The sequence below is a fragment of the Melopsittacus undulatus genome, chromosome Z (genome assembly GCF_012275295.1).
Source record: "Melopsittacus undulatus isolate bMelUnd1 chromosome Z, bMelUnd1.mat.Z, whole genome shotgun sequence".
NCBI lineage: Eukaryota > Metazoa > Chordata > Aves > Psittaciformes > Psittaculidae > Melopsittacus > Melopsittacus undulatus.
This window is the reverse complement of record NC_047557.1, coordinates 5879513-6023691: the sequence shown is the minus strand read 5'-3', so window position 1 is coordinate 6023691 and position 144179 is coordinate 5879513. Positions and strand designations below refer to the sequence as shown.

The window sequence follows — 144179 nt, the reverse complement described above, 5'->3', positions numbered from 1 at the left end:
GACTCCATGGTCAGAGATGTGTAACAGCACCCATCCAGTTCATATACACCTAAACCATCTTTGAGCTACAACTTACAAACCTCGCACAACAGCAAGTCACCTTGGAAAAAAGCTCTGCATAGAACCTCACAGAAGGCACATCCTTCTTCTTAACACAAGACATAAGAGATCTCTTATACCGTGACAAAAAAATGAGCAAAAAACCCCATGGATTATTGACAATTTGCAGGTGGAATGAGGTGCCTTATGATTAATGCTCTGTGAGGAGGATGCTGTAAACAAAACATTATTTTGTATTGCAAATAAATGGGTCTGCTAAGTACTGTGTAAATCCCCCCAGGTACCAATGGTCCATAACTCTGACAAAAATGCATTTGCAGAGCACTTAGTGTCAAGAAATCCCATCTCTTGGTGCCAAAGGGTTAAGAGTCTCTCCAAATCAGAGGATAAACTCACTAAAATGGGCCATTACTGGAGGAAGAAGAAGCCCCAAGACTCCTTCCCCATTTCTTTGCCAGGTTAGCAGGAGGAACCAAAGAGCATAACACAGGTTTGAATGCACATAAAACAATAGTATGCTCCATAAGGAGTGAGGAATCCAGAATAAATAGAATACTGAAAATCAGCAGAGGCAAAAGTTAACTTAATATAAAATACTTGACCCTCAGGTAAGGCATTAAGATGCTGTTTTGGCAGCTAGAACTGATAGCAGACTTGCTGAAAGGGTATTGGCTTCTGAAAGAAGACAAATACAATCCTAATCCCTTTTTCCTGCCACATGCTGGAGATGAGTGAAACCCAAGGGGGAAATTCTTATTACAGCAAATAGGTGCAAGTCCAGAGGAAAAATCAAGTCAACTTGACAATTTACGGATTTCCTTTCAACCATGAAAGGTGGATGGAAACAGAAGGTTATTTTTAATCTAAACCACAGTATTCTGTATCTGTTAATATCACTGCCAAAGAGTAAGGGACACAGGAAAAGAGCTCATAATGAACCCAAGCTTCACCTCCCTGGAATGGAGCCAGGACAAAATAACTTTTGTGAGACAAGCTATATTAGATAATCTAACACAAGGAAGAGACATTTTTCCTTCCTCCCATCAGGGCAGTGAGACCTGGCACTTTATCTACAGCTTTCCTGGTAAAGATGCAAACCAAGGTAATACCCACTTATCCCTGACTTTGCTGGGGTAAGGAATATACAGCACAGTGTTCCTCAGGAAAGGAAAAAAAAAAGTTATTCCTTTGCTGTTTGCTTCACATTCCTCCTGATTTATTCCCCTGCAGACAAAAGAGGATTAGGTATAATCAAAGTTTGCCATCAGCATACCTGTACTGTTCCACAAATGAAAGACCTTGAGATTTGCAGAAAATACCCATCCTGTGGGGGGGCATCTGCTCACCTTTATGGACCTGTAACACATGTTTTGAAATGCTCAGGCATACTGGGACCTAGCAGTATTAAATATTGCTTTTGTAGGTGGAAAAATTGTAATCCATGCTATGTTACAGTGAATTGACCATACAGATCAAATTATATCCTATCCACTACATATAGCCAGATACTCTGATCCTGCATTCTGGGTTTAAGTGCCCCTACCTCCTCTCTGAAATCCAGCAAACTCCACTTTGACTGTTCATTTTGGGGGTGGAAAATACACTCTCCCCTGTAAATGTACTCTGGTTTTGGTTTACAGCAACACAAAAGTGACAGTGAAGATGTTGCCTCGGGTCAAAACAGCTAGTTAAGGGATGAAACACAAACTGCTGATATCACATCTTTCCTTGATGTTCCCAAAAACTGGTTTCTTGACTTCCCCCCCAGCTTGTAAAGCCAGGTGTCTCTTCCTGTTGAGTGTGGAAATCAAAGCAGACCACTCAGTTCAAGGAGCCGCATGAGCTGCACACATGGCTGCCATGAAAGCATGCTCTACAGTAAGAAAAGATCTGATGCTGAGGAGCAGACAAATGCTGGAGGAAAAGAAACTGCATCTCAGGGACTGGGAGAAGGAGTTCTGCCTTTCCTTTGTAGATCATAGAGGAGATGAAGTGAGGTGGCATGTGAGATGATAGAACTGGCTTGTAAATCTGCTGTGTTGCTTCTCGCAGAGGTCACCCAGGTGGAGAAACACATCCATTCCTAGGGGCAGTCTGTGAACTTAAGGCTGAAGATGTGGAGAGTTTTGCAGAGATAATTGCCCGGAGAAAAGAGCATCAATTAAAATCCTGGAATGGAAAACATCACGGAGGCTCATAAACAGACAACCTTTAAAAGTCTCTGTCAGCAGGTACACTGGATTATCATTTGCTGCTGCAGATAGCAAAAGGATGACCAGCCAATAAGTACAACAAAAGTATGCCAACCACAACAAAATGCTACTGGAAATTTCCACACTAAGAGGAGTCCATCTAGTGGTATTTGTTACGATTTTCCTCAATATGACTTTGAGTTGACTTATAGCTGAATATGATATAGATGTACCTTAGTACCACGATGAGTCTAGTGTTATATACATAATCACATAATTGCTACCATGAGTTGCATTCTATTGCTATTAATACACAGATTTTTTTTTTTTTGCAGGATTGGGACCCAAAGTTCAACCTCATGCAAACTTTCCCAAATCCCAAATTATTCTTTTAGAAATACTTCTCTTTGACAGCACCTAATTAGAGAACAGCTTAGTGGAAAGATCTATATGACTATCTATACAAGTATATAAATGTACATATAAGTAAACACATAAATATCTACAGATGAATATATAAATATCTTTACATAAAGAGATATGAATAAGCATTAAAATATGTCTTGGTTCCAGCAATATCAACAAAATTACAACTAGGATGCACAACAAATTTCAGTTGGTTTAGTTTTCAAGATTTGTCAGCATAGATTCATCCTCTCTAATCTTATATATTTAGTTAATGGCTGTACATTAGGACATGGTCACCCTTGAATTTCTCTACAATTGAGAGAGAGAAAGAGAAGATAAACTCTGAGAAGGTTACTGATCCTTTTGGGGTTGAATCACATCTGTGTTCAACCCTGTTTTATCCCCTGCCTAAGCAACATATGCAGGATTCCTTCTTACCACAGAATCACAGAATGGTTTGGGTTGGAAGGGACTTTAAAGTTTGTTCAGTTTCAGTCCCCTGCAATGGGCAGGAATACCTTCCACTAGAGCAGCATGCTCCAAGCCCCTGTGTCTAACCTGGCCTTGAACACTGCCAGGATGGGGCAGCAACAGCTTCTGACATGCAGGCTAAAAAAGCCAGAAGCCAAATTTGGTCCCAAGGTCCCCAATGCTTCCCCGTATCTGGGCAGATCAGTAGAAAGGTGTTTGGAGACAGTGAATTTAGCCTGATTTGCACAGTGGTTGACCTCATCTTGGTAGAGGCATCTGAGACTGGTGACATCAATTCTAGAGGTGTCAGCCTGAAATGACTAGTCTCAGATGTTAATGTTATAACTTTCCGACACCTGAAGTTACATGAGATGCTTGTCTCCCTCTTCTTTTTATCATATGCATGTTTCCACTCATCTGGGTGAACCTCAGATTTCCTTTCAAAATCATATCTTAAAATTCAAGCACAGCCAGGATGAAACACAGCAGGTTTTTATCAATTGCTAGCAACACTGTACCTACCATTTAGGATGGAAAATGACTTAAGTCCAAGCTAGACACCTAGGCTCCTTCACAGGTAATAGAAAGAGATAAACGCCTTCAGAGGGCAATTAATCTGCAGGTTCAGTCTTGCTTTTGGTAAAGCAAAAGTCATTTTGGAGTGGATATGAAATGTAGGACTGTCTTGCAACAGTGATAAATATAAGGAAAGGTGTTATGAGACAAGAGTGAAGATAACAGTGCAGCTACTAAACACATGAACTAAGACTGTACAAGCTGGAATTCAACTCATCCAACTTCATTCACTTAAAAGATCATCACCAAGGACAAGTTAATCATCTAGGTTCCTTTATAGTTGATGGAAGCATGACCAGAGGGCCCATCTACCTGATATCCACTATTGGCAGGCTGAAATGTCCATGGCACATGCCAGCATTTGCCATCAGCTTTAGCCAAAACCTTCATAACTAATTACTAGATGTCTTCTTTTTAGTCAACTTAAGTGAGGTGAGACTTACTCGATAATAGATATTTCTTATGGAAAGATATTTGCTTAATTTAACTGTTGAGTTGGGAACTGGCCACAGTCCTCAAAAATTCTATGATACAGGCTCAAGGAGTGTAAAGGCTGGAAAATGAGTATTAGCTCACCTAGTCTAACCACTTGGATACCATCAGCTATTTACCGCCACATAATTACAGCTGTATTAAACCTAGGCACTTGGTTTTGCTTAAACATAATCTGTATTTGGCTACATTTACTTTTCAGTCTTGAACTGAACACACCAAAAGAAAAAAGAGTGACCCTTATCTCAGTAGTTTGCTCTGAGAGTTAATTCCCTTCTCTACTCTAAACGTGAACCTTTCTCCCTATTTGAATTTGCCTGGCTCCTGGCCACTGGCTCTTGTTAAGACTTTATCTTCAGGATTCAAGATTCTTTTACAACCCAGCATATTTCCCTTAGGAGGCAACTTGCACATGGTCACCAAGGAAATATATAACAGAGCAAGGAACCAAACCTTATGTTCTGAAGTCTCAGGATAATGCCCAGATCATCAGCCCATCCACACTGTTGACAGCACTTTGGAGAATAGGGATGGATAATTGTTATTGATGCAGCATGTACAAAAGGTTTTACAGGTGAGACTGTGAGAAAGGACAGTGTTACCTCTGCTTCTTTCAGTCATGTATAGACCACTATGTGGCAGCTGGGGCAAAACATAAGAGATTTGGTTATACAGGACACAAACTGATCAGGAACTAAGCAATGTATGTCTCTGGCCTCTAGTGAGGCAGACTCTCCCACAAATCTGTTTCAACCTGTTGCTAATGTAAAAGCAAATCTGTCTTGACTGTTCTCTGACTTTCATGGACCAGATAATGCCATCTGCAATGCTGCATCAACACAGCATCCCTCCTCATCTTCCAGTTTCTGCCCCTGGCACACAGAGTTTATCATGGCAAAGACCCATGAAGGGGTATGCAACTTCCATAAAAAGTGGCAGGTTTCTTATATGAGAAACACCTTCCCCCTTCCTGGAACTTCACCTTGCAACTGTGAACTGATGCTCCGCTTTCTGTCTGCTGCAGCCCCACATAAAAAGAAAATTGTTTCTCATAAATTACTTTGGAAATGCACATTGCATGTTAATTGTAAAATAAACAGTTTAAATTCATTTCATTGAGCACAACATCAGAAAGAAAATGAGCCAACTGCAGTAGATTATTTTTGTTGGATAGGTTTCAATCATCTTTACTGATGCCCTTCATTCTTCTCCTGATTACCATCACCAAAAACCCCCATAGCAAATTTCATCTGAGTATCTAAAAATAGAGATATTTATAACTTGGCTGTTTTTGTCTCACATCTCTCCTCCCCCTTTCCTCCTTGCATTTCTGATCAGACTTATTCAGACCATGGTGAAATATGTAACACACCCATAAAAGAACTTGCATGAAGGGAAATCTGGGGACTTCACCTTCTTCTTTTCTATCTGTACCAGAGTTGGCCAAAGGAGTAGCCCCAGTCCAGACCTAGTTTCTCTACCAGGGATTGTCACCCCATGAGATTTGCTCTCTCAGCTACTTATGTGAATGCTGCATATTATCATTCAGATTCATAGACTCATAGAATCACAGAGTGGTTTGGGTTGGAAGGGACCTTAAAGCTCATCCAGTTCCACTCCCCTGACACAGTCAGGGACACCTTCCACTGGAGCAGCTTGCTCTAAGCCCCTGTGTCCAACCTGGCCTTGAACACTGCCAGGGATGGGGCAGCCACAGCTTCTCTGGACACCCTGTGCCAGCACCTCAGCACTCTCACAGCCAAGAACTTCTGCCTAAGAGCTCATCTCAGTCTCCCCTGATTCAACCAGGTTAGCAAGGAGTTCCTAATTTAACTGCTAAGCTTACTGAATCCATTTCCACTAAAAAGAATTAGAAGCAGACAACAGTCCATCTCTCAGGCCAGCAAGAGCAGAAGTGAATAGATGGAGTAGGACAGGGAGCAGCAACTTCTTCAGCTACTCATACTGTAAGCACAGAGGTGTGTGACCATGGCCTTAGTGCAAGTCCTCATTTGGAATAAAAATGGCATAGTTCTATTGACTTCACACTGATAAGATGGATGCAAAACCAGCAAGTTTCACAAGTCACAGAGATGGGTGCATGTCACCCTTCTGAATTTCTCTTTGATCTTTTGGTTGACATCCCCAAAATTAAGCAATTCATACTGAGGCCAGGAGTCTACATGCTGAGACTACACAATTGCTTTCTAGGTTGTGTGTTGCACCCGAAGACACAAGGTAAGTTGAAACTTAGCTCAGGCTTGTTTAAAATTCAGCTCAGATTTATAAAACTACAAACCCCAGTGAACTCTATGAACTTGGCTCAATTTTAGGGTTTGAACATTCCAGGCTCAAACACATTTAAGATACTTCTTTTCAAAAGCAGCCTGGGCAACAACTGAAAGCCTTGGGAAAAGTTCCTCTGCATAGGAAAATAGCTAATGCATCAAGTTATGGTTTCTTAATGGCATTCAATTAACACATCACCGTTGTTAGTTGATTAAAAATTAACTGTGAATACACATTAAACATTTAGTACTTACAAATGTTCCTTGATTTATTAAAATTGTCAGGAGTTAAGGAGTCTTGGGATAAGCAAGGAATATTTTCTTTGCCTATTTTGGTTACTCTGTAATGAAGCAGGCAGTTTTTAATAGAGAACTCAGACTTGCTGAAAACTTTTCTGCAAAGCACACTATAAATCATGCTTCATATATTAAACACTCACTTTCTCAGTTCATGTTTTTTGTCAAAGTGAGTATCAGCTAGCAGCAGTTGCACTAGGAGAAACCCCCTTTTTCAGGAGTGAAAAGGAGGGGGTGTTGTTCAGAAGGTTCCTTCAGGGCTGCAGCTGGGTTTCTACTCGTATCTCTGTTTGCTAACAGGGAATCTTCGCCACACTGGCTTTTTGGGTTGAAACATGCTAAGAAATTACACCACAGGCCTTTTGCTGCACAGTATCCCGGTGCCATGGGGACAAACAGGAGGAAAGCCATGCTCAGAAGCACAGCCACATGGTGGAAAGGTCTGTGCAGCTTCCACAATTACAGTTTCCAAGAGACTGTCAATCCCAGCAAAACTCTGATGTTACATATAGGAGCACCTTTGGCAGACCTGTAGTTGCAGCCAGCCTGTATTCACTACTATTTGACACCAGCATAGCTCTTCCTCTTACATGTGATCTTCCTAAATTTGGACCTGTCAGTACTGATGCTGTATACAGGGCTGACTCTGGCTGCACATGCTGTTACTGCAATCACATGTTCAAACAGACATTTAAGCCTCTGAAGAAATATTTGTGCTCTCAGATGTGGCTAATGTGTTTATTGAACCAGGTCCAGGCAATGACAGGCATGAGGACACTGCGGAAATAGAAATAGCCCAACCAAGAAGTAGCAATAGCAGCACAAAGCACTCAACATTTCAGGAGTGCTGTCCTCCTACCTGAGCACTGACATTTCGGATCTGCCTGCTTTAGCCCACTATCATGCCTCTCTGATCAAGTGTGTGACATATTGATGCAGACCACAAAAACAAGACCCCGACAATGTGAGCATTTGGTCACCCTGCTAGTGAGATGCTGACAAAAGTCTTTTAAACACAGAAGTTGGTTTCCAGCACTATAATTTTCTGCTTTTGCCCTCCCACATTGCTCTACCCTCAGCAGAAGATAAATACAGAAGAGAAAAAAAGATTAAAAAAGAAAAGGGGGGAAAAAAAGCTTTTGGAGCACTATATATCACATCCCCCTCTGATTTGCTCTGAGGGAATGCAGCAGTGTTTTTCCCTAGTTCTGTACCTAATGAAACTCTTGTCATGATGCAGGGATTAATCTGATTATTTATTATTTGTATTAGGATGATACCATCTGTCCTTCCCTTTCCTCTCCTCTCTTCTTCCCTGCATGAGTTGGGATCTGTTGTGTTGAGCAAGACGGGTACCGTGTTAAGAAAGGGTCATTATCCCTGTATCAAGGAAGTGAAGTGAGGTGGGGAGAATTTCATGATTTAGATGGAGTTTGCTGAAGCATAGTCAAAAGCATGCTATCTATTTCTGAGTTCTCCAGATCATGCTCTAAGCAGAAGCCTGCTCTGCATAAGACATAGCTAAGAAACAGAGATTTAAATTGGCTCCAAAATAGCTGAGTGTCTGTACTGCAGCATCGCCACCTGGAGAGATGGTACTTCTGTCTGCAGGAGTAGACTGGCCATCCCAGCTTGGTGCTGGAAAAGTGAGGTCCTGCAGACTCCTCATTCAGAGCTGGCTCAGTGTGTACAGTTCCAGGGTGTATTGACAAAATATGACCACAAATACCCAGGATAACCTTCCCCAATTCACACAGGAAGCAGTAAAATGAAAAAATAATGCTTCCATTCATAAACTCTACTTTAGCACTGTCCAGTCTCAAAGTATATCTGCCATGCTGATAAAAGAGGGTTCAGGATGAATCTGAAACTAAGACATAGCTTTCAGTTTTATCTCTTCTCAAGTCTTCTGCCATATTTAGTGTGTCCTTCATCACGTCTAAAATTCCAGTTTATCCAGTGATTAAGTGAATAACCATTTCTCAGAAAAAACGAAAAGCACTGCTTTATGATACCAGCAGTGTAGCTCCTAAATGCTCTGCCACAAATGCTTTTTAGTGCTTATTTTTAAAACTAAGAACTTTCTATCTAGTTCTCAGAAAAGTTTTTAAAGACATCCAGATACTGAAAGATTCTAAGTTAAGAAAAGATGCTTATCTTCCACTGAAGTTAATGGGAATTAAATACATAAAAATCTTTGTAAATCTTCCTTCACATCACTATCTTTAAGCATCCTTGAGAATCTGAGTGTTGTGTGCACTTAAAAATGACGTTCCCTTGTGCACATCTGACACTGAACTGTCAAAGTATTTTGCTAGCATCACTTACAGCCAGCAATGCCCCAGGATAAAGCCAGCACTAATGACCCCTTCTGCTGAGGTGGGGATGCTGACTCTCACATGGCTAAAAGTCCAGGAGTTGATGACCAGATTCACAGAGCCTCTCCAGATACACCTTACTCTGTCTCCTAGACTGGTCTCATCTCACCACCTTCCCACATGACACACATCTTTGCTGTTACCAGCATTTGCTGCTTAATTCTGAGCTTGATGCTCTTCAAAGAAAATGAAGGGAAAGGGTTTACTGACCCCAATGCTCTTCATGTAATGATTATGGCAGAGCCTATACACCTTGGATACAGAGAGAGCAACAAAAAAATGTCACAGAAAGCAAGTATTTGTCAGGGTGTGAGATAAAAGCTCATCTCCACACACAGAGGGGAGCACAGAGCATAACAATGGGGAGGGGGGGACCTGAAAATCCTCAGGGATGAAGCAGGCTCTCTGGGTGAGCATCACCCCACCATGGTGAGACAGGATCACCTTAGGGACACAAAGGAGGTCACTGCCCAGGAACACATTAGGGGGTGCACAGGAAGAATGCTTTGGGTTTGAATGGGAATTATCTCAGGAAGTTCAGGGAAGGAAAGACAAAAGATGGGAAAAGGAGAGATCAAAGTGGTTTGGGAAAGCCTGGCATGGGAAAACACAGAAAATGGGATAAAACAACCATCTCTGTGTTAATGAGCTGTCCATTTACAATGGATCCATTCTGTGTGTGTGTGATGGTGCATGCAAGGTGTCTGTACCTCTGTACCCTCTTGAACTCAGGCCTCAACACTGCCTATGCTGAGATGCCAGCAACAGGGAGACTGAGATCCTCTACTACTGGGTGGACTGGGGGTCTAAGCCCAGCTACCCAGTGGGATCCATATTTTATGCCTATCTGTATATTTTACTCTGATAAACTTTAACCTTGATCCACAGGGGGCACATGGAATCACAGAATCACAGACTGGTTTTTGTTGGAAGGGACCTTAAAGTTCCTCCAGCTCCAACCCCTTCCACAGGCAGGGACACCTTCCACTGGAGCAGGGTGCTCCAAGCCCCTGTGTCCAACCTGGCCTTGAACACTGCCAGGGATGGGGCAGCCACATCTTCTCTGGGCACCCTGTGCCAGCACCTCAGCACCCTCACAGGAAAGTGCTTCTGCCTAAGAGCTCATCTCAGTCTCCCCTTGGGCAGGTTCAAGCCATTCCCCTTGTCCTGTCCCTACAGGGCCTTGTTCAAAGTCCCTCTCCAGGTTTCCTGTAGCCCCTTTAGGCACTGGAGCTGCTCTCAGGTCTCCCCTTCAGGAGCCTTCTCTTTTCCAGGCTGCCCCAGCCCAGATCTCTCAGCCTGGCTCCAGAGCAGGGCTGCTCCAGCCCTTGCAGCATCTCTGTGGCCTCTGGCCTCGCTCCAACAGCTCCCTGTCCTTCTTGTGCTCAGGGCCCTGTGATGAGGCTGTTGGTGGTGGTGTCTGTGTGAGTGCTTTGTGTATCTGTGATCTGTATGAACCTGAATGCATTTATATATAAATATGTATGCTGTATATGTGTGTTTGTGTGTGTGCCTACTGGGAATACATGCTCACAGTCTCTCTACGGGTTGGAGCTGGGATGCAGATCTGCGGCAGCCTCATCTATTGTCAGGCTGCTGAATTTGGTCTTTCCCTAATGATATTCTCAAGCCACTAAAAAATGCAGGAGTGTCATATGCTAGCCTGCAACAGATTCAGTGATCTCAGCATTCAGAGTCAGATGCTGGAGGTTTGGAGAGGATACTACAGGATAGTAACACTCTGATAAGCTTCACCAGCCAGATCAGAGGAAGGGAATGAGAAAAAGAAGTACCCTTGGACAGTGCTAGGCAGATGGACAGGGGAGCCTTTCTCTTCAGTTGAATGAACCCAAGCACAATTGCAGGGAACAGTTTATGGTGAAAAAGGAAAGATAATAAGAATCCAATGTGGAGGAAATTTTCAGATAACAACTGTCTTCGCTCTCTCTCCGCAGGCTGATATTGCTTGGGGCTTTCATTTTCTTATACTCTTTACATCCAACCTGACTGTGATCTCTCTTGATGAAGGCACTGAGACAAAAAGCAGCTGGGTGCCTAAATATTCCTGAATATCCCTGTAGACATACGCCTAAAGACCCTTAGTTCTCAAAATTCAAAATGGTGTTAGATTCTCCAGCTGCAGAACAATATTTTTTCTATAACTTTTCCCCAGACAGTCTCAAAGTCTGGAGTTTGAGACTACAATGAGAAGTTTAGAGCAATTGAAGTCTCTTATTTTACATGCATCTGAATGAGTACAGCCTGAAACCTGGGATATCCCACTTTTTGGTTAAATAGATAAACCTGTTTTATCTTTGAAAGGAGTCTTGACTGAAGTAAGGCCTTCTGCTGATTTTGAAGACATCAGGGATGGTTCAAGTTGTATCTATCAGATCCAGAGGCTTAACCTTGCCTAATTCCTGGATCTCAACAGGATTTAGGCAGGGGTTAACCAACACACTGTTCAAATTTAGAGGTGCCCAGGGTATCTTTTCAAGACAAAAGCAATGAGCACCCATAAGAATTTACAATTCCCATGGATTAAACAGTTGAAAGGAGGTGTGGTTTGGATGACGACTGGAGACCACATCTGGCACTAAAGTTCTTCTTCGGGAGTGCTCCTCAGGTGTATTTGTGAGCAACAGAGCAATGAGTTTTACAGGCAGTTGTTTTGCAGCTAGGAAAGGTTTCATCTCACCTAGCTTTTCTCATTTCATTGGGTAGCACTGAACCCAGAGCTACCTGGAGTCACCCGGGCTCCCTCCAGTGACTCCTTCTTCTGAAAGCTATGCATCATTAATTACCTTCTTCATAGTTTTGCCTCTCTTTCACCTATAAGAAGGAACCTGGGTGTTCAGCTTAGAACAAGAACAGGGAAGGGAGAAAAGCTGAATCTTGCCAGATTCTTATCAAAGTCCTGTCCTAACCAGCACTGAGTTTAAACCAGAGAAAACTTTGGGAACTGACCACTCATTTCAAAATCTTACTGTATAATCAGAAGATGTTCACTAGCAGAATGCAGCTTGTTAATTATGAAGCATTAAACACAAGAGGCCGGATTTTGACATCTTGACAACGACTGCAATCTTGTATACAAATAGTGGTCCTGCGATAAATGGGGCCATTTGTGCAATGGGATCCACCCAAGGCTACACATGGCTCAGTGTGAACCCAGATTTGACACCTAATATTTATAACAGGGGACTGGATGAATCAGGGCTTTGTAACAGAAACACAGAGATTTCCTCCCAGCCTCTGGCTACCTGCTTTAATCTCACTGCTGTCAACCATGACAAGAAGTCAGAACCACATGACAGCTGTTCAGAGACATCCTAATGAGCGGGTGATGTTGGAGGTCCTGGTGGACATCACCTGGGGAAACAGCGTGGTGGCAGGGTCCTCCGTGCTGGCAGCTGTCGGGTCAGGGTCGGAGCATGTCTGGTGGCATAAAGAAACCGGCACTGCTGCGGCTCCTGCTTGAGGAGGGGTGCACATATCAGGGCGTGGTGAGGACCAGGCTCCCCATCAGCATGCACGAACCAATAGCCCTCCTCACCACCCCACCCCCCCCGATAACTTTGGCTCACCAGTGAGGCCTAAACCGTGTATTCTTCAGGGAGAGCAGCAAACCCGGAGACCATAATTAAAATATGTTAATCTACACTGGGCACTTACCCATGGATAAACACTTCCATTTGGCACCGTTTCCTGAAACCTTCTTCTGAGATTTGCGCCTGATCTCAGAACCCCCACTCCTCTCCCTTCCGACTTTTTTTTTTGGTGTTAGTTTAAAGCCAGGAAGAAATTCAAATAAATAAATAAATATATAAATAAATAAATAAGGAAGTGGGGGAAGAGAAATGAAAAAAAAAAAAAACCCAACAAATTGGATGCTTGTTTTCTCCATAAGCTTTTTAATTCAAGTTCGCTCTTACTGGGGGTGGGGGAATGCTGTAGCTAAGCTATGTGTTCATTACAGCCAGGGGGAAAAAATGAGGTTGGCTCCCAGTTTTGCTTATGTGGTTAAAAGAGCCTCTGAAGCTGCAGTTCTGGAACAGGTCTTCTCTTTCTTTGAAAGCATGCTGTTTGATAGACTGTCATTTGTCCCCTCCTTTCAGAAGAGCCAGCTGGCAGCTAAGTGCTAAAGCCAGTGACTTGCATGTGTTTTTCTGACATTTAACAAATGGGAACAGCTTGCAAATCTGCATTAACTCACTCTGTCTCACAAATAATCATCGGCTACGCGGTGTAGACATTCGGAACATTAGCGCAAACACAAAAGGGAGCGGGAGTCTGTGGGAAAAACAAGTTGGCAAATAAAAGATGTCTCACTAAGGGAGAGATACAGCTTTTTGGTTCAGATGGAGGGTTCAGATACAGAGTCTGGTGATGGGGGGTGGCAGGTGGAGGTATGAGGAGCGGGTGGCAAAGGGACTAATTCTCTCCCTTGAACTGCAGGGGAAGCTACCAGATTTTCACCTGAAATGAGAGCTCTTTTCACCCACCATTCACTGGTGTTTATCCGTGGAGCATTTTCATTCTGCAGACACCACCTGAGATGGTCTGAGGAAAACACAGAAAGCGCACCCAGAGCCAAGCTGTTTCCCCATCAGTGCTTCCGTGTGGGAGCTTATGGATGTCCCCGAGTTTTTCTCTTTGTAAATTAACATAAGAATCTGTTACCAGTATAATGGGATGGTTCAGGTAATGAAAGGAGCATGGATAAACTCAACACATGATCAGTTCTGAGGCTAAAATACAGCAAGCAAAACATTTACTTTCTAGGCTTAAGCTCAGAGATTTGGACTTTTCACTTCGAAAAGAAATGGATACTTAATTCCTGTAGCCTTTCTGAAAATTACAGCCACAGCTTTTAGGGAGTGAAATAAAAATCCAGCTATTATTTCATATTAAACAGTCTTTTTCCCCCCGCCTTCTGGGGACTGGGAAAGTCACATCCCCAGGTAACAATCTGGGCTTTTTCCCCTGCTCTAAAACCCCCCCTTCCTTTGTAGGTTCATATTCATGTAGGTCATGAGAGGCTGTGAAGCATATGTAAATTACAGGAAAGCCTCATACAAGGCATTAACAGTTTGGGGTGATCATCTTCCTTTTTAATAGCACCAGGATTCCAGCATTTGGATCAAAACATGTCTCTTGCTGAGGCCAAGGACTAAGTTCTGTGCTGGGTATCACCGCAGACGCATGGCACTTGCAGGTGCATCTCTTGAGGATGTGAGTAGGGAGATGCAGTAACACACTTTGTCCCACTCTTGGGACAGGAGAAAACTACCACAACACTGATACCATTGAGCTAATACTGAAGCAGGACATGTGATGTCCAGACAGTACCTGATGGATTTCAGTGCTATTAAAAATCATCTTGCCAAGTGGACAGGTATGTTACTTTCCATTACTGTGAGCTGAGAAAGAAACATGCCTTGGCTGCCTTCATATAGCACACTAATGTTTCAGGAAACATCACTCAGTGTGAATGCATTCATAGTTCTGAGATAATTGAACCAAGAGGATATCTACTATATGTTTTATCACTTTGCTCCTGAGTTATCCTGCCCCACTAAAGCTGCAGTTTAAAATACTGACTCTATGCAAGGTTTTAATTCATCTCACTGATGTCAAAAAAGCCCAGGATCAAACCTTGTGCCAGCTTTTCTACTTGGTAGGATTAAGCAGCCCCTAAAAAACCCCATGAGGGTGCAGGCCTTCAGGAATGTGCCTGGTCTGTAGGTAAAGCCTTATTGTGCTAATGAAATAACAGACAGTGGTGTCTTCTTCCTTTAGGAGCAAAAGCTGTCCCAGGCTTTCCTGTGTGTACCTGTGCAGTTAAGTACTTCTTGATGTGTAAGAGATGTCTCACAATGAGCAGAAGAGCCAGAGCTGCTGTCTCTTTGTGTTTCCCCTCAGTTGAAGATCTGCAGGCATGCTTTTTACATTGGGGGGTTAAATTCCAGAATTCTAGACAAGTAAGAGTTACTTTTTGTACTCAGCTCTGCTCCCCTTGCCCTTTCCTCCCCAAAATGTTTACCCTACTAGTAAAAATTGTCTTGTCATTCAAATCAGCTACAGGAAGTTCAAGACCCTGGATGATAAATTAAATGCACCATCTCTAATTACTCTCATCTGTTTTCCTGAAAGGACTGGGCAATTTCAGTGAAGCCTTAAGTGGGGAACTCGAGTCACACTTCCTCATTGCATGTAGCATGTTTGCTTCTCTGAAATGCAAGAGCTGCCATTTTTCCTATAGCACTACATCCCTCTACCTCTTTTTCTCCCTCTTTCCCTTCCTCTCTCCCTCCCTCTCTCACACAGCTCTTGGCAAGTCCCTCTGTGACAAAAATGTCCATCTGTAAAAAGTAAACAGAACAATAACACCTTGTAGGCATGATGTAAGTGTTGCTCGGGTTTTATTTTTGTGTGGATATTTATATATTTAATTATATACAGCCCTGGCAGCTTCGTAATTGCTTAGAAGTATTCTAACAAAAGCCTAACTGCTGAAGTGGGCAGAATTGCATATTCCTTCATTTTTCTTGCTCTCCTTTAGCATATTCTGTGCAGTGCAAGCAATGAGTGTATGATTTACTATTTTCCAGGAACAATCTGCAAAACCTTACCTTTGATTCCCCTCCACACCTCTGACTGTTCATACGCATAATTACACATTTTGTATCTGGCTTGGTCCCAGGGGAAGATCAGATTCATTCCTTGTATAACTACTTTAAGTTTCACCATCCTGAAGGAGTCTGGCCCCTCCAAGCAAAGCTCTGCAGTGGTTACAAGATGTATATGAAACAACCAAAAAAGGTATTCCCTTCCAGACTGATCAGACAGACAGATGGAGCAACAGACAGACAGGAACAGACATGACTTGCTCTGAGAAGAAATGGAGAATCCTTTCATGGCTGAGCTAGGAGCGATGCAGTTCTGAAAATAAAAATTGGAATTTCAGGGACTTGGAGGCAAGTTGAAAATAACTAAATATCAGTTTAGGAAGAAAGCAGAGTTCTAAAGCATGCTTACATCATGTCTTAGGCCTTGGTATTCTAGGACTCCTCTGGCTGACAGACACAACCGGTGTGTGATTTCTGAAGATGCTGTAGTGCATCTTTATAAAACACCACAGAACAAAATAAAACCTTTCTTAGAAGTTTACTTTTAAACAACCTTGATTCTAGAAAACAAGTAACTCCTGTGCACCAGCTGGTCAGACTCATGAACTACAGCATAAAATCACATTCAGAGGTTTTGCACATGTACTTGTTATCAAAGCCAAGTACTCTGGTGCAAAGCCATTATGCGAGAGCAAATCTCAGTGACAAGATCAATGCTACAGCTGTTCCTGAAACCTAGAAGCTCCTGCTCACAGGAAACTGCCATGAAACTAATGAAAGGACTTTGTCCTTAGGGAGAACTTGTCCTGTGCTCAAGGAGCTTTAGATCAGGCCCAAGCATGTTGGTTTTCTGCGGTGGGGCTAGCTGGGGGTAAGCAAAGAGTATGAAGAAGCAGAGACTCACCTTTACTTAAGCCTTGGTAACAAAGTCATTCCCTACTAACCCTGTGGATGATCTAACACTTTATGTTTCCAGCTACACTTTTCCAACCTTAATGTCATCCACAGTTGTTTGTACAAAGATAAAGCAGGATTGTTTGGAGGTTTTCTTCTATGTTGGTTTCTTTAAGTTTTTTATCTTTTTCTGTTGGATAATCAGTGATACCAAGCAAATATTTGGAAGTTTGAGAGCTCAGTAGTGCAGAATACCTCACAGATAAATTATCTGCGATACTTTGAGAAAAGACCTAGTGGCTGGGTGGTTTTGAAAGCATAAAAAACAGACTAACCTTTTCACGTACATTAAGCAACACTATTGATCTGCAGACCTCAGGGGACAGTTTATAGCAGAAGAGGTCAGGAAGAAATGCTCCCAGTTGTACAGCAGGGTGTTCAACAGGAGGGATTACAGGGTGATATTTGTTATTCACAGTTTCCTGGAAAATTTCACTGACCTCTCCAGTGCTCCTCCTTGCTGTAAACATTTGTGAGGGGAATGAACCCAAACCAACACACCAGATTAAACCACTGAGCCTGGGATGGAATGGAAGAGGTTACCCGGCACAGAGTGAATAACATTTATGAGTCCTAATGCTATAAAAGCTGGGCTGAAAGTCCTCAATCTGCAGCCAAGGTACATTTTCATGTTTCAGTGTATCCACTGCAGTGTTGGTCCTACAGATGGAAATTTCTCCCTAGTCACTTTTGGAAATAGATCGTCCTTTCTGGAAGATAGAGATGGGAAAAAAAAAGGAGCAGCTGCTACCGAGCTGTCTTTTCTCTAGATCCGGCTCCCTGTCTCTCCCAGCCTTTCCCCCAGAAAATGTAAAAGTCACAGAAAGTCAGAAAGTAACACATAGCCATTTATGGCTGCGCAGGCATGCGTTTGCATGCATGTGAAAGAGAGAGATGGGCAGAGGATGTCTGCCCCAGAAGTGCGATTAAACCCTAAGCAGGTTGATAAAGGATCTACTGTAGTAGGATGTATTAAAAAAGAGAGTTATTGTATCTTCCAAACTGATCAAGGTGATAAAGTAACTGATCACACAGAGGAGCTGCTAGAACTGCACCCAGTTCTACTCTATGAGTAAACAGAGTCCTGTGGCTCATTTGAGAGGCTATAAATTTAAGGTTAGTATTTCAGGTCTATATCTAAAGAGTGACAGAACCTCGTATCTCCTGATTCATCCAGAAAGAATGCATCATCTTTTGGTACCAATCTAATCAGGAACGCTTTTGCCATGTCCATTTTTCTTTTTAAGTCAAAAAAGGCACAGAAGAGATTTAGTATTTTTTTTTCTCTCTCACTTTTTTTTTTTTTTTTTTTTTTTACCTCCTGGATATGGGGAAAATAAAACCAACCTCGACTTCTCCAAGCCTGTGACATGGGCACCCTGACTATACATCTCACAGCAGAGAAGCTCATTTCAACCCTGTGCTTTAAGTACCATCTAGTGGTTAGCAATATATTTGCATTTGTGTTGTTGGAGGATCTTCGGATTCAGATTTGTGTCTCCTAGAGACAAACTAGTTTCATCATTTTCCAAAATTAACTAAAAAGTAACACTCTTTTGTTAATTATAGATCTTTTTTAAAGAAGAAAATAAAATCTTCATGTCTTTTTGCCTACCTTGTCCCATTTCCATTTGGGAGCACTGCCGTGTTTAGCAAGTTCAGAGAAAAAAGGGCTCAAGAAAAATGTAGCTGTGCCTTTTTTCTTTTGCAGATAGAAAATAAATGACAATGCATGATCCTTCAGTTCTTTCTATTAGAAATAAAAAATATTCTTTCATTAAGAACTCTACCCATATGTCTCTGAATATGCATTTGAGAATTGGCCTTCAATTTGAGCCATTTATTACTTTTGAAAGCATTGCTCCATCTATCTGTCTGTCTTAAATTAATATCTCTCTTTGTGTGTTCCCCTTTCCATATTGTCTGCCATCTGTTATATGATCACTGAGAGATAATGCCTGGTTCGCTTGTTTGATTAGTTATCTTGCTTTCTGTTTCAGTGGACATTGGTTAAATGTACCCACGGTGTTACTCTCCTGATAACAGCAAAGTCACACCACAAATAGGTAGAGGTGATGTCCACCTTGCCACCAAATCTATGTGATTCTTCTCTAATGTAAAGCTTCATATGCTAATTATTTAAGTCATAGCCAGACACCTTTGTCTGGGGGAAATTAAGATGTTTATCATCCTAAAATAGACATTTACAATAGATTAAAGATAAATACAGATAGAAGGAAGATTTAGATTAGCTATTAGGAAAAATATCTTCCCTGTGAGGGTGCTGAGGCACTGGCACAGGGTGCCCGGAGAAGCTGTGGCTGCCCCAGTGTTCAAGGACAGGTTTGACACAGGGGCTTAGAGCAAGCTGCTCTAGTGGAAGGTGTCCCTGCCTGAGGTTAGAAATGGATGAGTTTTAAGGTCCCTTCAACCAAAACCAGTCTGGGATTCTATGTTTTTATGATCAAATGAAAATGATGCTTAAAATACCTGTTTTCTGCTCTGACTGCAAAGGGAGCTCATCGACGCAGGTCAGACAAGGCTGGACCACAATACAGGTTCTTGCTGTCATCCTCCAGTGTTAGTCAAGCTCCTTCAGGCATGAAAGAACCTTCAGGAGACCTGCCCTATCCCTGACCAGCAGCCCTGCGCAGGAGGTTACAAACAGCAGATTAAAGGGCCTGAAATCAGATAGAGTGATTTGAGTCCTTGCATGCCTACTCTCTCCTTCTGTGCCAGGGAGACCTGTCAGTGCAGCCTGTGGAGACAGGGGATGATGCTGCTCACACAGCAGCAGGTACCACCAGCAGGACAGCTCCAATAGCTCTCTAGGAGCCACTGGCAGTGCTGACAAGCTCCTTACTGTCTATAAGGCCAGCCTGAACACCAACCTGGGCATAAACATCCCTAGGTGTCTAAATTTAAGTGTTTTCCTTAGGGACACTATCCCACTCAGTATTTTGTCCAGCTAAAACTTGGCAAGAGATATTCCACCACGGAAGGTTACTAATTTCACCTTGTAAGTCTAACTGGCAAGTGATGTGAGAAAAACAAAGACAATAGAACATTCATCATTCTCACACTGCCTCAGCATGGGTTATTACCCTCTCAGAGTTTGTCCCCACAAACATTCAATTTGGTGTTTGTTACAAGTGATAGAGCAGGATCCTATAAAGATGGTCCTGCTGCTGCTGGGAAATGTTTCTGTCCCTGGTTCCTGGTCCCAGATGCTTATTTCCTCTCTCCCATACTGAAGGTTTCCAGCCAGATCTGCATATAGACATGGTTTAACTCTGAAGCTACCAGGAACATGGGCATGGGAGGAATTCTTATTTAACAGTTTAAAGAAGCCAGTTAAGTTCCTAACTGAGAAAAGCAAGAATCATTTAACTACTTCTCATTTGACAAACTTAAGGGATTACCTCTTTTCCTGTTAGAATACTGCTCATGTTGCTTATCTCATATATCATAAATTGCTGCCTAATGTTGAGCTGTGAGGTTTCATCGCAGAAATTCTTCTGGAGACATTTTGACTTGAGCACAAGATTTATTGCTGGGCAGCTAGTGGATCTGACGTCTGTGATGCCAGATATCCTCTTGTCAAATTAATATAACGACACTAAAAAGAACAGGGTCAACCTTAATGTCCCTGCTGTCTTTTTCTGTGAGTCATAGATGTACCCACATGCAGATTCCTGAGGAATCCCCATCAGCAGAAGCAGCAGCATCATGTAAGCTTATCAAGCACTAAAAATGTATATGCTTGTTTTATCAGGCAAATGCATTTTGCCCACAGGGGTGGGGTGCAGGAGGGTGTGATGGAGTCCTGGACTGAAGTTAAACTAACAGTGAGATCCTGTTCTTACTCAGCAAGATATTGCACATTCGCGTGCTAAAGCACATTTCTGTTACGTTACCCAGAGCGAATAGTTTATTACGTATCATTACCTCTGAACAACAGATAATCAATTTGGATGTGTCCTTATTTACCTGGACAAACACTGGAAGGCTTTGCAATTTAATGGCCTAACTGTTTGTTAGAACAAATAGACCTATTCAATTCTGAGATCACAGTCAATCTGACGGTTTATAGCTGGTTGGTTTCTGCTCTCGAACTGTGAAACCCTGATTTGTTTTCAAGGTGTAAAATTAGCAGTAACATTTTCACATGCTAACGGATAAGTCCCTTACTGAAACATAAGACTGCACTTGCTCATTGCAGAGTGAAAATAGCCTCGCTCAAAAACCCAGCACAAAGCCTATGCCCTGGCTGAATTTCACACAAGCCCTGACATGATGCCAGATGTGAACTGGCCCAGACAAAGGCTTCTGCACAAGAGTAAATTTCAACTATTAATTTACAGGTTGAAGCAGGAGTTTTCTGCTCATTAAATGACACCATTTGTACGCAGCTCTGAGGTGCAGTAATGGAGTACGCGAACCTAACATGGGCACTGAAAACAGCAATTCTTCAATTCATCACTGAAATTATTAGCTTTGGTACATCAAACACTGAAAAGGGGTTTCAAATCATGTCCCCTTGGTTTAACAATATATCCCACATTGTAATCACACCAGTTTAAATAAGCCAATGGTTAAAAAGTGAAGGAATGTCTCTGTCTTCAGATTTTGAAAGCCAAAGGAGCACAACAACAGATAAGGAAAGGAAAAGCAATATGGGGAGAAAATACATTTTACCATATTAATGTGTTGGATATTTTTTTCTATTTATTTGGGTAAGCCAAACTAAATCCTCAGAATCAGAGAGCCAAGGTAAATTCTGAAAATATCAAGCTAGACTTCAGTCAGAGAGATGAAGATGAAGAAAGGCAAAGTCTGGCAAATGAAACAGGCTGCAGAAGTAGCAGTTTCAGTGAAAAGCATCAGGCCTGTAAATCTGCTTTTAGCCAGTGTGGAATGAGTTGCTGTTTCCAGTACAAACATCACCTTATCCAGCAATATCCCTGCATTAATCTGCTTGAGAGACTTACTGGAGTTTGGACTTCTAAAGAAGACACTTATTAGGATGCACTGAAGTATGTATGTGGAGTGTATGCGATAAGGAGATACTCCAGAATATATAGTGATGTTCAAAGAGGATGCTTCAAAGTGGCATGCAGATACTTCCATTGCTCTCTGTCTGGAAGACAGCTGCACACAGCTACACAATTCATCTGCACTTCCCTGCATTTTTTAATTGTTCTTCTTTAACTTCAATACCTTTTCCTCCTTCTGGTGATTTGTCCCCATAAGGAAAGATAATTATAAGGAACAACATTATTTCCCTGCCTTGCCCCCATCCCTTTTGGTTTAAAAGCCCAGACTCTTTTAATCTCTTCATATAAAATATGATTCTATACTCCCCTATGCATTCTAATAGTCCTTTTCTGCACACATTCTGTTTGGATTTTTTTTCTTGTGGCCATTAGTGCCTCCAAGTCCCTTTTAGTATTTTTTGCACCTGCCTTTCTTTCAGTTGCATCACTTTAACAGTTCACAGACATCACACAGCTTCTAGAAAGCCCAGGTCTTCCCCCTTTCTCAGTAATAACTGATGATCTCCCTATCTAAGTCAGAAATGGCTGGGTTAAAATTCCTCCAAAGCTTATGAATGATATTACAGAACTGGTTCAAAAGGGAAGCTATCAGCAACCTGAAGGAAAGATACATATCCAACACAGTGCATTTACATTTTGGTTATCTTACCCTTGTCTGTGCTGAGATGGATTACTTTTTATTTAATAAATATATCCACATAAATCATAGAGATTGAATATAACAATTTGCTGAATTGTGTGTTACTTAATCACCAATCTACAGAGAGCAGACGCCTTATTAGGTAGGTCACAAGCACCTCAAGGAGGTTGTATGTCAGCAGTGAAACTGCACAAGACACACAGAACACAACTGCCCCAGTAGCTCTAACTCAGAAAGGGACAACCATGAACTTTGGATGCTTCACTGCCTTATTTAATTCCCAGTGATACTGTTAGCACCTCTATTGAAAGGATCCATCATCTAATAATAAAGCTAGTGCAGGGTGCCACTTAGATCTCCCCATCACAGAGCTTCAAAGGACTCTGAATCAGTGGCATTTTGCTTACTTTTCTAAAGCCCTACATTTTTTTGTTTTCAGTTCTTGACATAAGTGATCATACTTGTCAATCTTTTCTTGCAGTTTCAATTGAAGTTTTTTATCAAATGGAAGAAAAAAAAAATCCACAGTGAATCCTTCTCCTTATTACAATTATCACTAATATTACCATTGCCATTACCCAGAACAGATGTAAGATCCTTATCTCTTTCTACTAAAGCTTCTTGCCCCGGCATATCTGTGAGTGCCATAGGAAAGGCTTTTATTGGAGGTCCTGAATAAACTTCCAGAAACATTTTTCGACCATGGTGCTATGAGGATTTATATAGCTATTGCCAGGGATTCATCTTTAAATTAGCTGTGCCTTTATAGTACTAAAATTCTGCCTTTTCATTAGTGACATAGCTTAATTGCTTCACAATCAGGGTGAAAAAAAAATTAGAAATAAGAAGAAAAGGAAAAAGAAGAGTAGCAAATACCTGCCTGACTTAACCACATTAAGCAGCATGGTGCAGAATATAACTTAACAGTCCAGTGAACTGTCAGTGGCAGAAGTAATTGGAAATTGGTGGGATAGTTCTTCATGTGATGGGGATGGGAGTTTTTCATGCCTATTTTTAATGGGCAAATAGCTCTTAGGGCAGCTTCATATTCTGTCATTAACTTGTAAAGATCCTTTATAATGTAGAAAAGTTAAGATAGCAAAAAAAAAAAAATCCAATTACATGTTTAATGACTTGGCATTTGTGGTAATGCTATCTAGCACTAATTCACCTGTTAGAAAACAGTCTATCTTTTAGCCCCTGGGGTTAATAGAGTGCAAAAGCCTAGCCTTATCAGAGGGTGGGAGAAAACTGAGCAATTTTTTCCTACAAATAAGAGAGAAAAGCAAGAATGACAAAATTGATTATGAGTTTTCAACTTGCTTTTTGAACTTGAACTATTTATTAAGTACCTTTTTAGAGAAAATAAACTTCTAACTGCTGGTGTCTATCTGGCCCTCAGTATTTTGCAGGGAGGGATGGGAGAATCCAGTACCTTTGTACCCAACATGAGCACCTACTGGAGTGAGGCATACACACATATCATGTCATGGAGCTGCAGCAGTGATGCTGCATTGCCTGCTCTTGAGATCAAGGCCTGCTTCCTTTCTATATGGAAATGGGATCCATAATAAAAAATGTGGTTTGATCAGTCAATAGGTAGATGGATGGATTTATCCTGTCCTCAGCTGCATACTCATAACTATACTGAAATCAATAGCAGATGCTTAAATGGAACTAAGAGCAGAATTTGTTCCACAACAGCAAAGCAATCCAGTTTATGCAAACATCCATATTCATTTACATGTCTGTCTTTATCAGTCACTGCTGTATTTGCATCTCACCCTGGATAAAAGGTTAGTGAAGGCATTTGTAATGAACCCTTCCATTTAAAAACATTTAAATAGACTATGGTATAAATTACATATTCTAACTGACTGCTCTGGTGTGAATTTCTGAGTCCACTGAAAGGAAGAAAGGAAGAAAGGCAGCATTTACCACATTAATGCAGCATCTTCCTTTGCTTAATACCAGATTTGTCTGTGTCAAGGCTAAACCAGGATTAACTGCAAAAATACTAAATGATGTTAGAATTCATGCAGTCCTGTCTAGCCCATGTAGAACATGGAGATACTGGTAATATTAAAAACAAAGCAATTTTCCTCAGTCCAGTCTCTAAAACTAGGAGTTTCACATTAAAGATAAGTGTTGTCTAATGGCTGGAAAACAAGCCCAGGAATCAAGGTTTATCTCCCCTGATCCTAACTCAGCTCATGGTTCATCTGTCAAGAGCTAATGAAGGCTGAATATTGAGCATCCAGAGTACTGAAATCCAGTGATTTCATCCATAATTCTTTGGTAACCTTTGGTTTTCCCAGCAGTCATCCCACACAACTTGTTCCTGAGCCCTTTAAGGTCAGCTAGGGCTTTGCCATTAACTTCAAGGTGAAGAAGTAAACACCTAACTTGTATTCCCTGTACCTGAGCACCTTCCATCTGCAGTGTGCCCTGAATTATTTGGACGTGCCTGGTGCTTAGAGAACAAATACTTGCAGTGTGCCTTTTAGTGGTCTGGTGGTTACAGAGAAAATGCATAAATCTCAGCTTAAGAGTGGGATTCACCTCATTTGATATTAGCTTATAAAAGCAGTGTTTAATAAACGTAGGTCATCTAGGTTCCCTTTACTATTCTTTGAGAAAAACAGGACTGCAAACAGTGGTACATCCCGATCTCGCAATATTCTTGAAGTGTGATTCTGTAACTCTTAAATGTTACTGTCTCCTCTTGACTCTAAAGCAAGGTGAGGCTGGCCTAGAGAAGGCAGAATTATTATCTCAGTATAACAAAATAATTTTAAAGAAACTAACAAGCTTTTGTTTATGGCCTGAAGACTTACTTGGATGCAGATGCTATGAAAATGGACTCTTCTATAAGTGGATGGATGGATGAATGGACAGATGGAATAAATTCTGTCTTTACATGCATGGTCAAAACTTCAGTTTGTGGGTTGTTTGTTTGATTTTTAAAATTGGTACTATTATAGCTTCTCATTTGGAACAACCTAAAAGAGATGTTCAGCTACTTTGGGGAAATGTAGGGTGCAGTATGACCCACTCTTACAGAAGAGTCAAACTTGTTTTCCTAAGTTAGTTGAAAGTGATGTGTCCTCATTCCCATGGCAAGGAACATTTCCTTTAGTGCAGCTGACAAGTTTTTCAAGGTGTTTCTGCACATCCTGTAGGGAAAGCAAATTGTCATCAAAATTGAAAATTCAGAATAAGGGTTTGGTTTGGGGTTTTTTTTTTTCTTCCCCTGAAGGTCCTTAGGGCTCTTGAAATGCTAAGCAGAAAACGGAGCTCAATGCATATGGAGGAGATTTTCATATTTTAAAAGTCAGACAGAGTGTCAGCCAGCAGACGCAGCAACTCCAAGAATCTTCAAAAAGGCAGAAGCAGGAAAAGTTTACTGCTTGCTGGCGGACACATTATTTTAGTCTGTGCTCTGCAGATTGAGAGGTAGATTGCCTAGGGTCAGAGGGTGACCCTGCCCTGCAGCGTGTTATTCCTCCCCCTTTTTTTCTTTTTTTGGTATTTAAGTGCAAATTTACATTTGGCTGCAACCTGCCTCCTTAATGATGGATCAGCCTTTTGTGCAGGTATAAGCTCTGATTGATGGGGCACGGGGATAGGAGAGGAGAATGGAGAAAACAAGTTTATAAATTTGACATAAGAACTGAATTGCAGCAGGAACTCTGCCAGTCTCCTTAGGCACAAAATTGGACTGGCTGGAGATATGTACTGCATGTGTGATGTTTCAGCAGTTATTGCTTTCATTATATCTTTACTTACTCAGTTAACAGACTACTGAATTTGCAAAATCTGGCAAGACCAGTTTTTTTCTTTTAAAACAAATTTTATTTGGGGGGGGGGGGGGGGAGGGAGATGGAGGAGGAACTGGAAAAACCTTAAAATTACATACCAGATCTTCATCTGCTGTTACCCAGTATCACTTAATTGATTTCACTGGAGTCACACTGATTTTCTCTAGCTGGTGACCTGACTCGGTATTTCTGTTTTGCTTTAGCTCTCCCCCACCCCGCTCTCAACAGGCTGTGTTGATATTTCATGTTTCCTATTATTATTGTTATTCCTTCCTTTTCTTTGTTTTGGGAATTATATGGCTTATTGACTAAACAGCATTAGGAAACTGAAGTTAATGGGCCAAACTCTTCCCTAGTGCAACTTTATTGAGTTCAAGTTATATAGAGATGAATGAGTTCAGGGACTCCTCCAAAGAGGGTTATTGCAGAGGCTGATTCCATAATAAAATGGAAGTCCGCGGCTTTGCTATCATTTCAATGGAAATTGCTGAGAGAAGCCCAGTGCTTTCATCTTCAGCTGATGTGATGAAACCTGAGGGTACTGAGCATAAAAAGGTAAAATCATACCTCACTTCACTGGATTAGAACAAATACTGTAATATTTTCAAGAATGCATTTAATAATAAACATGTTCATGTCTGCCTATTTCATGGAGCATTCGGGGTTGCATGGCCAACCAGAATGGGCATCTTCACCATATCACTATCAATGGCAACTGAGAGATGGGTTTATCTGCCGGTACATCTGTCTCCAGGAACAAACTGGGACTGTGAGGATCTGGCTCTTTAAAACAGCAGAAATGCAGCAACAATCTGTACCAGGGTCAGACAAAACAGACTCTTACGGATGGGATGAAAAAAAGAAAGGGTTTCCTAACCAGGAGTGTTTTAGGGACAAACCTTCTCGTGGTCTTAGTGGTGCCAAAACCCTTTTTGCTTGTGAAGTGGAACTTGCTGGGACAGACTGGAACACTTGGTGCTGGTAATAGTAAAAGACAGGATTGAATTATAAAGAGATGCCTGCAGGTCTTGAGTTTGTTTGAGCACAAGGAATGATGTTGGTTTTGCCCAGAAGGACAGGGAAACAAGGACTCGGAAAGTCTGTTCAGCAGGAGTATCACCTAATGAGAAAAGGCCTGGTACACACTAGACAGAAAATAGTGGTGTTTAGGAGCTAAGTCCTGTAATAGCAAAGCACCGTAGAAATGCAGAAGGGCAGGTGACTTTCAGCAACTTCCCTTAATGTCTTTACCAAGAATGTGGGACCTGGCTGAACACATGAACTGATCAGTCCTCTTGCTTATTGTAGTAGTCTCACTAGCAGATAATAGATGGTGTATGAGGCAGCAATGCTGTTCTCTGGAAGATGGTATATATTTCTCAGAAGGATTGAAAGGTTACATATTTCTCTGTGACTACTGAATCACTATCGAATATAAACTGCAAGTGATACTTTTGCTTCAAAACAAGAAAAATAGTTCCATTCCTTCCAAAGAGAATCGTGTCAGCAGCAAAGCTCTCTATTGCTCCTGCTGTTTTCTCAATGCTTCACCTCATCAGGCTTCTGGGACCTGACAAACTATCAGACTGAAAAGCAGAAATGGGATGGGGGCAATTTTAATGCATGAGCAAAGCCATGAAGAGTGTCAATCTCACAGTTGCTATAAGTTCTCAATGACATGAATGGCTTAATATCAGTAACTAAATCTAGCTGTAGCTAGCCAGTTACTTACAGTCTTCAAGAGGAAAAACCAGATTTCTCTTTGTGTTCCTGTCTTCAGAAAGTTTCTAAATGCTGACATATGTTAAATTGGTGTTTGAAGATCCAGCACTCAGGAAAACACTAGGGCACTACAGGAACATGTGGTTGAGCTGTGTTGCGGTCAGACAGCAGGGCAGACTGCGAAGCAGCCAGGACAGCTCCATGGGGATGGGACATTAGACCAAGAGTGGGAGTTGACTTAGTAGACCCTGCAGCTGGGCAAGGCAGGGATGTGGTGGAACAGGAGACTGATACCTATGGTGTTGTTGGGATGTGGAAATCTCTGAAATGGAGTCCTGGGCCATAAGCAGGTAAAACCAAGGGAGAATGAAGGCCTTTTAGTCCCTCAGACCCTTCTCTCAGTTTCACCCCAAGTCCAGAAGGCACAGATGCCCTCTTCCTGTCAGCACAATAAAGGTCAGGGCTTGCTTCACAGGGTACTTGGAGCATCAGCAACCTTGACACTCTGGTTCAAGGCCAGGTTGGAAGGGGCTTGGAGCAACCTGCTCTAGTGGAAGGTGTCCCTGCCCATGGCAGGGGTTCGAACTGGATGAGCTTTAAGGTCCCTTCCAACCCAAACTATTCTATGACATATGATCTTGTTCTTGCTACCACATATATGCAGTTGCTTGTACAGTGTGTGCTACTTTACTCCTGGAATTCCGTACATAATATACTCATTAGTCTCCTTAAAGAAGAAACCCAAGTAGACTTGCCAGAAAAGTTTGCTTATGGGTGTGCTGCAGATTGCCAATAGATGTGTCTTATTTATCACCTAGGACTTGGAATAATCCTTCCCTACTTCAGCAGGCCAGAAACAACCACCATAACATGCTTTCATGCCATGCCCTAGACATCACACTGTAAAAATCTTCCTGCAGGCTGCAAAACAACCCTTACATATATGGCACTTTGAGCTGGAAAACACACACAGAAATAAGGGTGTCTTTTAGCCATAAGAGTGAAACTTAGATATGAGCCAAGTATTATTTGCGGCAGCAGAGAGTTAAATGGGATAATACCCTCATCCAGCTCTACATCTGCTTTGTACTGAGTTGCCCTGCTCAGCTTTCAGTGTATGGCACATTGTACAGACACTGCATCCACTTGGACATCCATCACCTCCAGCAGAATCTGTGTCAGCAGGGCAGGCAATGATTCCCAGACATACGCAGTATGCCCATCACTGCATTTTCAAAGTACTTTAGGATCCTTCAAGGTGAAAAGTACTCTGTCTGCCTCCAGGGCAGGATTTGAGTACTTATAAATGTAAGGTTATTCATATGGGAAAGTAGTATAAAGCACCATTCTTGATTGAAATCGCATCTTTCTACAATTTTATTGTCAAAAACATCTTTCTTAAAAATTTTTCTTCTCTTTTGCCTCACTGAGACCTAATGTACTTTTTAGTCAGACACACTGGAATCTGACAAAGTTGGGAAATATACCACCTCAAAACTCTTTTAATGCCAGCTTCAGAGATTTTGTTATTTTTTCCTTGTAGCTTTTCTTCTGTTAAACAAAACTTGAATAATGCCTTAAAAATTAATAGTGCTATGAATGGTAAGGCACTACCAATTCCAGTAATTAAAAAATAATCAACTTTTTTTCCTGAGACATAATACCAAAACAGGTTCACACATATGAAAATACTATTTGTGCATACACAGAGATATACACTGCTTAGCTCTAAAATGGTGAATGTCTCTTAAATTTTTACACTTTTATGTCTTACCTTTTCTCCACAGCCAAGATCAGCAACACATTTGTTTATCTTTGCTATGGAAAGCAGAGATTTTATGTAAAAAACTGGACTGGAACCAAAATATCAAGTAAACAAAAGCCATAAAAATTACGAGGCAGCCAATAAATGAAAGTCAGAGCTGTAGGAATCGTAAATGTGATCAAAAAGTGACAAATGAAGATACAAAAACTGGATAAAAGATAACATTTAAAAAGAATAAATTCTGAACATTGTCTGTGCAAAGGATCTTGTTCATTTAATTATGATTAAATTATGTTTTGCACTCATGACACATGCCAGCTTGGCACAGCTGGAAAGCAAATGCTTTATTTTAGTGATAAATGGTTTTGGGTCATGATTTTCTGCAATTTCCTAGTCGTTTTGGAGAAAAATGAAGAAAAGATCTCCTGGTCACCCGAGGAGGTGAAATACTGAGGAGTATTTTATATATACTGGAAATACTGGAGTACCTGAGGAGAGGAAATACAGTGTTGAAATAGTCCTTCTTTTCTTACAAAAGCACTCCTCTCCATAGACACAGTAAGAGTGGGATAGTAATGAAGTGTGCATTTTTATCACTTAAAAGTACCTGCAATCCTTATTAATGCCCGAAACACTATGATGCTTTAAAATCATTAGCTAATTACATTCACGTTGGGCATTGCCTGTTCCAGGTATCAAGTCACCCTGTTCTTATATTTTACAGTTGTTTTATGTTGGGTGCTGTCGCCCGGCCCTCCGGCCCTCGCTGCCTCAGGTGGGACCTCTCTCCACCTTCCCATGCCTCCCAGGGGAGCAGCCATCTTCCGTACCGTACAGCAGGCGGCAGCCATGGCGGTGCAAAAGAGCGCCGTGGACGCAGCCATCTTGAGCCCTCCCTCTCAGCTGACCTGCTCCGGGCGCCATTTTGGTAAAGGATAGTTGCAGCATCCCGTCTCCTTCCTCCCTTAAGTAAAATGGCGGCGGCCGCGCATGCTCAGAGCTCTCCCTGAGGGTTGTTGTGGTGGGGGTGGGGAGTGGCGGCAGCCATGGGGGAAGCCGAGAAGTTTTACTATGTGTACAGCTGTGACCTGGACATCAACGTGCAGCTCAAGATGTGAGTGAGGGCGGACGGGGCTTGCAGCCACCTCTTGCCGCACCGCGGATGTGTGGGAAGCGGCCAGGGTGCTGCCGGGCTGCGGGAGGCTGGGCCCGTTCCTCGGAGCTCCGCGGCGCGGAGCGGTGCTGTGGAGACAGGAGGTGGGAGGGATGTCAGAAGGGCCAGGCCTGTAAGCTCCGCTCTGGCTGCCTTACATTGGTCTTTGCCTTAGGTCGGGCAGTGCTTTAAAGCAAGGGTTGGCTGTCAGCTCAGCGCTGTCTCTGGTACCCTCACCAGCTGCCGCGGCAGCTCACCGGTCAGCGTGAGAGCGAAGGGGTATATTGGAGACACCCTTTCCTGCTTGTTTGCCTCACCCGTCAGCGTTGGGGCAGAAGGATGCACTGGTGACAGTTTCCTGCTTGCTTGCATGCTCCTTTGAAAGCAGGTTGCTCTTGTTTTTTCCTTGATCTACTGTGTTTCTCACCACGTAGGTGCAAGCACTCTGTTGAAGCTATGATTATATGCTGTGTTTCATACAATCACAGGCTGGTTTGAGTTGAAAAGGACCTCAAAGCTCATCCAGTTTCAAGACCTTCCACTAGACCGGGTTGCTCAATGCTCTCTCACTGGTTCCTTTTTGAAGTTAGGGCTTTTTCTGCATCACAGCAATTGTGTATTTGCATTTGTGTAGGAGGGACATGGCTGACTCTAAATGTAGTATACCCAGTGTAGTTACATTAAGGTATATTGAGCTTTTGAAAGCTAACTTGGGGGAACTTACTCGGGGCTTAACTTCTTAATGGGAGATGATACCTGAATTCAGATGCATGTGTCCTCTTATTCGTTCTGCCAACAGAAGTTATAGCTAGGGCTTTGTGCATCTCAGCGAATGTCATCTTGGAATGTGCTCTTATGGATTCTTGCAAGAAACTTGTTCATCTACTCTGAATGCTTTTGTGGTACTAATAGGTTTTTGTTTGCTGCTGGGCGATTAATGTTATATATTAACTGATGTATAATTGATGTTATTACATGTTTTTCCATCACCACCACGTTTCTTTTTTTGTTAGCACATGTGCATCCACAGTCATGATTGTTCTCATCATGGTGTAGCTGAGGCCTGATAAATGCCATAAGTGTGCTTTAACACTGGCATTCTGCATTGTTGCAGGGTGTTTATCAGGTTTGATTTGGACTGTCTGCTGAGCTTTAATTTGTTATTAAACTGGGAGATGACTGGCGTCCAAAGCCATACATTCACATTTCATAGTGCTTAAAAAAAAAAAAAAAAGAGGCTTTTCTTAATTATGAGGTTTTTAGGGGGGGTTATATTTGTATTTATTTATTTGTTTTTCCCCCAGTAGTATTTGTGGCACATGTAATCTGATGCTTATTTTGATTTTAATAATAGCATCACGTGTCATCTTGTTATTGCCTTACTTAAGGTCCTTCATTGATGCTTTCTGAGCATCTACAGGTTGTACAAGATAAGTTTATGCCCATTGAAAAGACAAACAAGTAATTCTTCCCTTTCCTGCTCTTCCTCTTCAGCTTCCTGCTGCCCTGCTATATCACTATAGCAGTAAATTCTGTATTTGTTCATCATTTTGTATCCTGAGGTCCTCTCTGACATTTGAATTTTAGTACGGGCTAGTAATAAACTGCGAGGGTAGCCTCAGAACTGAGTATTCTAAACTTAAGCAAAGGAAATGAAATTGGCTTTTTACTGTATATAAAATAAATTATTGTTTCTTTCTTTTTCTTTCCTACCCCCACCCCAGAGGAAGTCTGGAAGGGAAAAGAGAACAGAAGAGTTACAAAGCTCTCTTAGAAGATCCAATGCTGAAGTTCTCAGGACTGTATCAAGAAACTTGCTCTGACTTGTATGTAACTTGCCAGGTGTTTGCAGAAGGGAAGCCTCTTGCTCTTCCAGTTAGAACTTCCTACAAGGCTTTTAGCACTAGGTGGAAGTAAGTGACTGCCTTTCATTTCATATTCCTCTCAGTTACTGTGGCATCAAGTTATATAAATAGATATGTATGGGTTTTGTTTCTGTCAGAAAGAATAGTTTTCTGTTGTGTCCTGCAGACAGCTTAAGTTTCTTCAGGTCTCTGTATGGCTATTAAGTGTTACTGTGACAGCACAAAATAAACTTTTTCGGTAAGGGGTAAGTGATAGAACTGTAACTTGTGTGTTTGGGCATGGCTTACTGAAATAACTTCTGAGGCCTGGACTGGCATATTTTCATACTGATTACTGGACAGACTGATCTTTGGTACTTAGTCATCAAGCCAGAGTACTTTTTCTTTGGGCTCTGGTCTTTTAAATATTCTCTGCCCTTAGAAATTCATATTCTAAGGAGAATCTGGGTTGTATAAACTAATAGATTAACCTGAATTCTAAAGCTTTATGATTAATCACAGGTTGTTTCTCTGCAGCTGGAATGAATGGCTGAAACTGCCAGTGAAGTACCCGGACTTGCCTCGCAATGCACAGGTGGCTCTCACTATCTGGGATGTGTATGGACCTGGTAAAGCAGTTCCTGTGGGAGGAACAACGGTCTCGCTCTTTGGGAAATACGGGTATGCTGCTTTTTCTTTGGTACAGATTTGAAGCTCACATGTGGTGAGGTAGCAGTAGTTATAAGAGTTTTCTTTTTTAAGCCAGGTTAACAGTTTCTCGGTTGAAAAATCATACATAAATGATTTACTCTGTTTCTTTGTGAGTGTAACTTCATACATGCTACAGTGTTGTAAAAATAGTCTTCTCTTGCATGACACCAAAATTTAGGGTTTTTTTTTAAAGATGTGTAAGCTTGAATTTTAAGTAGCAAATGCTGAAGTCACTTCATATTTGCACTTTTGTAATATAAGGGTGCCAGTACCGATTACTTAACATAGTTGACTTGCAATTGGGCTGTTAATGCAGCCAGGAATCTTGTTATAAATTTATTTTAAAATTTATTATTTATTTATAAATTTATTTATTATTTATTTATAAAGAATACAGTGTAACTCAGTAAATATGGAGTTTTCAAAATTAATAATCCATTTTCCTTTAGAGAGTGAGTTTAGTAAATTTGTGGATGATAACAGTAGGATGGAAAGGGTTACAGGTGCGCTGGAAGGTGAACAATACATCAGAAGGATCTTGATTAAATGCAGAGGGGACTGAAGAAAACATAGGATGCAGTTTAAGGAAAAGTATGAGGTGCTGGTACTTTATCCATCAAACACAGAATAGGGAGCAGCTGCCCAAACAGAAGTAAAGATTTGTGGTTTAGAGTGAATCTTCAGTTTTGCATGATTCATCATCGTGATGCTCTTGTGAAATGTGCAAACAATGTTGAATATATGAACACTTCCCAAGTGTGTGCATTCAGGGGCAATGTTTCATACTCCTCCATGCTCATCTGCTCATCTGGCATAGGTTCAGTTCTGTATAATTGACTTCAAGCAAGTTGCTGACTGCTGATAGTCATTGAATGTTTGGCAAGTAGGTGTGATGGAGAAGAAGTAAAGGCTAGTGAGGCTGAAGAAAAGACTGTAACAACACTTTTCTAGTGTGCAGGTAGCATTGGAAAATGGGGAGGGTCTTGTCAGTGGATAAGAAGCAATGAGGGTAAACTGAAGTGCAGGAAAAGTTTAGATTATCATTAGGAAAGCTGTTCTAGTGATATTCAAATACAGAAAGTGGCTCTAGAGAGAGCTTGTGTCTCTGTGCTTTGACAAAAAGATTAGCATTGTCTTTGGGCTGAAGATTAAACTTGGTCGATTGTACTGTCACCCAGACTACTGACAGTGTCTTAAACATTAGAGCACAGTTCCTGGAAAAAGATAAAAATTATGAATGAAATGTACCTTTACTTCCAGCATGTGAGGCCTGGGGATAGTAAGTGGACAAGAAGCACTGAATAATTTTAGAATTTTATATTTGCTTGTGAATGGAAATCTTTGTAGTAATATTCTATAAAGCAATATATAAAGTCAAGGTCAAATGGTCTTTCTGGTTGATATTTCTCATTTTTAATGGTTGACTTTTTAAAGCTGTATTTACCTGAAGTTGTTGCATAGACAACTTCCAATTGTTCTTACCTGAAGTTGTTAGAGTGAAGTGATCCCCTTGTTTTCGTGAAGCACCTTTTAAGGTGAATCAGCACAAATACATAAGGAAAGGGGGGTTTTGCAGAGAAAAGATGTGGTCAGTTACCCTGCAAAGTTCTGTTCACTGCGTAGCTTCAATTACCAATTTAATTTCAAGCACAGATGGAGAAAAATGGCGTTTTGAGGGTTGTGGGTTTTTTTGTGTGTTTTTTGTTATTTTCCTAATTTTTTAATTTTGTTTTTATTTGGCGACTCAGAAGTCTCTTATAGAAGTCAACCTTCAAGTGATACTTAGGTGGCTTTTTAGTTGAGTTTTTTTTTTACAGACTGGCAGACCTAAAGTCAGTATTATAATTTGCAAGTCAAGAGAAATACTTTCTGCTTCATTACAAATAATAAAACTATGAAGGTCAAGCTCTGTCCTCAGTTTGCATATATACCACTCCACTGGCTTCTGGAATTACCCATTTTTCTTCCACTTGCCAAATAACTCAGTTCAGACTTACTAATATCCTTTTAAACTTCGTGCCAATAAAACTGAAGGCCATAGAGGGCACAAGGAGCAAGGCACTTTAGCAGTTCCTTTAAATTATGCATGGCAGTGCATGTTTCTAGGCTTGGCAAAGGAAGTTACTTAATTTTCTTGCAGCTGCTGCTGTACCTTGATTCCTGACAGGTGTGTTATTTTGAATGTACTGAAGAGATTCTGCTTTTTTTGCCCCTGCAGTATGTTTCGTCAGGGAATGCATGATTTGAAAGTCTGGCCCAATGTAGAAGCTGATGGCTCAGAGCCCACCAAAACTCCTGGGAGAACCAGCAGCACAGTCTCTGAAGATCAGATGAGCCGCTTGGCTAAGGTAATTGTAGAGCAAGTAAACTTTAAGTTGTATGTGAAAAACTTGCACTTTCACTAGAGTGGAATGTATACAGGCTTCTCACATTGTTTTATCATGTGAAAGCTAGCTTCCTTTGATTAGATACTTCACAGGATTTATAAAAATGAGTAAGTTAGATCATGCTCATTGGCTTCAGCAGTACTTTTTTTAAAGGGGACATATAAATACCTTTTCATATGAGTAGCGTTCTGTTGTAACAACTTAACATCGTAATTCTTTGTAAAGAATGAAACTGTGATCATGTGTTGAAGATGCTGGAAGCCAAAATTCCATCAGGTTCAGTAAGAGCAGTGCATAATAACTTGTGAGGACTAGTTTCTTTCAGTAGCCCTTATTTAGATTTAAGGCTCTCTGGTGTAGTATTCAGATGTGTATGGCATTAGTAAGATACCTCTGCATTAGAAAATTTGAGTAAAATTGCAGAAATTAACCAAAGCTTAATTTATTTAAGTTTACGAATGTATGTGTGTATTAGGCTTTTCTTCTCCCAGCTTGATGGCAAGAGTGTATTTTTGCCATCAGAACTACTTCTGCACTCAATCAGTGGATGTGAGTTCTTGACTGAATTTTACTCAGATTTCTCTCATTCTTCAAGTAAGCTTACTCCAAGCTTGCCAAATCACTCTATAATAATTAAGCCACTTAGTGTACTTTCTACTTGACCTCGGCCTCCTAGTCTCCATCTTTGTGCAACTCCTATTGAAAAATAAGTCCAGTGACTTAAATATGTCAATTTTTTCATGTAGAGATTTATCACAGTAATAAACTAACTTTCATTTAAGCTCTATTTCACCTTGAATTTATAATGTAAAGCTTATTTAAAGCTTTCAGCTAGTTGTGGTGCCCTATTTCTTGATAGATACAGAAAAAATCCCCCTAACCTAAGGAAGCACTGTAGACAGACACTAAATACCAAGGCTTGTTTATAAGTCATCACATTGTTACATGATGTAGGCAGTGGGTTTCCAAGAAGGGATTTTAGAGTGTAGGCCTCCCATTTCATGTTTGTTCTGTTATGCAAACATGAACATACCGTACCAGTGTTGCTTTTCTCCTCTTCCCTTCATTCCCTTATGCCTCCTAGCTCAAGTAATACAAATAATGCAGAGTATTTCAGTCATAAAATACCTTGGTCTGTTCTAGCCTCTTCTTTTGGCATATGGGAGGTGAAGGGTCAAAGCCCCTGAGGAAAAGGAGGGAATTCTTTCACATCCCAAATGAGAATTCTAGCTAATGGCTCATAACATCGCTGCTTGCATTCATCTCCTGTGAAAGCAGTTTTTGGGAGATTCTAATTTCTGAAAGATGAGGGTATTTTCAGTGGTATTTTGTTGTATTTCTATATAAAACCATTTTGCCATCAGATGGTAGCAAAGTGAATAGGGTTTGTGGGCAGTGTCTGTGAGAGCTTTCATTTGCACAGCTGTACTCAGCAGATGAGGTTCTTGTGACGTATCATTCTTAAGTAGCCTTTGTTTAAGCACAGTCAGCTTCAGTTTTTTCTGGGGCTTACTGAATGCCTTCTCATGTTACTGTATGTGATAGTATGTTTCAATATAGGTAAAAGGAGTAGGTTTAATTAAAACAAGATGAGTTTGAGTGGGCTTTGTTATTCTTGGGTTTTTTTGGGTTCGTTTTTTTTTCCTGTTTATTGGACAGACATCATTTAGAAGTGTCATGGAGTTGATCGATGTCTAATACCAGAGGCCAAATTAGATTCTTATGGATAATAAGTTACTTCTGAGAAGAGCTTGCTGAGGGACCGTTTCTCCATCTGAAAGTTCACTTTTCATTCTCTTGGCATATTTCTGAATTTTCTTAATTTTGGTGTGTGTGATATTTATTATTATAAGGAATTTGTATAAAATCAATGACTGGCTGCAGGAGGAGTTTCATCCTTTTACCTGAATAATTGATGCTATTGCAAGTCGCATTTCATGTTGAGGTGCCATATGGTTCTGCTCTTGTGATGGTTGCTTGTAAAATTGCTGCTGAAAAAGCCCTGGCTTTGTATACTGGAGGTAATTTTTCCTGCACTAAGGAATATTAATGGAAAGAGTGGCGAACACATTAGCATGCTCAAATATTAATAACATTAAGATGTTTCTCCCATGAGTGATGTGGTAATTTATTCTACTTAAATAAGAAATACTCTTAGCTTCTATTTGATCCATTCGCTTCTTCACACCTTCTGCTGGCTGGATGAAATTAGTTAATAACAATGGTGAGATAATATCTAAAGGGATGCCTTTTACTTAGTAGCAGATGATGAATGCTTCTTTCCCTGAAGGGAGTGCACTAGCATCTTTCTTATTTTGAGCTTAAATATTAATCAAAGAGAATTTTTTTTTTTTGTGTATACATATATGCACATATGCCTTCGCATCTTCTGGGTCTTGTATGCAGGCCTTACAAGTTACAGTATTATGATACTTTTCCTCTCTGTAAGAGAGATTTGCAAGTTTAAGAGGTTAATATTTTCCTCTAAAACATACAAAATTACTTTTATCTTTGTTCTCTAGTGCAGCAAACGGGAAAATGAACAAAGAGTTGTGACCATTTTTCCCAAGGCTTTGATAAGTGCTATCCTAAATTTGTGTTATCAATGCTGGATGTGAATATGTAGTATTCTGACAATTTTGATCCACTGGTTTAAGGTGGTGGAAATAAAGAGGGCTGTCTTCGTTAGGAAAAAGTATTTTCATTAACTAAAAAAAGAGTAGGGAGTAATTTAGAAATGGATAAAATGACATGTAAAGGTAAGGAATTCCTTCATTATTGAGAATAAGAAGAACTTTTCTGTGAAGTAGGTAGGATGTTTGTGAATGCGCTAGGTACAACTGGTCTGCCTGTTGCTGTTTCTCTATGATGGAAATGCATTTTAGTCACATATGAGGCAAAGGCCAAGTCTTGCCTTATTCTTTTAGTTCAGTCCTGGCCCATTCTGTCTGAAATATTTCTGATAGCACTTGTTGAACTGGCTGCAGAATATAACATAAGAGCAAAAAAATTGGTATTGTATTATGTTCCTGTTTACAATGCTGCTGCTAAGTTGAAACAAGCCAAGAACTGAGTTTGTGTGCTTTGATTACATCCAGCATCCTGAAATGTTATTAAGGATTATACTTTGTCACCTCTGCCCTTCGTTTTTCTTTTGTCCTGTTTAGTTTATGAAATTTATAGCAGCTCGGATTAGCTCTCCCTGAGTTTACTGGAGACAAAAGAAATGAGAAGAGCTCCTGCTGTATATGGAACAGCATTAATTAATTGTTAGAAGCTTCAGTGATCTTCCAAAGTTTGCATCAAAATCTTATTACTGCTGCCAAACTATATTATCATCTACAGCTTAAAGAAATGCTATGTGAATCAACTGCTGTAAGCAAACATCCTCATAATCCTCATGGGATTATGCTTTGTGTTTCATGGAATGAGGTCAGAACAAAGGGTATCACATGCTCATGCCTAATTTACTCTTTAGTGCTTCTTGAAATGGCCAGTTTCTAGCAAATCTTTAGTTTAAAAACAACAAACCAGGATTTTCCTCTGAGCTGACTTTGGCTTGGTTTTCCTTCCCAGCAGCTTTGACTGACTGCTTTTGATTAGTACTTTGCTTTACTTTTACTTGAGGATTAATAGTCAGTGGAAAATTTTAAACCTCATCTCTGGTAGAAACTAACTTAGTAGGAACCAAGAATCAGAAAAGATTAATTAGGTAACATATCTGTGGAATGAGCAAGTACTGGCATTCATTGTCTTGCTTGTTTTCATGAGTAATCAGCCTTAAAATTTAATTCAGATCTTGAGTGGGTACAGAGGCCATAGTGTGGGCTGTAGTTTATTCCACCTCCTTCTGACCTAAACTGGTTGCAAGGTAACTGATTGGGAGTTTTGTTTCCTGTGTGAAGGTAGGAACCAATATCCAGAGTGTTGTTAGAACATAAATCCAAATTAAACTCTGGGGAGGTGAATGAAAGAGAAAAACCCACAAACATCACAGTGAACTTTTCTTAAACACCAAGAAAAAAAAGCGAACTAGCAAGATGGCCTTGGTATGTTGAATATGAAGGGGCAAGTAATCAAGGATAAATGCTTGCCATCAGTTCAGTTGATACAAGAACACCTGCAGACAGACTGCAGAACACTGAAATTTCATTTCATTAATGGTTTTAATTGCTATTTACATAGTCTTTTAAACACTAGACAATTTTTGTCTGTTGTGTCAGCATTTCTTCTAAGGGTTGTATAAAACTACCTGATTCTGGAGTGTTTCTGAAGCTTGGCTTGTCCATTTATCAGGATATGTACCTGAAAATGAAGTTGATGCTCTTTGCAGAGTAGGTCATGATGGGGCTAGTATTTGGCCTAGATCATCCTTGATGTGTATTAATACTCGTGCCTATACTGCTAAGACATCAGTTTACTGGGGATTTGATTGATAATAATTGGTGAAAACTCCTGACCTTTTTTCTTTATTCACAGTGATGTTTTTATCTGTAGTGTTGAGCTGCTGAAAGTGTAGTGCAGGTTTCTGACAAGCAGTGCAACCTAGACAACTCCCAGCATATGGCAAGTCTTAAATCTTCTCCATCTCTTTATTGTGGTAGCAACCTCATCTGCAGTTCTGAATGGAAGAAGTAGGCTGCTGTTGTGTTCTCCTGCATACAGTACCTTCTATTCGTGTGGTCTCCTAGGTCTCTTTGTATATTGCCTGTCCCTTGGCAGTCAGTGTGACTGTTCAAATTTAGATGCTTATGAGTGGGCATGAGGAAGCTTACTTGTAACCCCTCCCTTAATAGTTTTGAGGGACTTTTCACTGGACATTTTCTAGAAGGGTTTCGATTTCTTTGAAACATGTAAAAACTTGATGTTTTCTAGTCCCTTTGCATCTCTTCTTGCATACTGCAGGAATTACTCATGCTTTGAGGAACCCCTGTGATTTCTTAGGAACTGAAAAGATGATTGTTGTTATATTTGTGTGGACTTCTGCTGAGTTTATGAAAAAGTGTTGTGTGTCAATGCATCTGAAACAACAGGCAGTATGGCTGCTATCTTTACTTCCTTTTTCTGTTATCTCTCTTCCTCATAACTCTTCTACTGCTAGGTAGTCCTTTAAAAAATGCAGCTTCCTTGCTATTTCTACGGCAATGTGTGTATGTAGGAGCAAATCTTGAACTACTTTTCAGATGACTAAAATGAAATGGGGAATAGGTTCTTCATGACTTGCTTTAGGTCTTCAGCTGATCTTTTCTGATGTGTAACTCCCAGTCTGAAAATTTATCTAGAGGTAAGGCTAACAGGGGCAGAATGACACAATTTGTCTTTTTAAATATCTTTTTTAATTATTATTATTGTTTGGCTTTGTAAGTTTTACTATGACAAATGTGGTAACACAAAAAAAGAAGTATGTTACTTTGCTTAAAAAACAGGTTCCTGTTTTAGTGTGTTCAGAATGCAGAGGTGCTTAGCGTGTGGTTTGGTTATTGCTGTAATTGGTGTTTTAGATAGAATTATTTTTATGGCACGGCTTAGCCATTTATAGCGATCTACTGTGTGTTGCCTGTACAAGCATTTTTTCCAATTCCTTTATTTTTTCCCCTTCCTTTATTTTCCCCCTTGATTTCATATTAGTGTCCCTGTTAAATTATAATTTTTATGCTCTGTTTTTTTCCTTGCTCTAAGCCATTTAACTGTTTTTCATGCAGCTCACCAAGTCTCATCGGCAAGGTCACATGGTGAAAGTGGACTGGTTGGACAGACTGACCTTTAGAGAAATAGAAATGATCAATGAGGTAGGTACATCAGATTTTTTTGATCTTGCTGATACAGAACCTTTGCTAAGGACAGTGAACTCAAAGTGCTTTTCCTACTTTTCTTCAGCCGTCTGTATATGATAAAGGAAAATAATTCTTTTAAGCTTCTAAAGTTGATTTTACTTGGGCAGTACTGAGAATTGTAGAATCATAGAATGGTTTGTGTTGGAAGGCGCCTGCAAAGCTCATCTAGTGCAAACCCCCAGCACTAAGCAGGGACATCTTCAACTAGATCAGGTTGCTCAGAGACACAGTTTGGTTGGTTTTGGTTGTTTTGGGCTTTTTTAAAAAAACATTCATTCAAGACCTGAATGAGGTGTTAACCCTCATTAGGCAAAATCGCCCCCTAAACATTTAACTAATTATACTCATCTTGTACAACAGAACTCTGTTCTCCGATTTGCGTTCTTTTGATTTTAGTTGCCTCATTTATAATTAGACCTCTGGGAATGAGATTATTTCTGAACTTAAATTTTTATAAACCCTCAGACCTCAGCCTACCTTTTTTTTGTTTGTTTGTTTACCTCTTCCCTTTTTCTTTCCTTTTTTCTCCCCTTCTTTTCAGAAAACTAAAAATTACTGATTCCTAGTACTATATCTGGAATAGGGAACCACTTTGTGCTGGAAAGTCAATCCATTATTAATGCATAAAATAAACTTGATTTGCTCAATAGTAAAGGAAATGCTTGTTTTCATTGTTAATTGTACATTACTGGTGGTGGTTATTTATAACTTCTTTCCTGTTTTACACCTAGATTATAAAATTTTGAGCCCTTTTTCTAGGCAAAAGTTTCAAAAACGCATACATGGGCAAATCTTCCTCTGAAAGTGAATGAACTACAGATGTAATCCTCTAACCCAAGTTTCTTTTGTCTCTTTCATGGTGTTATCTAAAAAAGTTCTGGTATTTTGTCTTCTGGTTTTTGACCCTTATACATATAATTGTGTGTAATGATTTTTTAAATAACACACAAAACCCCCACCTGTCATTTGGTTATTCTTCATTGCCTTTTTTCAGACCTTCAGTCTACAGCCTTAAGTTGCTGATGAAAACAACGTGTTTTTATCTGTTACATACGGATATTTGTCATGAAGTAGAAATATAAGGAAGTAAGAATGGCAGAAGAAGGTGATGTGGTCTGAAGTAGTAGCAATTATTCAACAACTGATAATCTAATTAATCAGTTATAGCACAAACGAAGTAGGGTAATTGCTGTGCTGAGAACACTGAAGATTGATGCACTTTAATACATGATACACATCTGTGTTTCTTCTCTTCTCAGAGGGAAAAGCGAAGTTCTAATTTTATGTACCTGATGATTGAATTCCGGTGCGTCAAGTGTGATGATAAAGAATATGGAATAGTTTACTACGAAAAGGTATGCGCCTTGCAGGCTTTATGGTTGTCTTTAAAAAGCAGCATATGCACCTAAAATGGATGGGTTTTTCTGCTGAGGTGAAATATTCCTCTGCAGGATGGTGGCAGACAGCTGTCACTGGCAACTGTTTGTGTGCATACAAATCAAATAGTATAGATGTAACAAGATTGCAGAAGTGAATCATTCATGTAATACAGTTCAAGATCACAGAATTTAATAAGTGTGAGTGATTAAAAACTTTTTGATTTATGGCTCCTTCGGTTACCCAGCAGTACTTTTGGAGTAGCTGTATGTAAAATTATGTCTTATATCAGGGAGAAATGTACCTGTATTGATTGGTAACTTTATAAAAGATAAGCTATTAAAACTTTGCACAGGAGCTGTACTCATGAACATTTGCTCTAAAATGACCAGATTTAAAAGTTTAGCTTTCATGCTGAAAATGCTTTGGAAGTAAAAGAAAAGACTCAATTGCAATGTCTTGCATTTTCCTGTTAAAAAACCAAATCTCCAAAGCAGTGCCTTCATTGGTTTTTGTGAGTTCAGCTTTAATGGAATGAAGGATTAACACTGAGCTTAACAGACATGAGTATGGCATTACTGGTACTTTTATGGACCTGTGTATCGTGGAAAGATCCACTGAAATAGAAGAAGCAATAAATCTGTAGCCTCATTAAAAAAAATATTGTCAGTGGTTGTCTTAAAAAATTCAGCATGTATTGATTCGTAAGAATTCAGAAAGTGCAACTTTATAGGAAAGAGAAATTAGAAAAAGGGACTGGAGACCTGTTGTGGTCAGAGGCACTAACTTTAAGAGGCATCCATTTTGAGAATGTTAAAAAATCTCAGTACACATGATATTAATGCAGCAGAAGATGGATTACAGTTATTACTATGTATGTGACAACATTGACAGTTGATCTGGACAAAAGAACCCTGATTTAACTGAAGATTCTTGATGACGGTACTGAAAATACAAATGCAAATTTGTAACAAATACAGAAAGCAGGATTCCTCAAAAAGTTCTGAGAAGGCACAGAGCAGAATCTGCCTCCGCTGTTTGATCTGTTGCGTTTCAAAACTTGTGAATGTTTGAAAAAAGAACTGTTTAAATGCTGTCAATCTAGCTTTTTGAATTAATGTGTCACTGAACAACAGTAATCTTAGAACTTATTTTAATAGAGATGCCATGAAAAAAGAAACTGTTGAGGTTATTTCTCAAATTGCTACAAGTCATAATGAAAACAGCTGTTTGAGATATTTTCCAGGCCCTTGTAAGAGCTGTGTCTTGCAGACATGATATAAAAATAATGCATGTGGACGTCTACATTCCATCTGCATGTCCCCTATAGTGGTAGCTGTATCTGTAATGCTACTGGAGGAAGTAGCAGTTCCACGTGGCACTTGATGTCTCCTCTCACAATGTGAGGCAAATGTATCTGGTGTGTTTTGAGAGGGGAAGTTAAGTGTGCTTTTGTTTTGATTTAGGTTTTTTTCATTTGTTGGGGTAAGTGGTATTGGTCATTGGTGTTTTAGGTTTTTTTTCAGGGGAGGGGTTGGTTTGGGTCTCTTTTTTTAAGTTTGATATGGGATTTTTTTTTTTTTTTACTGGATACTGGTAATTTTGGTGAAAATGTGCCTTAGAAAGGTGTCTGCATTAACTCAAGCTTTTTTTTTGTGGACTGTAGTTGACAATGAGACCTCTCCCCACCTTTCCAAGTCTCTTTTTTTTAGGATAGTTTCATAGTGCTTCCTAGGCGCTTACCCCAGAACCAGCTATTTTGGAGGACATTGCTATTACAGAGCTTGTGTTACAAATCATAACGAAGCCTACAATGTGTCAGGTTCCTCCATGAAACAAAATAAAGTTGTTTACTTCTGTAGAAATCGGGGAAATATGTGCCTGGAGAGTATAATAGTATATGGTCAAGATATCAAACTGCTTTACTGACCACTAGCTTTTTACATTAGAAGGTGCTGAACTTCTGACAGGTGCAGACTCATAAGCACGGCTAGTGAGGGGCTTTATGTTGTATTGGCTCTTTTATAGCTGAATGGGACAATCCTGAAAATGTTTTCTGTCCCTTGCATTCTGAAACATACCATTATAGATGAATTATTCCTGATTTACACATGCAACTTCTCTTGTCATCATTATGGTTTTACAGACATGCAAGGTGTAGGAAAGAAGATTCAGACTTCAAGCATGCATCTTTCTTTCAAGAGATGCTTCTGAAGCATATTAAAAGTGTATGGAAGAAAATAACTGTGAATTGGCTGCTCTTGTGGAAATAAAGTCATTGAATGTGCAATGGCAGATGTTAAAGCTATAACTAACTGCAGTTTGAGGGATTTGTTGTTATGAAGTAGCTTTTCAGCAAGTTCTTGACCCTTTTCTGGCAGCAGTAGGAAATGGTACATAAATTAGTGCCTATCTTCTCAGTTTTGTCATGCTTCAATTACATATCTGGCATCACCAATCCGGTATATTGAGCCTAATGAAAGTAGGTTCTGTTGTCACCTGCCTGTGACCGATAGTCGAAGTGGAGATTACTTGTCACAGTTTTGTTGATAAATTTGTTTTCAAGTGTTTATGAAGAACTAGCCTGTTAAACAGTGGCTGATAGAATTTGAGATTCTTTGGCTCCACATTCAATTACAATGAAGTGGCAATGGCTCTTTCCATGTTCTCTGTTAACTTAATTTTAATACAGCATTCAAGACGTGAAGGATAGCAGTCTACTAGTATCAAGAACATTGCTTCTAATGCTCCATTTAGACAAAAACCAGTGTGATTTTCAAAGCGCAAGTAACACCTGCATTCATCAATGATGTGATTTTGTGCAGGTTTCAAGGGAGACTTTTGTTTGAATAAATACATCGATTGCACTTTAGAAGTTGGTAGTCTAACTATTAGAAGTTGGTAGTCTAACTATTAAGAGTCTTTTTTCATGGCTTAAAAGAAAATGTAATGTCTACAGCATTGGGTGTTCATTTACTTTTGGATGCCATTTGCATTACTTGAAATGGTATTTTGACTAAAGAATAAGATAAATAGAACCTCCTTGTTAATTGACATTCTGAAACTGATTTTCAGGAAAGTGCAGAATCATCTCACTGGTTCAGAAAATTTTCTGAATTTCTTAAATGAACTGTATTATTTATATAAATCACACACACTGGTCTTAATGTGGTGAAATACCTCTAGAGCTCTATGACATAGTACTTTAAAGCCAGTTAATGCTGTTTAGTATGGATGTTGCTGTTGTTTTCCAGTGACAAAATCACATCTCAAATTATTGCTGTGTTAGGAAGTAATGCAGCCAAGAGGAGCAAATTTACAGAGTGAAGAGGTTGCTGAAGGCACAGCATCTGTACTGTGTTCTTAAGCTTGGGACTAGCTTTAGTCAAGTCACACTCAGTCACAGCTACAAGTTGAGAGGAGACTTAGAGCATCCCTGTGGAGAAGGACTCGTGGGTGTTGGTCAATAAGAAAATGAACATGAGCTGGCTGCAGTGTGTGCTTGCAGCCCAGAAAGCCAACCGTATTCTGGGCTGCATGAAAAAGAGTGTGACCAGCAGGTCGAAGGAGGTGATCCTGCCCCTCTACTCTGCTCTCATGAGACCTCCCTTGGAGTATTGTGTGCAGTTCTGGTGTCCTCAACATAAAAAGGACATGGAACTGTTGGAACAAGTCCAGAGGAGGCCACGAGGATGATCAGGGGACTGGAGCACCTCCCATATGAAGACAGGCTGAGAAAGTTGGGTCTGCTCATCCTGGAGAAGAGAAGGCTGCATGGAGACCTCAGAGCAGCCTTCCAGTATCTGAAGGGGGCCTACAGGGATGCTGGGGAGGGACTATTCATTAGGGACTGTAGTGATAGGACAAGGGGTAATGGGTTGAAACTTAAACAGGGGAAGTTTAGATTGGATATAAGGAAGATGTTCTTTACTGTTATGGTGGTGAGGTACTGGAATGGGTTGCCCAGGGAAGTTGTGAATGCTCCATCCATGGTGGTTTTCAAGGCCAGGTTGGACAGACCCTTGGGTGATATGGTTGTGTGAGGTGTCCCTGTCCATGGTGGGGGGGTTGGAACTGGATGATCTTAAGGTCCTTTCTGACCCTAACTGTTCTATGATTCTGAGTCCCATTTGCTGAATGACCATTAGCAGTTGGAATTTATTACGTATTTATAAAACTTCCATGATGTGAACTAAAGCTCACTGCATGGTGATGATCAAGAGAGACACTTCAACAGCACACAGTTGATCAAATTCAAATACTAATTTAGAGTTAACTCTCAGGCGTTGGTATGAGTTAGTAAGTTTGTATGGTCATCGTCACAGTGATCCATGTCATGATCTCCCGAGTATGACAGAGAATTAGAGCTGCATATTAATCTAATTGGAAGGGAAGTTAAACAACTGACATCCTTCGCAGGCAGACTAATGGCATTGTGCCTCCTTGAAGAATTCATTAAATAGTCCATTCTGAAAATGTTAAGTCTTGCATTAACTTGTCCCATGAGTGCTTGCTCCAGCCCCTGCATCCTGCAGTAACTTGTCCCATGAGTGCTTGCTCCAGCCCCTGCAGCATCTCTGTGGCCTCCTCTGGACTTGCTCCAACAACTCCACCTCCCTCTTGTGCTGTTGCCCAATAGCTGGCCCAGGACTGCAGGGAGGAGTCTCCCCAGAGCACAGCACGATGGGAGAATCCCCTACCTCAACTGCAACTCCGGCTGCAGGGATGCAGCCCAGCACACAAAGGGATTCTGGGCTTAGGTGTCTCATCACCCAACACCAAGTCCTTCTCCTCAGGGCTGCTCTCAGTCCTTCTCCCCAGCCTGTATTTGTGCAGCAACCAGATGCAGCATCTTGCACTTTGCCTGGTTGAATGTCATGAGGTTGTACATTCTATACAATTACATCAAAGCTAAGTTTGTTATTTAGGTAATGTAGTTTTAAAATGGAGAAACTGTAAGCTAGTGTCCTCTTTGTCCTCTTCAGTGTTTGTATGGATACCTGTTTTAAAGACTGATAAGAAAAGCAATCCTACTCATGTTCTGGCAGCCACAGCCAGATTTTATGCATATTTCCCTTAAATAGGAGGGTTGTGAGTGTAGTTACCATCATTATTTGATTGTAAAATTTTTACTTCAGGAGGGCATAGCACACTAATAAATGTAATAGGAGTGTCTTCCTGAATATGCTTTTTAATAATGAGATCTTTTACTGTAGGCAGCAACACAAAATTTATGTAGAAAAAAAATTCTCCTTGAAGGTTAATGGCAATTTTAACTCCTGTGTCCCATTGGTGATGAATGATTCTTTTCTTTCCTTTAATACAAGCCGCTTACTTCTTTGAAAGTTACTTCTGCAAAGTATGAAAGCAAAGCCATCCCAGGAGGCATATGTGATTGGAAAAGCAGTAGGGAGAAAAAAGGAGTATGGGGGTAGAAGCAAACTTGAGTAAACTATCTCAAGCTTACATTTTTGAAGGAAATATTAGTATGTCACAACAGCTTTATTCTGAAGTGGAATTTTCTCCAAAATAAGTGTGAACAGACTTAAGTATAAATACAGCATAGCACATAGTACGCTGGTGTTGTCTTGTTGTTTTTCTGTTCTGCTGTTTTTATACTGTTTTTAAATGAAATATTCTTCCGTAGATGGTGTCAATTAATGCTGAATTATGCTTCTAAGGTAAAAAAAAAAAGGGACCAAAACCAAGCTGCTGCGTGTGACTGGAAGACGGAAGCAGAGTTGCTCTTTTGTCATGTGTCAGGCTCTGTGTTTTTTCCTTCTGCCTGGTTCAAACAGCAAACATACAGCTTCTCCCTTTCTCTATGCAGCAGCAGGTTAGACTCTCCTAAGGAAAACTTGTGGGCTTCTGTCATAGTGCTGCAGAGCAGCAGAGCTTGACTTTCTAGAAGAGACTATCATGCTCTATGTGGAACCTGTATTGGAGAGACACACATTTGCATGATGATTGCATGATGATTTCTCCACTCACCTATGTGTCAGCATGATGGCAAGTTGCCAAGCGGTGTCTCTTTGGGTGAACTTTCATCTGTCTTCCCACATTATTTACCATCTGACAAAAACTAACAAGAAAAAGAATCCGTTTCTTATTTTCTGTGCTCCCCTCTGTAACTGCCAAAAGTCAGCAAGGTGCAGTTGCACCATTCTTTCACTGTCTTATATTTTACAATGCAGTAATATGTCACGTTCAGGGTTTTTTCCTAAAACTTGAGTTGTTTAATATGCCTTTAACTGTTTGTTATTCAGGACGGTGATGAGTTGTCTACGATTTTAACAAATTCTGAGATTGTTAAGATTCCAGATCCCCAGATGTCAATGGTAAGTATGCTCCATGTAATACAGTTTGTATTGTAATATTTTGCTAGTTTCAAAAACTTGCCTGTATTGCTGTCTTCAAGTATTTTAAAACTCCAGTGGAAAGATGTATTTGACCAATTAAGAAATATCAGTGAGTTTGACTTTTTCTATTTAATTTTTGTTTTCTGCTGCTGCTAGATTAAAATACAAGAATTGATTAAATGCTTATGTTCATCTTCTCCTTCCCATACCTAATGTGCTTGCTTCTGAGGAAAGCAGAGAAGGGGGATTGTTGGCAAAAGAGGTCAGAGGGTGGGAATATAGGGAGCTGAAGAAAAGAAAGTTACGGTGTAGTAAGTCTTGGTCACTTTGTCTGTTAAAATATTTTCTCCCTATACTCTCTTGTATGTTGTCTTTCGTGTAGACAGTGCCTAAGTACAGTTCTAGAAAAGATTTCCATTATTGTGGATGCCAATTCAGTGGGACTGGTATTGGCAGCTTTGGGAACCTTAATGTAAGTGGGCTTCTACTGGCAACACTGTTTGAGCACTGTGTAATCTAACACTGCAAGAGCAAGTCTGACAATGCTGAAAACTGCCTTGGCTGCTGAAGTCTCGTTGACACTGTGGCTGCTCTTGTGGCTCCTACTGTTTCTAACATGGTATTAACAGTGGGAAAACATTTTGAGGTGTTTTTCTTTCATACAGAGCTTTATACTGCAAACATCCTAAAAAATGTCAGTGGCTAGCAGGTTTGAGTGCTGTTGAAATCACAGCTGTGTTGACTGAAACGCTTAAATTTTGCAGCAGTTCTCCGAAAGACAAGATAAGGTTTGTAAATTGTGTGAAGTAAAAAAAAAACCCAACCCAGACCGAAACAGAAACCTCAAAATCCCCAATGACCCTCCACATGTTATTGAAGGAGTTTCTTCTAAAACAGCAACAAAACAAAAAATTTAGAAGACTCTGTAGTTTTAGGTGTGAATTCTAATTGCTGTGCATTATCCAAGATGCTGGTGAATCTTTGCTAGCTGGTTTTATTTCAGTACTGATTTTCCTTTGGAATTTAAGTGGTCATAAATACTGACGTACCTTCTGCATTTAGGAGAACTTAGTAGAAAGCAAACATCACAAGCTTGCTCGAAGTTTAAGAAGTGGACCTTCTGATCATGATCTGAAGCCTAATGCAGCTACACGAGATCAGCTCAATGTAAGTCAGTCATGTGATGGCCAAATTGAGTTTCATTAGGTAGGTTGGTATTAATTTATGATGGCAATTTAAGGAAAATACAGTCCGTTTTCGTTGATAGAAAGTTATTAATGAAGAAATGTTAAGTGCATCTTAAAAGGAATTAGATGGATCCAGCTCAGGAAAGAGCAGAAAGCATATGCTTATTTTTTTGTAAAACGGTTTAGGGGGCATAAGAATGCTGATTGTGCACATATAATGTAAGTGTTAATGGTGTTAAAGTAACTGTACTTGCCTCAACTGCCAGTTCAATCAACTACACAACTGAGGAGCATCACCATGATAGCATGCAGACATTGTGTTGGAAAGCTTTTTTCCCAATTATTTTTGTGTGTTTTCAGTGTTGTGCTTTGTCACTGTGTAATCTTTTAACTTGTTAATAGTATCTGTTCATGTTTTTAAACTGACTTTCTGCTATGTACCTAATAGATCATAGTGAGTTATCCACCAACAAAGCAGCTAACGTATGAGGAACAGGATCTAGTTTGGAAATTCAGATATTACCTTACTAATCAGGAAAAGGTAAGTACAATGATTTAAGAGGACTTGTTAATGCAAGTGGGGCTTCATCTGGCACTCACTACAGTGATCTGTCCTTGCAGAGATACAGAGCTTCAGTGTCTTAGAAGCTAATCAAGATTATTTTAACTTCTTTTACAGCATTAACAATTTAAAAATTAGTGCATTTTCCCTGATAAATAATGTAAATTGGCTACTACTACAGGGGCCTTTATACAAAACACCATCAGCTCAAAATACCAGTGTTGCCAATTTTGTCTTCAGCAAAGAAAAAAACTTAGAGGAGCTTCTTCATCCTGTTTGGACAAGGATTAGTGTGACCAGAATAAGTAGCAGCACACCAAAAGACCAAAGTAAATTGAATAACTGATAATCTCCCAGCAGTGGGCACTTTTGATGTAGTAGTAGTTGTGGTAAGGTAGTAACCATTGACTTTACATTTTAGTTAGAACATAGCTCAGCTGCAGTGTTTTGGGGCATATTAAAACAATCCAGTATTGTATTATAAATTACATTGGTAAGGTTTCCCAGGCCTGTGTAAGTATAGTCTGAACCTAGTTCTTAATATGAAACAATCTTTGAAATTGACTGTTTAGCCTGGCTTTTTCACTGATGAATTCTCCAATCTTTTCCTGTTTAGGCTTTGACCAAGTTCTTAAAATGTGTCAATTGGGACCTACCACAAGAAGCAAAGCAAGCACTGGAGCTGCTGGGCAAATGGAAGCCCATGGATGTGGAAGACTCTCTAGAACTTCTGTCATCTCACTTCTCCAATCCAACAGTTCGGCGTTATGCTGTCGCCAGGCTTCAACAGGCTGATGATGAGGTATTTATTGGTCTGTTGGTACATGTGAAAGTCACCTGATCTCAGGATTTTTAGTCTCACTGAGTACTTGAAATATTTGCTACTTTTTAAGGCATTTAAGTGAATGATAGTGATTTTAAAAAAAAATCACTGTGATGCTATTTACTGTAAGCTTTTTATGGAGCAAAGTCTTCACATTATTAAGTGGCACTCACTGATAATTGTCTTAGTGTGAACAGCGAGTGATAGCTGGGTTTGTCAGGCAAGGTGAAACAGCCATATGTTTTCCCCAGAAAAGAGTGATAAATTTTGAATATTAACCTTCATAGAAGTGCTTTGAACTCAAATAGTCTAGTAAAAGATTTCCAACAAATCCACCTGGTAAATTGAAGCATTATATCATCATACTCTTTTAACTGAAGGAAGTGAGTGGAAAAGCATCTGTAGAAATAAGGTGTTTCTAATTGTATACTGATTAAAATATGATGAGCTGTGATTTTTAAGTGGAGCCCGCTTAATAGATGCTAATCTGTTGAATTTTAATTACCTACATAGTTTATTTTTTTTTGACAGTAGGAAGAAAATACTCTGAATATAGAATATATTACTGTAACTGTTGAATCCTTGGCAATCAACAGTGTTTAAAATAGGGAGCATAAGAATATAGAGTTTTTGCAAGCCTACTTCAATAGCCAAGGTCATACTGCTTTGACTTTAAAAATGTACCTTTTATGAAACTTTTGATGGCAACTTATCAGCAAGTTGAGTAGTAGAAGGAGCAAATTTATTTCATTTATTTAGAGGTTTATTTTTGGCTGATGGAAGCAAGTAGGGCAGCTTAACTAAAGAGAACATTATAGGTCATAATTGCACCTAAATATTTACTTAATAGCATGTACTACATAACACAAAATAGTTTTGAGTAACACAAAAATAGTTATGTATCTTCTGGGAGCCAAACACCATCCTATGCCAATTTTTCTATTGTATATTGGAAGACCCTAATTTCCAGTTCCTTATAGGTCACTAAATCATGACTAAAATTTTTCTATAAATTTTGAAAACATACGAAGTCCTAGTCTGCTTTGACTGACCCCCTCAAATAATTATCTTTTTTTATCTCCATGAGGATTTGCTGATGTACCTGCTGCAGTTAGTACAGGCACTGAAATATGAGAACTTCGATGACATAAAGAATGGACTGGAACCTAGCAAAAGGGACAGTCAAGGTTCAGTGTCAGAAAGCATGACAACATCTGGAACTAATGGTGCAGAAATAGACAGGTAAGAAACTTAGATTTCCAGTATAATAGCAGAAACGTGTTACATTGTAAGCATTCAAGATCTTTCTTCTTTTTAGACATCACTGCATATTCAACATCCTATTTTGTAATCTGAAGTGGTGACAGAATGTATTTCCTGGCTACATATAGTTTACAGAGCAAACAATCTTGAAGTTGTGACACTTGACGGTCTTGCATGAAGGAGACAACTTCTGGAGACCAGGGAAAACACTGGCATTGCTTCTTTCTGTCCTTGATAAAGCTTGGATGTCTTCAGTGAAATTGTATGAGGCTCCACTTCCTACTTTCATTAAAGAATATGGATCTAAAAATCTCATCACTCTAATATGGAAATACTCTTTTTCCTGCTCCTGCAAAAGGTGTAGGGAGAGTCCTGTGACCCTGAAAGAGCTTGGGAGCGCAGTCTTTATTCTTGCAGAAACCCAAAAGGCTGATATATATAATAAATATAGTATTAAGGTGCAAACAAACTCAGTTAACCAAAGTCTCCTGTGAACATATAATAAAAATTGTCAGGATTTTTGTTTTTAAGCCTTAGTGTGCAATCATTTGTATCACTAGGGTATACTTTTTCTATTACAAGTATACCGTTTTTCATTGATCTTGCTGCTAAGCTGTAGAGTGGGTGTCCTGGGATATATGGTATATCTTGGGGCTGCAATCACACTTAGACATTAGTAGAGCTGTTTGATTACTTCCTTTCAGGTAAATATACTGTCTGATGATTTTGCCTTGCAAGCACTAGGTTTGTCTACTCTATCTGTAATCGCATTCCAGAGACGAGTGCTTGCAGGTGTTGTGTATTAGCAATTTCATCTGAAGAACATTTAAGAAAAGCTTATCCTGCAAATGCCAATTTGCTGAATTCCAATCTATGTCTGCTTATCTTTTATGGAAGATGAAACAAAATGCAAAGTTTGATGTAAGGTAAACATCCTTCACAGCCATAAGCTTTGTAGCTATCCAGGCACAGATTTTTTTTTTTTTTCTGTTTTCAGGAATTGCAGCTGTCAAAGTTGCTATTCATGCAGTTTGTTCTGAAAGAGGGTTGAGATAATACTTTCAAATATACTTCCAGTTTCCTGAGTTTAGTATGCTGTGGAAGTGAAATGCATTCCAAGCAAGAACTTTGAGTCATGCCAGTTACATGTTTTGTTATATGTAGTTCCCAGATAATGAGTCCTGTTCCACCTGTGTCCTCCCCACCTCTTACTTCTAAGACAAAGGAGCTTGCAGACAATGAAAACCTTGATGTAAGTCAAATGCTTTACCTTGTATTTTTGATACTTACTTAATGACCTGGTAGTAGATTTTGTTTGTGAATGTTTAGATCTTTCTACTGCTGAGTACTTAAAGTGCTCATAGAACACAAATGTAAGCTAAATGCTAAGAAAATATTACAAGCCATCTATTTATGTACATGGTCACACTATCCAAAACTGGGGGACTGGGCATTGAATTCTTCACAAATTAAAGTGCTCAGTACTCTCCTTTAAAGGAGAAAATTACTGGAAAGTCTATCACATGCTTATTAGACACTAACAATTGCATGTGTGTGAGGTGTTTTAAAGCAGCTTTTTTAATAGAAACAGGTATCCAAAAATTTTCATTTCCACAATTTGTTCTTTCTGTGGGCATATTCTTTCACATGGGTGTCATCTTTATTGAACTTAAGTGAGACACTGTTGATTTACATTTGCCAAAGATTATACTTAATTTATACCACAGTAGAAGAGTAATAAGAATGCAACTGGAGGGTCTGATTACTGCATAGAAGATAAACCTCAAATTGAGCATATCAGTAATGACACACAGATTTCTTGTTAGTTGAGATATTAAATATTGAAAAACAGCTAAATGCTATATATCCTCTACAGAGCTTTTTCTTCACATTAAAATGCAGAACCTCTTGAAGGGTTTTCTGGATGCAAAATGGGGTAGTAAATCAATTTCAGGATTGAATCTTACAGCAAGGGATAATTGCATAGAAGGAAAGTGTAATATATTATAAAGAGAAATGTAACATTAAAAGTTTATTGTTGGAGAACATCGTATACCTTTAACATGTTAGTACCTATATTACTGTAGTAGCAGACCTTTTTTTACTTATATTGTTGTTGCTGGATTTGGAGTAATACTAAAACTAATAATGATTTAGATATTAGGTTGGATTGAATTCAGATCTTAGAAGGGAATGGGTCTCTCAGAACTCACTGCATTTATTTTGATTTTTTTACTTAACTCTGTCACTTTCTGAAGTACTTAGATTTCTTTGTAACTTAATTTTGCTTCTCTTAAATCTCTTCCAGCAAGACCTTTGCACTTTCTTGATATCACGGGCATGCAAAAATTCCACGTTGGCAAACTACTTGTACTGGTATGTTAGAAACTAGCCATACCATATCAATGTCTAACTGAAATCAAAACTGTGATGCACAGCAAAACATGACCTGTCTTGAGAACTTGAGAATCTCAGTTTCTCTCAGGATGAAGTAGTAGATTTAAAACAATATGCATTTGAAGAAAATAGTTAGTAAAAGGAGGGTGCTTTTTTTTAAAATGCACAAATAAGCTTTACTCTTAGACAAAGTAAGGTAATTTGTAGTGCATTAAGTACAATATTATATAAAAAAATAATTGTAGTTTGTAAGGTGTCATTGAAATTATTTATGATGGTGGGGAGGATATAAAGCTCATCATCTGCTCTGCTTTTCTGTTTGGTTTGTATTTATAGGTTTTGACAATACTGGCTACAATTTTGAAGTTACGCACTTTAGAGTATACAGTCAAGAGTGTATTTTATGAAGATTCATAAAGCACTAATATTTTTTCTGCTAATTATTTTTTTAGATTCCATTTGTGATTATATTATGAGCACAAACAATATGTCATTGCAGTTGTGTGCTTTCTTAAGGGAAATTTTAGCTGTGCGTAGTTAATCTAGGTAGTGGACAGGTAAGATTACATAGCTAAGGATCTTGATTCACTTCAGTGGTTTAAGAGTTGAAGCTGGTGTCTAGATTAGTCATCGGCCTGCTTCCTGAGTTTGCACATAGGGATCCTCTTTTGAAGAAACCTGAGATGAAGAGAGTTGTACTCTGAAAGTGTGTTTTTATGTGTATATATTAATGTACAGACACATATATATATACACAACACATACAACTATTTACTTGTATATGCATATGTATTTTAGCATAGAGAGTTTAAGTTTAGCCATGTAAAAGGCACCAAAGTCAAACGATTCTTACTTGTATCCTTTGTAGATTTATCTAATAATTAAAAATGCTTATATACATGACTATATCTTAATGTGCTGTGTTATCTACACATAAGTTGTGAATTGGGAATGCAGTATGGTATGTGATGTACACCTACCAAACTATTTTTATAAAATTCCTAGAAGAATCCTAGCCTATCCTGAGAGTGATTCCTTTTATGAATGTCTTAAGTTTTATTATTTTATTAGCTTTTTAGTAGCTTACATTTAAGAAACTTAGGTGCACAACTTTACTACAGTTCCTGAGAATGCTGCAGTGGCCAGAGATAGTATTAGGCTTCAGAAGAATGTCCTATTAAGTTGAAATGGTAAGAATAATTGCAGGATCAGTTGGTGTGGGTAGACACCAAATGCTTGATCTAATCAAATATTCATCATTAAGATATCATTAAGATAAGTTTTAGCTTTTCTCCACCTCATTGATAGAAACTGTGCACTTACATTTCAGGAATGTCTCAGACATTCAGTCTACAGAAAGTTCAGACATCCAGAATTCTGAAGTTTCTGTCTTACAACTTAAAAAATAAGCAAACAAAAAATACACAGAAAAAAACAAATAAAGCCCAAACCAAACACCCCCCCAAATCAAAAACTGCAGTCAGTTTATTCTTTGTTTTCTTTCCAGACGTCTCAATTTCTCAGTGACAACATACAAATGTCACAGCCACTGAGCTGTCGTAGCCATAAATCCTCTTGGCTGCTGATCAATTGCTTGTTTCAACTTAGCCAGACATGGCACGCACCTAAAATAATTAGTGGAAAAAGTACAATAACCCTTGTAAATCAAACTTCCTTCTCAGTCCCTTGTCATTGCAAAGTTGCCCTGTCCTTATACTTTAACAGTGGCTACAGAAGTCAGTTCAACTGCATTTTTTTGTCTCCTCTTCAGATATATGAGGCATCTATCCAAGTTTGAAGCATTACTCTTGCTCCTTGTTTCAAGATAGCTTTGAGAAACTGCCTAGGGCTTTTTAACAAATGAAGATGAAAGTGGAATGTTTCAGGGAAAACAGGAAGCAATGAATTACGTTTTGGTGCACAGACTTCGTAAATAATGGCTTATTTTTATACACATTACTGCAATCTAATTCTCTCATTTTAGTGGGGGAATGGTGTACACCAATATATTAGCGAAGAAGTAAACTTGAGTTACAGATTTTGTTGAGATAAAACTAATGGAATTGCATATTCCTTGTTTTAATTTATTTAGTGTGTTTTGTAATTATAAGTAAGATTAGTCAAATCTGATCAGGTGTGAATGGCAGATCTCTAATCTTGTCAGTAATTATTCAGTTGCAAAGAAATTCTGCACAGGTGCATAAGGAAAGGGTAATTCTGGCTGCCAGCATAAAGTCCAAGTGTGTTTGAATGTGTAGAGTCACTTCTAAATCCAAATGCAGTGTTTGAAAATTGACTGACTTGCTAATTTCTTCCTTTTTTTTAATAGTGAGATTGTACGCTTTTACTGGGTAGTACTAGGAGGTGAGCTTAACAACAGAAAGACCTTCCATGCATAGCTACTTTTTGCTTTTCAGTGCTGCAAGGAGAAATAAGAACAAAAGGATTCAAAAAAACTGCTTAACATGTTAAATTTTCAGTACAACTGTCCCAAATTGTACCATTTAAATCTTGTACCTGAATCATTATTTTAGAAATCTTATTTTGCAGTGTAGACTCTCAGAGGTGCTTCAGGACCAATACTGTCACTTCCACCATTGCTAATAGTAAAATAAGGAACAGGTAGAGTGAGATTCTTCTTGGTTTTGCATCCACATTATGTACAAGGTAGTAGCACAGTGCAGTACCTATTCCCCCAGCCAACTGCTTGGTTAGAATGTTCATATGATTTGGACTTCTGACTTGTGTTTGACTGATGCTACCTTACTGTAAGTGAAAGATCTCAGAAACCTTGATAAGCTCTCCTGAGCCAAGTGGGAATTTGTTACTATGCAATTAATAAGTTCATCTATTGGTTGAGATGTCATTCAAAGATCAACTTTATTTTTAGTTCCAGGCCTATGAAACAGGACTGCTGTATTTTACTCAAATTGCACCAGAATACAACATAACTTGGATTGCTTTTATGCTGCAGGTATGTAATAGTGGAGTGTGAAGACCAAGACACTCAGCAGAGGGACCCAAAGACGCATGAAATGTACTTAAATGTGATGAGAAGATTTAGTCAGGCTTTGCTGAAGGTAATGGCTTTGTGTAAGGAAATATACAGCAGTTTGGAATAATCATTCTTTAAAAAAGGCATAGGTGTCTAGGAGCATGGCAGGATTTTAAATTGTAGGTGTTGAGATTTTGAAATGGCTTCCACTTCTTGAATTTTGAGTTTGTGGGTTTTTTTGTAAATCAAACTACTGAAAAAAGAAACTTAACATGCATTGAGAACTTTCATCTGTTTTATTACTTGCTCCTGTTAGTAAATTCTCTGCATTGTGTAATTAACCTATTTTATTTACTATTTCCTTCTTGTAAGCACCTGTCCTTGCAGTGAAAATTGAGACCTTTATAATTCACAATGTTGTTCTGTGTATCGGCAGCAGAGGGTGCTGGAGCAGCAGGGAATATAAAACAAAACAAAACCAAGAACCTTTGGTGCATTGCAAGCTATGATTTATAGCAGATGTGCAGTCTTTCCTGCTTTTCGTGTATCTCACACTTCATGTGAATTCTGATTTTAGGAACATTACTCAAATCTTTTTCTTATACCACAATAATGATATTCCATGTGCTTATCCTTCCCAACTTACTTTGGCTATGTGAATAAGGTTTGTAATGCATGACTGTTCACCACTGAAATTGTTGATGCAAATTGAAGTGTCCTTGTAGGTCAGATAACTGATTGCTAGCTACAGTGATTCTGATTGTGCTTTACAGAAAATCCCTTTTGAATTGACAGGAAATTGATCATTATTCATTTACCTCTTAAAAGCCCAAAGGTCTAAGGATAAAGGAATAATTTCTATATAAAATAATGACAGAACAAAGGCCTAATTTTGTTTCTTTTAATTCACTTAGGGTGATAAGTCTGTCAGAGTTATGCGTTCGCTGTTAGCAGCCCAGCAGACATTTGTGGATCGTCTAGTTCATGTAATGAAAGCAGTGCAGCGTGAAAGTGGAAATCGTAAGAAAAAGGTAACTACAGGAGTGCAAAACTTATCTCTGTCTAGAATTTGACAATAGGAATGTTAGCTTTTCACTAAAAATTCTTAGCACCAAGATTGGTAAGAGATGTCTATCTATCTTTTAATAATTTCAGCTAACTTTAAACAGATTTTGTAGAGGGTTAAATAAGTTAAAGTTATAAAGTTTTCTGAAAGTTTCTAGATGTGAAACATAAGAGGCTCTTGAGAAAGTCGTGGATAATTTGGCAAAAGGAAGATAGGACAAAAAATGGAATTGTTGATGATATAACAGTGAACAAGTTGTAGGAGACATGGGAAGGTATCAGAGGTTAATGTGGTGTGAGTATTATACCAGGACAGATAATGAAATTTTTCTAGAAGCAAGATTTCATTTGTTCCATGAAAAACAAAACTACTTTTGTTAATAGGAATATGATTAGCAGAACTTTGTCTTCTGTTGCATCTTGATGAAAAGGATTTCAGTGCACTTTAAGTGAATTTGACAGATGGATATAGGGAAGAAGCAGGAACACCAGAGGGATTTCTATTAACGTATTATATTCTGGCGCACATCAATATTTTTAAACACGGATTTTTTTCAGTGTAATGAGTTTTGTCACCTTCTTTCTTTAAACCTGTAGGATATATTTGTGCAGAAAAATGAAACACATAAGCATTGCATCTTTTTGATGAAATTTTGTGAATGCTGTATGTATAGGTAATAAAGGTCTAATCACTAAAAGAGGAGGATAAATTTTCAGTTTTCAAGAAAATATCCTGCTGTGCAATACATTGGTAGCATTCTGTCATCTATTCCTTTATAATTGCTAGTATATTTCTGTAAAACCAAGAAGGTAACATGGTAAGCTTTATTTGGGACGTTGGTTTTTTTTTTTGGTTGGTTGGTTTCTTTTTTGTTTTTTTTTTTTTTTTTTAAATCTAGCTAGCAGCAATTGATGACTAGAACTGGTCCTAACAGTAGAAGACTACCTTGCTGTCCGATTATGCCTGTTACATTCAGTAGGGGAAAAGACTTAGATGAATTAGGCCTTTATTGTGTGGGAAACCAAGGGTAAAGTACTTGAAAATGTTGTTTCTGGTAACTACAGATACAGGAATATAAAGCAAGCCCTGAAATCAGATCTGTGCAAGCTGTTAGCTGTTTGGTTTATTGATGGTAAGGTATCACCAATAAACGTGAGTTCATGGACTTAAAGGATCAGACCTGAATCAAATTTCTGAAAAAGAACTCTTATTTGATGGTGGTATGTAAACCAAATCAGCCTGCTACTTATGCAGGCAGTTTAGAAATAAGTTTTTGTAAGACTTTTATATCTGGCACTTGTGAAATTGTTTGACTGTACTCAAAGTAGCTGGAATATCTGCTTCCTTATTCAGATTACTGCACATAGGGAATTTTTATTTCACTGGATTTTGAGAGTGAAACTTTGATTCTTCAAAAGATTAAAGAATTGGATAAATTGAATAATAATAATGCATCCTTGTTAAAAGAATTTTAAACTGTTCATATATACCTGGTAGGCGATTTTTGTTTTGGCTTGGATTTTGTTTGTTTGTTAAAAAACACCAAGTTTTCATTCTTTTATTCTTTTAGAATGAGAGGCTTCAGGCATTGTTAGCAGATAACGAAAAGATGAATTTAGCAGATATGGAACTTATTCCACTCCCTCTGGAACCTCAGGTGAAAATTAAAGGAATAATCCCTGAAAAAGCTACACTCTTCAAGGTAAATGAGAACTCCTGAATATCTGAAACACAAACAAATCTTAAGAGTGATAAGTTTAGAAACATCAGTTGAAAGATTTTAAGGGGCTCACATAGTCAGGGCACAATGTAACTGTAATGTGCTCTTGAAGTGGTTTCTGTGAAACTTTTTTTCTAGTTAATGTGCAAACTTTAGAGGCGCTTTTATGGGACTGATACCATTTATGAAGTCCCTCAACTTAAGGCATGCTTCCTAGTTCAGGGTTTTATATGGGAACAGAAGCGGGAATACCACTTATGATCAAAATCCTGTCCAGCCTGGCCTTGAATATGTCTCTTGTCACAATGTAGAAAATTGTAGGATTATTTAAAGAATCATTTTTTCTTTTTTTATGTGGCTTAATTTTGAAACAGTTGTTTCGTGTAAAAATCTAATGTAACTTCTCAAATATTGAGCCTTGTATCCTAGATAATTTATTGCTTTGGTTTTGTGGGAAGTGGCTTGGTCAGTTTGAATAAGTGAAATCATTCATGTAGGTAATCCCTTTGAACCCATTTTATGCAGAGAAATTGCAAACAATTAAATCAGCCTTCTCAAACAACAATACAGAAAGGCATTTTTGCTTTTACTAAATAGATTAAGGAAGAAATTAATTGTTTAAGATGTCTTGCTTCTAGCATTTCGTTGATTTAGTTTATCCTATAATTGTGTCTCTTTTTGATCTGGTCAGTTTAAATTTGTTTTGTTGTGACCTTTTGCATAGTGTTCTGACTGGAATTACATGTATACAAATAAAACTTGAATACTTGTGTCCATTTTTGCTGCATAGGGGGGAATATGTCCTACATGCTCCTTGCTGAAAAAAGAAGGAAAGCCTTAAAGTGGTTTTTAAAAAACATGCCTAGATCCCACTTGTTCTGACTGGAAATGGTTTGTTCTAATTGTTGCCTCCTAGACAGTAACTGATTTTAGAAGCTTTAGAACTGCTTCTTTTGTACCAAACTGAAGAACGTGGAGAGTTCTGTTGCTTGCTACCACACTGTTGCTGTTCAAATTAGACTATCATAAACCTTTTGGTAACTACATTTGATACTTGCTTAATTCACTTCTGATCTATAATGCAGTAAACAAAGGTTTGTATTTCAGAACTGCATTGTAGCAACATGTTAGTAGGAGCATTGCTGTGAACCAGCTTAGTAGCACAAGTTTCTTTTTCCAGAGTGCCTTAATGCCTGCTCAGTTGTTCTTCAAGACAGAAGACGGAGGCAAATATCCTGTAATTTTTAAGCATGGTGATGATTTACGTCAAGATCAACTTATTCTTCAAATTATTTCACTCATGGATAAGGTGAGAATTACTAATCCATATCCTTGTGCTGCTTTGTTCTTGATTTCATTTGTCAAGAGCAAAACTGTTAAAAACTGCTACTGCAGCTTACATTGCTAATACATTCCAGAATTCTTATATATTGGGTGGCTTTTTATTTTCTTTATAGATGCAATGATCCTGTGTAGTTAAAAAAAAACAAACTAATCAAAAAAACCCACAAATAAAACCCCTCAAACCTGTTAAGCAATCTTTTTACTAATTTCAGTGAAGAACAGTGGAGATCAATGCTGATTGCATTCTTTTAGAAATAGAAGTTGCCTTTCCGTAGCATTCATCATTTGCTTGTGTGTTGGGGCTTTTTTTCTAGCTGTTAAGAAAAGAGAATCTGGATTTGAAGCTGACACCTTATAAAGTGCTGGCAACTAGTACGAAGCACGGTATGGATACTTTTATTTCCTATTTCCTCATATGGGAAGGAATCTTATCCCTCTGTTCATAGGCTGTATTATGACACACAGTTTTCATAAGAGATGTTTTCCTTAGTACAGTGTTCTGAAAAGGAGGTAAAATGTGTAAGAAAATCTTATGGTAATGTAAGTCATGGAAGTAAACACCCTGACTTATCAGAGTATTCCATAATGTCCTGGGTTCAGCAGTAGCAGTCATTTTTTCTCCTTGGTAGCTGGTGCAGTGCTGTGTTTTGACTTTCGGGCTGGGAACAGTTGCTGGTAGCAAGTACGTTTTTGGGTTTAAACCACAACACATAGGTAACTCAGGTTACAGGCAGCATAGGTAATTCACAGGTAACTTCGTAAAAGAAGCGTGGTCTGGATTTTGGAGTATGTGACCATCAGTAGCTGTAACTTTGCTGCTAGCTTGCTGTGTGATCTGGGACAAATAACTTTTAGCACTTCTATTTGTAGGTCTTTGCATGAAATGGAGGAGAAAACCATGACAGAATAAAATCAAATACGGCTATGCTTTTGCATACATTATGGATACATATTTAGAAAGTTATTGATTTACTTTATCATCGCAAAAACTTGAAACAGCAGACATTTTGCAAGCAGTTTAGTGTTTAAAAAAATCTTTGAAAAACAAACCAACAAAAGCTGTTTAAAAAATGACTGAAGGCAGAAAATTGACTTGGGACAAAACATGTATTTTTGCAAGAAGCAGTTGAATGAAAGTTTGTATTGGTGTTGTGTTTTAATAAAACATGTTTTAGAGTAGCCTGAAGGTTTTGTGGATTGGAAAGTTTATTTTCCTGGTTGCTTTCTCTCACAGGCTTCATGCAGTTTATTCAGTCAGTACCAGTTGCAGAAGTTCTTGCTACTGAAGAAAGTATACAGGTATGTGATGGGGGATTTTTTTAAGTCATATTCTCATCAAACAGTATAAATTGCAGGCGTAGGTTACTGGTGTGGTAGTGAGTGTGGTAGTGTGGTAGGCGTGGTGTGAGTGTGGTAGTGTGGTAGGTGTGGTGTGAGTGCTATGCCAGGATAGATAATGAAATTTGACTAGCAGCAAGATTTCATTTGTTCCAAGAACAACAAAACTATTTTTGTTATTAGGGTTATGATTAGCAGACAGCAATTATTGTGGAGAATCAGTAATCTAAATAAACAAGACACAAAAAAAAATGTGGTCTAAGATTATTCATGGATCAATGGCAAAATACATTATACAGCCCATATTTCTTGTGCCAAAGCATGATAAAATAGCTGGGCACTGGAGGCTGAGTGTAAATAAAATCTAAATGGACATGTTTAGGTGTTACGGAAGTTTGGTGTATTTTTTTTTTTTGTAAATGTTCATTTTGGCTGTCACACCTATTTTATTAAAGATGAACACTGTATATAAATGTGAAAACATGTTCTGAGAAGTTTTAAAGCAAGTAATCCAGTACTGGCAGGTTTCTTTTGAGTACTGAGGAAGGACTATTTTGGCAGTGTCTGCATTTCACAGCAAATGAGATGTTTCCATTTGATGATTTAGATTTTCCTTTTAGTCTCACTGAAAGTTGATTGTCTAGAGGAACACGACATAACGGTGATGATAAGCTCTGTGAGAGTGTATGTCCCAGTGTAGTTACTAATCTGGACTGTTAGTCCTGGCCTAAATATTTCTTGTAGTAGTAACTCGTAGTTATTAATTAGTAACTTTACAGTGCATCGTTCATTTTCTGAAGCTGTTACTAAGTAAAACTGCATTTTCTTTTGAACTTCAGATCTGTTTCTGTTGAGTATAAGAATGTGATGATTAAGAAAATAAATAAAGCAGTGTAAAATTAAATTTGTTTGCTAGTTTTGGGGGGAGTGGTTGTAATTTAAGTGATCTTAATAAGGGACACTTGTGGTCTTGATTTAGCGATGTTTTTTCCCCAACCTGTTTAATGATCCTATTCCAAATCGTGTAGAATAACTAAATTTGTTGATAACTTCCCCTCCAGAACTTCTTCAGAAAACATGCACCTAGTGATACTGGTCCTCATGGAATAAGTGCAGAGGTGATGGACACATATGTGAAGAGCTGCGGTAAGTTATAGTCTGAGAGTTGGTAACTTCTTATCTGATGTATAAAGGACAGGTAGTAAGACATTCTAGTTTAGCTGACTCAGGTAAGGGACTGTACATGTACTTGCTGTCAGAATCCCTGTGAACAGGATAGTTTTGAGGCCAGCATGTCATGTACAATTCCTCTCCTCAGCCTTCTTTGTTCTCCTTAAAAGAAATAAGAAATTAAATACTCTTTGTTTTCTTGCAATAATCTTTCTTCTGCCCCCTCTGGATCTTGAGTTGGGGCCTTTAAAATTCAGCTAGATAAAAAAAAAATTATATAACAATGAATCATCTGTATTTGGGGCATAAAAATTTAATTTGCTTTTAAAATGTCAGGGTTTTGTAGGTGACAATCAAATTCCTGTTCTATTTGGATTACAAGAAGTGGTAGTGTAGTCCTTGTTCAGTAAGCTGATGGCAGTGTTAAAATACCACTGGCTTACTGCTTAGCTTGTAAACAATATTGATATGTATGCATTCAGATTCATATCAATGTCAAATGCTTATTTACAGCGGCCTTAAAATATCTTCAATTCAAAAAGTGTACGTTAATTTTGCTCAAAATACTTGGTCTTCATTTGAGGTTTCTTAATCCCAATATTGAATGAATTCAGGATTTTAGTGTTAGGCAAATAATTGTGTAGAAAGAAATCAAAATCTAGGCAGTACTGAATAAACTTAGAGTTTTAATTTATTACTTCAAATGTGTTTATGGTGCTGATAATCATTCTTCACCAGCACCACCCCTGTGCCCACTCTCTATGATAAATATATCACTAGTGAACAAGAACTAAGATAATGTCATATGTTGTTGCTAATTGTGTGGAACTTGTTGCTATCCTTGAAAGGTACTTATATTGATGTTTACAATTTACTTGTTACAGCTGGTTATTGTGTAATTACTTACATCCTTGGAGTTGGAGATAGACATCTGGATAATCTTTTGCTAACAAAAACAGGTAATTCTTTTAGCAGTATAATGTTATAACAGCAGTTGTTTAATTTCTAGTGTTGTTACTGTTTCGCTCCATTTTTCTTGGGTATAACCCACTGAGTATTGTAGATTAGAATTTATCCTAAATGTAAAGTGGTCATGTCTCATCTAAGGTGAATCAAATGAATCAAAGTTTAGGTTTAAACTACTAGTAGCGTGAAGTGGCAGTTGAAGAACAATAAAGCAAGCAATAAATTGCTCTCCAAACACATTAATAGGCAAGATATGATACAATGTGTATCTGATACATAGTTTTGATGTCAGTTTAAGAGCCATTTATACATCTGTAGGTAGTGGAAACCTAACTTCACTTTAACACAGAACAGAGACATATTTATAATCACTGGGGGTTTTGTATTCTTTACAGTTGACTTATTTTACAGTCCTGTGTTCTACTGTCACATTTTTTACACTGAAAGCTGGACCTGTAAGATGTTTTTTGTTAAACACAAGAGTGAGTGGTGCTGCCTTTTTTTGAAAGTAATATGGCTGTAGAGCAAGTAAAAATTGGACTGCCTTTGCCTGAGACCAAGAAACATTTCACTGTTACCTAATTAAAGATGGCCAAAAGCTCATGTACTTCCAACCCCCTGCCACAGACAGGGGCACCTTCCACTAGACCAGGTTGCTTCAAGCCTCATCCAGCCTTGCCTCGAACACTGCCAGGGATGGGGCAACCACATTGTAGATACCAGGTATTAAGAATATAGGTATTGGGAATTAGGAATCAGGTGTAATCTTGATGACTTAACTGAGATGTCCATGCAAATTCTTGGCTCGAATTTGACTTTCTTTTGGTGGTTATGTGAGCCTTCCAGGTCTGTATGTTTTTCTGAGAAACTTACATGATATGTCCCAGAAGTATGAATGCCACATGAGACCTGTCAGAGCAGGATTCACTGCAGCATTTTCTATGCCCTATGAATCCTGATGAAACCAAACCATTGTACAACAAAAAAAATCCCATGTGTTTCATCATAAACCTAACTGAGCTGATTGGTCAATTCAGCTTAAATTGATATTATATATCTTTTGAAGCCTTCTCTAAAAACAAAGAAGGAAAAAGATTCTTTAGTATCCTGCTCATTGCAAATTCACAGCTGGAGGAGAAAAATTTCTAGAATTTACTGTTGAATCAATTATATTGTTTAATTTGCAGCAAAACCCTGTATCTTGAAAATTCAAAATAGCAGATAGGCATTTTGATTCTCCCTAAATTGTTTTAGCTTTTTAAATGTTATCTTTCATTGCCATCTGTATGGATTAATAACATGCTAGGTAGAATGAATAATTCTAGTGATTCCAAATAAATAGAAGATTTCTTTAGTAGAGGAAATGAAGGACTTGAAAAGCTACTTCAATTGTTACAATCAGTGCCTTGGGGTGGAGGGAAATTCAAGTGCTTTTGTGAAGGAACTCATGCAGCTACATAAAAACTAATTTTCAATGAAGATTTAACAAAAAAACAAAACCAAAAAACCCCACAATTTCTTGTATAGGGGAAAAGTTTTTGGAGTTGTTTTTTTGTGTTTGGTTGGTTGGTTCGGGTTTTTCTTTTGCTTGCTTGCTTGCTTTTGAACTGCAGCTTCCCATAGGAGCTCTAATGCCTTGAATGCATTCATTACATAGTGGCAGAGAGTTACAAGTTGTGGTTAAGGGTTTATAATAAAGTGAAATGTTTGCTGAATGAAAAACATGTAAATAAAAAATGTTATTTGGGGAAAAGAGACATATCCAAGTGTAAGGCTTGTTAGTTTACAGATAAGGCTGAAGCATACGTTACTTTGCATCAGCATACAGAGTATGATAGAGTAGAAAATTAACCTTTTTCAAACTAAAAGGTTTTGCTCTAAGCATGAGAGAACAGCTGAAGCCAAGTGGGTTTTTTTCCTTGTCTGCTTGGAAATGCACCAATGGGCATTTTAAAATCTATATTGAGAGATCTCTGTCATATGTCTAAGGTGATGGGCATAAATCTTCCCATAGCAGGCACTGCTTGCACACTCAGTAGTAGTATTTTAACGTTTTGATTGGGGAAAAAGTGCATCTTACCTATGTTAAAAAAGTATCAGCACAATGGCTGTTTGGCTTAGCAGAAGAATTTAATCAGTACAGCAGAGGGCAGTGCACACTCACGGTACGTCCTGAGTCTGAAGTTGTTTTTCTGTTTCCTGTGCTCTTGTCACATGCTGAGAGATTTTCTGATCTACCTAAAGAAAGTGTTTTGTTCCAAATACAGCAAAGGCTTGCTACAAAGCCTCTTGCTTATTTCTTGTTATTGACAATCCCTTAGACTTAAGTCAGAAAAAGCTGACTTCATTCTTCTCTTGAAGAATGGAAGCTTTAAGTTTCTTCAAAAACATATGATCACATATGCATCCTGTCTGAAGCCATTTATCAAATTGAATCTTTCTGACAGGCTAAAGAATGCTGAATACCAGCTGTGCTTTCACATTATTGAATATCAATAACGATATATTTTTGGCTCTACCTTTTAATTTGGTGGATGTAGCCACACCTGTGTTAGACTCCTTCCAATGGAATGAATGCCTCATAACATACAGATGTGTGTGTTTTGTAATTGATATGGTATATTTAAATGTTAAGTAATCAGTACTGAATTTCATTAAAAAAATCATTCCCACATAATGTTGGAAATATATCTTTTGGATTATAGAATTAGTATGTCTGTTATTTGGGTGAAATAATTTCTGCTGTTTTTATGACTGTTTTATGCCTGTAGTTCTAAAAACAGGGCGACTTCTTAAAGTAATCTTAAACTAGTTATTTAGATTTTCAGATTTCTAAATGCTGTTCTGTTATTCTTCAAGGGCAGCTGTAGAAGTTTATTTAGAAGGAGATATGAGGAAACTTCTGTCAAAACATCATCTATCAGTAATGTTAAAATTTACAAGAATACTTACATTAGTTTCACAAATGTGCCTTTGCTTGTAACCTGAAAGTCACATTATGTAGTCAATATAGCATTAAAGGAATATTTATTCAACTGTCTGCTTCTCCAGGAGATGAAGTGTGTTATCAATTGCTGTGTGTTTTAATTTCTTGTTTCCAAATCTGTAATGGCAGATATTACTGTGACTTATAAATAACAAGACATTGTTTTGCAGCTGAATACCCAGCTTTAAGTTACATCAGTGCCTCCTTGTAGGATTACAGACTGATTAATATATTAATGCCAGCATCTGAGTTGCCAGGTAATTTGCCCTTTCTTGCCTTGGAAGGAAGAGCTGGATGGTTGTGAAGCTGGATTGTGAGATGTAGCATGTTCAGATAACTTTCATGTAACATGTGTTATGCTAGTATGTTTCAATTCTGTCATGCCTTCCCTTGAAAACAATTTCTTCTGCATTTCCTCCACTCTGGTTTTGATTGTAGATCCGTGATCTAGTTACTAATGTAATACCCAGAAATGGGTGTCTTCATGTTTGCTAAGCTTTTTAAAGTCTTATGACAGTGAGTACAGTTATCATTAAAGCTTTGTCTTTCAGCTATGACAGACAAGTCTCCTGTCCCATCTGAGATCTCTTAATGACTTCAGCTTTCTTTGTTGGTTTCACGAAGGTCTTGTCATATTTGCAGGCTATACGTAGATACTATAGACTATCCTAGACATTCAAATGGTCTTATGGAGTAGCACTGCATGTGTGTGTTTGACCAACTAACTCTCAACTTAGTGACTGGACAGCTCAATCTTTCAGTACCCTGTAGGATCTACATCTAAATTCAAGTTCCTGTTATAGGTTCTCTAAATACAGGCACCTTGATTAGTGTACAAAACTGAACTGTACAATTGAAATTGCTCTGTAGCAGTAGAACAAATTGCTATGTGGATAGACTATTAATATCTGAGGGCAGGTCAAAGACTGAGGGCTCAGAACTTTGAAAACACATCTTATTTTAGCAGTATATGTAGATAGATTAAAGAATTGAACTGTCTTCTCATTGAGTGTTTAGAGGTAGAGCCTGTGATCTGTCTTCACTATGAAGTGCAGCAATTGATATCTGATTTATTCTTCAGTCTCAGTTAGAAAGGGTTGCCTGGTAAGACAGCAAAGGCCTGAACAGTTCCATATGCAAGATCACACCATGTGTTTTTAATTTCAGTGCTTATCAGTTAAAATCATCTATGCCAAATCAGGTTTGGAGATGACAAAAATGGACAAACTAGGATTCAAACCTTCCTCTCCTTTAGTGTTCAGGCAATAAAAGTGTTTATCAGTGTACTTAATGTTGCAAACTGCTGTAGTATGGGAAATGCAGTGGCGTTTTAGAATTTCATCTTAAACGTTACTGGTCTTGATGGAAGAAGACCTTTTTTTATGAAAAAATAATGAAACTAACACATAAATTTTTCTCTGTGACTCCAATTCCTGTGATGCTTCCCAAAAAAAGGATATAAACTTTCAGCCGTTAATCTGCTACAGCATTTTCTTTTGTATGTATCTTGAGCAGTATATTTGATTTAACAATGCCTATCTGACGTCTTTTTTTCTTACAATATGCCTGCATGGAGTATACTTCGATAATGGACAGCTTGAGGTGTGAGTCAGGGGGCGGAAATTACAGCACAAGCTTGGCCCTTATCCATTATATGGATGACTATGATGAACTTTAGTTGCTGTGTACTGACTTAAAACCAGTATCCTGAATAAATTCTTAACAAGTCATGCTACTTCCATTTTTGTGTAGTCTTGGAAAAGACGTAAGGTATACATGATGAAGGTGATGACAGTAAATGCTTTGATAGCAAAGCATAAATTCTGACAGCAACAACAAGATTTTCTAGGAAAGCCAGGAAAAACCTCTCCACCCACCCATCCATCCATCCTTCCATCCATATGCATCAGAGGAATTTTTATCCTGTTGCTTCAAATTTAAAATAGGAATTTAGTTAGGGTAGTCATTAACTGTAGGATAGTCATTAAATTGTTCTTTTTCTACATAAGCCAAGTTAGAACAATAGTGGAAGTTGCAGTTTACAGAAATCATGTTGAATTAAGAGTTTGGGGGATTTTGTATTTTGCTTGTTTGGGGTTTTTTCTTCCTACAGGTAGGAACAGATGTTAGAAAAAAATTATAAAGCTTTCCTACCTGTTAAAAACTAATTGCCACCAGACTTATTTTATTTTAGTAATTATATCTAATTTGCTTTGCCTCCTGCATTTTATTTAAGCATTTCAGAATTCTGTGCAGTTTTTCAGTTTTCCTGACTCCTCTAGTGAAATAGAACAATTTCTGTGCTGCTATATGGGAACTTTCTCCTCTGCATCTAGACATTAGCAGTAAAAGTGATGGACAAATCAGCCACTCCAGCTTCAGTCAGATCTTATTGGCTATTGCAAGCACCAGATACCAATTTTTAGTCTCTACAAGTCCATACTTCACTTAATCAAAGAGCGCTTCACTCTGAAGGCTGAAAGGAACTCAGATGGACTTTCAAATCCCCCATGCCCTGACTGCTAGTCAGGGAAACTGTCCATGTTTGATTCTATTTCCTTGCACTCTCCAAGGGCCTGTTCTCTTTATTCTGCACATTAGAAAATCAGGTAGGTGTTCAGTAGAAAAATGGAATCAGCCTCATAAAATTAAATTTAAAAAAAAGAGCTTATGAGTATACAACAGTAGCAGCTTTTAGGTTTTGAACAAAATAATTCTGTGAACAGGCTACATTATTGCATATTCCTGGAAACATCTCATCCTCTTCCAGTCAGTAAGTGCTTTGTGTCTTGCGTTTTCTACAGTAAAATAGCTTAAATGGGGATTGCTGAGTGATTATTAGGACCCTAGTTTTTAAGATGAGGCACACTATTTGAAGTCTTTCCAGCAGATATTTTTCCTCCTTTCTGAAAAGAGTGCTAATATAATGTTTCAGGCTTTAGGAGTGAGCTGCTTTCAACATCAGAAATGTTTGACCAAACCCGTGTATCTTAAATTGTATATAGTTGCCTACATATAGTCCTTCTAGCCTCGAAACAGAACAGGAATTTCATGCATACTTGTCTGTGATCTTGATGTTTCCTGAATTGTTAGGTTTTGTTTTCTCAGATGCCTAAAGTCTGCTCTTGTTTAAAAGAACTCAAATTTCTAAATAGGTGTCCAAATGTTTCAATGTCTGAATATTAGAAATCCAAGTCCTTTACAGGACGTAGCCCTACAAGGATGTAGGATGTTCAGAGGATGAAATATGTTTCACCGGGTATCTTAAGTAACTTTCAGTTTAAAACATGACCCAAATTAAAAAAAAAACATTGCCCATATGATTTAGCAGTCATTCAGGAACAGTAATAAACCAAAATTAGATGTCTAGTTTTGTCTTTAATTTATAAGCATGTCTAATAATTAAGAGCCCTTTAAATGAAGATGTAATAAATCTGAAGAAGATAGATTAGAAGCTGAGGTGAAAATGTGATGGTCTAAGAGATTGGAGTGTATGTATTATGGCACTGACGCTGTATATTAAAGAAAGAAAATGTAATTGTTTTATAAACCATGCAAGTTCAAAGCCTTTAGAAAAAGTAGTGTTACACAGTTCACTCAACAGCTGCCCAAATAAGATGTTGATTCTTGGGTAGACTGTGTTTACTAGGCAAGGTTATTTGTTAAGTATTATGATACCTGGGGCTGATAGATGTCAGATGAGTAGTGTTTTTTGGAGCTGTGCTCTTGAAGAAAAAGGCATGTTTAAATTGATGAGAAGATAGTTGTTATTGATAGTTTTTGCCTCTGTCTTTATAAATGTATGTCAAGAGTGGAGGCTGTGTTAGGAGACAATATGCTATTCACAGTGAGAGTTAATTCGTGCAGAATAAAAGTTCTTATTAAATATATTTTCTGCACCCTTAAAATTCCATCTTCAGTACAGTAATTTCTAGCTCGAAGTGATTTTTTTTTTTTTGAAGTTCATATAGCCTACAGTAGTTGCTTTACATAGAGCTGGAGTGTTCAGGTGCCTATTTTTAATCTTGCTCTTTCTGGTTCCTATTTTTAATTGTGCTATTTCTGCTACTGCTAAGGATTTTCTTGCACTATACCTTGTCAAATAGGTGCCAGAAACTATCTCCAGCCTTGTTCTCGGAATAGAGCACACACTGAGTGATAGTCTAATCGTTGCATTCATTAATACTGTGGAAGTGGGATGTTCAGTGTTAAACCCTGATACAGATTTTACTTCTGATGATCACTTGAGGTACTTGCAACCTTTTAATCTTAGTATTAAAAGATTTCAAATAATCAAGTTTGTTAGCTTGATAACTTTATTGCCATAAATCATAGAATCACAGAGTATAGGCTTAAAAGGGACCTTAAAGTTCATCTAGTCCACCCCCCTGCCATGGGCAAGAACACCTTAAGCTAGAGCAGTTTAACTTGTATTAAATATACAGCCAATTTAATCTGTGCAAGGCAGGCTCACTCTGCTTATTTCAACTGTATTTAAGTCCTCAAGGAGAACGTAAGTCCGGTGTCTCTGTAGAAAGCTCTGAAACTTGCATACTCCTCAAGTTGGCTGGTCAGCCTTTACTAGTGTAGCAGCTTCAGGCAAGCACCAAAGGGAGCCTTCTGTCTGTTTTCTGTAATACTAGATACTGGTTTAATTGATCATGGAGGAGCTGCACAACTAAAAATTAGTTGAGTCTGTGCTTAGTATGTAAATGTGAAAAATATTAAAACATTTAAATGAAAGCTTTTGACATAGATTTTGAGTCAGTCTAAAAGTTTGCCAAATTTTGAAGTACATCTAGGGAAACAATAATATTAATGCTGGATGGCCTCATCTTACACTGTCTTTTCTACTTCATTCCTAAAAATGTGTAAGTATTTAATTAATTTATAGGAACATAGTCAGCTATTATAATGTTTTTGAATTTTTTAGATATATCTTTGGTAGCTATTTAAATTACTAATTATCACCTCTCATTCCCTATCTCTAGAGCAAACTAAAAAAAAAACAAAAAAAGGATTTAATTGCTGCCACACGAATTACTGTTTTATTCAAAATGTTGTCTCTTGACTCTTCAAGGTGACAGGCTTGAATAAATGAAAATAAAACAAACCCCCCAAACTTTGTAATTAAAAATTTTCCATAACTTAATGGTGGTAGGGGGTGTATATATCAAAGTGCCTACTTCAGAAAGTTAGTGTACAAAACTGAGGTCTAAAAGTAACTCCTGTAACAGCTTGAAAATACTATTAAGGGAGTGGGGGTTTTGTAGCACAATTAGGTATGCAAAATGTAATGCTTGTAGCATTTATCAGCTAGCAGATACTTTGCTTGCTTGTTAAGCATCCTTGTGATCTCCCTTAGAAAATTGACTGGGATGGAAATTGTTTCTTGGGTTAAAAAGTGCTTATGACATATCCCAAGCACACTTCTCTAATAGGAGCTTAGATAAAAAATTACTGTTCAGTAAAGTGATCGAAGCTACTGACCCTTTTTTTTCAAGCGTGCTGTGCACCTTGGCTTATGAAAATATTTAAATTAATACAGATTCTGCAGGTTAAAAGTCCCCTTGGTAAGCAGATCTCTGTCCATGATGCTGTTCGGTTCCATAATTCTGAAGCAAGACACTGGGCGTGTTCTGTGCTATCTACGACTGTCTAGATAACAATCGTGCTAATCATTTTCTACCTTCTTGTTTAAAAGATCTTCCATCTTATATTTACACTTCACTTTTCTCTATGAATTAGTCATGTAAAACTTAAATTTATTAATGTCACTGGGTAGCCTTGCTAGCTTAACTTGCCTAACAGTTCAAACACATATCATCTTTTTGTATTTCTTGGTTTAATTCTTGGTTACTGCTTACTGCAGAGTTCAGGAAGATGGTTTCTCGCTGTCCTAAGGAAATCACATAACAGATTTTACCTATATGTAGCATTGTTTTGGTTTTTTATATAAATGTTTCTTGGCGTATCTGCATTCTTACCATGTTTTTTGAAATGCAGCTCTGGTAATGGCCAAGTCATTGTTGAAATTATGTACTTCAAATTGGAAATTTGTTTGCAGAACACTCTCAATTTTTTTTTCCTTTATATGGTCAATATTTTACACTTACGAGTCAAGAATGTTCCTAGAAACTGACTTCCTAAGAATTATATGTTCTACTATTTTTGATTTCTCTTGACAAAATTTTTATTTGCATGTTTATATAATATTTAATCTTCAGTTTATTTTATCTATTTTATTTTAGTAGGTGTTTTGAAGTTGCAGGTGTTTCAGTTGTTTGAGACCTATTGTGTCCCACGTATGGTTCAGAACTATTAAAAGGGAACACAGTGAATACTCCCCAGTAAAGGTCTGAGCGATACTATAAACAGCACGGCTGCATGCAAGCTCTTGATAGGAAGAGAAGTTGCATTGTGCATTTGAAGCAAGAGGTATATGTATATAAGGTTTTGTCAAGTTAATGCTGCAAAAACACTTTAAATGTAGTCAGTTGATCTGAGAATACAGAATCAGAATGGTTTGTGTTGGAAGGGACCTTAAATCTCATCCACTTCTAACCCTCTGCTATGGTCTGGGAAACTCCACTAGACGCGGTTGCTCCAAGCCCCATCCAACCTGGCCTTGAGCACTGCCAGGGATGGGGCAGCCACAGCTTCTCTGGGCAACCTGTGCCAGTGCCTCACCACCTTCATAAGTAAAGAATTCCTTCATAATGTCTAACCTAAATCACCTCTGTGAGTTTAAAGCCATTCCCCCTTGTCCTATCACTACGTGCCCGTGTAACAAGTGCCTCTGCAGCTTTCTTATAGACCACTTTTAAGGCTCCTCTAAACTAAGGCCTTCCTGGTTGTTACATGGTGAGCAGATCTGGCTGCCTTACTTAGTTACAGCATCTCTCTGCAGGGGAAACAGGTAGTGATCAAGTGATGGAACTTCTGCATTTTCATACTGCAAAAGTATAATGCAGACTTCACCACATTAAAAATACAATTTCATATTTGGAATTGTACTGATGTTTCTTAATGTATTTAAAAGTGTTGGTAAATTTTAACCTTAAATCAAAGAATTTCAAAGCAGCTTTGAAATCTTTGGTCTTTAGTGCCTCAAAAGTTCATTCTTAGGATCGTGAGTCTTATTTTCCCTTTGGAAGATTTAACATACAACTAAAATAACATATTTTATGCCACAGCAACCAAATTGGATAGTAAAAGTAATACAGTGTGTGTGTTAGTATTTTAATTTGTTAACAAATTCTAAGGAAGGCACAAAGAATTAGTATCTAACTGTGCATTTAATATCTGATGTCCAGTTTCAACATTGATTCAGTCTTTGTGAATATTCTTCATATGTTTTAAAAAAGGCAGAAAAAACTCGTTTATGAATACTTTTAATGAATTTGAAATCATTTTTAAATTTTTAAACCCATAAAGTCAGACTGGCAGCTGAAGATATAAAAAATAGGAGCCTTACAGAAAACAGTGAATTGTATTTTTCTTTTGAGAGCTGCTTAGTGTCTTCTAGAGATTACACTTAAAGTTTCTCTTTTTTCCAAGTTTTACATTAAGGTTTGATACTCCATAAACTGCTTGTCTTTCATTCTTCTACAGGCAAACTGTTTCACATTGATTTTGGTTATATTTTGGGACGGGACCCCAAGCCTCTGCCTCCCCCAATGAAGCTGAACAAGGAGATGGTGGAAGGTATGGGAGGCACACAGAGTGAACAGTACCAGGAGTTCCGCAAGCAGTGCTACACAGCCTTTCTCCATCTCCGCAGGTAACAATACTGGTTTTATGCTAAAACTGATTATAGAGCCACTGTGAAGCAGGAGAGAATTAAATGAATCAGGGAAAATATTCCAGTTGAAAATCCAAAACTTGTTTGAAGCGTGAATGTAGGCACAAGAATTTGTACGAAACATAGGAATGAAAACCTCACACCATCGGTGTAATGTGGAGCTTGAATGCAATTGTCGTTCAAGTTAAATCCTCCAGTTTTGCTTATTTAATAACCTGAATAGTGTTTTTTGTCATTCCTGTGGGATGTTGAATTGTATCTTGCTTTTTGGATAAGTTTTTGCCCTTAAGTAGCTTTTTCTGGGCATATTGATGATCAGTTAACTGTCCTTTAAGTCGTAACTTGCTTGCTGCTTTATCCTTCTCCAGTTTAGATTAGTGATGTTCAAATTCTTTGGTGTTAAGATGGCAAACACATAAGCTTAGTTGAGTTCAGATCCTGCAGGGCAAAATTTAGCTACCAATAGTGACAATGGTGTATGTTAGCAGTTTCTGTATATACCCAGAACTGTGACAGCTAAAACTTCTTTAGACCCTTTTTATTTACAGATCAACAGATCTCTCCTTTAAATTTGGAATCAGCTTCATTCTTTTGCAGTAACTGTGTTTCTTACCATCCACTTTCTGAACCAAGGAGCTCAGCTTTGTTCTGTTTGAACAGAGCACAGGTGAGCACTCTTGGACTGCCTGTTGAGTTCATTTAGTGCATCTTGAATGGAGAATGAAGAATTTCACATTAATACAAAGATCACATAATGTAAACCTCCAAATATGTGGAAAAAATTAGTACTGTGAAAAGTATATAAACTACATGTGGTATGAAAAGTAGGCAGTCAATAACAGGAAATAAAAATGCCTCATGCAATTACTAACTTGCTAAAAGGAGAAAGAGAGTAAAGAGTTGGTTTATAAACAGATTATTAATGGGTTAAAAGCAATTCAGCAACATGAAAACAGCAGCATATTATCAGCAAACAATATTCATGACTTCAGAGAACAGTCAGAAAGGGTAATATATATTTCATGTTCTAAATTTTGCTTAAAACTGTTCCATAATACTATATTTCTTATTTGTGAAATACTTGTGTTGTTTTTATTGTTTAAACTGTGCTGTTTCAATGAATGATCTGTTGTGTCAGTGAATGATTATCCATTGCATGAATTTATGTCATGATTTGCTACAAAGATGATTGTTAAGTGTGGAGTATAGCAGTAAATTGGATATAAAACTAAACAGTAAATCAAGATGGTGTTATTTTTAATGTCTGGGATTGAAGTTGTAATTACGGTCTCTTCAAGATTTGTTCATTTTAATAGGAAAATATTTTTGAATGATTCCAGATAAATATCTTTAAGGTTTTCAACAAAGATGGTATAGGATAATATTAGTAATATGGTAACTATTACTTCAAGCAGTTTGAACTTAAAGTGATTAAGACTACTTGCTTATTTAAAAAGAGTAACTGGAGGTGGAATGGCTTAGTTCTAACACTTCTGCGTGTTGACACAAACCCGTTCACAGATTCTGCTTAGCCAGAAGAAGTGTGAAATCATAACCTTTGATTGCTAAGACAAAATGCAAACTCTGTTTGTCATCTCTGTCAATTTGTGTTCTATTCTTTCATCTTTATTTCCCTGGGGTATAGACACTTCTCTGCATCTTTGAAGTGCTGTATTTCAGTGCTTCAGGATTCCTGGTGGAACGGGGTTTGCATAGTGAAAACAAAAAGCAATATAAAACTTAAAACTGGAAAAATAGTTTTGTTCGTTGTCTTAGGTTAGTAGCAGTTTGGTGTACGATCATTGGTGTGCAGTTTTTGTTAGCTTTCTTTTAGGGTTTTTTGGGGAGGTGGGAGAGATGCTTTCTTTTTTTTCTGAGCAACGATAGTCGTGTGTTTGTCAGCAGTGTTGTAATGTTGGAACAGCCTCTGTGTTCTGAATGTGTTGCAGGGCAAATTGTGGCTGGCAGCAGATCTTGCATTCTCACTTAGGCTGTAGCAGCCTTTTACACCTTCATTGTACACACTGAACCTGTTTAAAAATGTTCAAATCCTCCTATGTGTATTTCCCTTCCTCCCAGAATTCCGTTTTACACATCCTCAGCAGGATCCAGCAAAGAATAATCCAGCCATAACATCTGAGAATTTTTTGCTGGGTGAGGTTCTAGGTTGTATTGACCCTTCCAAAATAAGCATTTCCCCTGTGTTGGTCATGTGAGAAGTTTGATATTCAGTTTGAGTTAGTGGGCTTAGGTGAGGACAAAGGAGTAGGAAGTAACTAGGGACATAAGGTGTAGTTTGGGCTGACATTTGCACTGTGATGGGGATATCCAGCTGGCTGGACCAGAGTGTTTTTTCCCAGTCTGTTTCTCCCTGTTATAGTGTACAGACAAAACCATGTAGATCTGAATGAAGAACACTACAGGTAAGAAGCAGAAAGCTGTGATGGCTCTTGGGGAGTGCTGATTCTATGGAAAGGTTGTAGCTAGGCTGTGCAGGGTCCACATAGCCTCCTAAAAGCAGGGATAAGTGGTGAAGAAAGAAAAACAAAGGTGAAACTTGGTGGGATCAAGTCAGTTTTGCTTGAGCCTGGATTCCTAGGAAGTAATTTTGGAAGAATAAATGCCATAGTTTATTATAGCTAACTGGGACATGTTAGTGACTGGGAAGTATATGGAGTCTTGAGAAGAAATGAGTTGGGGAGGGAGGGGGGCCCAGTTATACTGCAGAAAAGGTAATTGCATTTTAAATATAAGAAGTTGAGTTACACCAGGTAAACAAGGCTTCTGTTTGGGGCTGCAGATAACTATACTTTCCTGTCCTGTCTCTATAGGGGAGGTTTGAGACTGTGAATTTGATAGAGTATTGAAATGTCAACAGTCTAAATATTCAGTTGCTCTAGGACATCCATATACAAAGGGGCTGGTAAATGTGAAAAAAAAAATATAAAGGAGAGCTTAGGAAAAAAGAGGCATATAAAAGGTGGAAGCAAGGACAGGTGGCCTGGGATGAATACACGGATGTTGTCCAGGAAGTTAGGGACTGGGTTAGGAAAGCTAAGGCCCAGTTGGAGCTAAACTTGGCTAGGGATGTTAAAGATAATAGGAAGGGATTTTATAGGTATGTAGCGGCTAAAAACATACTAGGGACAACATAGGCCCCCTCTGGAAGCTTTCAGGAGAACTGGCTACACAGGACTTGGAGAAAGCTGAGGTTCTGAATGGCTTCTTTGCCTTGGTCTTCACTGGCAAAGGCTCTGATCGCACCACCCAAGTCTTGGAAGGCGGACGCAGGGACTGTGAAAATCTAGACCTTGGGCCCACTGTACATGACGATCTGGTTCGAGACCATCTTAAGAACCTGAACGTACACAAGTCCATGGGACCTGATGAAATCCATCCGTGGGTCCTGAAGGAGCTGGCAAATGAAGTTGCAAAGCCACTGGCCATCATATTTGAAAAATCATAGCAGTCAGGTGAAGTTCCTGACAACAGGAAAAACCATTTTCAAGAAGGGGAAAATGGATGACCCAGGGAATTACAGACCTGTCAGTCTTAACTCTGTGCCAGGCAAAATCTTGGAGCAGATTCTCCTGGAAGGCATGCTAGGGCACATGAAAAACAACAAGGTGCTTGGTGACAGCCAGCATGGCTTCACTAGGGGGAAATCCTGCCTGACCAATTTGGTGGCCTTCTATGACAGGGCTACAAAGATGATGGACAGGGGTGGAGCAGTTGACGTCATCTACCTGGACTTGTGCAAAGCATTCGACACTGTCCCACATGACATCCTTGTCTCTAAATTGGAGAGACATCAATTTGATAAGTGGACCACTCGGTGGATAAAGAACTGGCTGGATGGCTGCACACAACGAGTTGTGGTCAACGGTTCAATGTCCAGCTGGAGACCAGTAACGAATGGTGTCCCTCAGGGATCGGTACTGGGACGTGTCTTGTTTAACATCTTTGTCGGTGACACGGACAGTGGGATTGAGTGCGTCCTCAGCAGGTTTGCTGATGACACCAATCTGTGTGGTTCCGTTGATACGCTGGAGGGAAGGAATGCCATCCAGAGGGACCTTGACACGCTTGTGAGGTGGGCAGATGCCAACCTCATGAAGTTTAACCATGCCAAGTGCAAGGTCCTACACCTGGGTGGAGAGCAATCCCAGGCATAGCTGCAGATTGTGCAAAGAAGAGATTTAGAGCAGCCGTGCAGAGAAGGACTTGGGGGTGTTAGTCAGTGAGCAAATGAACATGAGCCAGCAGTGTGCACTTGCACCCCAGAAAGCCAACTGTATCCTGGGCTGCATCAAAAGGAGCGTGACCAGCAGGTCAAAGGAGGTGATCCTGCCCCTCTACTCTGCTCTCGTGAGATCACACTTGAAGTATTGTGTGCAGTTCTGGTGTCCTCAACATAAAAAGGACATGGAACTTTTGGAACAAGTCCAGAGGAGGCCACGAGGATGATCAGGAGCTGGAGCACCTCCCATATGAAGACAGGCTGAGAAAGTTGGGTCTGTTCAGCCTGGAGAAGAGAAGGCTGCGTGGAGACCTCATAGCAGCCTTCCAGTATCTGAAGGGGGCCTACAGGGATGGTGGGGAGGGACTCTTCATTAGGGACTGTAGTGATATGACAAGGGGTAATGGGTTAAAACTTAAGCAGGGGAAGTTTAGATTGCATATAAGGAAGAAATTCTTTACTGTTAGCGTGATGGGGCCCTGGAATGGGTTGCCCAGAGAGGTTGCGAATGCGCCATCCCTGGCAGTGTTCAAGGCCAGATTGGATGAAGCCTTGGTTGATATGGTTTAGTGTGAGGTGTCCCTGCCCATGGAAGGGTGTTGGAACTAGATGATCTTAAGGTCCTTTCCAACCCTAACTATTCTATGATTCTGTATATTTGATGAGATATTAAGCACTTAAACGTTGCTGTTCCCAGGAAAAATGACAGTAAGAATTTTAACTTTTGTGTATTGTGTGTTTCTTTCTTGGTATATATGTATTCTACTGAAGAGTATTGTAGTTAGTTTGTTGGATGTCCTAGTTTTTACAGAACTTCCTTGGTTTTAGCACTTCCTTCTCTAGCTGTTTCATCAACCTCCAGTGTAGCTGAGTGCGCATTTATTTTGTAAATTTATTTGTACTAAACTTAGAGGGAAAGAAAGAATGCATTTATGTGAGAAGTATTTAGGGTCAGGTTTAGGTGCTTAATTGAAGCTCCTTAAACCTAGAGGGGTTGAGCTCCTAGTTCAGTCTGGCTGTGAACAGAGTTCAGCAACTCCAGAGGACTTCATAATGTAGATGTCAAAGATGAGTGATATGACTTGCCTGATAAAGGTGTTAGCCTTTTACAGATCAGATACCTAATTTGGGTGTTTCAGCAAGCTATCTACTAATCTCAGGATGCACGTGGGTTGCCAGTTGTGACCATCTTGGCATATTTGCAGAGAGTGTTGCCTTATACATAAGGATGACAGCCAGCTGTCTAAAGCAGTTACCTCATGACATTTTCTGTCATCTATGAAGGTCCTAGTGCTAAGAGCAAAGCAATATGTCAGATTTTTAAGTCAGTTACGTACTTTGTCTCTAAAATGAGACTGGATCTCTTTACGGAGGAAGGAAAAGTTCAGTTTATGTTGAACAGCTTGAAAATTATCCTTTCAAAAAGCAACTTACAGCTAATTTCCTACGAGGGCAAAATGGTGTTCTTTAAGGGATTCACACTTACTTACACCACCATGTTAAAACTGAAGACTCTACTCTGACTTGTCTTTTTAATGGTTATAAATGATGTAAGAGCAGCATGCCTGCCAGTGTTATTACAGCCTCACTGAGCAACTGCAGACTTGCATTTGCTTAAATGACTTGTGTTCAACTTGTTATGGCAAAACCCTCTTGTAGCAACTTGGAAAATAATTTCTCATAATTTTAAGGACTTCAGCTGTTGAATGCTTTATGTATTTATATAATTTCTATAATACCGCTGTACCACTGATATCCTTAATAAAAAATAATCTTTTGAAGCAACATTCTAGCATAGTATATTAGAGGTAGAAAATGGCATTAAATCACACAATATATGAAAGCACAGTTTTCGTATTTGGTATGTCTCTGAATAAATGTTTTGACAATTTTTAGGAAAATGTAACAAAACCAAGCAGTCTGTTTAGTTTTGACAGCTTGAGACAATTTGAGGGTTAAACTTTCACTGCTAATATCAGTTATCTGATATTTTTAACATAAATATGTTCAAATAGAGTGTTAAGAATGCATCTCTGAAGCATTAGTGATTCACGAAGATGATGATGTGTTCTTAAGTTGTTTATGAAGTGTCTTTTGTACCATTCAGAAAGTGTTTTACCTAATTTGCTCTTCTGTTTAGGTATTCCAACTTGATATTGAACTTATTTTCCCTCATGGTGGATGCCAACATTCCAGATATTGCCCTTGAACCTGACAAGACTGTAAAAAAGGTAACTGGAAAGCTTTCATTGTCCTTCAGTAATGCAGGTAGTCATGTCATTAATTTTTTCAGTTGCTTGCGGTGACTTATTTATTTGTAAGTGACCTGAAAGTACTTACTTCTGGTGAGTTTTGAGCTATTTCTAGAGTCATTGAAGTTAGAGATGGAAGAAGATATCTTTTGAGATTACTTAGCACAAGTGCCCATAAATACGGATTTGCTCTTTATTGTCCATGCAGTAATGCACAGTCTTCTCTAGCACTCTGTTCTGAGTACTTAGACATTCTACTAACAACAGTGCTCCCACCTTATGAAACTTGTGGTAAGTTATAGATTTACTATATCATGAAAGGTTCTTCCAACTAGTCTAGATAAGTCTTAGTTGGTTTTACAAAATCAATCTACATATAGACATGAAACCAGTCTGGTGAAGATTTAAAACCAGTAAACTGATATATCTTCATCACCAGGAAGTTTTTGTTGGTTGTGAAAACAAATACATGCCCCATAATTCTAACAGTGTCCCTTTGCATCAGCCAGAACCATTCTTTTTCATTTGATGTTTCAACAAAAGTTGACATTAAAATTACTGGATAAATGTTCATCTAGATTTCATTACACATATATTTTAGGCAAACATTGGCTTTTTTATAACCTGATGTTTAGTGAAGGCTTTTCTGTTTTATCTCCACAAAAGACATTGTGGAGCCTGTGGATCCAGTGAAAATCAGTTCAGTGTGCCTTTTATTTGACCAATGAGTCTTCTCTAAAATAGGCTGTTCTTCAGTGTTTTAAATAAGCCATGAAATCAGGGATTCAGAATTTTTAATATTTCATGTTCTAATGCAGTTCCCTTAGAGAAAAACTAATTGCTACACTAGCCAAATCTTGCCTTTTGCCTGCAAGAATTCGAGCATTTCTGTTCAGTTTCTTGGTTTCAAATTGCTGCAAAGAGTTCACGTAGCTATTCACTTTAATTTCCAGAAAGGCTGAGCTAGCCAGAAGTGCTGTGTTTTGTGGTAAAGATAACAGCCCTCCTTCCACTTGACTGTTTTCCTGAGAAACTGACAATTTTAGCTTACTCACATAGAAGATGGCAGATAGAGGCTTAAAGTTAGAAAACCTATATGGTTCAATAGCTACCAAGTGTTGGGAGTGACTACATTTTTGTGACAACACCTTCTTCTGAAGGAAGAGATACTATGTTTGCAACACGTGTCTGTGAATTTTGTCTTTATAAAAATACACGTTTGCTTCTGGCTATCTATTGGAAAAATTGAGAGAAGTAATTTTTTTTACTTCCATGATATAGTAGGGAGGGAAAACCTTTTAGATTGCGAAGCCTGCAGATTGATGTGATATAAATCCTGAGAGAACTTGAACAATGCATCTACAGGTAATGCAGGGGCTAATTTTGGAATGTTTGTCATGGAGTGAAATAACCATCAGTTTGATCTCTTTATGATCTCATTGACTTCCAAATCTGCTGGTTCTTTGATGTTTGCAGCAGTAAGTTGAAGCCTTGCTACATGTTTTAAATCTTGCTCATCTCTGTCTGGAGTTCACTGTTGCTTGACATGATACTGCTCATACCTGCCTTGTGAGCTCTGACATTTTTTTATCAAATGGAGTTTTCACTGCTGATCAGAGAATCATAAAAAGATTTGAGTTGGAAGGGACCTTAAAGCTTATCTAGTTCCAAACCCCTGCCATGGGGGGTTTGCCTGCATTAATGTGCAATATTCTTGTTTCTTATATTGGCATTGTATTTTATGGTGGTAAACTCTGTAGAACTGCAGTCCAATTTTATATTTCTTTCTGTAATTAATGATAAAATGATGTCAGATTCTGTAAAATTTTTGTGGAAGATTGCTTTAATGTAGCAACATTTGAGTATTTCAGGCATTTGTAAAACACTTTTACTCTGTATAAATTTCCTGTATAATTTTCTTGAAATAACAGAGATACAGAATTGCAAGTCAACAGGTCGTTTCTACAACTGGTATGTTACAACTCATTGATGTACAGTATTAAAAATCAAGATACGTAAAGCGTAATTGTATTATATCTGGTTGCAGATCATGGAAGGAAGCAAAATCTAAAGGGAAGCTCTAAGAGCTGTGAATTAGATAAGTGTTGTTGCTTCTAAATTCCCTTACAAAGCATAAATAATAGTGTCTTTTTTTGCATTAAAAGAACATGAGCTTAGTTATGACAGATCACTATTAGATCAAATGCAACAATTAGTTACTGGGATGCTGAGCTCTGACAGCGGTGCAGCTTGGTGAACTGTGACTTCTAACCTCATGCTAGGTTCAAGTCTGTCTATTCACAGAGGTTTCAAAATGTGAAAAGAGCTAGTACTGAACTAATAAGGCAAGTATTTTTGATAAGGAATGAAAATAACTTTCTCATTTTCAAATGTAAGAAGATAAGATTTGCTTTTCCAAAATGTCTGAGTTTATTTAGTGAGTCTTGTACCTTTACAAAACAAAACCCACAAAGTATTATTAGAAGGAGAACCAAATTGTTTAGCTTATGCATAAACATTTTCTTTGTAATTCACAGACTTTTCAGCCTTCCCCAGTTGTTGCTATTTTATATATACTCTTATGTTTTCTGACAGCTCAGCTGTTTTTCACTTCTTTTAACTGCTGAGGTTTGATCATTTGGTTCAAAAATTATGCTTTGAGTATACTCCTGGAATTTTGTGCAAAAATAATACACCTTAATGAGATCCCTAAAGTGTAGGTGAACAGATGACCCTTCGGTAAAGCAGTTGTTGACATTATGATCTGCTGAATGCATACACCTATGTTCAAAGCTTCTGTGATAGTAATTGTTTCCTTTAGTTCTCAATTTTTTTTCTTGCTTTAAAAGAAGTTAGCAAATTATAGAATCAGAGAAACCCAGACTGATTTGCTTTGGAGGAAACCTTAAAGTGCATCCAGTTTCAGCCCCCTGCCTTGAGTAGGGACACCTTTCACAAGAGCAGGTTACTCCAAGCCCTGTCCAACCTGGCCTTGAACACTGCCATGGATGGGGCAGCCACAGCTTCTCTGGGCAGCCTGTTCCAGTGCCTCACCACTCTCATAGTGAAGATCACTTTCCTAATGTCTAATCTAAATCTCCCTTCTGTTAGTTTAAAGCCATTCCCCCTTGTCCTGTCACTACACACCCTTGTGAAAAAATCTCTCTCCAGATTTCTTGGCAGCCCTTTTACATACTCAAAGGCTGCTGTGAGGTCTCCACACAGCTTCTCATATCCAGGTTGAACAACCTCAGCCCAGGACACCATTGGCTTTCTGGGCAAGTGCCTTCCTGGGTCCAGTTGAGCCTTTCATCAACCAGCACTCCCTGGTACTTCTGCTGAGGCCTGTTCTCCATTCAGGACCTTACACTTGGCATTACTGAACTTCATGAAGTTCACACTGGTCCACCTCTCAAGCATGTCAAGGTCCCTCTGGATAGCATCAATCCCTCCAGCATATCAACCAAACCACACAGCTTGGCAGACTTGCTGATGGTGCACTGGATCCCTCTGTCCATGTCACCACCAAAAATGTTGGTCATTGTTGTTTGAGTTTTTTAAAATAAAGTGTTAGAAAATATATTCTGGTTATTAAATACCTTCTAGCTGTCTCAGTTCAGTTATGATCTTTGCTTGTACTAATGCAAAAAGGAAACAAGATCTTGTATCTCTTGGGCTGAGTGGCAAGTTTGTTCAGTCATTTAACAAGATAGTGCTGTACCTTGTTGTAGGAAAATTGAATAAATGCTTTCAGCATCCCAATTGATTTTTTTTTCCTTAAAGCTTTAAACAAAAAATCCATATATATTTCAACAGACTCAAATTAGCTAAAGATCCATTTTGGACTGACCTGCAAAATTAAATTACCTTTGATGTGTGAGTCAAGTCAATAGCCATTTCAACCGTGATACCACTTTCACGGAAGACAAAGGTGGGGATTTACAAATGTTTCTGTATTGAAGAAGGTATCCTGCTTAATAGGGTAGGTGGGAGTTCATAGCCAGCACCTTCCTTATTGGTGCTGTAGTAAATTTCATTCTCTGTTTTGTAGAGCCCTGCCTGTTGCTTAAGTTCAGCTGGTCTCTCAAGCAGCTGAAGTCAAGTCACTGAGGTAACTGGATAGTTACTTTTACCTAAATCTAATGATAAATTATAGTACTAGTTCATTATTAAGCTACAAGGAAAATTATATTGTAGAAAAAAAAATCTTGTTTTTAAACAAAAGGATGCTTACTGATGGGAGTATTATGCTTCAATTATTTTGGCAGTTTCTTATAGAGACCTTTTGACATTGGAATTTTTGGTAAGTGCAGCCTTATTGCTGTTACTAAGTAGACATGATCTATTTTAGAAATTGTAAAGAAAGGTTTTTCTTTAATGATTTTGATTCCTCAAAGCAAAAGCATTGTGATGCTAGGTGGTAGTTCAACTTCCAGACTAATCTTTAGTTTCACGAAGTGATAGAATATGTCATCCTCACTTTGATAGGCAGGGAGGTGCTTTATGTTGCAGGAAATACCTGCCTACTGGTGAAAGATACATTAACATGTAAAATCAGACTAGTGAATAAAATCCCCTTTAGAAATATTTTTGGTGTTCCCTTTTTCTAGACTTCAGAAAAATAATTGAGTTTTTAGAAGTGGAATAAAAGTCTGTTTATTGTAATCATATACATACTCTAAAAAAAACCCAAATGTGTACCATATGATAATGATGTCTAGAATTGAGACAGACTATATGAAACAGATTAAAGAATAATACTGTCATTTTGTATGGCTTGATTTCTTCTGTCCCTTCCTGTGATATATATGTGTATTGTAACAGGATGGTCGCTAGTTAGACTAGTTAGAAAAGATGGTTCAAAGTCAGCAATCCTTGAAGTTTCTTATCTTCAGACACATAAGGAAACAAACTAAGATCATGAAAGAAACATTATTTGGAAGATGTCCTCTTTGGTGAGGCGCTGGATGATTTGAGTTGTGGTTGGGGTTTTGGTTTGTTTTGTTTGGTTTTTCCCTAGAATTTCAAACTGATAGGTTGTATGAGACTTTTTAGAAAAATGTTTATTGCAGAAAGCACTCTTAAAGGAAGTTTATTTCTAACCTGAGGGACAAAAGGGGAGGCAGGATCTTTGTAGTTGGAGACTGTTTAGTCAGAGTATCATCTTCCAGTAAGAATGTGACATCCCAAGGACCTAACTGTCAGAATGTAATTATATGATGAAAGTTGAAATCTAACTGAAAGAATATTGTCCAGTTGTAGTTTCTGTCCAATAGTTGTGAAATATCTTGGGAGAAATACATACCAAATGAAGGCAAAATTGGAACAGCAGCTTGTACCTGTGTAACTTTCCCATAAAATAAATGAAGGTTATACTTGTTTGACATGAGGTATGTCACAGAGGGGTATAAGCAGAGCTAGATGCTCTGTTCCTGTCATCTGTGAATGTACTTTCACATTCTTGTTCAAAAGAGAGCAAGCTCTGCATAAACGGATTTTAATTCTCAGAGGAAATGACAATGTGCATATTTTCTCCTTGTTAGCATGAAAAGAACCAGAAACTCCCAATGACTTCAACAGGAGATGTGGATTTTAGAGCATACCAGAATTGGACACTACCTTCTTACTCACTTTGCTTTCAGAAATTAATCATTGCTGACCTTAACAATGCATTCTCACACCTAAAATTGGACTGAGATTTAAGTGAGTCAGCATTGGCCTGAAAGCAGAAAGTTTAAAGTTTTGTAAGTATGAGAGTGTATGGAAAAATATGTTTTCAGCCAGCTATCCACTTTCACTGTGTATACCCAGTATCAATAGATAAATTGTCTCATACCTTTCATGCATGAAAAGCTTGTTTTAGTGACTCACTTCCTCACTCCAGTTTCCATCACTGTTTTTCCCCATAGGGAAAACAAACAAAAATAAACCAACCAACCAAACCATGAAACAGTAATTACCAACTACTCAATGTGCCCATCCTCAAAACCCTAGGAGCCCTCTTCAATTTCTTGGTGTTTTATTTCATAGCACAATGTTTGTCATTTTTTTTCACCAAGAAAAAAGTAGCTGCAGAACTTAAAATTAGATGTCTTTTTGATCTTTTCATCTCCTTTGTCCTCTCCATACTATTTATAAAGAAAACTGTCAGTCTAGTGTGCTTCACCTCATGGTTGGTGGCACGATCTCCTACTGCCGCAGTCTGATTTAGCCTTTTCTGAAAGCCCACTTTGGCTCAAAAATGTCACAAAATGAAATTAAATTGAAAAGTAGGAGAAGAGTCTCCCCAGTTTGCCTCTCCCTTTCTGTGGCCTCTGAGGTAATTGCCTTTAAATTTTCCACTCTTTGCTGATGCTTTTCCACATCTCAGTTTTCAGCAAAAAGGGTGGTCTGAAATCTCTTTATGTTGACTTGCCAGTATATAACTGATAATACAATGAAGATTTATTCCCCCCTCCCAAATGCCTTTTTTTTCTGCCAGTGCTACTTGCTTTTTCATTTCCATTACAGCTGCAGCACTAGTTGCTGATCATTGGGCTTTTTTCTTTTTTTGCTTTTTTTTTCTTTTTTTCTTTTAAATTGGACAGTGCTGTAAATTTAAGTGTAATGACTAAGATCTGGAGTCAATTATATATCCAGTTTTGCGTAAGGAAGAGGCAGACCATCACTTTTCATATGTAGCTAGTGCATTCAGTCCTGTCACCTCCTAACAAAAAAAGCTTTTGATTTTTCCACAAGAAAGCCAGATGGTTTCTATCTATCCTTCATAGCAAATTTGACCTTTAAATGAGAAAACATCAGGGACCAGTGATTCATTGGCGCACAAAAGACTCAGCAGGCATTAGACAGTGTCCTAATTGACTGAGCCACGTTTCAGATGCCCATTGACTAAAGAAGGTGCTGTGCAAAGATGCTGCAACTGTTTCAGTCACAGGCAAGGTTATCTTGAACATAGCACAGATACCTGGCTTCCAGCAAGCTGCTGTTTGTGAAAGTTATCCCATTCAGCTTTGACATTCAGTGCCTTTGGGTGGACACAGAAAAGGCTAACATCAAACTAGTGAGGAGAGTGGAGAATTTTCGTCTTACGGAGTGTAACACTGAGAGCAGTCTCTCTTTCGCTATGTAAACACTGACTAGGTCTCATACCCTTGATAAGAAAATGAGTAGTATAGTTGTTTGGAAATCAGCGAGAGGGCAGACATGTTTTGTTCCTTTTACATTAAATGTATTAAAGTAAAATTAGTTTTGTTCTACAGGTATAAAAACTAAAGCAGAGATACAGTTTGAGTTGACATACATAAATCTGAGCTAGGCTGTGTTTAAGACTTGCTAGTTTTTCAGTTTCTTCACCTGGGTTATAGTAAAACTCACGGTGTTCTTTCCCCTCCTGTGGCCTGCCAAGGAATCAGTCAATGGATAATTAAGACTTAAATTCACAAGTTAGTGAAATGGAAAGGACTTCTAATCTGGTGCTTGACATGCCCTTTTAGGCAGCGTATATCTGTCCCTCTTCACCTGACTAAAAATACAAGTATTTGTTAAAAGGTGGAGCTAGAAAACATTTCTGAGATTAATGCCAGGAGGAAATTTAAAGGTGAAATAAGCTCATTTTTGCTCAGCTTGAGCCTGTTTGTTTCAGTATTTATATTTGCTTGCTCCTCTGGGAAGGTTTATTCTTTGTAAAAGTGTCCCACTGATATGGAGCTTATTTTGCACTGGCAGGCATTCATCTTTCGGTCCATTTAGGTAATGTGCTGCAGTTGCACACCCAGCTTTTCTCTATCTAAGCTGCTGATTCTGAATGTATGTTAATTCATCATTTCAAAATAAGAATAAGCATAGCAACGTGAACCATGTGTGAGAACATGTGTGTACTCCTGTTGCTTTATATCATGCTGTCTGTTCATAAGGTTTTGACCAGTATGATGAAATTCTGACATAGAACAGTATCATCTTTTTGTAGTACAACAGCAGCTGAAACCCTGATTTTCATGGAAGCTCAATTTAGAGATGTTCACTAACATCTTTATTGGCTTCTATTAAAAAATAAAATATTAGAGAAGCCTACACAGGCCTGTCTGGAAACTGCATTTTGTTCAAATCAAAGCCTTGAAAACAAAAGCTATTGTTGGAAGTCTTGCACATGAAATTGTTCATGCAAATAGAACATCTGAATAGTTTATACTGTGAGTTGTTTTCCCTGTTTTTTGCAGTTCAAACAAGAAAGTGTTTTGCTGAAAAAGATAAAATGTGGTAAGGGTTAAGCCAAGTGTTTAAAGACAGTTTCTGGTACATGAATGTTGGGTGCTCTGTGTAACAATTAAAAGGCAAAATAGTAAAAGTAATAGCGAAAATCCCACTAAATTTTGTCATTTTCTTTTTTTTTTTATCAATAGATTTTTATCTTAGCTTTTAGGAGTAGTCAGGGTGCTTACATCGAAGGCATATTATGACCCAATGAAAAAGGACACTAAAGTTTCTCTTGAATTTAAGCAGCTGACTTTGCAATAAGCAATCCCGTGTAGGAATGATAAAATTATGTCGCTAGGAGTCATAGAAAATACAGGCAGTGCTGCTTAATGTTGCTGGAAAAATAAATACTAAAGCAGCCACCAGTATTCAGAATGGCTGACTTGCAGTTTGTCTGAAAACGAAACAGGATTGAGAAAAGGTTCTCCTATGTACATGTGATAAGTTACCTCAAAATGCATTACTACCTTCTTCAGCAGCTATGAAAAGCATAGCTACAAATATTAATGAATTAGGGAATTGGTTACTGTCCTGAAGTTTATAAAAGCTTTCTAAGAATTTGCCTTAACCTTGAGTCTTAACTACCTAATCTGTTGTAGGCAATGTTTCAGCAGAGATGTTTGCCAGTAAAGAAGTTCCTTCATTTAATACAACTATGGTCTATACTGTATAGTAGCTCATATTTGAGGACAAAAAGAAAACAAAACCATACAGATATGCTCATTGATGAGAGGGAGATGGCAGTCTTGCCGTTAAGAAGCAAAAAACATAAATGAAAATCTTGGAACTTTGGTGCACTTACATACATGAACACTATTGCCAGCTGGGTTTGTGTATGATCTCTCAGTCCTAAGCTTTATATGCTACCAAAAATACAAAATACCGAAAATGAGAAGGGTAAAGTTGGAATTTCATTCAACTAAATAAAGACACAGGCCTGCCAGTATCTCAAATCTTTAACTGCAATGTTTAATATGATGATTAGGGTTTTAGTTCTCCTTGAAGACATTTTAAACAAAAATTTAGTGTAAGTTACCAGCAGTTAACACTGCCTGTTATTCTGGTAGATATTAGGCTCTTTCCCTCTCAGTTAACTAATGCATTCCCTTTTTATAGTGAAATGTCACATCAAATGTAAATACACATAAAGGTTACAGGTTTGAAATTTCATATCTTTAAAATGGGGGGTTTGGTTTGTTGGGGCTTAGGGGGATTTTTTTTTATGGGAAATGTGTTTTCAATGAAATAGTTTAGTTTCTGCTACAGTCTTATCTCATGATGTTCTACATCCCCATAACTTTCTTCACCTACCTTAGAATTCAGTATGTGGCATTCCTAGTTAGTGTTTGCTCTGATGATGCTGTGTCATCATAGGCTCCTGTGTTTCTTTACAACAGACGGATGAAGTGACCACTTGGCTTTGGGTTGAGGTATTTTGTTTCACTCTGGCAGGTAAAGGAGGAGAGGACGTTAATTCTGATTTTGATTACGGTCTCACGTGGTGTTTGTGCTTTGCGTTTGGGAGTTTAGGGGAAGGGTTCAGCAGAAGTATAGTCAAAACTGAAATCTGTTTTTGTTATTTCACCCCCCTGCCCCCATATCTTAGCCCCTTAATCCTTATGTTTATTCCGGAAAGCATAACAATGTATCTTCAAAGTGTGCCCTGATTATAAATAGAATGTGTAAATGTAATTGTAGTCCCTATTAAGGATAAGTGCTGTATAAGTTTATCTTTGCATTTAAAAAGGGAGAATCATTTAATTAATGCTTTAACCAGTGTTCTCTGTAGGTACTGAGAAATTCATTGCAAGGGCAGCAATAATGGAATATAACTGACTGTATAATAAAATTTCTAGTCATGTAACTGTACAATCTTGTTCTTTTATTCTTTATTACTAAACTACCCGCTGTGCATGGAAGTAGGAAGTGGACAATTTGAAACCTTAAAATTGAATCTCAGTATCTCTATGGACTTTCTAGTTCTTTGTCCATCCTTTCCATCCTTGCACATTCAAATTCTGCTGTTGAGACATGGTGTTTAAAATCAGTGTATATATGTTGTATGGGGTTTAAACTTCCCTTTAAGGAAACAAAGCTTTAGCCAGATTGATCAAGTATGTTTCTTTTCTCTTTGACAAATACTAATGAGCAAACTGAAACAATTCACATAATTTAAATGCCAAAGTGAGAACTGTGACGGGACATTTTTCATGCCTTCATAGTATTCATTCTTAAGTGTGTAGCATGAGATAATTCTGTAACTCACTGGAGTTCTACCCCCCAAAAAAGAACTTTTTTTTTTTTTTTTTAGTTTTTTTTACACCATGCAAATGTCTCATCCTACTTTAACCTCCTCTGTGAGAAACTGTTGGCTTTTGGAATACATAGTTTATTTTGGAACTCAGAGATTGCAAATAATAATTACTGCTGGTATTGTTAGAAGAACTGTAAGTCAACGTATATGAATCTTGCTGTTGCAGAATGGGAGGTAATTTGTCATCTTGCCATATTTTTTCTGGGCTAGAATGCAGCAGTCAGTTTTAATTGCAGTGCTGAAAAACTTTCATGCAGAGATTTAGTACTTGACAGCACTTGATCCTGCTTTAATTGTGAACTGATCTTAAGACCTAACTGTGGTTAAATTTCTTTCCACATCTATCACTGTGCCAGTGTGTTCCTGGGGAAGGTGGGAAATGGGTTTAAGTTGTCATTAATTTCATAGAATGAAGCTGCATCTTAGTATGACTGACTGTGAAACTTCTTCTTTGAACCTATTATAAAGTCACTGAAGTTCTTGATTGCTAGAGTTGTGTAGAAGACCTTTGCAGTGTTTTGGCTTTAAAACTGATGTTAGCAATTTTGCTGAATTCTTATTAGAACACTTCTATGAGTGTGAAAATAGATCTGCTAGAAGTCTGTGCTATAATTTGGGGAGGTATTTAAGCTTGTGCATAATTGCAAGCCTGTGGATAGTCAGTTGGATTCTACTGTATGCTTTTGTGGCTGTCAAGCTTCTAATATGTCTGTGGGAGATGATAAACTTCCTTCTTACCATGTTACTCATGAAGATTAAAATTCTGTAATATTAGCCTGAAATATATTCTAAATATCTTTATTTCAGGCTGGTGCTTGCTTCCTTGAGAATTTGAACTTTTATTTGCTAAATCTATCCTTTCATATCTATAAAACTTCTTTTTGAGGGGTGAGGAAAAACTATTTATGTTTCATTCAAAAACACCAGCAACAGTTATAACTTGAATGAAGCAGCATTATTTTTACATACTTGGTAGGCAAACTTGTGTTTTTCAGTGTAGTACTAAAGGCCACTACACTGGAGTACATTGCATTTGAAAAAAATTGAAAGTAATACTAAACTGAAATATGAAGAGTATTTTGCTGTGGTAAAGAGGGTGATTGCATGTGTGGTATCCTTGGTGCAAAGAAAGAATACAAAATGGGAGGAGAAGGTAGTATCATCTCACAGATAGGACCTTCTTAAGAACATTTTTTAAATGATTTGGCTTACATTTTTTTGTCAGTTCTTAAAAAAAGTGAATATATAGAAAATATTCAGGAAAAACTTGATTCAGTCTCCTTAGGCACATCCAGGAGAAAGTTAAGATGCAGCTCAAATCGTTCGATATTTGTCTATATGAGAGAGATTGCTGATGGACAGTTCTTTAATGTAAAAAACCTTAATGAGCTCAACGGTTTGAGATGGAAATTGGACAAATTCAGATAGGAAAAAAGTCACAATTGTTAAATAGGGCAGTTAGTCATTGAAACAATTTACCCCACGTATGCAACATTGTCTCAGTATAAAGACTGCACAAAACAGATTCTCTCAGCTAAATGATGAGTTACATACTTGATGTTTGATACCATTTTACCTGGCTCATTATGCAGGAGACTAAAGCAGATGAATAAGATGGTCTCCACAAGAGCTCTCATCATTTGAAATTTGTGAGAATGAAGCATGTGATTAAATGGCAGCAATTAATTTTGTGCAAGTAATGCGAATTTGTTGGGCAATTTTCACATTGCCATGAGCACTACTTCGTAAGGTGACTAGTAGTTTTGAATTGCGGGGATAGAAATTATTAGAGAATGCTAGGATCTAGGCTTATTGAAAGAGCTTTAAACAAAATTTGAAGGGGCAAAAGGTTAAAACCAGTTTCACTAAAGATAAGCCTGGGACCAGCATGCCAGCATTTGAGGGACGGCATGCTAGTGAGGTCCTTTCGTCTGTTATCTCAGTGGAGATAGTAGATGGAGATGATGCAGAGCAAAGATGTGAGGGTCATTTGATGTGTTAAAAGTACCTGAGAATGGTCATGCAGGAATTAGAGCTTCAGTCCCTCAAAAAGGTGGCAGGATCAATAGCCCAGCTGAAGTGCATCTACATCAGTGCACACAGCATGGGCAACAAACAGGAGGAGATGGAAGCCATTGTGCATCAGGGTAACTGTGACATAGCTGCTCTGCTGAAAACGTGGTGCAGTGACTCACACAACTGGAGTGCTGCAACAGATAGATAGCTGCAAACTCTTCAGAAGAGATAGGCAAGGAAGGAAAGGCAATGGGGTAGCCCTGTGTGATAGGGAGGGTTTTGATTGTGCAGAGCTTAATGGTGATGACAATAGGGTTGAACGTTTACAGATGTGAATCAGAGAGAAAGCAAACAGGGCGGATACTATGGTGGGAGTCAATTATAGACCACCAAGCCAGGTTGAAGAGGTAGACAAAATATTCTTTGATGTTCAGCTGGGGCAAGTCTCGCTATCTCTAGTCTTTGTTCTCATGGGGGATTTCAATTTACCAGATGTCTGCTGAAAATACAACACAGCAGAGTGGAAACAGTCTGGGAGGTGCCTGGAGTGTGTGGAAGAGAATTTCCTGACACAGAGAATGAGCCAGCTAGGGAAGGCACCTGCTGGACCTGTTGCTGGTGAACAGAGAAAGACTTGTGGATGACGTGGTGGTTGAAGGCTGTCTTGGGCACTTCTCAGAGAAGTAAGGTTGAGGGGTCTGAAGAACTGCTACCTTGGATTCTGGAGGGCAGGCTTTGGCCTGTTTAGGAGCCTGGGTGGCAGAGTCCCTTGGCAGGCAGTCCTGAATGGCAAAGGAGTCCAGGAAGGCTAGGCATTCTTAAAGAAGGAATTCTTCAAGGCACAGGAGCAGCTGTCCCATGTGTCAAAAGATGAGCTGTTGAGTAACAGACCAGCCTGGCTGAACAGAGAGCTCTGGATGGAGCTCAGGAAAAAAATGAGAATTTATGACATGTGGAATAAGGCAACTCAGGTTAGGCAGGGACAGATCAGAAGGGCAAGGCCCAACTAGAACTTAATCTGGATACTGCTGTAAAAGTCAGTAAAATAAGTTTCTCTAAATACATTAACAACTAAAGGAGAGCTAAGGAGAATCTCTGTTGTTCATTGGATGAGGGGGGAAACATAGTGATAAAAGGATGAGGAAAAGGTTGAGGTCCTTAGTGCCTTCTTTGATTCAGTTTTTAATAGTAGGACCAGTTGTTCTCTGGGTACCCAGCCCCCTGAGCTGGAAGACAGGGACCGGGAACAAGATGAAGCCCCCATAATCCAAGGGAAAATGGCCAGTGACCTGCTACAATACATAGACACACAGGTCTCTGGGGCAGGTAGGATCCACCCAAGGGTACTGATGGAGCTGGCAGAAGCACTTACTGAGCCATTTTCAGTCATGAGCAGTGAACAATCCTGTCTCACTGGTGAAGTCGCAGTTGACTGGGGGATAGTAAATGTGATGCTAAGGGGAGGAGGGGTGTTTAGCTTTAAGAAAAGGAGGCTGAGGGCAGACCCTATTGCACTCCACAGCTACCTGAAAGGAGTTGAAGTTTGGTGTTGATCTCTTCTCCAAGAGAGTAGCAAGCAATAGAACAAGAGGAAGTGGCCTCAGGAGCAGTCCTGAACAATTGACGTGGAATTACTTTGTTGGAACTCCTAGAAAGTCATGCACTGCACCATGGTAAATATTCATGGGTCAAAGCCTTGCCAAGGCTGAAATGAGAAAGTATAGCTGTTGCTATATTCTTAATTACAGTGCATTCAGCTTTCAGTTCACACATAAAATGCAGGCACTAAGGAAAATGTGTTAGTGGTAACAATAGTTAAAATATGTTGCTGTTAGAAGGAGAAACAACAGTGTCTCCAGCTGTTAATGGATGATGCATATGATCAAAGTTAATGAAATCCTCACCTGCCACAGAAAGGTCAGTTCCAACAGGGTCGCTTTGCTCACCCCGTCCTCTGATTCTGTGTTCTTTATTGCATTACAGTTTATGAAAGGCAGCAATATTATCTGAAAATAAGTTTAGAATGAGGAAATGTTACAAACTTTTAAAAGTGGTTGGGATCGTCCAGAATCTTCCAGCAATGTATGTAACATGCGAAATTGGAAGTTTTTTCTGAGGTGGCATTTTATTCTTGTTTAATGAATGTTGAATTAAAATTCATCATCTCCATCCCCATTCCAGGTGCAGGACAAGTTTCGTTTGGACCTGTCTGATGAAGAAGCTGTGCATTATATGCAGAGTCTAATTGATGAAAGTGTCCATGCCCTCTTTGCAGCAGTGGTGGAGCAGATACATAAGTTTGCACAGGTGAGATACCTTCTCAGTTGGTGGTCTCTGTGAAAGATGAGTGAGATGAGAGGTTGCGAGTGGTTATTTCAAGACTTAATTTCATTGTTTATCATTTGTTTTAGTTAGTTTTTCAGAAAGTTAGAAGTGTGTTCTTGCTGCCAGGACCAGAGAGCAAGCTCTTAGTAGTCCCAGAAACATTTTTAATGCATCTTAGCAAACATGCTGAGTGGGATGTAACTGATTGTATTACCAAAGTAAGAACCACGAATTGGAAAGATGGAGTTCTGAGGGAGCAATCCAGAACTTCCTTAGCTTTCATTGCCAAAGTAAATGATTGAAGATAAACTTCCTTTCTTTCCTATCTCTGCTAGACTTCCGTAACTGTGCATTCCAGCTAGTTTTTTTGATCATTAACAGGCACAGCAGATTGCACAGAAGGGGCCAGGAAATCTTCACATAACAGCATCTGTATCTCCTCCAACATTGCACTGTACCACAGAACATGATCCCCACCGGCTATGTGAACATTTATCCCTTGTGTCAGAGGCCTCAACACAGATGGAGATCCTGAGGGATAATGCAGTTTTCCAGATTTGGGGCTGTAGGAGGTGGCTGAGACCTCTCACTGGGACAGTGAGAATTGGGCTCCTTGCTTGTAGGAAGTGTGCAGTGCTGGAGCGTGACCAGCAGGTTGAGGGAGGGGATTCTCCTCCTGTTCTCAGCTCTGGTGAGGCCCCATCTGCAGTTCTACATCCATCTCTGGGGCCCCATCATAAGAAGGACATGGACCTATTGGAGCAAGTCCAGAGGAGGCCACAAAGATGCTGCGAGGGCTGGAGCACCTCTGCTACGGAGACAGGCTGAGAGAGCTGGGTTGGTTCAGCCTGGAGAAGAGAAGGCTCCGGGGAGACCTTAGAGCAGCTTCTAGTACCTAAAGGGGTCTTGGAACTAGATGATCTTTAAGGTCCCTTCCAACCCAAAGCATTCTGTGATTCTATGGTGAAAACCAGGAAGCTTCATCTAAACATAAAGAAATTGTTATTTTTAACGTGGGGATAATCAGACACTGGGAAAGGTTTCTCAGAGAGTGGCAGAGTCTCCTTCTGTGAAGGTACTTGGAATCCAGTAGCACAATATCGTAAGCAACTATTTGTCTTTGATCCTGTTTGAGCAGGGAGGTTGGACTAATGCTCTCCAGAGTTCCCATCTCATGCACTATCTGATTCTTGCTAATGGTCTGGGTTGGTAATAAATTACTGTCTCTGCTATTTTTATTATTTCAATTTATTTTTGCTAAAGTATGGAGGATTAAATGTTTAACCACATGTATATGTGCTGTGTAACTACAAGCCACAGTAAGACAATGTTTACTGCTCATGTTGAATACAACTCTGTTTACAAAAGCATTTCTTCTTTGAATTGGCTATGTTTTTTACCTAAAGCCATCTGACATACTTAGTTTGTGTTTATCATGGATTTAAGATATGACACTGTTTGTCTAAAGTATTAGACTCATGACAAGAAATGGAATTGAGAGGAAAAATTAAACCAGTCTGAAAAGCCAGTCATTATGCCAGGGTTTTTTCATTGATTTTTTTCTTCAAAAAAATGATCAAATTCTGATATAAACTGAAGAGAACTATTTTTATGGCTGTCCGTTTTGCTAAAGGTCTTCCAGCTAATCTGTTGTTTCCTGCAAACTTAATTTTTATTTTGAAGAATTGCACGGTCATGCAGGGTAAGAAGCAAAAATGTAATTTCCATCTGCATATATATTTGATAAAGGTGATCTTTCACATGAAGTGAAAAAAATTAGTGCAATTATATGAAAATGTTGCAAAATTTGTTGTCATTGATTATGGATTACTTTGAGCATAGATTGTAGGACAGTAATTTAATAAGATAAAGTGAAAAATTCCTAGCATATACCTTGGGGTTCAAGTAAAAATAATTACAGACATTCAAGATTAAAATTATAAATGCTTCCAATATGTGTGTTGACCTTTATTTTAATCGCATACCGACAGTCACTTTTTATAAAGGCATGTGTTTTTCTTCATGTGTTTTAGGTGACTGCCAGCCTCTCCCTGTTGTTACTGTATTTGTGAAACTGTATTACAAAGTCAGAGATCACAGGTTTGATTTAGGTGACCTTTTCCCATTCAGCCTTGTTCTTGCTTGACCTTTCTTCAGCACTTACAACTGCTTTTAAAATCATAGGATATATTCTTTCAAAATACTTAAAAGTACGCAAGAATTTGAACCCCAGGCTTGTAGCTCCCAGCACTGGTGTTGTAAGCAACAAGCTGATACATACAGAATGCAGCAGACACCAATTGCATCTTCCATTCATATTTTGGGGAGTTAAAAATCAAGCCCACAGTGTGTATGACACTTTGGTACCAAATAAGCTGATGTGACAGCCACTGGTGCAGGCCTGATCCGGTTGGGTCATTATGGGGTTTTTACCTCCCCAGCTGGCTGATGCTGGCTTCCATCTTGGATACTTTAGGGATGTTTCTCCTGAGGCCCTCATGCACTCCTCTCATGCAGTGTTGCAGAGTTTGCTGCCTCATGCTTGTAGCTTTCCTTTCTACGTTTGGGGTTAGGTACCTAAAATAAAAACCATAGTTGCTTTTTAAGTGCATACGGCATCTCTTGGCTCCATGTTATGTCAGACTGGAGTTCAGATTATTGCCTTCATTCATGTTCAAATAATTACACTTGCACACTTCCTTTGTTTGTGAGGACGATACAAAAAGAATAGTCACAAATTAATCAGCAGTTCATGAGTCTTAAGAATCTGAGATCTAGTTATGTATTTTTAAAAAACAACTAATCCATCATAATTAAATGTAATTAATGCCTGTTCTCTTTATATTGCAAGGGAGATAGGATGCTTTATAGTAATACTTAGTACTTCATCAGTTAAAATCATTTTTTTGTCTGAGGCAGTAAGAATATGCTGGAATCTTCACAGTCTGTAGGTTGTTGAACAACTGGCCAATTAGTGCGTCATTGAGTTTCTTGTAAAGGGGTCATCCTGCACAATGGCCAGCTGAAGAGTAAGCTGCCTTAAAAAACTCAACCAAGCTATACATAAGTATTACAACACATGCTTAAGCAGCAGATTTCAGCCTCATGCCATGCATTTTTTTTAAATGCTCTTCAACCATTTTTTTGTTTTGTTTGTTTTTCAGTAGTATTCGTCCTCTTATTGCCTCTCAAAATAGGCCAACAAGAAATCTGTCTACTGAAGTAGTTAAGAGCTTTTAATAAGGCTGATTATTATATTAACTGTGTGTATCAGTATTCTATGTATTACTCTGTAGTAAGTAAAGCTCTTAGATAAAGCAATTTAGATATTTTGGTATCAGCTTGGTATTGTTCTTTTGTAACACTATAGTAAACTGAATTCAGTTCAAAACTGTCATGAAGCCTTTAGTATAGTTTCTGATGTATCTCTAACCCATTATACTGTCAGATATTTTACAGAGGTTTTTATATTGTACTTGTCTCCTTAATGGTTGTCAAAAAATATCTCAAAAGTAAATAAATATAGCATTTAGAATAAGCTAATAGTGTTGTACAATAGTGCTCAAGAGGAGAAATATAGTAATTTTAGTTGGTACTAATGAAGACTGGATAGCCATTTCTCCCTTGAGAGTCATTTTCATCTTAGCAGCATTATATATTTCTGCAGATGAAGAAAACAGTTTTCAGTTGAAGTGACTAATTTCACATTTTATTTTACTTGTGAAGTTAGAAGTCAACGCAGTTGCATTCAGGGCTCATGTTAAGCAGTGTTTAAAAAAAGAAGACTGGGGGGTAAGGGGTGTCTACCTAAAATGTAGCTGTGCAGTCTGGGGTTGTGCTAATGCTTGGCTGCTCTCTGCTTAGGAGCAAATTCAATTTAAGCTGCAAATGTTCCATGGTTTTACAATATCTCCAAGCTGTGGTCCCAGTGCTGCTGCATCCCAGAATGCAGCTGTGGTTCATTTCCCTCAGGACCAGGGCTTCTGTTTCCTCCTAATGGATGCCAAAATAAAAATGGGAACATCTACCAGCAGGGTTGTGTAGATTGAATGAAAACATTTGTCAAGGGGCAGATAGAGCTGGTTCCCGTGCTGTTTATTCACCTAAAGGATTGTGAAAATTGCCTGCCTTTAGGCATTTCACCATGTTTTTAAACATGTTCAATTTACGTGTAACTTAAGAGTACACCACTTTAAGAGCAAACCAAGTTAAATAAATGCTGTGCTGTGTGTTTTTTGTTTTCTTTTAGTATTGGAGAAAATAAGCCTTTTGCCTACCTGTGGTGGAAAAAAGCAAATGCTCAAGAAAGAGACTTTCTCAAGCCCTTGTGGACTTCACCAGTTTTGGAAGGCAAAAGCTGCAGGTTTGGTAGCATGAGAATAGAGAGTTCAGGAGGTAGAGAAGCTTTCTGAGTCTCTGTTCATTGAAGGTTCAACACCAACCATTATTAAAAGGAAAATGGTTGTTTATCCCGTCCTTGGGGCTCAAACGCTGTGGCATTTTTTTTCCACTGAAAACATTTGAGCCTCAAAGGCTCAAGCCAAAGGTAACTGGAATACGATGTGGTAAATTGTTGCACCTGCTAATATACTTTATTATTTAAAAATAAAATCACTGCTGTAGGCATATAAGTATGTACAAAGACAACAGTGAGGCTACAGTTCCTCCATGCAGAAAAACCACAAAGCTACAGCAATCCCCTTTCTTCCCTTCCCACCAACTTTGTTCCTTGTGTAAGTTCTAAATGTAATTCATATGTTCCTTTATTTCCCACCCTGGGCAATGTTACCACTTAGAAAGGACAAGCATTTCTTCCCTGCTTACAAAAATGTTTCTAAGTGCTGATAAGTTAGCCTGCTGTAGGCAGCCAATTAAATCATCACTAACAGGCTCAGCAACCAGAATGCACAGTGAGCGGTTCATTATTTCACATTTTAACTCGGAATGTTTTCTGTACAGTGATTATATATTCTTGACTAATAAACTCTTTGTTGTTGCAGTCTTGATGTGTTCTGGTTTGTCTTTTTAATCTTATGTGCCGAGACACGGTGTACTAAAGGATTATGTTTATGACTCTGGGCTTTTTGCAAGGATTTTCACTTCTCAGTTTGCTTGATGTAGGAATAAGGCCCCTGATAAAATGACTTGTGTGCCACATGTTGAGTTCATAATGAATCTGGTTTGAATGTTCAGCAATATAATTAGCTCTTCATGAATGTGTGGATGTCTTCAAAGGGTGCTATTATACTCTTTATTTTTTTATAATAATGACTTAAGTCAGGAAGAAATTCCTCCCAATTAAAAAGATAAGGCGAACAGATTTGAATCTGAATCTGACTAATATTAGTGAGTCAGTCTTGCTTTCTGCTTTGCCTCACTAGCAAACACCAGAAGAGCTTTGATGGAGAAAACCCCACTGGGGCTGTGATGGGCTTCTAGTTATTACCCGAATTTGCTACTTAAGAACAACATTGGTTCAGCTCCTCTTTTCCCCTGTGTGTGCAAATTGGAGGAGCTGTTACTACCCCAGTTACTTAGTGCTTGTGTTAGCTGGCAAACCACAATGCCACAGTGGTGCCACAGTAGAATCTCTTATCTTTAGCTGACTCTTCTTTGGGAAGTGATAATTATCATTTTCTTGTGATGTTTTTTATTCTTGTTTCATCTGGCAAAAATACATATTTCTCTACTGCCTCCGTTTCCCAGGAACTCATTCTGCATGCTGTATATTGTAATATCTTACAAACATATTTCTGAGAGCACAGACTTTTCAGACATTAAGAGAAAACTCTACATAGAAATAGGTGGTTTTGTTTTGAAGGGGCATCCTACATGCTCGCACAACTTTGATTTGTATGATGTAGCCACACTTTTATCTGAGTTCTTGACTCCTGACCTGCAGCCATTTCAACTATATTGTAGGGTTTTTCTTCTGTTTCTTTTTAAGAAAACTTCCTCCAATTAGCCCAGCACTAATTATGAAGAATAGAGGCATGAGCTGCTCTGTACCAGCTGACCAGACCATGACTCTTCCTTAAAACCCAAAAGACACCATCAACTTCATCCTACAGCACATTGCACTTTGCAGAAAGGTTTATAAAATGTTCAATAACTGTTATAAACACATGACAAATTAATACATGGTTGTTCACTGTGTCTTGTGGTGTAAAATTTGTAACCTGGACTATGCAACAGCCTATTGAAACTATACACTAAGTCAATTACAAATGTTAGCATGTGAACCCAAATGGTATCTGAATATGATAGGTAAGGCTAAGGAAGACCCTGACTTCACTGTACATCACTGACTACTTTATGAATGGCGAACATGAGGCACAGTGATGGAACTTAATCCAAACAGTGGAACTTAATCCAAACAGTGTGCTTATATGTGTTTCTGCTTATTGAGTGTAACCTGTATTTATTTGCAGTGTATTTCCCAAAGCAGAACATGTACCAGGTGAGCACTGACAAACTAACTGGTTATGTCCCTGATCCAACTAGTGATGTTTCTGGGGCTGCTCTGCATATTCTGTTCCCAGCTTTTATGAACCCTTACAGCTGAAGAACAGGACAGCACTGGGACTGCTACAACATACTAGATGTAAGTAAATGTATTTGTTCAAGTCTTGTGATCTAAATACCAAATGTTGAAAATTGTTACTAAAAGTCCACACTTCAATAAATGCTTTTAATCCTTATATACAAAGTAAGTTGCAACTTTGTTTTGTAGAATATGATGGCTCTTAGAACTTTGTGCAGCATCATGTATTCAAAGTAAAACAACTGGGGGGGAATAAGCCATTTTGTTGTAAATTAAAGGGTTTGTTTTTTTTTTTGATATGTTAGTCTAAAGGTTGACCTGCTAAAGCAAGACTGTTAAATAGATTATCTATTGTGGCTCAATATCTCTGTGTAATCCAATACTGTGAATATATTATGTGTTGGTCTCTGATCTGAATCCCTTGAATAACTAATACTACCAATTTTGTCTTGAGGAGTACAAGCCCTAAAGGTGAAATCCTGTGATGTTTTACAAAGGTAGGTCCCCAGTCAAACCAGGGAAATGTAAGGCATGTAAACACAGATTCTACATGAGTGATGCTTTGAGCTCCATCGTGTGTATCATCAGAGTGTGATACAGTTGTTGGTAGGAAAGCAGGCTGTACCAGTTGTGTCACGGAGTAATTTGTCAGAGGCCATCCTGTTATGTCTCTCCAGGAAACATTACAAAAAAGAAAAAAAAAACAGTAAAAAAATAATTTTGCCATGGGATTATTTTATCCAGCAGTTGTGTTTTGTATAATTGCAGTTGAAAAGTGCTGTGAAGCAGTTTGCAGGTGTTCTATTTGCTTTTCAACATCCACCTCATTTTCACACTGATTTTATTGTCTCCTGAAATCTCTGGTGGTCTTTCTGTCGGGATTGAGGGTGAGGGAAGCAAAAGAAATTGTTCCATCTTTCTATTTTTACCTCCCCTACCTGTATGGTGTCATTGGTTGTTTTAAACTGCCAGTGCATGAGGAGCAGAAAGTGGTACAGACTTTCTTTTTTGGGGATGATTCAGTAACTGCCAAAGTAGGACTGTGGGGTTGGGGGTGGTGTTATGGTTAAGGCATGAGAAAGAGAGGCATGACCTCTTTGTTTTAATATGAAAGGTTTATATTCTCTTAACAAGAAATGTCCTGTTCTTACAGACAGTTTTGTTCTTCTTGTGTGCAATCTAAAGTAAAAAGCACTTCTGCAAGGCTGTGGAAGAATAATGGCTTTGGAAAAGGAAAGGAGGAACAGAGAATGGGAATCTTAACGCCTCTTCACAGAGAAGGTAGCAGCAAAGAGAGGCAGCATCCCTAAGTGGCCTTTTGTAATCGGCAGAGGTGTTAGTCACAAGACCTGGTATCATCACTGGATGGTAAAATACAGTGGTTATTATGAGGTATCTGAAGCGTGTACATTTAAGGAGTCTTAAGGGAGTCATTGAAAACAGATTGCAGGTGGTTAAAATAGGTTTTTGTAACCTTTTCTGCTGATGGAATGATTCCTTGTCATAGCAAAGCTACTTTAAGTGCAGTATCGGTGTTCTGTCCTTCCAAGCATCTGTGATTTAGATCAGACTCTGCCAGGGGGAAAGAAGTTTCACTTTGGAGTGTAAAATACCAAACTCTGGTTCCTTCTGGAGTATTGAGCAGTGAAGTGGTTCATCTGCATGGGTTCAAACATGAAACAGCAAGAGCACTGCTTGGAGAGGAATGCATAGCTCATCTACACACAGGTATTAATCGGGATGGTCCTTTCCAAAGTGGGTTAAGCTATAACACTGGGGGGTACTTAAAATTCAAAATAAAGCCTTTGTAAAATTTAACAGAGCTGCTTTGAGTTCCTTCCCCTGACAAAACTGTGTTTATCCTAAATATTTCCCTAACCCTTTCTTTATGAGTGAGGGGTCAAAAGGTGGCAAATTTACAGAAGGGAAGATGTTCAATTCATAAACTACAGTGCACAGAAAGTGATGTGAGGGGAGGACTGAACCTCTGTGGAGACTCTGGGGAGCTGAGTTGTTCCATTGTAGAGCCATTCAGTTTGCTCCAGCCTGTAGTGCTCACAGTGACAGTAAGATAATGCCTCTTTCCTCATCTCGCTAGTTTCTAAGGCATTAATTGGAACATGCAATGGGTACATTGTACAGACACGCATTCCACAGTGACACACTGCTTCGTCTCTCCTTGATCTATAAAATAAGAAGATGTTTTGCACAATTCTTTTTTTAGTCTTCTTTCACTGGGAATCGTAATGTGAAGTTAATCATAATAGAAGGCTTTTCTCTCCCATGTCTGTTTAATATCTCTTGCTGATTAGAGACTGAAGAACCCATATTGTGAAAGAATAATTGATTTATGATTTTTTTTAAATAGGTTTCTTTTCTAGCACAGTCATATATAAAGAGTTTTCTAGCTAAGAAGATGGGAAGTAATTAGGCAAAAATCTCTTCTTTTAACAAACCATTCACAAACTACTTCCCTTTGAACTTTATATAGAATAACGAGCTCTGTGCCTGCATGCAAGTACAGAGCAGTGCCTATTCATCTTGCCTATCTGCTACTGTGGTGCCCTCGGACAAGGGCACTGTGTTCCCAGGACAGGAACAGAGCTTTTTTAGTCTTGTGGTAAATACTGGATTGTTTTTGTCCCCCCCGTATCTGTGATGTCACCCGTACTCAGAGTGTCTGTCACCTTTCTAACGCTGTATCATCGTCAGCTGACGTACGAGGGAGAGATTTCTGATGATAGCACATCTGGTCTGCGTAGCTGTGTCTGTTCCCTTAATCATTCTATTTTATCTTAAACTTGGGGTTTTGTTCCATGTTGCAGCCCCTGCTGGGAGCTGTTCTTGTGTAGATAACTGTTTCAGTCCTGATGCTGAGGTCTGATCATGCAGTGACTGATCTGGCTGATAAGTTTTGTGACCCAGCAGAGGTGAAGATGACATGGCTGATGCGGTAATGATTGTCTGATTCATTCACCAGCCTCAGGGGTGAGGACAGGAGCACACATGGCCCTGAAACTCTTTCTTTAAGGGAGTGATTCAGCTGAGGTCTCTGACTACCATCTACAAAGGCAGCACTACACTGGAAGCTATTTCTTTTCCAAGGGAAAGCACAGCAACAGACCTTGGGATAATGAATGAAGTCTTCTTAAAAGTGGAGTGCATGGCAAAGAGCTAGCTACTGTGAGAGCTGCGTTTGGTGACATCCTGAATGGGGTTAAAAATGAGTGTTGCATAGTTCAGAGGTGGTTTATGTGTTTAGTCCACACAGTTTTCTAAAGCCTCTAGGTGGTATCTTCTCCGGACTGACCCATATTGCGTTTATCTTTTCCACATTGCAAATCACATGCCAATAACAAGGTAGTGAGTAGTATCTACTCTGGAAATGAGATGACAGGTCTTCACTCCCATGCTGATGGACACTGTATTCGAAATGGGGGCTGAGAGGCTCTGTGTTACACTCCTGGCTGTGGTATTCATTGTCCATTGGCCTGGAAGATTTTTCACTCTGACCTTCCATTTCCCTCCCAGCTCTGTAAGCTCAGTGGTGCAGGACCCATTTTTAACTTTTCTCACACAAATTGTGTCATCGCTTGGGGCTTTAATTTCAGATGGATCTCAGAAATGCCATTATAATCTGCCAAATGGCAATGCGTTTTGATTGCATTTTGCATTCAGCCTAGGTTTGTTGGCTTGTATTTGTTCTGTACCTTAGAGTTGAAAGCTGCCTGAAGAAATGTATTTGCTGGAGCTCCTGTTCCTGTCAAACACAGTTCTGGCAGTTCTCTCCTGCTGTCTTAGAAAGCTGTAGAAAAAACAGCAGGAATGAAAATGTTTCTTTGCTCTCATTAAATAATGCTAAGGTTTGATACATACAAAAATAAAGTTTAACTGAAATACAGCAAAATAGGATTATCAATTTTCCATCTTAAGCAAGAAATAGCCACAAGATGCATTCTCAGGCCTTTTTATCAGGGTCCATGTTTTCTGCTTTTGCGTCATCCAGTTTAATGGATACCTGATCCTGATTTAATGTGCTGCAACAGACAAATTGTTTTATTCAATGAAGAGAGACAGCCAGAGGATCTCTAAAAGCTGTTTTTTCTAGTTTAACACCACATGGTTCGTAAATGGGTGTGTTCAAGAACAACTGACAATTATGAGTCCCAAGGATTATTTTCTCATTTACAGGTTGAGCTATGTGATAAGCAAGAAGACCAGCTCATTTAAATCAGAGTAAATCAGCACACCCACAGTTCAGTCTTACATCTCCATTAGTATGTATACAAAAGGCTCACTTAGTGTATGTTTTTCCACTATTTCATTATTCTGCTGCCCATATTAATATCCCTGGTCATGTACCTACTAATGATCCTCAATAGCAGCCTTAGTGTTGAGCCTTTTGTTCAGTCATAAAGATTGTTCTTCTCATTACTCAATTTTTTTTGCATTTTGAGTTCTACTGCATTACCACTGCAGTTTGCCATTTTCCAGCTATGGTGTTGTGCAAAGACAAGCACAGGTCTGATAGCAGGGTTATCCTCTGTGTTGACATTGGACTAAAATATCTCTGAACTGGACTAAAATACCTCTGAGCTCACTGCTCAAAAACTTGACTACACTTTACACAATGGACTGTACTGTAATATGTAAACATAAAAAAGGAATGTGGGCCCATTGTAGTTGGAGCCATACAGACACGTATTGGTGCAATTGATCCTACTAGATTAAAGCTGCCAACTGTACCCATGTTTAAATCCTGTAGGTTAAAAATTTACAGGAGCCTGATCAACTACTACCCTTGGATAGCTATTGAATAATCTCTTCCTACCTTTTTGCCATGCAAGCAGGTAAGGATCATCAGCCTGAGCTTTATATTGTGATATTTGGATCACAAATTAGGGTTTCAAAAGGAAGTTTGTATAATGTAGTTCCCAGATCCAGCCAGTATCCCTCCTGGACTCTAGCTGTTGCCCTAGAAAAGCATGGGTTACCTGTATTCTCCATGGTTTATTTGCCAGCCTGCCATGGAGGTTGGCTACCCCCGTCAATTTCAAATAGCATGTTCTTAGTTGTAGCCAAATTGAGCAACCCGTTGTAGTGGAAGGTGTCCCTGCCTGTGGCAGGGTGTTGGAACTAGATGATTTTTAAAGTTCCTTGTCACCCAAAGCATTCTATGATTCTATTACATTGAAGCAAGATTTATGTCCCTAATCTAGGATTATTTCACCCTAAAATAGATTTCACTGACTGCACTGAGTAGATTTTCATGGACCATGCTGGGAACTTAAATACCTGTTGAAATGCACTCATGGCAGTTCTGTTTTCCAGTACAGGCAGTTCCTTTCAAGGACCAAGTAGAGGGCATCCCTAACTGAATCTCCCAGTTCAGATCATATTAAAGGAGTCTGAAATCCTACTAGTTGTCAGAGCAGAAGTTCGCGGTACTGGGCCACTTCCTTAAGAGTTGGTCAGAGTCATTGGCATGCAGACATTGCTGATCTCAGTAGTGGAACTCACTGTGAGATGTGAATTAAACATACATCCAAATGACAGGCTTTAATTTGTAGGACTCTGTGGTCACACACTTGTTTTCTGAGGTGAGTCATAGGTACAGGAGTGTTCACAGAGTGGGTTAATCCCATCACATTTTCACCCAGTTGGTTACCTTGAAAATATCATTGTTTCCATTGAGCCCACTTCTGCAGGAGTTCTAGAGCTTCACATACAGTAGTGTTGGGAGTACAGCCCTGTCACTGGACACTGAGATACCTCTCCCACATTCAAATGCCAATAAAATAGGATGAGTGGTCTCCTCCCAGAACCATAAGGGATGGTGATGTCCCAGGAAGATGGACTGCTTTTACCTAGATTTATTAGTGGATGATGTTGCAGCAGGCAGTACCATCTTTTAGAAATACCACCTTCTCAGAAGCTGGAACAGAGTCAAATGTATTTCACATCAACCAAGTTTAAATCATGGAGCAGATAATTACATTGCCTTAGGAAAACAACTGGCTGTTCTGTTATTCCCAGCTTTGGGCTGTAAATTTTCACATAGCATCCAATTGCCATGGTAGCTAGGCTTCAGATGTGCTTGCTCTTATCTCTATTCTTTACCTGATTTCAGGTATTTTGTGAAGCTTAAAATGACAAACATGTTCTGGTCTAGGTGAAGTGTAAATTATTAACTTTTGTAAGGCAGAGATTTGCATGAATTACCTGAAGTTAAACACGTATTTGTACTGATACTACAGTTTTCAAATGCCTGGTGAGGATTTTATTCTCCTCCTATTTTGTGTAATTCCATAAAATTCAGCATGTTTGTCTCTAATCTGAATGGGAAAGAGACTACTTTTATTTTCTTTTACTTGATTTTGATATCATTACAGTGAATTTCTGCTGGCACAATAAAAGACAGACTTCATCCCAGTGCACCACAGATATAATGCCAGCTCTTTGCCATTTCATATCTATGAACAGTTTATCCAGTCTCTTATAAATCCTGTCTATCTGGCAGCAGGGATCCAAGTGGATCTTATTTTTTCTGTTGCATCCATCTGTGTTGTTTTCTTTTGACCTTTCATAATTGTAAGCTCTTCTGAGCAAGGACCATATCATTATGTTTGCATAGGGATTTTCACCATAGGTCTAGATTCTCTGAGCATTTCTATAATATTAATAAGTATGGAAAAAACCAGCAGCCTGAGCCCAAATGAAATGCCACATAGAATCACAGAATGGTTTGGGTTGAAGGGACCTTTAAGCTCATCATGTTCCAAACACTGCCATGGGCAGGGACACCTTCCACTAGACCAGGTTGCTTCAAGCCTCATCCAGCCTGACCTTGAACACTGCCAGGGATGGAACGTTTATGACTTCTCTGGGCACCCTCTGCCAGCGCCTCGCCACTCTCCCAGTAAAGAACTTCCTTATATCTGACCTGAAGTTCCCCTGTAAATAACATAGCTGGGTCTTGATAGTTAACTGTAAAATGAGAATGGACACTACATAATTGCATAGAAGACAGGAGAAGTCCTCTGAAGACAATGTGTACCTTCTGTTAGAAATAATTGAACTTGCACACTTTCACTTTGATCAACCTGAAAATATCAGAAAAAGATGAGGTGTTCTTTTTCTAAATCAAAGTGGAAAGAACTGTTAAAACAAACTGTATAAATACCAAAGGACATCTTCAACTAGATCATGTTGCTCAAAGTCCTACCCACCCTGACCTTGAATGTTGCCAGGGGTAGGGGATCTACCACCTCCCGAGGCGACCTGTGTCAGTGTTTCACCTTTTCCCTTATAAAGAATCCTTTTATCCAGCCTGAATCTACCCTCTTTCAGTTTAGAACCATCACCTCTTGTTCTATCACAATAGGTCCTGTTAAAAAGTTTGTTAGCATCTTTTTCATAAGCTCCCTTCAGGTACTAAAAGACCACAGTAAGATCTCCCTAGAGCCTTCTCTCTTCACGGCTGAACAACCCCAACTCTCTTAACTTTAAGTTGTGCCTTTGGTCCCCAGTGTATTTTGAGTGCTTCTCATCCTTATAAAATGAACACTTCACATCCTACTTCATTTGTAGGGTGGCACACCTCTTCTGCCTTTCAACAGCCACTCATTTCTGATCACATCCTGTGGGGTTTCATATCCGTTAATCTGCATGTCAGAAGTTAAACAAGACTGTCTTGGAAATATGAAAAGAAAGAAAAGTGCAAAGATTTACAGCAAAGCAGTCCTCCCCTCCAAGCATCTGGTCATAGGAGCAAGTTACATAGCAGTAGGTAGAGTAGGTAGAGTAGGTAGCAAAGACATGGCTGTTCGGCTTCCATATGCCAGAAGTCTTCAGCCCTTGTTCTTACTTTGTATATGTCTGAAATAGTACCCACGGTCTTGATAGAGGGGTCTGAATTCTTCTGTCAGTCTGTCCTGGTTTGAGCAGTAGCAGTCATTTTTCTCTTTCTTGGTAGCTGGTGCAGTGCTGTGTTTTGACTTTCGGGCTGAGAATGGTTGCTGATAGCAAGTATGTTTTGAGTTACTGCTCAAATGTTTGGTTTGTCCAAGGCCTTTTCTGAGCTAATGCTCTGCCAGGGAGGAGGGGAGGCCAGGAGGAAGGAGAGGCAGGACACCTGACCCAAGCTAGCCGAAGAGCCATACCATAGCACGTCATATCCAGGATGTAACCGGGAGAGACCTGGAAGGGCTGGAGCTCTGGGGGCATGGAGGAGGTATCGGTCAGTGCTCGGTTGGGCAGGGTAGGGTGAGTTATGGGTCGGTGGCTGGTGAGGTGTTGTATTATCTTCATTTGTTATTTGCTTTATCATTATTTGTAGTAGTAGTGGCAGTAGTGATTTGTGTTATACCTTAGCTATTAAACTGTGCTTATCTCAACCCGTGGGGGCTACATTCTTTGGACTCTCCTTCCTAACTCTTTGGGAGTCGGGGGAGCAAAGGGGGTGGGGAGTGAGTGAACGAGCTCTGTGTGGACTTCATTTAAACCACGACACAGTGCAAAGACTTATCATGTAAAAGACGTTCCCATATGCTATGCTGTAACCACCTCAGAAAGAATGTCACTTGTAGGATCAGTCATTGCTTCAATATTCTGTCTTTAGCCATACATTTCTACCATTTTTTCCTTCTTTTCCTCTCCTTTCACATTTTCTGTTTTGCCAGGGGAAAATAATTGAAATGAGCAAAAAATGCTAATGCTAATTAAATTCCTTTTCCAGTTTTTGTTTAAGAAAGCAAAGCAAAAACTGAAGGAAGAATAGGGGGAAGCACTTGAAAGTAATAATAATAATAATAATAATAACAATACCACAAGGAGAAACTGGCATTATACAACCCCATCTGTTAAAAGGTTTATTCAGGGAAGAGATCTCAGAGTTCTAATAAATCATTTTAGGAAAATATCATTTTGTGCTCAGTAGCAGTCAAAGAGCAATTGAACATTAGGATTTGTTAGAAAAGGAATAGAGAATGTACAGAAAACATCCTCATGCTACTGCGTGTGTGCATGTGCCATCTATACTCTGAATTCCAGCAAAGCTATGGTTGTCCTATCCCTAAATGGATATGTTGGATCTAGAATATAGGAAGATGAGAAGGATAAGCAAGGGAAGGATATGACTTGCAGCACAGGTTCAAGAGCTGGACATGGAAGCTTCAGTCTAAAAAAGAGATGCTCAAGAAGCAAGTTCAGCAGAGGAGCACAAAGACAATTAAGGGTCTGGTCCATCTTTCCTATGAGAAGATGCTGGGAGAGCTAGGACTTTTCAGCCGGGAAAAGAGAAGGCTCCAGCAGATCCTATCAATGTGTATATCTGGGAATGAAAGGCATGGTGTCAGGCTCTTCTGGGTAGTGTCCAGTGAGAGGACAAGAGGCAAGGGACACAAATTACAACATAGGGAATTCAATCTGAAGACAAGAAAGCTTTATTTTTATTGTGAGGTTAGTCAGATCTGGGGACAGGTTGGTCAGAAAAGTTCTGACATCTCCATCGATGGAGATGCACAAAGCCCAATAGCTCTGGGTGACCCTGCTTGATCAGGGCTAGGCAGTCTAAAGAGGCCCCTTCTATCCTAAGCCATACTGTGAAAATCCAGAGTAATATGGAAAAAAGTAAACAAGAAATGGTTGTTTTTTTCTCTTTCTTAATGAGCAGATGGTATTGAAAGAAAGCCAGCAAGGCTGATAACAAATAAAAGGAAATGTTTTTACACAATGCATAATTGAACTATGAAGCTCCTTATCATAGTGTTTTGTGGATGCTAAATAGCAATTACATAAATGGATGGAAGAAACATTCATCAAGGTCACTTAAACACAGTATTATCCACAGTTCTTGAATTTCCAGAACCTACGAGTCACTGGAACTGAGAGAATACAACAGAGAAATATGAATATATTCTTATCCTTCTCACCAATCTTCTTTGGACTTTTGTAACTGGTCACAGTTGAAAACATGACACAATACAGCTAACCTTGCATATGGTCATATGTTTAGAAGTATAAAGCATGTTCACTTTGTGACCCATTTTCATTGCAAACAGGCTGTAAAAAGCATAAGAGAGAAACGGGTGTTGTCTCAGAAGAAGAGAACATGCTTTGAACAGAGAAAGAATTTATATACATAAAGAGCAGACTTGTTGATCAAGAAAGTTCCATTCTCATGTCTGCTTCTGCTGAATGCTCTATCTTAAGGCTTTCTTTAAAGAAATGTTCTATTTAAAATATAATACAGGAAATAGCATATTGAAAACTATTCAAGAACAAATGAAAATTCCAGATGCTTTTCAGTGGCTTGGTGTATTCTGAAGTATAAAAGTATAAAAAAAATTACTTTAATAACTTAAGAGTCAAATTGGAGTTAGGAAATAATTTCCTATTGTAAAGCACAAGAGTATAGCTGTGTAGTAGGAGACTGAAAAGTTTACTGATTTAAAAGCAGATCAATCAGTTTCAGGGAAACGTGGAACATGTGCTGAAAGAATGTTTCATCTTAATTCTTGGGAAAATAGTGAAGAACTTGATTTGCACAAGCCAGAAAACTAACAATCTCTGTAATGGATTAAAATTGAGGAGACTGAGCCCTGGGGATATTGATTTTTGTTTTGATTATGACAAAGAAAGCAAATCAGAAAGCAGCTACAGTCTTGTTTTGCAATGCAGGGAAGGAGAAATCTGGATAGGGGAGTTTTCTTATTTCTGTTTTGGCTGAAGACCTGTATATTCAAACTGAGAAGAAAGAACAAGTGGAAGTGACGGGTTTTTGTGCAAAGAGTATGTACAAGGTTGAAAATGTCGAGCAATTAGACAGCGTGATTAATTGAAGTCTGGGCAAGAAAGTTCTCTCTTGAAGGTGAGAGCAGCTGAAGCTGCCATTGAACTGATGTCAGTGGGACACTGTGATTAAATACATTTTGCTTTTAAAGTGCTGCTGTATCCTGTGGAATGGTGATTAGGAACCCAGTTCAATTATATGTTGGCATTGGTTTAAACTGCTTTTTTTCCTGCTATTGCCTGCACTGCAATCCTTTGGAATGAGATAGTGAAAAGGAGGAACTCCAGGTTACTAACCCAGAAAGGCTGTTTTCTTTGGGTAGGAAGAGCCCCATGGAATATTACATCTGTTTCTTCATCTAAGTTCATTTAGGATAGGCCAGCACTTATTTTTTTTTTTTTTAGCTATTTTAATTCCCCTCCCCCCCCATATTTGCCTTGGGGCCTTGGGTGAATAGTGACTATACTGAGTCTGATGTATGCTGTGCCTTCAAGCTATCCTGAGTTTCATCTGGAGAGCTGAACACAGCTGTAGATGTTCTGAGACACTTCGTCTAGTTTGATTGCTTTCATAATATTCTCCTATTATGTGTGATGACAATTAAAGAATATTTAAAGCATTACACAGAAGGGAAACATGATGCAGTGCTGAAAGCAGGATAAAACCGGGTTTTATTTAAATATTGAGATCTCAGGGAGAGAAAAAGGAGGAACCTGAGTGCTTGAAATGGATCCTAAGAAGAATTTGAGTGTCAGTGGTGCTGAAACCACCCACTAAGCCAGGCAGGACTTTGACAAACATCTTGGTTTCTCTCTTTGACCTTAAAGTTTGTGCTTCAGGATGAGCACAATATTATGCCTGGTTTAAACAACACTAAAACGTAAGTCAGGTCTCAGAGCAAGCAGCCCATTCAGTTTACAACAGGATCAATCTGATGGGTTTGTTCCAAGGAAGTACGAAGAAGTTCCCTTCAGGAAGCTAGGACATCACGCAGAGTCACAGCTGCCACGTCACAACCATTGTCTGCTACTGATGGGATTTTTTTCAGAAGAGGGGCCAAATTCTGTGCCCTTTCTGGATGCCAGGCTGCAAACCAGGGGTTGATATCCTTTCCCTCGTGCCCATAGGCTGTTCTGTGGTTTCCCTCAGAGAACTCTGTACTGTGTGACTAAGTGAAAGCCCACCATTGCTCCATGGATGAGAGCAAGGAGATGGCCAGAATCCCTCTGTGTGGTGTGATTGACCAAGCTGTTGGACTCCTCAGTAATTACAGCTCACAAAATCAGCTAGTACTGATGACTGATTGATATTAATTACCTTTAGGATGTAATCCCTTCTGTCTCTGACTAGTCAAATACTCTTCTGAAAAGTCTAACGACAGAAAGAGGAAAAAATCCCCTCTTGGAAAGTGCTTCCATATCCATTATTCTTAGCCCATTGGCTGCTAATTATTCACTGTGTGAGCTCACATTATCTTACGTTGCAGAAAAGACACTATGAGAGATGTTATAGATAGCATTTATGAAGACAAAGAGCTTCAAAAAAGCACTTTCAGTCCATAGCAGTCAGGTCAAGTCTACACTCCAGTGAGTCAGTCACCTCTCATCCAGTTTGGACAGACTTTTCTAAACCTCAGCATGTAATGATTTTGTTCTCTTTAATCATTCTTCCATAGAAAGTTTTGCTATGAAAGTAAACTCTGGCCATGACAAATGGAACTGAGGGTGTTGGGGTTTTCTCCTTTTCCCAAAAGAAGCCAAAACTGTAGATGTGTTTGTACATGTAAATTTAACTCACATTTGTTTTCAAAGCAACACTTTCAACTGGTGGAGCTCTTCTGTTCAGCAGATTAATATATGTAAGTAATATTTGCTACAGGGAACAAATCCAGAGTGATGCAGTGGTACACGGGAGGCTGCTCTGAGAATAAGAATATTTTCCTGAAGGCAGTAGAGCTCATTGTGGGATTCTGAATGTGGGGTGGTCTCAGTATGTAAAAGAGACCCCTATCAAAAGGAAATTACTCTCTGCTGCTCACACAGACATAAAAAATGATGCACCACTTCCAGGGGAAATGATTTACTGCCTCACCCCAGGAGCCAAAGAAAAAGGGCTTATTTAATACTGTTTCTTATTAAAGGATGAGCAGCGGACACCTGTGCTATGGCTCAAAATACCTATCTCAGATCTGACTCATACTGATTTTCCATGTGAGATGTTCTGTAGCAGCAAAACCAGTTTGGGATAACCTTTTCTTTCCATTGACCTGTGGCTCGTTCTTGCTCTCTGTGATACTGTAATGAGTTTTTCTGTATATGAATTTGAGGCAATAAACCAGTCACAATAGAAAAAAATGGCAACAAAAAGAACTAATCAATAGCAATTAACCTAAAGTCTTATTTTAGCATCATAGTCATCATCATCTTTTTCTCCAAATAAGAGAAAATATGCATAGGACGCTTCACATGACCAAGTTTGGCTACAGCTAAAAGGGGTCACTATTTGGAAATGAGGTTACCATCTGCATAATGATGATTCTTGGTACATCATCATATACCTTGGTCCTGAGATATAATGGTGATTTTTATGGTGTCTTATCATAGACTAGGCAGATGAATAGACTGGGACAAACATGTTCAGTGCAACACAGCGATCACCCATCACTCCTTTGTTTTCTTCAAGTGTTACGTTTGCTTTCTTCTAAAGTGCAAATCCAAAGGGGACATCTGTTGGACATCCCAAATAATGTACTGGAATAGTTTGTTGCTTGACCAGTGGAAGTATTGGAGAACAGACTGGTCTGTTATGGAGGAGTTGCTCAGCTGAATTTTCTTGGGGTCATTAGTGATGGTGTTTGTTGGTTTGGGTTTCTTGCTTTTTCTAAAGCTTGATAGTTCATAAACATTTCTAGTTCAGCTTCTCTGTTTAATGATTCTTGCTCTCACACTACACTGTTCTAATCAGCAGAGAAATTAATAAGGTCTCCCTTCTTGATTAAAGATTAATTTTCATGAGACATGCATTCATGTAGTGTTATTGAGACCTCCCTGGTCCATCAGATATAGTTGAAACTTTTGATTACTGCAGCTATTGGTCAGCGTCCTGGGATCAGCAGTTACAAGAAAAGACAAATGGATGAGAAATAATAACATAAAGCTTCCAGCTTCAGCAAACGATCACTAAAATTGTTGTTCTTAGCTTTGATGTTTATCAACTACAATTACGCTAGTTAATTTGGTCACTAAAAATCCCAAAATAGGGCCCACTAGGTGCTTGAAGTTTATAAACATTTAATTTATAAACCCAGCATGGTGACTTTGTCATTTTGGATCCAGGGGGAAAGCCTTCATCTTTCCTAGGAAGCATTAGGCCTCACATCTCCTCACCTGCCCTGGGCAGACTATTTTGTTACAGCTTTTATTATGGTTAATGTTAAATTTAAAGTAACGACACTATCTGCAGTTTCACCTTCTGCAGATGCCCTTTCCACTATCCTTCAATGTTTTTTTGAAGAGCACGGGGCACATTTGGCCAGCAGTTCCACTGATGCAGATGTGAAATACCTGTGATAAAGTCTGGACCCATCTCCTGAACATTCTTGTCTGCAATTTACCGCAAGCAACTTGAGCAGTCGAGTACAATGAAAGTTTTACAGTCCTGCTACAGTCCTGCTACACAGCTTGAGGAGCCTCCCACATTATAGCCAGCCCAAACAATATAGAAAGCCCCTTTTCTGGGATTATACAGAGTTCAATCAAGGTGCAAGAGTTATAACAGCTCTATCCAGCTTCTCTTCTTCCCAGACCCAAGCATTCCAATAAATTGCTATTTCCAAAGCCTTGATTGTTTGTGATTTCACCTCCTTGCAGAGGACCCATTTTTTCTGAGCTTCAACACATGGAGAGAGGCCAAGTGTCTGCAGCTGAGACAAGGAGGCAGAGAATGATCCCTCCAGCTAAGTCAGGGATACAGTTAAGGGCACAATAATCTCCTTTTCTCTGATAAGTGATGGAAAAGCTCCATAATGGAGCAGACGTTCTCTGAACTGTACAGATGTCACATTAATGCTGCACCCAGGTGTACAGTGGAAGCTAATTGAGGCAATCGAGCAGGAGATGGTTGCCTTGCAAAAGATGTCAGTCCAGCACGCAGAACCCAGGTGTTCTGTGGGAGTTAATTACATCAGGGAGCGAAGGCAAGACGAGGCTTTGACAGGGGAGGCAGGAGGCTGGGGAGGGGGGAAAGGAAAAAAGAAAGAGATAATCAAATAAAGGAGTTTGGTATGATAGGAGGGGGGATATTGCTGAATAAAGCACACAGCATGTGTCTCAGTGCAAGCTGTGGGGTAGCCAGTAGGGTTTGATGAAAACCACACAGTGATGGGTAGGGAAGGCTGTTCCTTCCTGAGGCTCCCCAGTGCTGTCAGTGCTGCTACAGAAGGTGCTCAGCTTGCAAGCAGCTTCCTTCAGGGCTGGTGCATGCACAGGGGATGGAGAGGAAGGACCATGGAGGCCCAAGGATGTGTGCTCTACAGTCCCACCACTGCCAGCTGTAATCGGTCTTGATGTAATGGCTTAAAACCAGCCATCAGCTAAGTACCACACAACCGCAGGTGAAGATAATAACAGTTTAGTAACTAAGTACAGTACAATACCAATGCTACTACTAAAAATGGTAAGGGAAATAGCAAGGGAAAAAAAAAAAAACAAAACAAAACTAAAAGTGAAAAGGAAAAGGAAACAATAAACACAAGTGATGCACAACACAACTGCTCACCACCTGCTGATCAATGCCCACCCCTGTCTGAGCAGTGATTTGGCCTTCTGGGTAACTCCCCCCAGTTTCTATACTGGGCATGACGTGCTGTGGTCTGGAATATGCCTTTGGCTAGTTTGGGTCAGGTGTCCTGTTTCTGCTTCCTCACAGTTTCTTATGCCCCTCCTCACTGGCAGAGCAAGAGACTGAAAAGTCCTTGATCAGGGTAAGTGCTACTGAGCAACAACTAAAACGTCAGTGTATTATCAGCATTGTTCCCAGACTTAAGCCAAAACACAGGACTGCACCAGGTGCTAGCGAGAAAATGAAGTCTATCCCAGCTGAAGCCAGGACACTTGAGAAAAGCAGCAGCAGAAAAGTCCTGCTTTTCTGACAGAGGCAGGTGTCTGAAGCATTCCTTACATCCCCATTTTGAGGTTACTTTCCTACCTGTACCAGCCAATGTGAAGGCTGCTCAGAGGTGCTGCTGGAGTACAGACCTGTTGTCCATGAAGGTCGCAGGGAACTGGGCACACCAAGGCCTGGGCTTTTCCCACTTCCAGTACCAGCTTTAAAGCAGTGGTCTGCCGCTCTCTTTCTCCCTTGATTACAAAGTGGGGAACAAAACCCCTAATATAGGTAAGGTATCTCAATTTTAGACTTGACAACTTAAGGCGAGATACATTCTGACCCAGGGGTTGTATCTATTTCTAATCAGATAAGTTGAGCAACATGCAAGCTTTGTTGCAGCAAGCTACCATTGCAGTAGGACATTGTAGCATCTTCCTGGAGAATTTATTTGCAGTCCATGGGGCTACCCATTATAATTGTCAACTGTTTTCAGGGTAAGTGTTCCGTTTGTGCGTAGTAAAACTGTTTTACTGCTTGTTCTTACTGATGTAACGTAACAATGATGTGAAAATGGTGTCTGTTCTGGGTTGCCCATGGAATTTGCCTTGTTTTCCCACCATCTGCCTGTAGTACTTGCTTTCAAAACCATAAGCTGTGAGATAAAGACTGATAGTTTATCCAGCCACCTCTCTGATGTTCAACTTTCTGCAGACAAACTGAAGCACATTCAACACAACACATATGTTGAATCCTAGTCATATCTTAGAGTCTGAGAGTAAGCCCAAAAGAAATCAAGTCATAAATATTCTGTGGTGTCCTAGAAAAAGCTAATGAAGTGGTTTAGATCTCTGTATGATAGCTCTTGGAAGGCTCCCTATGTTCTTCAAAGAGGGTTAAAAAAAAATACCTCCGAAAGGATTGGAGTGGTTTATATCTGTGAACAATGGTTTATTGAAAAAAAAGAGAGTATGATGGCACCTTCTGTTTGAATTAGAACTTTAAATGATCTCTGACACCTACATATCAAGAAATACATTTGGCGTCTCATTAACTGTATACATATGAAAGTGCTGTAATAATTGCAGACCTGTGAAATGCTCTTGGCTCCATATTTTTAGCTGGGAAAGGTGAGTTTTGTGCGGTTTATACATGGGTGGTCTTTAGAGGGCAGGATTTCCAACCTGCTTACTACTTTGTTGTCTGGGGAGCCACAGAACTCTTTCTGCTGTTTCCACTGTATAATAGATTGATCATTTATTTAATTCACAATAATTTTCATTACAGTGTTCTGAGCCTTTAGGTGACTCCTTGGACTTCCATTTCTCCTGTATAATTTCCTCTTACCCTCATTTAGATTCTGTAAAATCAAAATTAGATTAGAGACTCTGGCTGTAAAAGATCATTTATGTACATCAACTTGGGAATAAAAAAACCCACCATACAACACTTTGGCATTGAACAAGGTCCAAACTGCCGTGCAATCACACTGAACTCAATCTGTTCAAAAGTTTGTTCTCCCATGCAGATTGAGCACAGCAAACCATCCGACTGAATGGCTCTGCTGGGAGTAGTTACATGCCACATCTTTTCTGGAGCCCATGAAGCTCCCTGCCACCCCTTCAGCTGTGTGGATACAGCTGTGAGCAGGGCTGCAGTTTAAACCAGGCTGCTGAAATTATGTGGGTTAAAAAACCCAGCACAGCCTTGTTCTCTGATTTATTTTATCGGTTTTCTACATTTTTGCCTTGCCCAGCATCACCGTAGAACTTGTTTACTGGTACAAAGTGGAAGGGAAGGAAGGGATGCAGAGAAGTGGAAGAAGAAATGAAAAGGAGGGAAAGGGAAAAGGTAAAGAAAAAGGAAAGATAAAGAAAGAAGGGAAAGGTAAACAAAAGGGAAATGAAAAGGGAAATGGAGAAGGGAAACGGAAAGGGAGAAAGGAAAGGAAAAAGAAAGGGAAAGGAAAGGGAAAAGGGAAAGGGAAAAGGGAAGTGAAAGCAGAAAGGGAGGGGAGGGAAGGCAAGGTAAGGCAAGTTAAGGTAAAAGGAAAGGGCAAGGGAAAAGGGAAAAGAAAAGGGAAGCTGCAGCAGGAAAATCTTTCAAGAAAGAAACTAAAGGAGTGTTTGTAATTTCATCCTTGCCTGCTCTGCTTTTTGCTTTCTTGATAGATAAGTGTTTGAGCTGGGCACATCAGTAATAGACACTTCCATTTGAAAGGGAAAAAAGATGGACTGTGACCCCATGTTAGAAGGGGAGGACAATCACAGGAATGCTGTATAGTGCATGCATTTTTCTGGCACATATGATGGATTCCTTTTTAATACCCCCAGTACTTTCTAAGTTGAACTACTGCCTGCTATTTATTTTACTTTAATCTATGTCATTTCTTCGTTTTTGGTTGTTTTTTTTTTTAATGTTCCTTTCCACTGTTCCTCAAATTACGTATTTCTAGCCAGGCTTCTATAAAATTAGGGGGTTTTCTCAAGAAAGGATGATTGAGTTTGTGGGGATGGGTAAGTTCAGTAAATTATCCATGCAGTTTGTAACTGTCAGAGCACAAAATACAAAGTACTTAAAAAAAGAAAACAAATGTTTGCATTTACATTCCATACTGGGAACTTATATTTTAAACTAAAACTGAACCCTTTATCTGAACTGTCAGTGTTATAGATGGTGCCTTTATATATATAAAGATTTGCATACTTTTTATCAAAGTGATGCACTTAGCTGATTTAACATTCCAGCCTTTTATTTAGGAAGGAGAAAAATATAATATTTTAAAGGAATATGAAAAATGGATTGCCTTTATTCTGGCCAGTTCATCAATCTGTCTGGCATTAGTTCGCTTCAGACACAGGAGCCCTTTTTGGTGGTTGTTCAGGATATACTTTCTGTGGGAGGGATTCTGAGTCTGGTTTTGAAACTCCATCTATAAAGTGGAGTTTCCCACTTTATAGATGGAGTTTCCATCTGGAGTTTCCCACTGGTATGCACACTCTTTTGGTACATAAGTCCTGCACATGGCTTTGAATTAAGATCAATTCAAGATTTACCAGTTGGAGCAAGGTGGTTTAGATTGATTTGGTTTGGTTTTTTTCAAGCTTAAGATTGCATCTTCAGATCTTGAGATCAGCTATAGCCTGCCAGTCACTGTGTGTTTTCTGACTGTGCTTCAGAGATGGTGCAAATCTAGTGTGGTTCTCCCAGAATGTGAATTCATTATATCCCAACCCAGTCTGTCAGAGCTGCCTTTCCTAGCTGCAGCCCTGGGTAAGTTGTGCATCTACCTAGTTCAGGGAGAAAGCCAACAAAACCCTGATCTATTGCTTTTATAGTATTGGATTCCTAATGGCTGAATGCACTGAACTGATTTACTCAGCGAGCTTGGGAACATGAGGGCTGGTACAAATGGGACACAGGGTGTCTGCTTGTGGCAATCCCAATTTAGCTTATCCTGCCATGAAGCAGCACCTTTAAGCTATCTTGCTGCTGACACAGAAGGTGCCATTTCAGTGCCCATTTCAGTGCCTGGTGTCTTGCTTGTGTTGGTTTCTGTAAAAATCTTAACCAGGGAAATGATATTAAGGGATATTCAATCCAGTGCACTAAAGCATAATAGAACTGGAAAGCAGGAAGTTTAGGTCAAATAAATTCAAATGGAAAAGAATTAATTCTGTCAAGGTGTTTAAGCACTTTGTAAGCTTACTAAAGAAGGTGATAAATTCACAGTGGAACGTTTATGACGGGACTGGATGTCTTACTTAACGATAAGCTGCAGTTCAGCCACCAGCAAGTTATTGGGCTTGACAGTGTTCAGTTAGGAAGAAAGAAAGAATAATTCCCTCTGCCATGGTGGGTGAAATCCTATGGCCTGTGTTAAACAGAAGGTCATGCTTGCAGAGGGCTGTGATCAATTCTCTTTTTGAGATCTACGCATCTCTGCTGGTAGGTGGTTTAAGGTTGCCATTTTCTATGTGTTCCACTGAATATGTGAAGAGAAGTCCCAGATCTTATGTGAAACTGGCTGTATTAATCTCTCAAAAATTATCTGGCTTTTGAAGTCATATGCCTCAGTAAAAACAGTAACTGCAGTGCCATCTAAGCATTGCCAGGTTGCTAGATCTATAGAATTTATGTTACAATAAATCTGGTTACGATTAAATCTGATGTCTGAGAATGAAGTGGAATTTGGACACAGACTCTTTCAAACCTAGGTTTTTGCCCCCCATCACCCGAATGAGCTCTACAGCCTCAGCATTCCCATCTGGGAGCACCCGATGGCTGAAAAAAGATGAGTCTAACTCCTTTAAGTGAAGCAGAGAAGAGCCCATAACGGGTTAGATGTTTCTGAAAGCAGTGAGCATGTATGCTCATGGAAAATCCAACTCTGGAATCCTCTCTAGAGAGAAGGCACTGATTTTTTATTACTTTGTTTTTTTCCCTCCAAAAAAAGTGACAGTTTTTACCCATTTGGCTGATGCTCTGAATTACATTATTCAGTTAGGAATGGGAGTTCAAATTCCACCTAGCTGCTTACTGGCGTTTATCCAAAGCACCAGGCTCTCTGCAAGCATCTAGTTAACATCCATCATTTCTGGTGATGGTCCAGCTCTTTCCTACAGGGAAGAAACAAACCTATCAATCAATCAATCAAACAAACAAACCCCACAAACCACCCATGATCTCAATTATACAATTAACCTCTCCACTACCTGCAGTCTCCACTGAAGTCTATGCTTTTCCTGAAGCCTCCCCCGTAGTTCAATATTATGTTAGAATCAGGGTTCAGAAAGCTGTCTGCTAAGCGGGTCTGCTATGACTGTCCCCAGGTTTCACTGGTCCACTGGGAGAAATACTGATTTAGTGAGTGCATTCCTTTTTCTCTCTCAAAACCATAGTGACAACTTCCTGTGTGCATTGGTACTACTGGAGAGTCTTCTAGACAGTGTATTAGCCACAGAAATGAGGACAATAAAAATGGGCTCCCATGCTCCCTTTGTATATAAGTCCTGACAGCTGGATTCAACTTGTTCGTGTAAGAACCTTTGGTTCATTTTTTAAAGATGAAAACATCTCTCTCAGTTGCAGAGAAGAGTTCACACTCTCCATGTGAGAGGAAGCCAAAGGCTTCAAATTGCAACACAAGGGTTTTGTTTTCCTTTTGAATATTGTGATGCTTAAAATAGATGTCACAATTCCTATGGTGTGGAAGGGCAGACCTGTATTGTTATCCTGCTTCTTTCAAATGCCTATACCTCCTGCTATTTGCTGCTGCTCTAGATAAAAGTGAGTTTTACTACTTGTCACGATTATGTGAATCCAATGCAATGACCTGTGATGGCAGCTCTGGGCACAGGGCTGCAGCCCTAATGTGGGAAAATCCCACACTGTTGTCTCTTCCTAAGCAGTAAGTGTCTCATCCATTTTTGTTATTTCCTCTCTTTGATATTCTTTCTGAAATTAATCATTTGACAACAGCAAACGCTTGCTACTGGCCTCCTGTGACTTAGCTATTTATCACAGATTTTATTTAACGCAATAGAACAAAATCTTCTTGCATTCAAATCTGTTCTGATGTTTGTTTAGGAAGTTCATGAGTTGTTGTCTCCCTCCCTGTACCCAATCATGCCACACAGAGCTTAAGAATTGCTGTTTGTCTTTTCACAGCCAGGGTGGCCATCTGCAGGACTGTGGCCACTGGCATTAAACAAACATTGTCCTGCTCCTCAAACCCAGATTGCTGCCTTCTTATCTCTTGGTAAAGGAACATCTCTGACAATTTTGCATCAAGCCTGTAAGACTCACCAAGGCCATAGCAATTCCGTCACGGAATGCACATTTTGGTCTGGGAATAGTTCTGTGTGTTTGTTAGTCTGTGATCTCTCTGAACCAAAAACCCTGACACAGACCTGAAACGAGTCTGGACTGTAAATCTCTGCTGAAAGACAGGGCTGGTTTTCAGGGAAGTGGGCAGGGAACCAAAGTGTGTGTTAACAGCCTTAAATGTTAGGAATTCAGTTATGAAGATGGTCATTCACTGGAGAAACAGTAATGTAGTCTTGAAACAGATATAAGACAGGAACATAAGGAGCCCATATATCTGGCTTGGACTAGATACATACCAATGCTAGGTGAGATGAACTACAACCTGCCCAAGGTCATACGAAAAATGCATGTCTTGGAGAAAATTGAAGGTTCTTGCCAATGCCTGACCAGGAAGGTCATTGTCTCCTTCCCCATCCCACTGACATCACCAGGATCGTAAACTGCTCTGGTAACTGAACTACCAACAGTAAATGGGGACTGACTGGGTTTTGTCTCAAAGTCATGCTACAGCTCCAAAACAAATCCCTGCAGCCATCATCAAATAAAAGTTGGCAGTCTTGTTTTCTCTTCTGACAATAATACAAAAAAAAAGGCCCATGTTGCTACTAGGGACAGGCCCAGAACAAAATACCAAATTAGTGCTCTATAACAAGGGATTGTTAGTGCTCTCATTTCAGGACCATAATCTATCTGCTCAGCCAAGGGACAACATGATGCAATGAAGTTCATATTTTTCTTCTCTTTAACAACTGGCTTCTTAATCTTGTGGCTTAACAATTGAAATAGTATCTGAGCATTAATCCTGTGATGTTGTGACACAGATTATTTTTCTTAATTTTATATTTTTATCTTTACTATTTTGTTATTATTGTAAAGATAAATTGCATTTACATTTTCTTCTGAAAGTGTTTTAATAGGAAATATCTATTAGAATGCATGATGCAGATCATTAGTTGAATCAGTAACTGGGAAAAATAACATTTTTATAATACTTCTGGGGGGGACACAACAGATTTAGGAGGACACCCCTTGCTTTTAATTGTCCTCTTCCTTCTTTTCTTTTTTTTTTTTTTTTTTTTTGTTGTTGCTGTTTCCCAGCTTCCTGGGGTAACGGCCTCCTTTCCTCCATGAGCTACAATGGACGCTTGAGGCCCCTGCACAGTTTGGGCCTGGAGCAAGCACTGCAGCTTCCTCTCAGCTTCCCTGACATTTTGCAGCCTATTGACAGCGCCCCGCAGTTCAGCCCCTGCTGCAGGAGGACCCCCACCAGGGAGCACCGGGTGCAGCCCTGCCCATTGTGCACCCTCCCCTCACCAGACCAGTGCAGGCACTCTCTACACTCCGAGCTCTGCACCGCAGCCTCCCCTCTCATGGGCCCTGTCTGGGTGCCTACGCTGGCCACTGCCGCGGCAGCCAGAGCAGAGCTCCCAGACCGCACTATTAGCTATATTAGTATTATTAGCACTATTAGCTCTCAGACCGCACAATTTAGGAATTGCTAAAAACCACTGAGAGAACAATCATGAAAAGAAAGCTGAGCTGGAATTAATGTATTGATCTCATTGGTGTATATTTATTTACTAAATTTTCAAGGTATCACACCTCTTTTATTGGCTTGAGTATTGGCACCATAACTTTAAATCAAAGACTTTTTTATTTTTTTTTTTTTCCTGGAACATTGTCTCTGGTGCAGCCGGTATGGCAGACAAATGGATAAATTGATTCTTCCATGTTTTCTTCCATGGCACAAAATCTTAAAAATTAACAGTTATTGACTGGAGTCTTGGACCATATTGAGCATTCTAAGTATCTGAGTTCAAGTACTGTTGGCTTCAAGCAAAGAGCAAACAAAATTAAAATTATAGTATTTTACATATGAGATGTGGTTCTTGCATTCTTTTGTACTGCCAGTGGCTGAAACTGGATTCCTTATTCTTTCTTCATGCAAGGAAGAGCCATACTCACAGGTATTTGAAATGCCATTATGAGATCCCTATTTTTGATAACCTCAATAATTACCTAAAATAAACAGAAAACATTCAGCAATTTAGTGAGTGTTCTGTGTTAGACAAGGACTGTTGTTGCAAAGCGACAGTTACATATGTCAGAATCATCAGTTCTGGTTCGAGTCCTTAAGGAGATTCTATGTTACGCCGCAAAATCAGAAGGTAGTAATTAAGAACAACCACAGCAAAGCATTAATAGTTGTGAGAGATGAGGAGGGACTGTGAAAATCACAATACAGGAGCTGTATTTTTAGTCTAAGCCAAGACTTCGTTATTGCCTGATTCCTTCTGGGAAAGACTTCCAAGAGACTAGCAGGGCCATATGTGTGAATATTTACTTCTTTTACCTGCTGGGTCAACACCATGTTAGTGTAACACCAGTGGGGTCTTCCTGAAAGGAAACCACCTCTGCTAAATTCAACCAAAGACAAGGACTATCATCTAGTAATTTAATCTATTAACCTCATAAATTCATTTCACTATATATTGTAATTAATGCAGTGACTTGATCATTCTGAGTCTATTGATTTAGTGATCTAATTTTAATTGTGACCTCAATTTGGCCATCTCGTTGTTCAGCCTTTAATTGTCCTAGTAAAAATGTAGTATAGAGCTCACTAATAGGTGCTCTTAAGTGAACATTTGCTTGCTCATGCTTTTAAACAAATCCATTAAAAGTATACAGAGCTGTTTAATTCTGTCTGCCTGCAATGTGGATCACACATTCTGAAGATGCAATTAACCTCAAGTGAGAAATTTGCAAGCCACTGAGTTGCTGGATTGAAAAGCAAAACCAAAGTCTTTTCGCCTTATTGTGTAAGAATTATAAAGCCTTCAGTTTCTTGCTGGAAAAAGAGTTCCAGAGCAGAGATGAAAAGATAGGGTGAAATGAACAGAAATGCTGAAGTTTGGGGATTTCTTTTTCTCTTTCCCATTTGGATATCACGCAGGGAATACAGTACCACCAAGGGCCCATCTGGTGGCACTGTTAGCTGAAGTCTTGTATTTCACAGGCTGAAGGACAAATCTTATGCAAGAAAAAGAGAAAGAAAAGGGCAATTCTCACTAATGGAGCTATTTATTTTGCAGTGGTCAAGCAACATGGTCAGGTCTCATTTTATGTCCCTGTCCCATCACATTCTCTTCAGTCCCATTTTCAGGATTCCTGCAGGTGGAAGTTTCTAATTTTTTTATCGTTTTCTTGTTTGCTTGGTTTTTTTTTTTTATTTTTATTTTTTTTTTCAGTTACATCAAATACCAAAGGACAGAAAAACGTCCTTAGTTAAATAAATGCCCAAATGTGCCATAAAGGTATGTGTGTGTCTACTTTTTTCATGTAGTGTCAGAAATTTGATAACCCTGAGCCTGATAAACTTCTTAATCCTAAGCAGAAATCTGTAAATTTGAAATGCATGTGTGCTAAACACATAGATGGAAATCTTTTATATATATATATATATAAGTTCTTACTTTATACCTCAAGAAGCATTCAATATGCTCCTATTTGGAACTTCTTGTAAAGACGCCTTTGCTTTTTCACATTTTATGCATTACTGAAGAGTTGATATATCCCCTTTTTTTGGACTAAATACTTCAAAGCTTTTGAGGTCATTGGATTTTTAATAGCATGACTTGAGGTCACAGATGAAGAGATTCAGGTGCCTAAACATAGATGTCCAGGGACATTTTAGATGTCATAAGGTGTCCAAGACACATCTGCTGTGCTGCAAATAAGATACAGGAAATCTGGGACACCCATGTCCCATTAGGAGGTGGGAAACCAGATGGGATTACCTCTCCTTGAGTGTTACAAGACCTCTGTAGACTTAGGATGCTTCAGTCCTCTAGGGAATGAATGCAAAGGCTGCTCACATCAGTGTCTACATAAGGCATTGGGGTAGGAGCTCCTTCCACCTTTCCTTCATTGGTGTCTCCTCTTGTCAGCTGTTTGGTGCTGCCTTTAGCATTCTTAGGACCTTTGCAGGAGCTTGCTTACCTCACTAAAGTGGCAGAAAGTGCCTCAGAAGAGGGAAGAGTTTTCTGCTATTTTATTTAATTAAGTTGGTACAGCACAGGTCCAGAACCAACTCAGAGGAGGGTGGGACCTCATGGCTGTGAAAGAGGGACAAGTAAGGAGGATAGAGACCTCCTCTTCTAGCAGCAGAAGTTCATTACAGCATTTTCTTGCATTTGAATCAGCATTTCTTGTGTCTCCCCAAGAAGGGCTTTGGCACTCACTCCACCAGGCCAGCTGGTTGTTTTCAGGCCCCAAGCTGCCACCATTCCCCCAGATTTGATGTGGGAGTATATTTGGCATCTCCCTCAGCATGGCTTATGCCCCCTTCTGAGCTGCTCACCTAACTTTGTAGTGCTGCATGAGTCATGCTGCTTTAGGATACGGGATTTAGCTACTACTATGAGAGAAATATCCCACTTCTAAAAATGCAAGTAGGTACCTTGAGGCATTTCTGAATGCAACAGCAAAGTGGGCACCTAATTGCAGATGAACACTTGGGTAACTCTTGCTACAGTCTCTGACATCTTGTTCAGAAAGAGATGTGATAGCTCAGCCCAGGACAACCTACTCACTTGCACCTCTTAGGTAACTTAGATACTTGCCCCCTAAAACATTCCTAATTCAGTTAGTAGGGATAGATTTGTGGCTGCTGTGAAAGTGTCATTGAGTTTAGGTCCTCTTCTTAATCAAGCCATTAACTTTTAAAAAACAGTAGAGTACAGTGTAACTGCAATAACAATAATTAGGGTTGGAAATGGGTCTTTGTTGCTGTCTGGGAATTTTTAGTGGAAATCTGAGTTTTGACATGCACTGTTATTGTCATGCTACACTGATATTCAGACTGATGGTTGCTCAATGAATCTCTCTTTTTTCTAGTTTAATGTGAGACAAATCCACACACGATGAGAATATCTACGTGTTCGAAATGCAGACTTCCAGCCTGATACTGTAAGGAAGTTTGTAATTGAAAATTAATTCATACTGGAAAGTGTAGTCAATAGGCAATTACTGAGATACAGCTTGTGTTTATTGCTTGAGGAATTTTACACAAGATTTATAACAACTAAAAGCAATTACTTTTACATGTAAAGAACAGTCTAAAAAGATGAAACTTAATTACTGCAGAAGCCTTCAAACATTCTTTATCACATGTAAATAATCACCAACCAGACAGTAATTAAAAAAAAAATTAGGTGTGAAAGTCGGCATGTTAACTACGTCAAAAAAGATTACAGAAAAAATCCCACATTGTCCACAGCCTCTGTTCTGTTAGTTTCACAGAAGCGTGGCACTGCTCTTTTACTCCATGTGTAAGACTTGGTAATCAGAATTGATGTCTCTGAAATCAAATTTCTAATTTTTAAGAAGTATTCAGGTGCACCACTGCCTTTTCCCTCCTCTATATTCACCCTTTGGACCCCACTGATAATCTCAGAAACATTCTCTGTGTGGGCACTTCTGAAAGAGTTCCCATTGTCACAAGTGAGAGTGATCAATACTGGACCCAGTGCTTATATATTCATAAATGATCTGGATGATGGGATTGAAGGTACAATACCAAACTGGGAGGGGAAGTGGACACTTTGGAAGGGAGAGCCACTCTGCAGGATGGATGACCTGGATAGGCTGAACTGGGCTAATGAGAACCTTGTGAAGCTCAACAAGGACAAATGTAAGGTCTTACACCTGGGAAAATCCAATCCAGACTGCAGCACAGGCTGGAATCTGCCCAGCTGGAAAGGCAGTCTATGGAGAGGGACCTGAGAGTATAGGGTACACAAGCTCAATAGGAGTGAACTGTGTGCAGCTGTGGCAAAGACAGCCAACAGGATCAACAAGGGCATCACCAGCAGAGATAAAGACGTCAATGTCCCACACTGTTTAGCTCTTGTCAGGCCACACATGGAATACTGTGTTCAGTTTGGGTCCCCACTGTACAAAAAAGATGTGGACAGGCTGGAGATGGTCTAGAGAAGGGCCACAAAGATGATCTAGGGACTGGGCAGCATAGGAGGAAAGGCTGAGAGAGATGGGTTTGTTTAGCCTTGAGAAAAGAAGACTCAGGGGAGACCCTATCACCATGCTCCAGTATTCAAAAGGCAGCTACAAAGAAAATGGGGACTCTCTTGTTACAAGGAGTCACATGGAAAAGACAAGAGGCAATGGGCAAAAGTTACTGCTGGGGAGATTCCAGTTGGACACTGAAAGAAAATTTTTCACAGTGAGAACAATCAGCCACTGGAATAATTTTCCCAGGGAAGTGGTGAACAGGGTTGCTGGTGAGGGACTCTTCATTAGGGACTGTAGTGATAGGGCAAGGGGTAATGGGTTAAAACTTAAACAGTGGAGGTTCAGATTGGATATAAGGAAGAAATTCTTTCCTGTTAGGGTGGTAAGGTACTTGAATGGGTTGCCCAGGGAGGCTGTGAATGCTCCATCCCTGGCAGTGTTCAAGACCAGGCTGGATGAAGCCTTGGGTGATGTAGTTTAGTGTGAGATGTCCTTGCCCGTGGCAGGGGGGTTGGAACTAGATGATCTTAAGGTCCTTTCCAAACCTAACTATTCTATGATTCTATCAATACCTTCAAGATTCAGCTGGATAGGGTACTGGGCTGTCTCATATAAGCTTCACTTTTTCCATGAAAGGTTGGATGAAGTGATCCTTGAGGTCCTTTGCAACATGGGATTCTGTGATTCATTCCCATTTGTGGGAATGGAAAAAAATGAGTGTTGATTCAAGCTGGAATCTATGGCCTGCTCAGAGCTCTGCCCGGTAAGAAATTCCTAATAGCATCAAAATGGTATTCTCATACTGAAGGCCACTCTTTAGCCACTTTCATCTGACTACCAGCAATGTTCAGGTTCATGGATAATAATTCCTTCAGACAAGTGATAGTGGGGACAAGATGCCTGTGATACAGTGGAGATTATGTGGTGCCTTGGAAACCAAGGTACTCAATGTATGGCATTATGAAATGTCTCACATACTGAACAGATCTTAGCTTGGTAACCAATGGGCCCTGGGCATTAGTACTATGTGTTTCTTTTTCTCTCTATGATAGCTGATATTTTAGCCTTTCAAAGACTGAAATGCATAACTGTAACTGAGACGGTTATATATGAGATCAGGATCACATATGAAAGACACATTCCTGTAGAATACAAAATATCAGATACGATAAAGTAATGGCTCCATTTTTTTTCCCCTTTAAAATCTGTGAAATTTAGCCTGTGTACTTTGTTGTTTTGATGAGTTACTATTTCTATAATATTCTGCTTTTTGTTCCCAAAACTGTAAGAATTTCTTACCATGCAGAACTTTTACATATGCACTGTTTTCTTTTTTCTTTTTTTTCTTTTCTTTTTTTCCCTTTTGTTTAAAGAAGACCAATATGTGAATAAGTATTTGATGCCTCATGCTTAAGATAATGAAGATCTCCAGTCTGAAACTAGTGAATATGTTGTGATTTGTAGGGGAGTTTTCACTCTGTGCACAGGTGCTGGGGAGAGAAATGATGAGAATTGCAGTATGTTTTCACCCTGGAGTGAAAGGAAGCTGCAAATTGGTTATAGAGAGAGCAGTAAGTGTGTGTGATTGGAAATTTTCCTCTGATCTTCCCTCTTCAAATTACTTCTGAGATTAAAAGGGTAATTAGAAAAAGAAAAAAACATCCACAAGATTTATTGGTCAGTGAGTGTAGAGTTAGTGCTGTTTTTTGAAGCTGAAGCAATCTTTTGGTTTATTTTAGATGCTGGGAAGGCATCTTTAGCAACTACACTGAAACAGAAGGTAGTGCTGAAGTGACCCAGGAGAGGGAAAATGTACTCAGGGACAGTGCAAGCTCCTGTGATTGCCTTCACAGCAGCATGTCACTGGTCTCAGTGGGATGAGTTTTCCTCTGTGGGACCCAGATGGCATCCCTGGGGCTTCTCTGAAGAACAAGGGAGGTGTTCTCCCTGTCCCTTCCATGCTTGAGCTTCCTGAGTAAGGGTAGTAGTAGCAGTATTTATCAACAAAAAGGCAGATGGACAAACATGCGCCTGTTGTGGTTCCTTCCTAAGCTCAAATGTGAAAGCAAAAAGTAGGATGTGCAGTTACAGGATATAGGTTAACAGAGTAAGATTTTTCCATTTATCTGATAGCCTGTAATCAGGGACAACCACAGCTAAGGGACAGCAGCAGGGCCAGACCCCCTGAGAAAGCATAAAGCTGTCCTGTTATGATCAGTGTACTCTTTTTTCACATGCACGAAGGGAATCAGGCCTTGATGGCAGAGCAGATTTGTTCCTTTGTGAGCAGCTTTGGCATGAAAAGCAAAACGTATGCATGGGCTATTATGCATACAGCTCCTGGGTGACTTCTCAGCACTTGATTACATTTTAATTATTTTTGTAACGTGAGAGTAAGCTTACTCTCCTGAGAAGAAAGAACCATTTCTATTAATCTAACAGGTTATAGCAGAGGATCAGCAATTAGCTGTGTGCTTTTTATTACGCTATAATTATTAATAATGACGGGCCACCAGGAGCCTCATTTTCCATAGGAAATCCCATTCTGTTGAACAATCAAGTGGTTTGTTTTGGTCTGGGTTTGACAGATGGATCAAATGTGGTGTGAGCTGCGCTGCAGTGAGAAAAGCCTGGGCTTGTATCTTCAGCTGATGTGTCCCATGTTGATATGGTAGCATCAACAGCACCAGTTATGGGCATCATGCTAACAGGTTCAAATAAAGCACCTTGCAAAACACAATCCACAGACTGATAGAAGTGCTACCTTCATTTCTCTTGTCATTATTAGCAGCACAAATGGACTTTCCAGCAGTAAAGCTACCTTTACCACCATTCAGCTGAAGAGAGATGGAGGGCATGGGAATGTGTGTGTGTGTGTATCATAAATACTGGTCCTGTTATTTTCCAGTGACCTGCAAACGGCCAGTTGCGGAGTCAAGAATGTGATATGTACTCCTGCATATATCACAACACCGCGTTTCAAACTACTATGACTTGCTCAAAGTTCACTCAACCTTACATGTTCCAGGTCTACAGCCATAGAATCATAGATCCTACTAGAATAGTTTGGTTTTGAAGGGATCTTCAAAGGTCATAAGTAGGGACATGAATAAGATCAGGTTGCTCATAACCACATCAAGCCTTGTCTTGGAACCTGAATCTCCCCTCTTTTAGGTTAAAGCCACTGCCCCTCATGTCTCATAACAAAGGGAGAAATATTTTAAAAACATTTCCTTTTCACACAGAAAAATCTCATTGTTACCACTTTTTTACAGGCTGTGACTCTTCTTCCCAGAATGACGGAGTCTAAAAAGTAATTTTCCCTGCCATGACTGTGGCTTGGTGTTAAAATCTAATTTATGGGAAAGAAAAGCATGTATGACCTGGTAACATAAACATGCAGAAAAGACTGTAAGCTAAACCCTTAATTCTAGCTTACCTAAATTTTTCAGATCTTGATACTGCAGCTTGGTTACTTATCTAAGAGTGTTTTGGGTGGTTGTTTCTGGATATAGTAACTTCTGATCAAATCAGAGAATTTAAGAACTATAATTTTATTAAAGAATCCTGCTTCTATTTCATAGTTTCTGCTAGGAAAAGAGCTTTATAAGATTAGTGTTCCTCTGAGCAATTAACTGTTAGGGTCCCCTGATGTCTGGAGTCATACACAAAACAAATAGTCGATGTTGCTTCTCTGGGATTACAACAATTATTTATTGCTTTTAATAACTCCGAGTTAGCTCGGATCTGTCAGGATGTCCGTTTGTACTATTGTCAATGGGAGTAATTCTAACAGTCAGTGGAGCTGATAAGGTGAAATCAGAATTACTTTTTATTTCCTTGCATGATGAAGGAAAAAGAGAGCCTAGAAAAACACTTGGGAACTTAAAACCCTGTGGTTTTCTAGCTTTTTCATAAAGATAAGTTATTTTAAAGTTTCAAGTTCATAAAGCTCTCACTTTTCCACTATAAAGCAGTTTTATATTGAAGTTGCAGTTGTCAAAGTATCACAGGAAGGAAAGCCATTCATGTTGTCTTCTTTCACGGTTTTGCTTTGGTATTTATGACTTGTAACATAGGTGTCATGGGTTCAGCAGTAGTAGTCATTTTTTCTCCTTCTTGGTGGCTGGTGCAGTGCTGTGTTTTGACTTTCGGGCTAGGAGTGGTTGCTGGTGGCACGTACGTTTTGAGTTACTGCTCAAATGTTTGGTTTGTCCAAGGCCTTTTCTGAGCTCATGCTCTGCCAGGGAGGAGGGGAGGCCGGGAGGAGGGAGAGATAGGGCACCTGGCCTGGGCTAGTCGGGGAGGTATTCCATACCACAGCATGTCATGCTCGGGGAGGTAACTGAAAGTTGGCTGGAAGGGGGGGGGGGTTTAGCTCTCTTCCGGGTTGGGCTCGTTTCGGCGGGTGGTATCGTATTCTCTCTCCTTGTTTATTTCCTCTAACATTGATTTATTAGTGGCAGCAGTAGTGATTTGTGTTATACCTTAATTGCTGGATTGGTTTTTATCTCAATCCGTGGGAGTTATATTCCTCTGGTTCTCCTCCCCATCCCTCTGGGAGTGGGGAGGTGGGGGGGAAAAAGTGGTGTGTGGTACTGTGGGAGACTGAGATGGGGTTTTAAACCACGACAATAGGTCAGGGTGCAGCTGTAGTCAGGAGGGCGGGAAGGATCTACCATGTCTGTTTCCCTCTTGCATAAGGTAGGCTTGGTGTCCCTGAGAGGATGGACTATAATGTCCAATATCATTAGTTTGTCATACATCGCTGCATTTGGTCAGGAGGAATGTGTTCTGGAATGAGAGGGGCAGTCATTCCAAGTCTAAATAGGAAGAAGCATAGCATTCAAGGCCATGTTGGACAGACCAAACTGGTGTAGTGGAAGCAAACTGGTCTAGTGGAAAGTGTCCCTGTCTGTGGCAGGGGATTGGAACTGGATGAGCTTTAAGGTCCCTTCAACCCAAACCATTCTGTGATTCTATGATCCTTTAGTCCGAATGGTGGAGGGGTCAGGAATAAGTATTTTGGTAACTAAATAACTCCATGTTTTCAAGCAGGCAGGGGCCTCCAGCTCTGTGGGCTTTTTGCTCTGGGCAGTTGTACGACTGTCTGTATCCAGCTTTACTTTATCAAGACACTCAATCACTTCACCTGTTTGGGCAGGAAAAGTCATTGAAGCTGTTATAGCTTGATTGTATTTGCCTCTTGGAGCCACTTGATGGCAGTCATTAGCGTTACAAAATTGCGTGTACACCCATATGTGCTTGCATGTATTTATAACACACATAGTAGAAATCGTTTCTTAGGATCAACAACAACAAATTCTCTGCTTGATTTTGCTTACTGTGGAAACTGTCTTTTATGCACAATGATTTTCCATGTTTTTTTTTTCTGGATTTCTGTAGACTTTACAAAGCATTTGCTAGCTTTTCAAAGCTCTTCACCAAAACCCAGTTCCTCATCAGCTGTCACACACTCTGGATAAAGCCAGGTTGTTCTTAAAGAAATAAAGTTTGAAAACATATTTTCATAGCATCATGATAAATTATATTCACGATAAACCCTTCAAAATTTGTAGGTTTCACTTTTATGTCACTTGAATAACACTTGAATGTAATGTACATCCTTTCATTAAAAATGTATTCTCCTGGAAACTGCCTGTGCAGAAAGAGACAACCATTATGCACAGGCTTCTAAGGATAATCAATAAGGGACAGAAAAAACAGGTTATCAGGGAGAGGGGATTTTTCACTGAGTAATCATTCCAGTCCTGGGCTCTCAGTCCTGAATCTCAAGAGAAAGCTGCTTCACAGTCCATTCCTTAAAAAAAACCCCACCCAAAATCCTTCATAAAATGAGTCTGTAAATTGGAATTCAGAACTGCACTGGATAGGAATCCTGGACTCAGGAGAGGTGCTGGCTTAAGGTGTGTTTCAGTTTCTTCCTCCATACCCTTGCCATTTCCTGGTCTCTGTCTCTCCCCATAGACAATGATCATCTCAACACATTTTTCCGTGCGAAGACATACTTTAGCTTTACAAATACCAGCAACATTTTCTCTGGAATGACTTAACTCATTACCGTATTAAGTTCAGTTCAGAACAATTGTTCTCAACCTTAATTTAACACCAACAGTTGATGCTTCTTTTTCAGACCAAAAGAAAAGCTTGCATCTTGGAAAGCTTGACTATTTCTCCATCTATAGCAGATATTACTTTTTCCTGAGTCTCGCTAGCCCTTAGAAACACACAAGAGCTCTGGGAGTGTTCATCTGAACTCCTTACTTCATGCCCTGAGGATTATAGCAAGCATTTTAAATGCAATTATTTGATACCACGATTTCAAATGAATAAATTACCTTTCCCTATTCGAGTCCAAGACTATCTTGATGAAAGGAACAAAGACCTTTGTTCCAAGGTGACTATTGGTCCATTAGGAGCATTGGACCTGGCGGCTGTTAGGTTAAACAGTTAAATAGTGCCTAGGGGGGAGCAGGCAGTAGATGTGACTTGTTCCCATCTGAGGACTAGACTGGCATTTTGCATTTGTGCAGAGAGTGAGTTCAGTGTCCACACTGCAAATGCTGCTGCTCCACCACAGAATTCCCACATATTATTTTCAGAAGGAAATTTTGGGTTTTTTAATTAAAAAAAAAGATGGTAAACAGAGGTCTGCAGAGAGTCAGGTGAAGGAACCCAAGAAGCCCCACAATTACTAAAAATGGAGGACACTGATTTGGTTACTCCTGCGACCATCAGAAGAGGAGGATTAGCCCATTTTCCCTTGTGTGAACCCCACCAAGGTGAAACAACCAAATAAATTCTTCCCAAAAACCTTTCAAGCCAAAAGGTACAGAACCTGGGATTGTCTTGTATTGCCTACATGGGTGTAGGACCTATTGCAGAGTGTGAGGAGAACACTGATTAAAATTCATGGTGACTTGTTTTAATGGGGTTATAGCCATGATTCATTAATGACATGTTTAAGGGAAGGACCAGAGGTGGAGAAACAGGAGTTCAAGGGAGACTTTGAAGACCAAAGTATGGGAAAATAAAAGTAAAGGTGTTAAACGGGGCTATTCAAGTGCAGGCAGGTGACTGACCAGTGCCCTTGCCCTGTGCTGGTCATCTGTCTTTATCAAATGTTATTTCTAACTGTGTTTTCTGTAGGCACACTGTCAGTGGATGTCTATGTGATGCTAGCCAACTTCAGACTGGACTAGCCAGCAGCAGGACAAGAGGTTTGCATACAGACCCTGGTGCTGGAACACAAGTCTCAGGGGCCCAAGGGTCCAGTTGTCAGCAGTTGGCTGGGGTTGGGGTTCACAGCAGCCCAGCTTTCTGGGGCTGGGGTGGCAGAAACTCCCCTGTGCCCATAGCCCATGCAGTCAGCAGCCCCTCAGTAAGTCAATTTCTCAGTACTAGTTCCTTCTTTGCTTTTATAAGGAAGAAAAATTACAGATGAGAGACTTTTCTGGGAAAGACATGTCTTTCAGGCTGAATGGCTTTATTAACTGTGGACGGCCTCACTAAAAACATGCCACAGTGTCCCACCCGTCCTGGGGAAGAATTTACTTTGCATTTGGAGTTTACTGAAAGGTTTATGTGAGAATGTATGCTGTGATTTCCATCATGTTTAATGGTGTTTAAAATATAACTGTTCCAATAGCAAGATGCTGCTTAGTGAATTTTATGCTGAGGGTTTTTATTAAGTCCCTATAAACAAAAGTACCTGTAATTGCTGTAGCTGTCTTTCATGTCATCACCTTAAACACAAGTGAGATTTAAAGTGCTGTGGAACTGAAGAATTGAAAAAATCTACACGGGTTCCTTTAGTTTTGTGGGCAGGGTCTGGTCAAAGTTCCAAGAAAGCTTTGACTTGGAAAATTCAGCTCATGGTGATTTAAAGTTGGACAAGACCATCCATGATCGTTACACAGAGAAGTGTTTGACACTGGATTGCCATGAATAGCAGACACATAGATTTGGAGAAACCTTATTTCCACGGGAACTAAGCTTTCCAGTGCTTGGAATTTTTCTTCTAGCCCTATCAGGGGTGAGTGATGTGGTGTCTGAGCTGTGTTTTGAGTCACCAGTGGAGTTCCTTCCTAGCACAGCCTACAATGGTTGCTGATTGCAACCTTTCTGTAAATCTCAGGGTACCAGGTAGTAGCCTGGTCATATAAATAGCATTTGGAGTACAGATTTGAACTTCTTAACATGACCTGACCTGACAGTGGTCATCAAGACATACCAGAAAACCTGGATTTCCCCAAATAAGTATTCCAGAGTTTGGATAAAATAATTCCATAGTGACTTTTTTTTTTTTCTGAAATTCAGGAATGTCTATGGGGTTCCTAGATTAATTGGTTTTCTTGGTTCTTTATTAATATCTCTAACAAACAATAACTCCTGACTCTACAGCAAGGGTGAAGGTTTACACAATACCTTAATTATAGTCCCTTTTGGAGCTCTTTGGGAAATTAATTATTTCAGAACATTCTGACCTTTATTAACAAAGTGAACTAGACCTGAAGCCAGCTTTTGCCAAAACAAGCAATTTCAATGCTTTTTGAAATTCTGATTGTGCATTCAGAGTTCTTCAGAAAGAGCTGCCCAAATGAACACCTGGGTACCAATTTGTAGATACACAGCTATAATTAATTTTAAATGGAAACACAAGCCATGATGTTGATGTCTCCATTTAGGCACAAACCCAAATATTGAAGAAAGATTGAACACAAACCAGCTATTACAAACATCAGCAATCAGCATCTCTGAAAATCCGTCACTTCTCTCTACACTGCCATGCTTTTATTTCCCCTTGTCTACTTGTTTTTCAGAGAAAAATTAAATTGCACTTATTAGGGCACCATAGCATATGTATTTTGTGAAAGCCTTTGTGAAAGCCTATGGATGTAAAATATAGGAGCAGGTGGAGGGGCACAAAATTTAAAGTAAATGTGCAATAGAAGGATAATCAACTGACTGACCTCTTTCACGTACCTCACTTGCATGCATGCACATAATGGACTTGCATGTACATAATGCACAGCTGGGTTTTATAATAAAATTGCAGAAACCTTACTCCAGACATTAGATAAAATGACAGGAGAGGTGGGTATGTCAGGAGCTTGTAATGTTATGGAGTTTGCCAGCTTAATTTCTGAGCTGGCAATAGGGCGTAGGTCATATACCCAGGTGGGAAGAAAGCAAAAAGGAAAAAAGGGAAGGAACGAGTTTTTACCAGTTTTATCAAAGCAAGTTTTTTGTTTTCTTTTTTCTTTCTTTTTTTTTTTCTGTAATTCTGATGCTTGGTTCAGCTCTAAGAGCTTGAAATAGAGGCACCAACCAGTCAGCACAATGGACACCATGAGTACTCATAAACTGTATCTCTCTGTAACACAGCACTGCTATTGCTAGGAACTGGCTATGGGCTGAGTTTGAACAGTCCCAGGAGGGAAGCTTGTCTAGCCTGCCCTCTTTGAGCTTTTCTTGACCTGCCTGCAGCTTTGTTTTCCTTGATTTAGGTGTTCTAACTGGTGCTCATGTCTAATGTTTTACTTTTGTGTATCTTTGTGGGCTGTCACCAAGTTTTTTTAGAGGTGGAGACACAGGCTGTGGCATTGGATGGGCTGGCACTGAAGCACCCCTGTCTATAAACAACTTGCCAATAGTTAAACTAGTGAAGATCTGCAGATGGATGAAGATGGTTTTAAGGGCAACAAAGACAACAGAGAAAGCATATTTAACACGTGGAAAAGGTATAATATATATATCGTATATATATCATATATATTGTAAATTTGGATGTAATGTGGAGCTGTAAAACAGTGAAGATAGTTGTAAAAATCTGCTGGGAAACATAAAATGACCCCAAGTGGACCCTAGTGTCAGGAAGAAAAAGCATGCACATGAACATTGTATTTCTCCCAGAAAAGGATTCCACACCCTGATGACTCACCATAACACCCCCACCCCCACCAACAGAGAGAAATCACCAGCCTTGGGATCAGAAGCAGCAGGAGAAAGGTGAATGTAACAGCAAGAAAATTGAAAAAAAAAAACAAAACAAAGAAAGAAGTGTATGCATAATGATTTTTACTTTATTAGTAGTATTTTAATTATTACTATCACTATCAAGACTATTATTTAAAATACTTTTTCTGTATAGAATATTATTTCTCTTTCTGTAGCAGTTAGATCTGGACTAATAGTGATTCTCAGGTTAGACCCTTAAGATTTCAATTACACTTACAAACTCTTTTCTTTATATTCAAAGGTGAGTTTCTTGTCTGTACAGAAGTAAGATAAGGAAGTATCATGCCCTGAACAGCCTTTACTCTTCTCCCTACCTCTGCCAAATTTCTGCTGTCATAGGAAATGTTGGAAAAAAAGGTATAGAATCATAGAACAGTTATAGAATAGTTAGGGTTGGAAAGGACCTCAAGATCATCTAGTTCCAACCCCCTGCCATGGGCAGGGACACCTCACACTAAACCATATCACCCAAGGCTTCATCCAACTTGGCCTTGAACACTGCCAGGGATGGAGCATTCACAACCTCCCTGGGCAATTTGGTTTTTTGGGGTGATTGACAATGTTTGGAGGTGCACCTTCGTGGCTATATCTTGCTGAGAAAATCCAAGCATCATCTTGTTAATACTGAATGCAGCCTGGGTTGGGTTTGTGTTTCGTATCTGTTTTGTCTAATTTCTTTTTGTCCTGTACTTTGTCTTGCCATCTTTGATTGTCTACTATTTTTTCCAACTGACAATTCAATGACAAGGATTGAGAATCATTGGACAGAGACACACATCATCTGATTTTAGCTAAACTGCAGACAAATAATTTACAGGTTAGAATTTGGGACTTTCCAGTTCTCTAAGTACAGATTTTGTTCCTTGATCTCATTACAAGTCTTCACAGCTGTGTATCATCTTTATTTCCCTTTTAGTACACTCAGAGCAGATAAAATTGAAGGTGACTTGTAGCCGTGTTGTTTGTGTTAAGTAGAAAATTCAGTAGGTTGTAAAAATTTTTACTTTCCCTTTTATTATCTTTAGTTTAAGATAATTTGTGATAAAGTTCTTTCTATTTGTCCCAAATGGTAAAAATAGGGTCATACCTGTTGAAAAAACCCCAAACACCATGGAGGTAACCTGATGGCTAATCTGATTAGGTCATCCAAGAGTTATCTAAAATCTCTGTGCCTCCAGAACATGCAGTGATTTCACCATTACTCAGAGTCTGGATTAATTTAATCTGTTTCTTTTCTTCTAGGAATTTAGCAGAGTCCTTTGTAATAAGGCTGTTTTCATCTCAGTGTTGTTGCTATATACATATTTGGCTTTGATAACACAGCCTTGCTTCCTGCATGGTCTGCATCCATTTGAAGGAGACACTGATTTAATTAGAGGCTGTCACTGTGCATATTGT

At 39.2% G+C, this 144179-nt stretch overlaps 1 protein-coding gene across 2 annotated transcripts; it reads left to right on the top strand.

Annotated features, from left to right (window-relative positions):
* The first annotated feature begins 30786 nt into the window (after positions 1 to 30786).
* On the top strand, positions 30787 to 103443 carry PIK3C3 (phosphatidylinositol 3-kinase catalytic subunit type 3). Of its 2 annotated transcripts, XM_031051314.2 has the most exons (25): positions 30787 to 30867; positions 32631 to 32819; positions 33288 to 33431; positions 35680 to 35809; positions 41551 to 41637; positions 42942 to 43037; positions 49326 to 49397; positions 50481 to 50585; positions 51054 to 51146; positions 51784 to 51969; positions 53078 to 53232; positions 54418 to 54505; positions 55562 to 55629; positions 58625 to 58730; positions 59560 to 59676; positions 61282 to 61413; positions 62612 to 62740; positions 63090 to 63159; positions 64010 to 64074; positions 65175 to 65259; positions 66168 to 66242; positions 76850 to 77018; positions 83420 to 83510; positions 98296 to 98421; positions 102689 to 103443. In XM_031051314.2, the coding sequence occupies exons 1-25, from the start codon at positions 30800 to 30802 to the stop codon at positions 102701 to 102703; spliced, it is 2661 nt and encodes an 886-aa protein (XP_030907174.1). In that variant the 5' UTR covers positions 30787 to 30799; the 3' UTR covers positions 102704 to 103443. The 2 variants fall into 2 exon arrangements, 1 of the variants encoding a protein (XP_030907174.1); XR_004080921.2 differs by lacking the exons at positions 83420 to 83510; positions 98296 to 98421; positions 102689 to 103443 and adding exons at positions 69406 to 69492; positions 75487 to 75673 and having other exon boundaries at positions 76850 to 76971.
* Positions 103444 to 144179: the final 40736 nt, after the last annotated feature.

What these genes read in the sequence shown, in the direction of transcription:
- PIK3C3 (XM_031051314.2), top strand. Translation starts at nt 30,800, where the DNA reads ATGGGGGAAGCCGAGAAGTTTTACTATGTGTACAGCTGTGACCTGGAC. An exon ending in GCTTTTAGCACTAGGTGGAA is followed by an intron (nt 32,820 to 33,287) that starts GTAAGTGACTGC and finishes GTTTCTCTGCAG; the next exon opens with CTGGAATGAATGGCTGAAAC. An exon ending in AGATGAGCCGCTTGGCTAAG is followed by an intron (nt 35,810 to 41,550) that starts GTAATTGTAGAG and finishes TTTTTCATGCAG; the next exon opens with CTCACCAAGTCTCATCGGCA.